This window comes from Eschscholzia californica, unplaced genomic scaffold (assembly GCF_041429995.1).
Source record: "Eschscholzia californica isolate CP2 unplaced genomic scaffold, dmEscCali1.0.p SCAF_2, whole genome shotgun sequence".
NCBI lineage: Eukaryota > Viridiplantae > Streptophyta > Magnoliopsida > Ranunculales > Papaveraceae > Eschscholzia > Eschscholzia californica.
In genome coordinates this window covers 7,514,536-7,633,992 of record NW_028238309.1, presented here as the reverse complement: position 1 = coordinate 7,633,992, position 119,457 = coordinate 7,514,536, and the positions used below count along the sequence as shown (strand labels likewise).

At 35.9% G+C, this 119,457-nt stretch overlaps 12 protein-coding genes, 1 long non-coding RNA gene, 2 other non-coding genes and 1 pseudogene across 20 annotated transcripts; 8 read left to right on the top strand and 8 right to left on the bottom strand.

Annotated features, from left to right (window-relative positions):
* Positions 1-12,241: 12,241 nt before the first annotated feature.
* On the top strand, positions 12,242-14,828 carry LOC147555821 (1-acyl-sn-glycerol-3-phosphate acyltransferase-like). The gene is made up of 5 exons (XM_086658542.1): positions 12,242-12,550; positions 13,240-13,389; positions 13,708-13,806; positions 13,887-13,979; positions 14,583-14,828. The coding sequence occupies exons 1-5, from the start codon at positions 12,242-12,244 to the stop codon at positions 14,826-14,828; spliced, it is 897 nt and encodes a 298-aa protein (XP_086514668.1).
* A 1,900-nt stretch (positions 14,829-16,728) lies between these two features.
* Positions 16,729-20,212, top strand: LOC147555820 (uncharacterized). 2 transcript variants are annotated; one of them, XM_086663503.1, is made up of 2 exons: positions 16,729-17,066; positions 17,892-20,212. In XM_086663503.1, exon 2 carries the CDS (start codon positions 17,915-17,917, stop codon positions 19,862-19,864), a length of 1,950 nt encoding a protein of 649 aa, XP_086519629.1. In that variant the 5' UTR covers positions 16,729-17,066; positions 17,892-17,914; the 3' UTR covers positions 19,865-20,212. The 2 variants fall into 2 exon arrangements, with proteins under 2 accessions (XP_086519629.1, XP_086519630.1); XM_086663504.1 differs by having other exon boundaries at positions 16,729-17,233; positions 17,663-20,212.
* A 1,012-nt stretch (positions 20,213-21,224) lies between these two features.
* LOC147555819 (tobamovirus multiplication protein 1-like) lies at positions 21,225-25,877 on the bottom strand. 3 transcript variants are annotated; one of them, XM_086663506.1, is made up of 12 exons: positions 25,802-25,877; positions 25,480-25,678; positions 25,070-25,160; positions 24,927-24,979; positions 24,124-24,216; positions 23,875-23,946; positions 23,412-23,484; positions 23,259-23,304; positions 23,097-23,160; positions 22,171-22,224; positions 21,865-21,942; positions 21,225-21,689 (listed from the first exon to the last, which is right to left on the bottom strand). In XM_086663506.1, the coding sequence occupies exons 2-12, from the start codon at positions 25,642-25,644 to the stop codon at positions 21,597-21,599; spliced, it is 882 nt and encodes a 293-aa protein (XP_086519632.1). In that variant the 5' UTR covers positions 25,645-25,678; positions 25,802-25,877; the 3' UTR covers positions 21,225-21,596. The 3 variants fall into 3 exon arrangements, with proteins under 3 accessions (XP_086519632.1, XP_086519631.1, XP_086519633.1); XM_086663505.1 differs by having other exon boundaries at positions 25,769-25,818; XM_086663507.1 differs by lacking the exons at positions 21,225-21,689; positions 21,865-21,942; positions 22,171-22,224 and adding an exon at positions 22,832-22,922 and having other exon boundaries at positions 23,020-23,160; positions 25,769-25,809.
* Positions 25,878-26,562: 685 nt separating this feature from the next.
* TRNAW-CCA (transfer RNA tryptophan (anticodon CCA)) lies at positions 26,563-26,634 on the top strand. Its single transcript has one exon. It is a non-coding gene; the product is annotated as a tRNA-Trp (tRNA).
* A 749-nt stretch (positions 26,635-27,383) lies between these two features.
* LOC147555817 (putative serine/threonine-protein kinase PBL23) lies at positions 27,384-29,553 on the top strand. Its single transcript, XM_086663508.1, has 5 exons — positions 27,384-27,598; positions 28,020-28,201; positions 28,289-28,478; positions 28,649-29,040; positions 29,146-29,553. Exons 1-5 carry the CDS (start codon positions 27,463-27,465, stop codon positions 29,512-29,514), a joined length of 1,269 nt encoding a protein of 422 aa, XP_086519634.1. The 5' UTR covers positions 27,384-27,462; the 3' UTR covers positions 29,515-29,553.
* A 1,967-nt stretch (positions 29,554-31,520) lies between these two features.
* LOC147555816 (uncharacterized) lies at positions 31,521-33,147 on the top strand. Its single transcript, XM_086664344.1, has 2 exons — positions 31,521-31,637; positions 32,350-33,147. The coding sequence occupies exon 2, from the start codon at positions 32,422-32,424 to the stop codon at positions 32,932-32,934; it is 513 nt and encodes a 170-aa protein (XP_086520470.1). The 5' UTR covers positions 31,521-31,637; positions 32,350-32,421; the 3' UTR covers positions 32,935-33,147.
* Positions 33,148-34,229: 1,082 nt separating this feature from the next.
* Positions 34,230-36,893, top strand: LOC147555815 (uncharacterized). Its single transcript, XR_015235086.1, has 2 exons — positions 34,230-35,327; positions 35,651-36,893. It is a non-coding gene; the product is annotated as an uncharacterized LOC147555815 (long non-coding RNA).
* Positions 34,232-36,977, bottom strand: LOC147555814 (3-isopropylmalate dehydratase small subunit 1 pseudogene; annotated as a pseudogene). Its single transcript, XR_015235085.1, has 2 exons — positions 36,012-36,977; positions 34,232-34,442 (listed from the first exon to the last, which is right to left on the bottom strand). The product of XR_015235085.1 is annotated as a 3-isopropylmalate dehydratase small subunit 1 pseudogene (transcript).
* Positions 36,978-37,692: 715 nt separating this feature from the next.
* Positions 37,693-46,072, bottom strand: LOC147555813 (phospholipase A I-like). Of its 2 annotated transcripts, none has more exons than XM_086663493.1 (18): positions 45,062-46,072; positions 44,508-44,655; positions 44,318-44,396; positions 44,054-44,207; positions 43,756-43,965; positions 43,426-43,671; positions 43,174-43,336; positions 42,842-43,102; positions 42,637-42,758; positions 42,028-42,189; positions 41,507-41,693; positions 41,237-41,373; positions 40,431-40,569; positions 39,873-40,076; positions 39,283-39,763; positions 38,929-39,145; positions 38,635-38,724; positions 37,693-38,432 (listed from the first exon to the last, which is right to left on the bottom strand). In XM_086663493.1, exons 1-18 carry the CDS (start codon positions 45,566-45,568, stop codon positions 38,001-38,003), a joined length of 3,939 nt encoding a protein of 1,312 aa, XP_086519619.1. In that variant the 5' UTR covers positions 45,569-46,072; the 3' UTR covers positions 37,693-38,000. The 2 variants fall into 2 exon arrangements, with proteins under 2 accessions (XP_086519619.1, XP_086519620.1); XM_086663494.1 differs by having other exon boundaries at positions 44,318-44,393; positions 45,062-45,874.
* A 3,012-nt stretch (positions 46,073-49,084) lies between these two features.
* Positions 49,085-52,164, bottom strand: CHL (chloroplastic lipocalin). The gene is made up of 5 exons (XM_086663807.1): positions 51,993-52,164; positions 51,558-51,687; positions 50,366-50,608; positions 49,975-50,265; positions 49,085-49,481 (listed from the first exon to the last, which is right to left on the bottom strand). Exons 1-5 carry the CDS (start codon positions 52,043-52,045, stop codon positions 49,203-49,205), a joined length of 996 nt encoding a protein of 331 aa, XP_086519933.1. The 5' UTR covers positions 52,046-52,164; the 3' UTR covers positions 49,085-49,202.
* A 60-nt stretch (positions 52,165-52,224) lies between these two features.
* TRNAE-UUC (transfer RNA glutamic acid (anticodon UUC)) lies at positions 52,225-52,298 on the top strand. Its single transcript has one exon. It is a non-coding gene; the product is annotated as a tRNA-Glu (tRNA).
* Positions 52,299-53,446: 1,148 nt separating this feature from the next.
* On the bottom strand, positions 53,447-56,088 carry LOC147555810 (N6-mAMP deaminase-like). The gene is made up of 11 exons (XM_086663492.1): positions 55,917-56,088; positions 55,688-55,758; positions 55,395-55,486; positions 55,245-55,304; positions 54,928-55,152; positions 54,713-54,789; positions 54,556-54,625; positions 54,320-54,436; positions 54,185-54,251; positions 53,832-53,936; positions 53,447-53,735 (listed from the first exon to the last, which is right to left on the bottom strand). The coding sequence occupies exons 1-11, from the start codon at positions 55,997-55,999 to the stop codon at positions 53,611-53,613; spliced, it is 1,092 nt and encodes a 363-aa protein (XP_086519618.1). The 5' UTR covers positions 56,000-56,088; the 3' UTR covers positions 53,447-53,610.
* A 9,825-nt stretch (positions 56,089-65,913) lies between these two features.
* FLA21 (FASCICLIN-like arabinogalactan protein 21 precursor) lies at positions 65,914-67,373 on the top strand. The gene has a single exon (XM_086663462.1). The coding sequence runs from the start codon at positions 65,999-66,001 to the stop codon at positions 67,076-67,078; it is 1,080 nt and encodes a 359-aa protein (XP_086519588.1). The 5' UTR covers positions 65,914-65,998; the 3' UTR covers positions 67,079-67,373.
* Positions 67,374-68,061: 688 nt separating this feature from the next.
* LOC147555808 (glucose-6-phosphate/phosphate translocator 2, chloroplastic-like) lies at positions 68,062-72,069 on the bottom strand. Its single transcript, XM_086663490.1, has 6 exons — positions 71,657-72,069; positions 70,932-71,540; positions 70,626-70,851; positions 70,039-70,258; positions 68,783-68,996; positions 68,062-68,426 (listed from the first exon to the last, which is right to left on the bottom strand). Exons 2-6 carry the CDS (start codon positions 71,457-71,459, stop codon positions 68,415-68,417), a joined length of 1,200 nt encoding a protein of 399 aa, XP_086519616.1. The 5' UTR covers positions 71,460-71,540; positions 71,657-72,069; the 3' UTR covers positions 68,062-68,414.
* Positions 72,070-74,258: 2,189 nt separating this feature from the next.
* LOC147555807 (F-box/LRR-repeat protein At3g58900-like) lies at positions 74,259-76,927 on the bottom strand. Its single transcript, XM_086663489.1, has 4 exons — positions 76,553-76,927; positions 75,509-76,461; positions 74,888-75,046; positions 74,259-74,809 (listed from the first exon to the last, which is right to left on the bottom strand). The coding sequence occupies exons 1-4, from the start codon at positions 76,563-76,565 to the stop codon at positions 74,525-74,527; spliced, it is 1,410 nt and encodes a 469-aa protein (XP_086519615.1). The 5' UTR covers positions 76,566-76,927; the 3' UTR covers positions 74,259-74,524.
* A 9,488-nt stretch (positions 76,928-86,415) lies between these two features.
* On the bottom strand, positions 86,416-95,626 carry LOC147555806 (uncharacterized). The gene is made up of 9 exons (XM_086658541.1): positions 94,712-95,626; positions 94,190-94,348; positions 93,824-94,110; positions 89,805-89,979; positions 89,446-89,746; positions 88,376-88,397; positions 87,486-88,149; positions 86,970-87,128; positions 86,416-86,889 (listed from the first exon to the last, which is right to left on the bottom strand). Exons 1-9 carry the CDS (start codon positions 95,624-95,626, stop codon positions 86,590-86,592), a joined length of 2,982 nt encoding a protein of 993 aa, XP_086514667.1. The 3' UTR covers positions 86,416-86,589.
* Between the last annotated feature and the right edge of the window lie 23,831 nt (positions 95,627-119,457).

Sequence of the window (119,457 nt, the reverse complement as noted above, 5' to 3'; positions counted from 1 at the left end):
TGAAAAATTCAACGAGATGCAATGGAGACTCATTGATCAAGGAAAAAAATTCGTCGACGATTGGACTACATTGAAAAGCATCTTTAGGTATGTTTTTCTTCCTTTAGATGAATATTTTTCATATGTGGAGACAAAGATTGAATCCAGTAGACAGTTCTCGAATGTTACTTCGGTCACCGTGTTCGATGGTATTGAAGAAGTTCTTGACAAAAAAAAATAAAATTTTCTCAATGACGGAGGAACAAGAAGAACAAAGTGAATTATCCTCTTTTAGCTTGAAAAGGTTAGTTCATTCTAGTTTAGATTTGATTAAGCCATATTCGAGTTTGGTTTATAAGCAACACGAAGATGAACGTGGGAAGATCGTTCAAGTGAAGAAATTCAAGGTTGATTTTTCCATAAAATATTATGTGGTGTTTGTGGTCTTCTTCATCAAATTAAAAGATGAAGGGAGATGTTGCAATTTGTTGGAAGTTTCTTTCCTACATTTATTTTTGCAAGATTCTTTGCACTATGAGATTGAAGCTAGTGATTTCGTCCAAGTGGGCGTCCTTCGACTCCAATGCACCGTTCGCTCGAAGTGGGAATTAAGGATTGCATTGTTGAGTCTCACTTGAGGGCAAGTTCGTTCTCGGTCGGGGAGTATGATGGAGACCATCAAGACGGGCCTCATGGCCGAACTAGTTTAAGGGCCTCATGGCCGAGTCCATTAGGGTTTGAGTTTAGGAGTTTCCATGTTTTAGTATTTCCTACTAAGTCTAGGTTTAGAAGTTTCTATATTTGAGTATCTTTGATATTTAGGAATCTTAATTTGAGTCTATCTATAAGTTTTTAAGTTCCTATAAAAGGAAGTCAGGTCTGTCCTTGTTATTCAGATCAGAGAATATTATCAACCAAGTTTATTATTATTCAAGTTATTAATCAAGTTTATCGTTTATCGTTTATTTATCAGTTTTATTTCGTTAGTTTAGTTTATTAACAATGGTGGATTCCATTACTTTTACGCTTCCGCAACAATCTACATCAGAAGTTTTATAGGGCCCTATTGTTAAAGGCCCCCATGAACCCATTGACTTGGTCAATTTTTGTTGACCAAGTTTGGTCCAAGTGTCACGATCATATTCTTCGAGATGCATATGGCGTGACATGTGCTAGGATGGCGCAAGCGAGCATATAGACCGGAGAGTCAAAGACGGGGTCGAAGGGCCAGAAGGTGTCCGGTGCATTCAAGTCTAAGCCAAGAGCGAGTATGCTTGGTTGAAAGATTGATGTTTCCTTGTGGGAATAGGCAAAACAAGAACTTTGCTACTATAGGAGGGGGTGATCTCTCTTCCTCATATGCATCCTGCATATGCTAAAACTTCGTGGATGGGACGTTCGCCCATCTTAGCAAGTGTGCACGAAAGTGAGCATCTCTATGGCGCAACCTATAGGGCTGAACTAGCATATGTCAGAGGGCATGATGCACGGGTTCCTTTGTCATAGGAGACGACATGGGACAGTACCTGGAGATAGGGTACTGCGGGTTCCTATGGAAGCTAGGTTGCATGTTCTCATGCCGCGTCAGGGCGTGCTACGTGCTATCCTATTCTATAAGGAGGATATAGCTATTCAAGGGGCTAGACCTTGACGTGTTATGTTGGGCATACGGGGCTAAGGTAGTTTATGGCACGATGGATGCTCTTATGCCTAATGTCCGGATGGTAGCCGACACGTATAGGTGTCGGATGCTTAAGACTAGATGGCAAGATCCGCATATGTGGCTTGGTGTGCTCTGCACTATTGTTGGTATCCTTTATAATTGGCGAGAGTCTAGGACTCAAGGAAGCATTGTATGGGACGGCACGAGTTATGCTCGTATGTTGGGACACTATGGTGTCCTGCCGCATTATTGGGAGACCAAGATAACTTGATAGTCGATATGCTCCGAGATGTTTGGGAAAGCTGGCTATGTACGAGGAGGGAGTGCATAGCGTTGCATGGTTCGTTAGGATTTGATATTCCGCACTATCGACCCGGGTGTTTTGAGTGTATTATGCCAGGTCGACCTAACGGTCCGTGACAAAAGGCCCCCCTTGTAATGGGTTAAAAACCCAGTATCACCTACATTAATAATCTTTCTATCTTAACTCTAAATCTCTCCAAAATTAACCCAAATTCCTAGACATCCCTCTTCCTCCGAAATTTCTTGGGTGACCATCGCTAGAGAGCATTAGCAAAAAGGGTTAATTTCACCAATTCGTATGCCATGTCACCTTGTTGCTCCCAAATTCTGAAGTCAAGTGGTATCTTCATTGTTGCAAACCACCATGATGAAGCAACTTCCAAAATTTTAGGAGAAACAACAAAAGACTTTTAAAAATCAATTTCTGGACAAGATTCAATCTCTAAAGAGGTATATGAACATTTCTTAACACATTTACCTGTTAGTATGGGTGCACCAAGTTGCCGAGCCCCATTAGTTCGAACATACCGAGACAAACATCAGTAATATAGGTAGTTGATATCGGTATGCTCAGACTGATGGTTATTAAACCATATCGGTATTGGTCGAGCGAATTCAAAAATTCCAGACATCTTATGTTACTGGAGTAAAATTCGGTAAGCCAATATCTTTTTTTAGTAAGCCTAATAGGGCATCTTGTGTCGTTTTCTAATCCAACCGAACATTATATGCCCACTGTTTTGGAACTAAATCCACATTTTTCTGTCTCTGTTTTAGGACTTAGATGTTGTTCCCCTTTCTTTTGTTTTTGTTACAATTAAATGTCAATCAAAATTTGGACAATACATGTTTGCGTTGTTTTTCTTGTGAAGTTTGCATTTGTTTATTTAAGATTTAAGAAGAAATCGGTGGAAACGTACCGTTGAGATGTAAAGTATTTGGTATTCCATCACCGAATTTGGTTTCAGACAGGACAGTCCGAGACCTTAAGCAAAGTTTCAGACTGATCCGTCCGAAATCCAAAGCATGAGCTCGAACTTGACCAGTCTGAAACCTCTCAGACTGATTCGAGTTTGGAGCCTTGTTTTGGATTTCAGACGGATCGATCCGTGCGCGGGTGCCAATAGATATTCGGGGTGGAAAAAGATTGACCTTAGTCGATCCCATCCCCGCCTGCTAGCAACAATTCTTTCAGGTGCATTTAACCGCTCCCTCATTATAAAAGGTGGGTGATTTGGGGGAATAAGAAAAGTATCGGGGGTGCAAAGACTTTCTAAAAATTGGTCAACTTTAATTGACTCATTTTTTTAATTGTTAGAAGGAAAACATTTTGAGTGAAGTATTTTTTATTTCTTTTCTATTCTCCACAACTCTACCACCATTGTTTTTCTCTTTCTTTCACTTCCCATCTCTCTTTCTTACTATGTAGCTGTTTTCCAACGAAAAAATTGTTGGAAAACGGCTCTGGTGGGAATCCCCCTAAAGTAGTATGAACTAGTTGGGAAATCCCCAACCAGCATAGTGGTTTGGAGTTCTCCCAAACCATTCATGTTTAGGAGAAACCCAAACCACTAGCCAGACGGCTTTCCGGTGAAGGGGATCCCCTTTGTCGGATTAAGTAAAGAGAGAGAGGGAGAAGTAGAGAGAAGAAGGAGGAGTAGAGAGAAATGGAGAGGGAGGAGTGAAGAGAAGAAAGATAAATAGAGATTGTAGTTTTATTAAAAGGAGAGAAGAAGAAGGAAAAGAAGAAGAAGAAGAAGAAGAAGAAGAGGAAAAAACGGCGGTAGCCGGAGTTAGAGGTGGTGATCATAGTTGGTGGTGGTAGCCGGAGTTGGTGGTGGTAGCCGGAGTTGGTGGTAAGAGATGAGGAAGAAGATGACTTGTTATTAAAATTTTGCACTCCAATACTTCGTCAAAATTTACATCTTCCTTTAAAATTTTCTGCTCCAGATAATTTTTTTATTTCTTCAAATCACCCACCTTATAAAATCTTTGTTTTTTTCACTCATTTTCAATAGTATTTGGTCAAAACCCCAAAAACTAATTTAAAATTAGAAGAAAAAAAAACAATAAATATTACTCATCCCCACCGCAACAGAATCTTATCTTCTCTACAATATACATCTTCACTAATCTCAAACCATACGCAGGGGTGGCCCTGGGGCAAAGCGAACAAAGCGTCGCTTCGGGCCACCGACTTTTAGGGGCCACCAAAGACATTAATTTCTTTAAGAAATATACAAGAAGCCTAACTCTCTAAGAAAATTATAAGGGCCTCATTTAACAAATGTTAAGTAAAAAGGGCCACCAAATTTGATGATCTTTAAATGAATGGTGGACCCAACAGTTTGTTGGACATGAAAAAAATGTTTTTTGAAATTTAAATATCTAAATCATGAAATCCCAATATCTTTTTCTTTCTTCAAGTCAAAGTGCCAAACCGGACCCGAGAACACCCTCTTCTTCTCCACTACGGGATGAGAGATCCATTGTCATCTACTCATCTCACCTAGTCACCTTCCCTTTTTAGATTCTTCAAAGTCATCGAGTTATTGCCTTATTTAGGATAAAACAAATCCTATTTTCTACTATTTATTTACTTTTCCCCTCTCCTTATTATATATAAATATATGATCTTTAGATGTTGTAGAGTTTATTAAATTCATCTAAATCTAAATTTCTATTTATTTACTCCATATCTTTTCTGTTATATATAATAACAAAATTGACAATATCTAGATGGTGTAGGGTTTATTAAGTTAACGAAAAACTATTGATGAAAGCCTAATCTTTAATCCTAATTACTAGAAGCTTTAGAAGTATTGGTGGAGACAAGTGATGATTCAAAAACAGTTCATGATGCCAAAAATATATCAGAACAAGACTTTGAATTTTGAATTCCTTTTGAGCATGATTATTTGGCATAATATATTGTTTGCGGTAAACTCTGTTAGTAAAACACTTCAAATTGAAGATATAAATATTGATGTTGCATTAGAGAAATTGAACGGACTCATTCGTTATCTTGAAGATTATAGAGAAGTGGGGTTTGAAGAAGGCATGATTGAAGCTAAGGCATGATTGAAGCTAAAGAGATTACCATTAAGACGGGAGTTGAAGCAACATTTCGAAAAAACGTATTATTCGAAGAAAGCAACAGTTTGACGAGAATGTCTATGAAGATCCATTAATGTCGTCTGCAGAAGCATTTAGAGTTAATTATTTCATATACATATTAGATTATGCTTTTTGTTCATTTAAGAGCAGATTCGAGCAATTTCAGAAGTACAAAGAAATATTTGGTTTTCTGTTTGAGTTAGAACAGTTAAACTCCCAAGATGATGGTGATTTGAGAGATTCATGTGTTCGCCTTGAAACCGTTTTCAAGCATAATGAGTCATATGACATAAACGGACTAGACTTATTTTCTAAACTGAAAGTGTTGAAGCGTCTTTTACCAAATGAGATCAAAAGACCAATTAAAGTGCTATATTTTTTGAAAGATAAGAAAGGTTGTTACCCGAACACATGAGTTTCTTATAAAAATATGTTGACTATACCAGTTACCGTTGCCTCTGCAGGAAGAAGTTTTTCTAAGTTGATTAAGTCTTATATTCGATCTACTATGCCGCAAGAAAGGTTAAACGGGTTAGCTATATTATCTATTGAGAATGATATGTCTGACAGTCTTGATTATTCGACGAGTATTAGTGACTTTGCATCGAAAAATTTCAGAAGAACAAAATTTCAGTGATTGTAATCATCAAAAAAACTAATTTGTTTATAAATATGATGAAAATATTTTGCAGTACTTACGGTTGTCATGTAATAAATTTTACAATTTGATAGAAAGGGCCACATTTTCAGACCTCGTTTCGGGCCACCGAAAAGTCAGGGCCGGCCCTGACCATACGTCTTTCATTCTGTTTTCTTTTGCTTGCAATCTTCCTATCTTAGGGTTAGCAGTATGAATAATTCTCAAACTCAATTTAATTGCCTCCCACCTTGTATTGATAATTCATTTGTTATTGCTAGTACTAGTAGTAGCAAGAAACCAAAAGGCAAAAACTTCTTGGGTTTGGGATTGTTTTGAGAAGAAAAAGACGATGATTAATGGAAAATCTGAAGATAGGGGCATGTCGTAAACATTGTTTAAACATAGTTAAAAAAATTATGAAAAAATTAAAATAAAATTACAAATTAAAGATTGAAATCATAGATTTTTTTTTTTGTTGAAAAGAAATCATAGATTAATCAAGCAATATTTATTGTTGGTGGAGCACTTTTGTTGTAGCAAGAAAACCATTAGAAATCAAGAAACTGAAGTGTACCGTTCTTTTTGATAATCTCATTGTATATCATTGTATAGATTACTAAACTAATTTTCATAAATTCAACAGAAAGAAAGAATGAGAAATCCGATCAAAACTCTAAAAAAAATTTAGACTTAAAATTTTTTTATTAACTTTTTATAGGCTTCAGCTCCCTGTGTTATTTTTGTAAGTTTTCTAACAGAGGGAAAGACGAAACTGTACCTTATTGGTCAAAACGCAATAGTTTGCATTGTTTTGCAGCGCTTGGCAATCTGGTTTGCAGAGCTTTGCAACTCAGTTGCAAATATATTTTTGAATTATAATCACAACATATTCACATGTTTCTTTAAATCTTTTTGAATGAATGCCGAAGATGACTGAAGATTAAAATAACAATATGGAACTTTGATGTTTCTTCTGAAATGTTGATATTCCCGCTTAATCATCCGAAGTCAAAGAATGATCTAACTGGTTATCATTAAATACGTAATACAAATACTTTATAATTCATCAAAACTTAACACACATTGTATACATAAATTGGGTTCCTTTTCATTGAAGGTTATGCAAGTTTGTCAAAAAGTAATTTAATTTCCATTTAAGCTGCAAAAGGATTCCAAAACTTTTGATGACTTTGCAATAAGTTTGTAGAGTTTTGCAATGCCTTCCAAAGTATTTTTTATCTGATTTGAAAAAGATTTCCAAAGCTTTGCAAGAGCTTGCAGTACTTAACAATGAGTTTGCACTGCTTTGTAATGAGTTTATACTGCTTTGTAATGAGTTTGAGTGTTTTGCAATGTTTGCAACAAGTTTGCAACAAGTTTGCAACAAGTTTGCAGTGATTTCCACTGCTTAGCAATGAGTTTGCACTGCTTTGTAGTAGTTGTAGCCACCAACATTTTGTTTAGCTACCACAAAATGATTCGAAGTTCAAATTACTTTTGTATGTATAGAATTGTAAAAACAATGAAAATAAGTAAATCAAAAATTAAAATTATACCTTAAGACAATATAAGATTTTGATTCCATTATTATTTATCAAATTAAAATTAAAATTTTCTCTCTATAGAATTTTATTAAAAAAAACTAGTTGATAACTCTAAAAATTCAACTTCAAACAATCGTTAAAGAGATTGAAAAACCTAAACCTAAAAATAGATTGATGATTTGATAGCAAAAAATCGACGCAATCTTCCATCACTTTCTGAACTACGGTTGGAAGGAGAACTCAAAATTTCAATCTTAATTTTTCTGAAATTTTGGATTAAAGAAGAGGTATTTTCGATACTGAAAAAAGTAGTGCTATTATATTGTCATTCAAATGCATTTCTAAACTTTTTGTGGTATCTAGAAGGACAAAAAAAATTAATTTTTCTTTTAAAGAAAAAAAAACATAATATTGGGACTTCCACCCAATTTCATGAAATATGTTTAACGGTATAAAATACCCGAAAGACTAAATTAAGTAATACCATTGACTTGTAGGTGGCTACTGGTCAATTGTTACAGGCCTATTCTTCTTTCTCTCTCGAATATTCCTTTTTCACTCGTGTGGTCCTTCAAAGTTCCTTTCAAATAACAAATAAAACTTTGTTAGATTATGAATTGTCATTTTATAATAACTAGGTTTCCTCCCCGTCCTACAGACGGAGAAGATCCCTCTTGGCTAACGCCTTTGAGGAAGAGAAAAATAAATTTAAATTACAACAAAAATTACATTAACTTCCCTTAATTTGTAAATCATATTCCAAAATCAATAGAGGAGAGATAATCGTGTGTGTGTTTAAGAGGAGAGAGGGAAAATTGGGAGATTTAATTTCAATTCTAAGTGAAATAGTTATGAGAGAAATTAGGAAGATATGGGAGAGTGGGTTAGTTATTTAGATCTTTCCCACGATTTTCTTCTATAAAGTTGGTAGCTTCGTGGGAGAAAAAAATAGGGAGAGAAATATGTGGGTAGTTATTCTAACCAATTTTGATTGATTTACATAGATACCCTTCTTTTTTAGGGTATTTACATAAAAAAAAATTTATATTATCCGTCGGATGTGTTCCAACTAAATCTCTAAAATAAAATGGACGGCCAGACTTATCCCCTGGATAACCGACTGATCTGTTTTAATATAATAGATTTGCACATTAGTAATAACCATTTAGTTATACCCTAACTGTTGGTGATTACATAAAATTTAGGGTCCGTGGGCAAATAATTCAAAATAAAAAATAAATTGTGTTTAAGGTCCAAATCTAATTAAAATAGGTAAAAAATCTATTCTTTTGAATATTTATTTTTGTCTCGTATAGATATACAAATGTATCACTAATGTGTTGATTGGTTTGTGAAAGGTTATTTCCCAAATGGCCCCCAACTTTGTGACCAGCTTCCTGCTTAGCCCCCTACTTTATCGATAATTCCCATATGGCCCCCTTTTTCAGTTACCGTTAACTTTCTGTTAACTATTCATATTCTCTCTCTCCTCCATCTCATATCTTCTCTCTGCCACCTCATCATCTTCTCCGGCGAAGGTCGTCGGTCGCCAACTTTCCGACCGGCGACCTTCAAACATTAAAAAAAACTTTTGTTTTGTCTCTCATCTTTCTCTCTAATTTTTTTTTTCTTTCCTCTCTCTCTCAAGAACAGATCTAGAGAGAGGGTTTCTCAAAACTCCAGTGAAGGGGTTTTCCTTCGCCGGAGTTTTTAGAGAGAGAGAGAGAGGAGAGATTTTAAAAAAAATATTTAGAGAGAGGAGAGAGAATATATATTTTTTTTTTTTATGTTTGAAGGTCGCCGGACGAAAAATTGGTCAGCCGGCGACCTTTGCCGAAGAACATGATGAGGTGGCAGAGAGAAGAGATGAGATGAAGGAGAGAGAGAATATTACTAGTTAACGGTAACTGAAAAAGGGGGCTATATGAGAATTATTAATAAAGTAAAAGGCTAGGCAGGAAGCTGGTCACACAAAGTTGGGGGCCATTTGGAAAATAACCCTTTTGTGAACGTGTAGATATGTGTAACAATAGGTTTGTTTTGTACACAACACAAACCAAATTGCGTGAACTTCAAAAGTAAAATGTATAGGCCAGGTTAAATCGTTAATTACATTTTTTTCTTTTTGAGTAAAAGCAAATAACAATAAAACATAACGTTTATACTGTTTAGTCCAACACAGACGACAAGGACTGAAATGCAACACTGGTTAACGACAATGAAGAACTAAAGCACAAGGGCTAACGAATGGATCTAGGCCAAAGAAGCCAGCAGATGTGCTGCCTGATTGTTGTGACGTGGGCAATAAGAGAGTTACTCGTAGATGACACACACGCGCTCTAAGATCGATGATCTCGTTTGAGAGTCTCCAAGGGATCTCCGGGTCTACGACCGAGATCAAGTCCAATAAAATCCTCTACTATATAAGCTACCAGATTGAGCTCCTCTGCCAACTCCAACGTCGTTCGAAACCCTACCATCTCACTGTGGAGTGGGGAAATCGGAGTGAATGTTTAATGCAATAAGATAACAATGTAACGCAAAAATTATTTATTTTTTGACGAATCCCTAATAATGATATATACAAAAATGATTTTTTTTTTGTACATTTTAAAATTTGTAAGTTTTTTGGATTTTTGGCCAATTTTGTGTTGTTAGTGGACTTGGTACTACGAGGGTTCATATTTTGGACCTTCCACCAATACTGCATATAATGGATTTATTTCTACCCTATGAAGGAAGAGAACTCTTGTTTTTCATTTGTTATTTGCTTGTGATCTTTATTGGCACCCCCTTCTAATAATGGGTTAAAAACGATCTCTCAAAACAAACATTTCTACGCTTTTTTAAACTTAAAATAGGTGAACTCGAGCTGATTAGGTAATAAAATCGGCTCAAGTCCACCGATTCTAACCACATCTTTCACGCTTAAATACTATATTCCTAAGTGCGGGAACATCTAACTAAGGGCTAAATAAACTTGAAAATCGATTTACTAAGTTGTAAATAAAATAATTTGTGGGAGAGTGTTTTTCTTCTCTCCCTGTGAGAGAGAGAATTGGAAAATACATCGACAACAATACTTATTGCCCTAACTGCACTCATACTGAATCCATAGAACATGCTCTTTTACATTGTGCTCTGGCCAAGAATATATGGTTCAAGTATAATGTCATCTCTGAGAATATTTCCTCCATCACGGAATGGATCTTCTCATGGAAAAAGAATGAAGATAACTGTTACACTCAAGATAACATACATTTCACGTCCATTCTATGGATTTTATGGAAAGTTCGATGTGATCACTGTTTTCAGCATGAAATTAATGATCTTCATAATATCATTAAAATGATAGAACATTTTCCAAAAATCAATTCCAAAATTCAGAAGAAGGAAAACAAAACAGTTGAACAATGGAAACCGCCGGACAATAACTTCATTAAAATCAATGTAGATGCATCTTTCACAAACATATCATCCAATATGGGAATTAGTTTTATTGCACATAATGCAGAATCAAAATTTATAGCTGCACAGGTAAAAACCGCAAGAGCAAGGAATAGTGAAGAAAGTGAAGTGATGGCAATTTTATTTGGGCTTCTATGGGCAACTGAAGGGAATCTTAAGTATATCATCATTGAAAGCGACAACATGAACCTCATCAAACACCTGCACAATAGACGTCATGCAGTACAATGGCAATCTCTAATACACATCAAGGAAATCATAGAAAGCAGGAAAAATTTTGAAGCTGTGCAATTCAAATATATCAGAAGAAATTCAAACTCGAATGCAGACAAACTCGCACGCTGGGCTAGAAAGAAGAATATAAGCAAGAAGTGGAATAATATTCCTTGTATTCTAGTTAATAAATACTGTAAGAATGTTTTAATTGTTTAATGCAGTTCTGGTTCAACAAAAAAAAAAATGTTTTTCTTCTCTAATTTTACTTTTTCGGTTGACACTGTCATCTGCAAAACGGTATAGAAGCACTACGATCTTTTGCTACTTCTCATATGTTACTTTTAATTTGTAATATGAAACGGTGGTGATATGTGTATAAGCTTGACTATAGTCTGGACACATACATATCTATTTGGCAGGAATGAGCTCGCTAGATTTCTAGCTCATTTCAAATCTTGAGAAAAACTCGCACACAGATCATAAACTAACGTCAGTGTTTCATAGTCTCGAGAGATTTAGAAATCTATCGGTATGTACCTCTAGAATTTTTGAACATGAGATTGTAGAAAGAGTTTGAGCGCATCTCGTGTTCTTTTTAGCTAACTGAAAGCAGAGAAGGGCACACACCAAATTAGGCTCCCCCCATGACTCTATGAGGTCAAAGGATACTTTTCCTCAATAGGGATATCCATTGATTCCATCAAATTTGTTATATGTTTATTAACAAGTAAGTTTACTTACTTTCAACAAAAAAAAAAAAAAAAAACAAGTAAGTTTACTTCTACTCGTATCAAATTAAATTGAACGGTCAAATACTCAGACCTTCACCAGTTAAACTAGTTAATACTTGTTCCAGATAACAAATGACAAATTTTTCAAGAAATCAAGTGTTCTACTTTGATGGAATTGAAGTAGACTAACCAAGTTTTAGCTTAAGTGACTACACGTGTCACCCTAGTGACTAGTCCTATTCCAATACGACCCAACTCGAAATACCACAAACTCAAAATCAATTGACAATGAATGAAAAGATCAATTGACTTATGTTTGTTCTAGACCTAAACATTATATTGATACCCGTCTAACAATTAAACTTTCAAATGGTCCGTACTTTATGTTATAAATTTTGGAATCGATACAATCAGTAAGCACAGGTGATGATCCGACTTTTTCTTTTAAATATTGTCGAAGTGTATGATGTCATCCTCGTTTATTTATTTCTTCTCACACCATCTTCTTGATTCTTCACTTCCGTTTACTTCTTCTTTCTAGACACTTGTTCTTTCAGATTGAGAGTTTTCCATTTTGAAGATGGAGAGTTATGGTTCATCTTTTAGTAATCAAAGATTAGAGAGTTACTTTATTTCTAATCCTGTTTCGTCTAATGATAACAAAGAAGATTCTTTAATAGCAAAAGAAAAGATTAAAGAAGAGTTAATTGATGATGATGATGATAGTTGGAGTTCAAAATTGATTTGTTGGATTAGAATCATAATTTGCTTTATTACCATGATGTTAACTACTTTTATTTGGGGTTTAATTATGATTTTGCTATTACCTTGGCCTTATGAGAGGATTAAACAAGGAAATGTATATGGTCATGTCACAGGAAGATTAATGGTAAGTGTTTCTTCATCTGATTCAATTACTTATTAAAGGATTGATTCTAACAAGAGATTTTTCAAATATTCGAGTTGGTCTGAACTAACTTTCTGATTTAGTTTTTGTTAATTAGCAGATTTGATTATGTTGGTACTAGTGTCTGTTTCTTCCCTAAGTCAACTCTAAAAATTGATTGAAAGTTTGGATTGATTTGAGTCAGATTTCAGAAAAAATATTTTGTCTCGTAGTCTTGTGATGCCTGACGGGCCCAAATGCCTGATTTAGATCTATTTAAGGTCTGGATTGGCTGGAGTCTCAGAAAGAATATTTTTGTCTCACAGTCTTGTGTTGTTTGACTGACTCAAATGACTGATTTGAACTTTAGGTCTATATGAGTCAGACGAGTCAGATTAAGTCGAGTTAAATATTGACTATTTAAGAAAAATGAAAAATTAGTATGATTTTGACAAGAGAAATTCTATTCATCCCTCCATTTTGGTCCCTCCCCCAACCCTCTGATGATGTGGCGATATATCAGTGGAGTGTGGAGCAATTGGAGAGAGAATGGTGAGAAAATATACATCAGCGATATGTTGCCACATCAGCGGAGGGCTGGAGAGGGACCAAAATGGTTATGAGGTTTTTTTTCTCTATCTAGATTAATTAGGGTTGTGACTTGTGAGGAACTATGATTGTTGTGATTGCAGGTGTGGATATTAGGAAATCCTATAAAGGTAGAAGGAAGTGAATTCTCCAATAAAAGAGCAATATATATCAGTAATCATGCTTCTATTTTAGACATTTTTCTTGTTATGTGGTTGATTCCTACTGGAACTGTTGGAATTGCTAAGAAAGAGGTAATTAAATTTTATTTTATCATGTGGGATGATACATAACCCATAGATGATAACATAATCCGATTTAAGTGGTCTATCATATCTGACAAGAGATCTGAATTGACTCCAATCAGATTTTAAAATGTTTGCCTTTGTCTGACTTGTGATATCTGACTCCTCAAAACGTTTGATTTAGAATCCATTTGATCTGAAGAGACAGTGGAAGCAGATTTAGAAAGAAAAAAACAACACCATGCTGTCACAGACTCACAGTTGATAAAAATCACAATCTACTACAGCGAATAACTAAAAGAAAAGCTTCTTCTTTGTGGTCATCAGATTGTATGGTATCCGCTTTTCGGGCAACTATATATGTTGGCAAACCATCTTCGTATAGACCGATCCAACCCGTCTTCTGCCATCCAATCAATCAAAGAGGTACATTTCTTTTTTCCCTTTCTCTTCATCCATTGTTACTTATGGGTATATTTCTAATTTTTGTTCTGCTAAATACTCAGACAGCAAGAGCCATTGTGAAGAATAATCTGTCATTGATCATTTTCCCCGAAGGAACTCGATCTGGAAGTGGAAGACTACTCCCATTTAAGAAGGCAATCATTCTAACCTTATTGAATTGTTTCTCTTCATCTAGCTAAATGGTTTACCACCTGAGAGATCTCCTTGCTAGTTCCTTCCAATGAAACACCTATAAATATTCGTCTCATCGATCTTTTTCACAAGTTACAGTTAGCATATTACGTATATACCCTTTGTTAACTGTTTGATTAATTGATAATTTGTGTGGTTTTCCAATCGGGTTCATATAGGTTCGTGCCAGAGCTAGAAAACCCACTATAGAGGCCCCGAGCAACCGAACATATCTCACCTTATGCCAATGAACTATAAACCCGAAGCTCGTGAACTGTCCTTATTACACGAATGAATGTCAACTTGCACCACTGATCTAGCATCGACTGTCCTATAAAATCATGTTTGTCGCTTACCCTGGCATACTCTAGTCACGATTTAGATGAATTGGACTTTATGCATCAAATGTTGGGTGGTGAAACCATCGGATGGAAGTAGGATAGCTACGAGCGCTGCAGTTTTGAAACCAACATTAATGATTTTCGTGTGAGATTTCCTAGTTGGGACAATAAAATAAGGTTTTTGTTTATCATGTCACTTATTACCTTTAAGTTGCTTCTTTGTAGGGCTTTGTCCATATAGCATTGCAAACAAGGCTACCCATAGTTCCAATTGTACTAGAGGGTACACATCTTGCATGGAGGAAGAACAGTTTACGTATCAGACCGACACCTCTAAAAGTAAGATTTCTTCCACCAATTCAAACCGATAGTTGGACTGCTAATGGAATCGACGAGTATGTAAAAACTGTACATGACTTGTATGCTGAAAACCTATCAAAATCACAAAAACCTTTGTTCTCAAAATCATAGATAAAGTACATTGACCAGTTTGTATAATGTGTAGTTTTAGGGCAGTTGTTTTTGTTCTTGAAGAAGGTATAATTGTACAAAATTCTCTCCAAATCTTGTGATTTATATGAAGGTTGTTATTGGGTTGAGTTTGTGATATTGGGGCTTCAACTTTTTGGCACCCCATTTTGTACATTAAAGTCTGTTTGAAACTACCCTTTTTGTTTGTCTTATCTCCCTAAAATTCAAAAGAACTCTTTGATATTCACACTCATTGTATATTGATGCCTATATGTGATTGTCTATATGCAAATAAACAAAATGCACCATACAATAGATGTTTGAAACAAACTAGACCGAAAATTAGCTTTCCGTCCAAATATTAACCTCTTGATAAGAAAAAATTCACTCAGAAAAAAAATATATGGAGTTAGTACAAAATTTTAGCTTCGGGGATGAAATGTCAAATTCGAAATAGCGGAAATGTCAAATTCGAGATAGCTAAAGTTAGGTTTGGATGTGCATCTCGGCAGTAAAAATGTACACTACACATACTGGAAGTGGATTTGTGTCAAGTGCACATGGACTGTGTCAGACGCACATGGACTACGTCAGGCAAAAACATTATATTATGTACATGACATTTTAAAATGTATTGTGCGCGGATTTATACACTGTTCAAAATACTAGATAAAGAGAAGCTCGTCTGAAAGATACTACATCTGAGAAATATGGCGTTCGCATTTTTATTGTTATGTAATATACAAAGAAAAATATTTTATTGTACAAGATTTTTTCATTTTATGTACCAGAGAATACAACTTTTTTTTCTAGCGCAAAAGTTCGCCGATTTCACATTTTTTTGTCAGTCTGAACCTGCGTTTTGGACCTTCCCTTATTCTTTTTTTGACAAAGACCTCTCCCTTATTTTATTTTATTTTTATTGTTTTTTTGAGAATTCGACTACAATCTACATTAGTCGTTACAAGGCATTGATAGTGCTGATGTCAAAAAATGGTTTTCCATTATATCAGCATGAAACAGGGAGTTAATGCATGATAGCCTCCGTTATGGTAAATATTCTATAAAGTCAAGTTAGATTCTCTCCAAATCTTGTGATTGTATATGGATGACTATAAGTAATTGTCTATATGCAAATAAACAAAATGCACCATATAATAGATGTTTGAAGCTTAACTTAACCGAAAATTAGCTTTCGGTCCAAAAACTAATCTCTTGATAAGAAAAATTCCACATCAGAAAAAATATATGGAATTAGTACGCAATTTCAGCTCCGGGGTTGAAATGTCAAACTACACATACTGGACGTGGATTTCTGTCAGGTGCACATGGACTGTGTCATACGCACATGGACTACGTCAGGCGAAAACTTTTTTTTTGTTGAAATGGCGAAAACATTATATTATGTACATGACATTTTAAACTGTATTGTGCACGGAATTATGCACTGTTCAAAATACTAGATAAAGAGAAGTCATCTGGAAAGATACTGCATCAGAGAAATATGGCATTTGCATTTTTCATTATGTAATATACAAAGAAAAATATTTTATTGTACAATGTCGTTTTGTTTACCAGAACATACAACTTTTTCTAGCGAGGGAGAAGAAAGAGGGAAAAAAAATTTGAAGGTCGCTGACCAGAAATTTGGTCGGCCGGCGACCCCTGTCGGTGAAGATGATTATGTGGCGTGCTGAAATGATGTGACAGAGAGAGAAAATGAGATGGAGTAGAGAGAGTAACGGAATGTTCAAGATAACGGAAAAAGGAGGCCATACGGGAATTATTGCTAAAGTAGGGGGTCAGGCAGGAAGCTGGTCACAAAGTTGGGGGGCATTTGAAAAATAACCCTAAATATTTTGTGAGTGTATATGAAATTTCCATCCTTCCAAAACAAAGTAGCCCAGCCCGTTCACATAACCCGAACGGGCCCTAAACTTTATAGAAAGATTTCCCATTTCCCAGGAGTATATGAAACGTAAGTACAAAAGAAACCGTCACATTAAATACTAATGAAAATCATTATTTTATAATCCTCTTTTTTTAGCTAGTAATCTTTTTTTTATTAGAGCTAATAAAATCTTAAGAAAATAGTAATAATCTTTCAAAATTACGTAGGAGAGAGAGAAAAAGAAAAAGATAACGTTTCGTTTTCCTTCTTCTCCGTCTTTTTAATCTCCACATTGTGTTGAACAACTACGGATCTAGGGCTTTTCAGAACGGTATTTGACTGAAGAGGTATGTATCTCAATTGAAACCCTAGCTATTTTCTTTGTCTTCTTTCAATTTCAATATTTTTTATACATTCAATTCTTTTATATCTTGAATATTGATTCATGTTTTTCTATTGTTATAATCATTCTTTTAAAATCTTGTTACTTTGATAGATTTCCTTGTTACTTATGGTGTGTTTGGATGGCGGAATCATGAATCTGCGGATTCATGAGTCCTTCGGATTCATGAATCAAAGTAATATATTTTGGCTTGTTTGGCAACTAAGAATCCTATGATTTATTATTCTTTGAGTAATATATTTTGGCTTGTTTGGCAACTAAGAAAAAATATGATTTTTGAAAAAAATAATGATTTTGTAGAAGAAACATTTTTTTGTTGACTTTAAGTGTGAAATTTAAGTTCATTAATCCAAAATCATAGCAAATCTTAAGGGGTAGGGAGGATTTTGGTCCAATACAAATTTTGGAATTAAAAATCCTTAGGATTCAAGAGTCCTAGGATTCTTGGTAGCCAAACAGACCAAGGATTCATGATTCCTACCACATTCCACTTTTGATAGGAATCCTACTTAGGATTCCTGCAACCAAACACACCATTAGTTGATTTCTAGGTCAAATTTTGTTAGAAAACATCTATTGATTCTTCTACATTCAAATCACCTGAAAAACCAGTTATGTGAAATGAGTAATCTTGAAAATAAACAATGTCAAGAAAGATAATCAAGAACTTGAAAATTCAATCAAGTAATGTCATGTAAAATTAGGTTAATCTTACATGTTGTTATAAGATTACGCCCTCTCTTTATGATCTGCATGTGTTGTTTTATAGGTTTTTAAATTTGATTTAGAAAGATGAATGGAGAGAATAAAGGAAGCAACTCTTCTACTCCTGAAAATCTTCCTGTGAAACGGAAGAGAGGACGCCCTCGAAAGGACGAACGTCAGACTCCGGCCGGAGTGAAAGCATCTGACACACCTGGAACAGAGTCAGTGAAGAGAACTCGGCAGAGAACTAGTCCTGTTCCTAATAGTGATGATATAGCTGTTGGTCAGGTTGTCTCGGGTGTTCTTGATGGAAAGTTCGAAGCTGGATACTTACTTTCTGTGAAGGTTGGTGATTCTAATACTGTTCTGAGAGGTGTTCTGTTTGAGCCAGGAAAATCTACCCTAGTTACAGGTGCAAATGATATAGCACCTCATCTTAACATGTTAAGAAGAAATGATTTTGCGTCGCCAGAGGAGAATTCTCATGTCCCAATGCAAGTTTTAACACCGGAACCAGAACAAAAGCACTTTCCAAAAGTTTCCCCCACAAACGAGAGTTTTGTTACGCCAGAGGTATCACAACCCGTCTTTCAGGAACCTAAAGCTGAACCCTTGATTCCAACTGATCTTCAGATAAAAGCTGTGACCCCAGCAGAGACTCGAAATGACACTAGTTGTGTTCAAGCTGCTGAGTCAGGGGGCAGCGACGAACTGGTAGAGAGTCAGGATCCTGAGGCCACCCAACAGGCTGCAGAATCTGACACTAAGAAACAATCTGCTTCTACTACTCAAACTTCATCAAAGGAACATAGTGAAACTGTAGAACCAACTGTGCTGTTGGTGGAAAAAGATGCTTCATCCGAATCAGAGAACCCTCGTGATGTTCAAGATGCACCTAAAGCTTCGGTACTGGAAGCTGGAACTGAACCGTCTGTAGAGATTGTTTTTCCTGGTGGTAAGACCATTGATGACCAAGTTGTTCAGGCTGGAAATGAAGCTGTTGGATCTGTACTTAAGCTTGATCAAATTGATGATGCAGCGAAAAACATGGGAAGCGGATCCAACCTCTCCACTGTGTTTGACTTGTCTGGACCCAACCTTAAGCCTGATATGGAAATTGACAATGTAGGGAAGAGCCTGGAAGCCGAACCAAATCTCTCCTCTGTGCCTGATGGGTCTGAGCTCAAGTTTACTGACGTGCAACTTGATGATGATGCAGCAATGAGCTTGAAACCCGAACCTGACCTTGCTGTTGTTTGTGATGACTCTGAACTAGAGCCTGATATGCAAGCTGATGATGCACGAACGGGCTTGGAGCCCGAACCCAGCTTTCTCACAGTGCCTGATGGGTCTGAACTTGAGCCCTTAATGCAAATTGACAATGAAAGGGGGAGCCTAGAAACCGAATGGAACCTCACCATTGTGCCTGCTGAATCTGAAATGAAACTTGATGATACTACAACAAACATCCTGAAACCCGAAACCAACCTCGCTGTTGTTCCTGATGCACAAAAGAGCTTGGAGTCCGAGCCCCAACTCACCACTGTGCTTGATGGGTCTGAACTTAAGCCTGACATACAAGCTCCTGATGCAGAGAAGAGCCTGGAACCTGAATCCAACATTGATAAAGCAGCAAAGCATCCCACATCTGAATCCTACCTCAGTACAGATGTACCCGGTCAACAACTGACAGGTTTACAGAAGTATAGTCCTCTGGGAAACACCAAGGCAGAGTACTCAGTCGAGATTGAGAGGACAGAAGAGTTGGAGCAAAGAACAAAGACAGAGGTGGATGCTATACCGAGAGAATCTATTCTGGGGGAACAAAATGGTTCAGAACAGGAAGATGTGACGAAATCAAAAGAGCTCCCGAAAGATGAGGCAGATATTGAAGCTAGTGAAGTTAATGTGCAGACCGGTGGGCAAGAAGTTGTGGCTCCTCTTGTGGAAGCTCGGAGTAGTGTTTCTGAAACAAATAAGGATACAGATTCTTTAGGAGGGAATGAGAAGGATAAGGTGAACCAGACACAGGTATAGGATACATCATACATAATCTTTAGGATCTATTTAAAGAATACATCATAAATTTTACTTTTAACTTACACAAACAAACATCACAATCCATAAAGATTGAGGTTTATCTTGGAGGGTTTTGAGATAGATATCAAATTAACAATTTTATTATCATTATTGTCTATAGATAGTATTATTAGTCATTACCTTTTTTCATAATATCTGGAAGCTCAGTAATTTTTATGTTTATTCTTATATTTTGTCTCACATTATTTCTTATTTTTATTTTATTTTTTGTTGAAAGGACATTATTTCTTATTTTAATTTGAGATGATTATATAAATACACATACATGTCAATTTTTTAGAAAAATAGATTGTGGAAAACTTCTTTGGAAAGAAATATATAAACATATAAACATATAATGAATGTAATGTTGGTGAGAGTACTATACTCTTCTTAAAAAGTTAAGTATCTTAGTGAGGCTTTTTTAAAGGGCGAGAGACTAGCAGTGCCAAAACAGACAATATTACTAGCAACCCTGAAGGCTAGTGATCATCATCATATAACACGTTATCAGTATTTTTTCTCTACTATGATGTGATCTCGGATGAGGTTTTGGTAGAAATACAACCTCAGGTCGATGGGAGACGGAATGTGGTGCTTCTCTTAAAAGGTTATGAACTCTTCCCTACTGAGGCTTCTTAAAATTGCAAGGCTCGGAAGTACCAAAGCGGACAGTATCACTAGTAACCCTAAAGACTGAATCATCTTATAACACGTTATCAGCACGATTCGCTCTACTATGTAGTATTAGGGATGGTGTGTTGTAGAAAGACAATCCCACATCGACAGGAGACAGAGTGTGGTGCTCCTCTTAGAAATTGAACACTCTTCCCAAGAGCGACCTTTTGTACTGTCCAAAAGTGCCAAAGCGAGCAACATCACTAGCCCTAGTTGGTTTGCATCATAACATTTAGCTAATAATGTTGATGAAACTAGTAATAGTGATTGTCACGACAATTGACAAAGTTCATTTTTATATTCATATATTCAATCAAGGCTAAAAAGAAAAAAAAAAATACTAAAAGATCACTTTTTTTCCTCTCGACATCTCTAAGATCCTAGAACAGTGCTAATTTCGAAACAAAAAGTACACTCAGCCCGCCTCCAGGGACTCCCACTTGAACCGCATGTGAGAGAAACCCTTATTTCTCCCTCCACGTGACTAAACATGTGAAATGAGAGAGAAACTCTTGTTTCTCTCACATGCCGTTCAAGTGGGAGTCTCTAGAGGTGGGTTGTGTAGTCTTGTTGATTCCGAAATATTTAGATTAACAATAATATGATACTCAACAACAATGTAAGAGTGAGACTAGCAAACTACACAAAGTTCTCGTTTCTTTTATGTTTGAAAAGAACTCAACAACGTATCAAACGTTTAACAGAATCTTCACTCCCACAATAAAATTATTCGAAAAATCCTCTCGCCTTTCAAGAAAAATATAAAAACTCAGAGAACCCCACCCTTGCTCTTATAACCCGATTCACTAAGAACTCGTAGATTCTTACCAGACAACATACCCCTCTCCTGCTGCAAAGAGAACTAACTGCAAATAACTTACACGACAAGAAAATCGTCATAGGGAAAAAAATCATCCAATCTTACTATCAAGTTTCTTCGTTCTTTTCTTATTCTCTTCTTCATCTGTAGTTGGTTACCATTTGGGGCTCTGTAAATTTTGAAGAAACCCATCTAACGGATTGGATGGTATTGAGCAGACACCCTTTTAGGCGGAAGCTTGCGCAAGATGAAGAGGACAAGAGCTGAAGGTAGAATTTCTGCAAGCTGTTTTTAGAAGGGCAATATATAAGTCAAAATTATGATAAGAAAATATTCGAAAGTTGAACCCCATTCATTTTTTGTCTTAATGCTACTGTACTTGCCCTTCTATTGTGCAAGTAAAATAATTGAAAATGCGGGGTAAGTGTGAAATTACATCAGTTAAAGCAAAGAAGCATACCAAGTAATATATCAAGTTCAAAACTGGATGATCCAAAACGTCGAGAGATGCATCTTTGTCGAAAGCAGATAGAGCAACCTGCAATATTTTGATAATCATATATCCGAAAAACCATGGTGTTATAAATAATTTGGTAATATATTTTATAGAAAGAGAAGGAAATAACAAGAAAAGGTGTATCTAGTTATTTGAGATTTGAACAAGGAGTTTATACTCGTGTCTAAGAGCTCAAAATTTCCTTAGAAGGAACACTAATAAGATGTGAAAGGAATTATGCATATAAGAGCCAACATTTTGGGTACTTACCACAAAGCATCTAATGAGAAAGCAGGTGAAGCAAACTGCTGTTACAGATCCAACCTGCACCAGAATCCAAACAGATTAGAACATGAGTATCTTGAAGAGAACTTTTCTATCCTGTAAAGTACTGAAATTTAAATTGTTGGATGTAACTTGTAAATGAAAAAAATATGGATGTAAGCATTCCCAAATTATCCCATGTCAAACTGAGCTTATATTTTTAAATATAAGATAAGACCACTCTAAAGAAAGCCAAAGCACAAGAATGTCCTACTCGCTAACATTCTCATATGGTTGAAAACTCAATAATTCTTTCAGCGCTGTGAGTGACACCGCCATAACGAGACTAGGAGTTTCAAATAAGTTGTACAAAATGCAGATTTTCAACGTTAGATAAAGAGAAGAGAAAATGGTAGTAGGTCCACTCAAGGCATACACCCTTTTCTTGCAACTTGGAGGTCGGCCTCGGTCAACTTTTATTTCAAATGTATCTTGTACACTCCGTTTACTTGCTAAGATATTACAGGACAGTAACATCTTCTAACATAGAAGGATACATGCCCAATTCCATGTACTAACAGGCGTCCATCGTTTTCTTAGTAATACTCAACACAGAAAAGGAGTTAAGGACCATGCATTTTTTCTGTTATGTAAGAAGTAACAGTACCTCTTCTCGAGAGACAGAAAAGGAACAGTAACATTGTCTCTTGTATATTATAGGAATCTCTTATAGTTATGAGATTCTCATCTCAACAAAGCTCGATGTCCTTTATTATTTCTTGCTAACATGCATTTGGAGTTTCGTTTCATAGATTCTAAAAATTGAGAAGTTAAGGATATATTAGAATTTTATACAGCTCCATGTCCTTTACTATTTCTTGCTAACATACAGTTCTGGTTACGTGATCTAACCGGAAAGGAATGACACATACCTCATGAAGCTTCTTTCTCCGCCCTTTAGACTCCAGAGGAAAATTCCTCAGCAATGAAAATAGTCTGCAAGGAGAATAAAGGATATATAAGAATTTTATAGAAAAATAATTTCTTGAGATAGCATAAATGCTGCTACGGCGAAAAATATTGTGAGCAATAACCTTCCTCCATAAACCAAGAAACCTAGGGCTGCGACGAATGATACCACTGAAAAGAGAAGGAAATACGAAGTATTTTAGCAAAAAAATGTGCTAGTGAACTTAAGATGCCTAGCTACCTTAACTCAGATCCTGTGACTTGTACAAGAAATATACCTGCAATGAATACCTTTCCAATGGACTCTACAACACTATTATCATTTATCCACAGGTACACCCAAAGGACTGCCTGAGACAAAAAACATGTCAGAATTAACATAGGGCAGTAGAATTCCCAGGTTGTGAAAATCTGCATTTAGTTCTGGTAAGCAATGAATTATGTGATACTTCGTAGAATACACTATCAAGACGACTTTGGGTAAGATAGGTGAAACGGCCTACTCTTTTATATTTTGTTAAGCAATGCATCGTGTGATCTCTTTCAAATGCAAATCTTCCGAACAGAAAGAGTACAAGATGAAAATTTTGATTTAAAAGACCATGATAAAGAAATCCATAATATTTAGAACAACACATAATATTACACTATTACAGGTATTTGGGGAAAATGATCAGTTTTGGAAAAGTTTCATATGCAAGAGATAGAAATGAAAATAAAGGAGTAGTTGATGAGAAGCACCTGTATGACATATATGACACTATTGACTGAAACGTATACAATCCGGAGCTTGTCTGTTGGAAGGCTTCTTGCCTGTCAATGTTCGGAAATGAAAATTCAATCAAAATGGACTCTTGGTCTTTGCTATTTGTTAGTATGGTACGTATAATCTCCTTCAGGAATTGGAGGAATTCTTTGGATCTTGAGCGAAGGATTGCAGATATACCATCCTGCATTCAAAAACGAATCAGGCAGCAGCTTATTACTTGCCTGATAGTAAATCTCTGCCCAAAACAGAACAAGCAGTGTGTAGGTTGAGAAAAATAGAAGTCCAGGAAGATCCAGCAATATCAATGTAAACACCTGGTACAAGCAAAGAAGTCACTTCATGTCATATCCCTAGGTTACATCAATAACAAATTCTCATCTTGGTTACGAAGCATAATTTCATATCTTAAGTTAGCAGTGAAAGTCCCCTACCGCATCTCACCAGCTAACCCTAAGTTTAAGTCCTTCGGGATATCAGGAAATACAGTAGACCATGAATATAATTCTTTCTATTTTTTTTTTAAAAGGAATATTTCCATCTCTCAAGCTAGTCATTTCACTATGTCATACTAATTATTATACTCTCACCACCAAAACTTCACTATTTCTTTTTTGAAATGGTCCATATGATTTGAATAGAGGATCAAGAACCTCATCACTTCAGATCGTACCTCGCCCAGTGTTGAGGACGGTGTTAGATGTAACCTCCTACCAAATATATCACTTCATATATAATTGACTCAGTATTTTGCAGTTTGATCCTAAAGTCTAAGAAAACTAGAATTTCCTTCAATTTCATTCACCTCTCATCACTGGTATATAGCAATGGAATTAATTCTCTGTCTTTTAGAATAATAAAAGAAGATCGATCACCGGCTCACTACTGCCTCAAAATGCATATATCGCCGTTTCTCACGGGCATGCCTTAACCGTGCAGTATATTGCAGAAGATAAATAACTAGTATAACGAAAATCAAGCAAAATGGGTTGTAGCAAAACACATTCTAAAACAAAATAAAGCTTACCTTTAACTTAAAAAGAAACACTTGATGATGAAATCCAAATACAATTGCCCTCACTGCATGAAACACATAGTTTCCAAGTTAGAAAACAATAATATATATAGACATATAAGGAATGAACTAGCAACGAAAACACGGAAATTCACCTCCATTAACAACGAAATTCATAAGATGAAAAACCTTCTGTGTTGTCCATCCATATTCCGGTACTCTTACTTCGATCCTTATTAATTGAATCTGCACAATTTTGCCCAAATTTGGTAACGAGATCATTTTAGCTACTAAAGCATGAATATAGCAAAACAAAATCCCAACTTTCCAAGAATACAACTGAATCCAAGACTGCATAATTTTCCCAAATCTAAAAGGAAGGTCATCATTGAAATGAACTAATCTAAAAGTAAGATTGATTCATATTTAAAGCAATTTAGATAGTAAATAACTTAATAATAACCTTATCTAGCTGACAATAAGGAAGAACAAACTTAACTAATCAGAAACCCAAAAGTAAGAATCAAAACTGAGAGAGAGAGAGAGAGAGGGATATTGTATTGACCAGAGCAACGAAGGAAACTAGTGCATAAGCAGCACAAAGGAAGAAGAAGATTCCATCTTGCCAGTGAGTTGACTCATTGATGTCGTTCCACCAATCGGAAGACGAAGTCGGGAGCTCCATCATCGCCGTCGAGGAGGAGGAGATGTTGAAGGGCAATCTCGTCATTTCGTTGCTTCTTCTTCTCCTCTCGGCTGCTAATCTGAGAAGAAGAGAGCACAAATTTGAGCTGAGTAAGCGGGAGAATATAGAGAGAGAGAGAGAGAAGAAGAAGAAGAAGTGACCGACTGACCGGTGAAAGTGAAAGCAAGAGAGAGAGATGTACCAGACAGTCCAACTTGTGTCTTCTATGTGGTGGTTGAAAAGCGGTTTTTACCAGGAGGTCTAGGGACTACTTCCCTGTCTCTAAACTAAAGATAAGTTGGTAAAAGTAGTAGTCCGTTTTGACTTTTTGTTCAACATTATTAGCTAATTAAATCCCATTGACCCTCGAAATCTATTTCTCCTACTGTCCTGACCAATAAATTTTCACTAACACCTAACAAAGCTACACAAGCGGTTTTACGAGACTCCCACTTGAATCGTATGTAAGAGAAATCAGAAGTTCTCTCTCCACGTGACTGAACATGTACGGCTCAAATGAGAGTCTCACGAAGTGAGTTGAGTATACTTTTTGAAAATCTATTTGTACGACAATAAAATTAGATACTCACGGCATATATACAAAAGAGTGTCATGAAGATCCTAATATATCTTTCAAAGTCATTTGTAGATGTCGTAAAAAGAGTGAAGATCCTAATATATCTTTCAAAGTCATTTGTAGATGTCGTAAAAAGAATTTGAATCTAATCGATTAATAACCGTTCCCAAAATTCGAGCGGATTGAAAGACGACTCCATCTAACGGCGGTTATGTTAGTAGTGGATGGGACACAATTGCACAAATATCCAGTCATTAGCCAGCACCTGTCAATGTTCTTTCTCCAGATGCCGAGCTCACTCATTTGTGCAAAGTGTTCCAACCATTTGTAATGATGTGGATTCGGTTGATTTTATTATAGAGGGAAATCAAGAACCAAACATCAGCGGATCCGTGGCGCAATGGTAGCGCGTCTGACTCCAGATCAGAAGGTTGCGTGTTCGATTCACATCGGGTTCAATTTCCTAATCCATCCCTCCATTTTTTGTTCCTTTTCCCTGATCCTTTAAAAGTTTTCATAGAAGAAAGATACTGGTTGGCTAGTGATGTGGGCGGCTGGTGGAGGTTAGCATCGGCCCTCCAAGCGCCACACTTTTCTTGCTCAGGCCCGCCAGCACTCTTGGCACTCTCAGTAGCCCGTGGGCCTGCAGACTGAGCAGTCTGAGACCCACAGACTAGGTCGTTCGAGTGCCCTCGTACTTGCCTTGTCCGTGGGTACGCGGTACGCCCGAGGCCCCGTTTCTAATATCATTCCTTTGTTTCATAACCGTTCTGATTCCTGTATCCAACTTTTTTTTTAGAATTCGACTGCAATATGATATACGTTAGTCGTTACAAGCGTGGTGGACGTTCCTGTATCCAACTGAAACCCGAAGATATGATCCATGTTTCATATATACAGGGCAGTTAGCTAATCCCAACGAAATTTATCTCCAACGGTCAAAATTAACAAATTTATGAAATCTTTATCACTTTAGTTGAACTGGAAACAGACAGATCTCATCCTTTCTCTCTCTGTCTCTTTAGTTCATGATTTCCTGTCAATCTAATAAGAAAGATGATAAACTGAAATTAACAAAAAATTACTAAATTTAGAAGAGTTGTTTTGTCAATTCTCTGTCCAAATTCAATGGGGTTTAATAGAAGAAGATCAATCAACAAAAAAACTTCCCCAGATAATTCTCCTTTAGAAAACCAAAAACCTTTGATCTTCTTTCTCCAAATTCTTCAAGTTTTCCACTTTCTGAAAGCACAATCATATCTGGGTTATTGAGGAGAGAGAGAGAAATGGGATGTTTTTCTTGTTGTTCAACAACAGATGGTGATGGTGATAATGTAAACAAGAAATCACTAAAGAAGAACAATGATATTAAAGCTCCAACAACATTTGCCTCTTTCATCGATAAGCTCTCGTTTAGATCTGGTATGATATTATGAATACAAATAAAATTATGACCATGGTTTCTTATTTGTGTTTTTGAATTGTATGTCATTTATATTCTATATTTTCGTTGATTTGAAGTCGATATCACCCATTATATGACCACCAAAGCTCTACCAGTTATCGATATTGTATATGCTTTTGCCGCCGAATCCCAAGTCTACCTAACAAAGAATTTTGTTTCTGGCGAAGGCTCTGCAAGCCCAATGGACTTCGATACCACAAACCTAAACCCCAAGCTTCGGATATCCTCCAAGCGATGAGGGACTATCCCAAATAGCTCCATAAAGATTTGACAACTTGTCCTCTATAAAAATATTAATTGGTTCTTTACTTTGGTGAAGCACCATTTAGTGATGATCTACTTGTGTCCTTAAACAAATTTTTGGGTTTCATTGTGCAGATATCAGCAAGCATAGGATTATTGCAGCCGACTTATTGAAAGCGGGGAAAGGAAACATTGCAGCTCAAAGTTTCACATTCAAGGAATTAGCAACTGCAACGAAGAACTTCAAATCCGAATCTCTTATCGGTGAAGGTGGGTTTGGACGGGTATATAAAGGGTGCATCGAAAAAACTAAACAAGTAAAGTTTCTTATTCCCCAACCCTTTGTTCTTTCTTTTCTTAGTCATCTTCTTTGAGTTATATTTATCTTGATCCATCTAGCTCAGGTTGTGGCAGTAAAACAACTTGACAGGAACGGTTTACAAGGAAACAGAGAATTCTTTATCGAAGTTTTGATGTTGAGTCTTCTTCATCATGAAAATCTTGTTAATCTAATCGGATATTGTGCCGATGGAGATCAAAGGATTTTAGTCTACGAGTACATGCCATTAGGATCTTTGGAGGATCATCTTCTAGGTAAGTTTCAAGGAACTCTTTTTCGCTTTAGTCTTTCAGAAAACGGAGAATATGGTTTTTGTGATAATATTCACATGGGTTTAGATAGTAAAAAAGCCGGCAATTAAGTTTTTTTTCCTTTGGCACTACAGTGTTAGATTTTTTTCATAGAAACGAAGCAATTTTTGCAGATTTAGCTCCCAATAAGACGCCTTTAGATTGGTTTACAAGGATGAAAATAGCTCAAGGGGCAGCGAAAGGGCTCGAATATTTGCACGAAATGGCAAAACCACCGGTGATTTATCGTGATTTTAAAGCATCAAATATATTACTAGACGAGTCTTTCAATCCAAAACTCTCTGACTTTGGTCTTGCTAAGCTTGGTCCTACTGGAGATAAGAGTCATGTCTCCACGAGGGTGATGGGAACGTACGGGTATTGTGCACCAGAGTATGCTCTAACGGGTCAGTTGACAACCAAGTCCGATGTTTACAGTTTCGGAGTTGTGTTTCTAGAGATAATTACAGGAAGAAGAGCGATCGACAATTGTAGACCTACGAGTGAGCAGAATCTCGTCACCTGGGTATGTTCAAAGTAAAACTAGAACTCTTCTTCCTTTGTTAATACTAACAATGTCATTAGTTTATAATTCATATATTTGAATCTCCATTTTGTTTGCGAATTATAGGCACAACCGCTATTCAAGGATCGTAGAAAGTTTACGTTAATGGCCGACCCATTGCTCGAAGGAAATTACCCTATCAAGAGTCTATATCAAGCTCTAGCAATTGCAGCTATGTGTCTACAAGAAGAAGCAAGTACTAGGCCATTGATAAGTGATGTTGTAACTGCTCTTAAGTATTTAGTTGTACCCACACACGACGAAGATAACCCAAACAACACATCAAACTCTAATTCCCCCAGTACAAGCGAAGATGAAAACTCGGGAGGAGATTCAGAAGATGAAGGTAACTCACTGCAAGATGAAGACGAGGAAGTATCATCCTTTAATGGACATGAGGAAAAATCGCATGGTAAAGAAGATGAGGGAAAATGAGAATCGTTTATGGACATATGAAGGTGTTAGCTTGCGAAAAGAAAGGTTTAAAATGCATAGCAACTCAGTTGCGTATATCTCTCAATCTCTATTGAATACAGATAACCAATGTTGGAACGAGCTCTTCGAGCTAATTGAAAGATTTACACACTATGTTAGTTTAAAAGCTGTATCAGATTTAAACGAAGTAAATGCGTTATATCGATATATAATAAATATCTTAATGTGTTGTTGTCTTTAAGCATCAATCATCATATAATGGGTACATGTTCTATTTTCTTCACTTCCTATTTTCTTAACCTTTCTTCTTAAATGTTAGCATCAATTAGGCCGAAAAGACTATTAGATCGAACATATATACTATGTTGAGGCCTAAGTTTGGCTGAATGGCTGAGCATTTGATGGTGGCACTGCGCCTTCCCCGTCCTTAAGTGGTTCGGTTGTACCTTTTGGACAGTTTCCATTACTAGATATATCAACCTGCAAAACTCAAGGTAAAAGAGAGCCACTTAGTAACTAGATGTTCGCCATTATAAACAATTAAACATAACAAGTTTTGAAGATTTATTCTTCTCACCATGTAGATCTTCCTCGCATAAATGATGTTGACTTAAATCTTATCTAACTACTACATCGATGCTCTTAGTTAGGGGTGGGAATTGGGTCGGACGGTCACTATCGAGGATTGGACCAGGCAACTTTGGTGGTTGACGACTAGGGTAGTCGCCCAGACTTGGGTCAGACACTTTCATGATTTTTTTACGCCAACACTTGTCTCAGCCAGCCAATGCAAAACACTTGAGATTATTCTTTTCACCATGTAGATCTCTTAAATCTTATCAAACTACTAAATTGGGGCTCTATGGATAGGAATTGGTTGTGCTGGGCAATCAATAATTTCATCTGAGTCCGCATGGTTCATCCTTAGGGTGGTCGAGTGCACTAAGGCTAACACTTCCTTGACTGTTGATGCCAAAGCCTTTCCGAGTCTGCCAATCACGTCTTGCCTGTCGAGTACCAGACAGACTCGGGTCCGACTCATTTTGCTTTCAGTTATGTTCTTTTTTTACCTAACAAGTATATTCCAAAACCAAATGAGAACCTATTTCTTCTTTACCTATGAGTATCTCCAAAAAGAAGTTCTTATAACTTTCTCTACCTAACAAATTTAAAGACAAGGTAAATCCTAACCATATTTTTAGAAAAAAAAAAAAACATAATTATTTGGCAAGGTCTGATTACAAAGCAATTGTTCATACTTCGAACAAAGATGTGAGAATAAGAAAAGAGTAGGAGAAAATAGTCTGAGAGATTCATACGAGTCCTCCAAAGAAGGAAGAAAAGTAGAAGACTGAAGAGAGTGGCGCTTAGCGTTTGAGGTAGAACAGACATGATTACATGAAGACAAATAGAGCAACATTGGATGGGTTTGATTCAAGCTTAATGGTGGTCAATTGATCGAGTACTAGATTGGCTATCACTGGATGGGTCAGAACTTTTGCCTGACCCACCGTGGATTGGGCAGTATTTGACACTCGCTCACGGGCTCCCGTAGCCTTACTTGGAGTTGGGTGTTCTGGGCTCCCACCCATGGCCTTACTCGGAGTGGGGTGTTCCGGGCTCACATGGCCTTACCTAGAGTTGGGTGTTTCGGGCTCTCTTGGCTTTATTCGAAGTAATAAAAGGAAAGAATGGAAAAAACACACAAAATTGTGCGAAATATATTTCAAAGAGAATTCGAGGAGCAAAAGGAACTATTTACTTACCTCTTCTACGTGTTCAATCAAATTAACGTCTTTTAGCAGGCCATTCGCCGATACCAGACGTCAGTTGGAGGTTGGGGACAAGAGTATTCAAATGAACAGGCGGCGGTCAAAATATGGGAATGTGTCAGATCCCGGCGGACAATTTCATGTTGACTTTAAGAAGCTGAAAAAGTGAAAATGACAGTTGAGACTAGTAGTTAATGAAGAAGAGAATAGTAAACCCTAATAACAAACATATAATGCCCATGTATTGTAACACGCGGGTGAAATTGAAGACGACTCATCCCTATAATCTATCTATCTATCTATCTATAAAGAAGAAGAAGAAACAGAGTGTTTTCAATTGAAGAATTCTTGGTAAACTTCTTTTCTTATCCTTTTTCATTTTACTGTTTTCATGGGTTTACAATCATAAAGTATGTTCTTGAAGTTTCAAAGGGGGTAACTGTTGATTTTCCATTAAATGAGAAGCTAGAGAAGATCTTGGTTTGTTAGTTTGTTTATTCTCACAATTTTACATGTTTAATTGATCTACCCACTTTGCTAAATGCTGATTTAGGTTTTATAGCTTATAAAATTATCTTGTGATTCTGAATTAAGAAAAAAACCCCAATTTGCTAAAGTTCATAACTTCATTGATGTTAGATCTATTGAAGATTAAATGAATTTTGGGGGAAAAGTTATTAGTTGCTTAACTTGAAGGTCATTATCTTTTAGGATCTAGTATTACAGTATGAATTGCTCTAGATCTTCAATTTCCTTCTAGCTTGCTTAAAGCCCATTCGGATTCATGATTAACATGTTTTCAAACCTAATTACACAAAACCCAATATGCTTCTTAGCTAAAATTTCTTATTCAATTTGATTGAAAATGCAGGAATCAACAATTTTTTTATATAATAGATGTTAGAGTTGTCAGCCGAAACCCTTCTTAGTAAATTTTTTTCCGTTGTCTAGATCAATATCGTAATAACTTCATTGACATCTTCTTGAAATCAAAGTTTTGTAGATGCACACAAGTTCAAGTTAAATTTATCGTATACTGATCTGTTTTTTATGTATATATCAGGCCACGCTATAACGGCAAAAGAAGTCTCTAAATCTAGAGCTTCTTTATTGTTTGGATCGTGAGTCGAGAATCATGGTTTCGAAACCTGAGCTTATTAAGGGAGGGGGAGGTTCCATAAAAGTTGGAACGACTGGTACGATTAGTTCCTTGATTACCAAAGAGTTAGGGTACATGAATATTGCACAAGCAACAACACTTCTAGCATCTAAAAGAAAGTCCCCTCCTACTGCAGTTTCAATTCGTTCTGGTTCTACTTCTAAAACAAGTTTACAACGAAGAAGAACAATTAATGAAGCTAGCACCAGTAGTAGTAATAGTAGCAATATAAGCAACATAAATCAGAGAAGCACGGGTACTTCCGCGAAATACAGAGAGAAGATTGGGAAGAAGGGTTCCCACAAAATTCCAATGCTTCGATCTGAAGATATTGCCTTAGAGAGAACTCCTGATAGAGTTAAGACTATTGTTGAAGTAGTGGACATAAAATGTGGGAAGGTAGAAAAAGGATGGTCTAGTCCTATATCTAGCCGATTGAAGAAGCTCGGAAGCCTTGGTTTCTCGAAGCTTTCAGTATCCATTGGGTAATCTTCAACTCTTGGTTTCATTTCGAAACTAAAGATAATCCCATTTACATAGTTATCTGAAAGAATAGAATCGACTGACAGGATCTTATTGTTGCTTAAGTACTGTCATGACGTACTTCGTTTGATGTCGAGGGAAGACTAAGTTATGGATTAATATGTACAAATAATAACAAGATTGTGGTTACTCGCTTGTTTTATGAATACATCTATATAACAAATGACATAGGTTTTGGTGCCATGTCATAACTTGCAATCATAAATCTCATCCGTCAATATCTATCGTTCAATTTTCACCATTGGATTTTTCCCCACTAATTTAACTACCTCTCCACATATAACTCCCCACTTATTCTTAAAATAACTACCTACAATTTTCATCTTAAATTTGTGTTGGTCATGTTAATATTGAGGCAAAAATAATTTTATTTTGATTTTCAAGAGACGAATTTAGTAAGAATTTGATCGACACTTCTTTTTTTTTTGTATGATTGTAACTTGTCTTCATCTACTAACATGATCGACAAATTATCCCGTGACGGAGACACGGGCTATACCCTAGTTTATTATAATACTCAGATTTAGTCTTACTGGTAGATTAACTGAGGAACTAAATTATGGGGTTTTGCTATTGCCAAATCCAAGTAGTCAAGCAAAGAAACAACCAATGTAAATCAACTAATCAAGCAAACCGAACATTGCTTAGCTAAATGAGCAACTAATATGAAAAAAGGATAGTCAAACGTAAAAAACCAAAACACTAAACCAATAGGAATCAGAACACTTAAATCTTCTAAGAAGACCAAATCCAACCCTCCAACTACACATACTCTGAGGTCATGTTTAGGTGTCACTTATCTTTAAGAAGATACTCTAAATTAAATGATGTCATGTCATTTTAGAGATTCAAACTTATGTTTTCCATTGGATACCGATTTTAAAAGAAAAAAACTAAGTGTCTAACTCTAAGATTTAGAGTTTGAGTGTTCCATTAGAGATGCTTTTAGTGTACATTTGGAAAAAGAAATTTGTCTAAAATGAGAAACATTTCTAAAAATTTATGTGTATTGTACTTCGGATTCTAAAACAAATTACCTTAGAAAACAATATATGTTAGAATCAAATATGATCCATCATAAATTTGATTATTTTTCACCAATACTTAGAAGGCAGCAACCTGGAGAGAATTTTTTTGTCACTTGAGTTCAGAGTTTTAGTAGTGCATTCTTACGGTTTACCGTATATTCTTTAGGTTCGGATAAATTTCTGTCTTTATTTCTTTTAAGATTAGTTATATTATATGTTACAACGAAATCCAAACACATTATATATAATGAATCTGAGTATTCTAACAACAAATGTATTCATAAAACAAGTAAAATTCTTCCCAACAAGTCACTCAAATTTGCAGAATGCCAACTAGAAATTAGAGGAAAGCGCTAGTGTGCTGAGCTTTTTATTGACCTGCTAAACTTGTTAGGCCACACTGGAATCGCCGGGGAAGCTTGTTACCTGAAATGTTTAAACCACAGAGTCAAAAATTGCCATCCATAGATTGTTACTCAGAAAGTCTCATTAAACACGTCGAAAAATGAACTCTCTCCTAGATAATGCACCCTCAGAGCCTCATGACTGAGTCCACTATCAAGTTCTATTTATACCCGAGTAAGCACACAAGTAACGAATGACACAATAAGAAGGCTAGAGGGAGTCCCAGAAACTAGGGCAAGTAGAAAGTTTAAAGTTAGACAGATAACCAATACCACCAAAGAAAAGGCATTGAAACCATAACAAGTCTAATCCTTCAATTTCTTTTCTACAATTAAGATAATTCATCTTTCAAAAAAAAAAGATAATTTAGTTTACAATGATACTGGAGAGAATTTTCAGACATGTTTCTGTCCATCTAACATGAATGACTCGTTCAACACCAAAAGACTGCGTCAGTTTTCACATTTAACAAGTTAGATTTCTTGGAATACTCAATAGAAACATATGAGAGGTATCAAGGAGCTAAATCTTTACCAGCATACTACAGAAGAAACTAATCACTAATAACTCGAACTTTCACTTTTTGCGACATGGACTAATTGAGGAACTAAGCTATGGGATTTGGCATTGACAAAATGCAAACAGTCAAACAAAGACACAACCAATGTAAATCAACTAATCAAGCAAACCCAACATTGCTTCGCTACATGAACAATAAGAAAAGGATAAATGAAGGGAAAAAAACCCCAAGACACTTCAAAAATAGGAATCGGAAGTCTTGAAATGTATAATAAAACCAAATCCAACAATTCCAAGGATGCATACTCTAGCCCCAGGAGTTAAATATGTTTACCAAGAATCACACTCAGAAGATACGCAGATATTGAAACAGGAGTCGCAATCTGAGTCGGAGGGGGAATGTTGTTCCTCCTACAGAAGACACCAATACACTAACCACTCGAACTTCCACTTTTAGCGACATTGACAAATTGAAGACCTAAGTTATGGGATTTTGGTATTGACAAATGCAAACAGTCAAACAAAGAAACAACCAATGCAAATCAATGAATCAAGCAAACCCAACATTGCGTCGCTACATGAACAATAAGAAAAGGAAAACAAAGGGGGAAAAAAACCCAAAACAATTCAAAAATAGGAATGGGAACACTTGAAATGTCTAACAAAACCAAATCCAACAATTCCAAGGACCCAAAACAATTCAAAAATAGTATGAGAGGGAAGTCGTTCCTCCTAAAGGAGGATCCTAAACCCTATGGGGAAGGTGGGTTCATGACTACCTTTCCCTTGGAATTGTAAATTAAATAATCCATGGAGAAAACTAATTTCTACTGATCCTATTCTTGCCCAAACCAAACAATATACTATGGTAGGGTTTTGATATTACAAGGAACCACATTACGCGATTGCTCCTCCTGATAATCACATTCCTTTCTAACACCAAATGCAAAATAGTACCAAATTTCAACAAACTATTCAATATCAAAGGGAAAAAAGAGCAAGTTTGTATAAATAAGTGCCTTTGGAGATTAAAAAAAAACAAAAAGTTGCTTCCTTTATGAAGAATTTAACCTTATTTAGGCTGAAGAAGAAGAAGCAAGAGTAGGAATCATCCCAGCTTTTCTAGCATAAGCGAAAATCCCACCAGCTTCAATAACAGGACCAGCATCACCAATAGGTTTCAATTTATACTCTTTACCAGTTGTATGATTAATCAATAGATTATCACTTAACTCAATTGTAATAACATCACCAGTTGAACATTCTTCACATAAACGACCTTCTGATTCCAATGGATAAACTTCACCAGTAGCAACTGAATTCCTAAAAAATATTCTTGCATATGTTTCAGCAACAACAGCTTTAACACCAGCAGCACCTAGGGCAACTGGTGCGTGTTCTCGTGATGATCCACATCCGAAATTGTCTCCGGCAATTATAATCGAGAATTTGGATTGAAATTCACCAGATTCGACGAATTTGGTATTGTAGATTTGAGAAGGAAGACCGATTAAAGCGTAAGAACCTAGTTTTTTGTATTCATCTGGGTTTGAAGGAACTAGGGTTAGGTATTCTGCTGGGATGATTTGATCTGTATCAATGTTGTCTCCTAGGACGTAACAGACACCATGGAAAGTGGTGGCTGGAGTTGATGCGTCGGTGGTGGCGCAAAGGGGAATTAGAGGTGACGATGATGAAGATGATGATGATAAGGCGGCGGAGGAGGATGAGGTGAGTGAGTGAGATTTGATGAATCGGGTGGAAGAGGTGGGGAATCTGAGATTTCGAGTGATTAAAGATTGTGAAGAGAGAAGTGGGGAATGTTTATTCGAAGAGGAATGGATTGTTGAGTGATTAGATGAAATTGAAAATGGAGTAGTCGCCGCCATGGTTATTGCTAGTAATAGTTTTCTCTCTCTAGAACTCAAGACAAAAAATGAGCAGATATGGAAATGGAGATGGAGAGTTTACCCCTGGCCTTTTATGGGTTCGGATTTAACAATCTAAAAGCTTTGGGCTTCCATAGTACTACTACTACTAGTTTGAGCCCTGTGGGCTTCCATAGATGATGATTATGCAACCCAACATGTCATTTGACTTGGTCAATCAAATTTTGCTTTGATCATCTTATATTTTGTTCAATTCATGTAACTAGATTATTACATTTCATGTAACTAGAGTATTACATCCACACTTCCTCGAATTATACTATCCCAACATGGGGCCCATGAAAAATTGTTTATAAGCCTTAAGGCCCGTGCGAAGAGGTACGCCGTCTGGTCAAGACGGTGTCTAGGATAGTAGAGACGTGTGCAGCATCAGCTAAAATGCACATGGACACAGGTGACCCACATGCAGTTGTTGACGGAAAGTAGTCTACTATGAAGTCGGATACCTTTTCGGATGAGTTGAAAGATCACCAAGCAAACCAAGTAGTAAAATGAAAGTAAGTCGAGAGACAAAAAGAGTGATGTGAATCCTATCTTTGTTCCAACTGTAGATTGGGCCTCTTGATTGCACAAAAGATGATGAAGCTTGTCTGATAAAGATATGATGAAGCTGTGACTAGCAGATCTAGTATATCCGTTATTTAGATCTTGTTGCAGTTTCGGTATCTTCGAAAACAAGTGGATGCTAGTTGCTGTGGTGAGATATGTGTTTGTACAAAGATGGCACGGTAACCCTCGAAATCACACGAGAGTAGAGTAGACCCGCAATCTCTTTTTTTTTCAAATTTATCAGTAAAACAAAATTAAAACCAGAGTTGGAAGTATTGATTATGAATATGAAAAGGGGTTAGCAGGCATAAACCTGTTTCATCCCCATCTATAGTTTCTCAATTTACATGTATTCATTCATAAGTTATAACACGAAAATGGGTCTTCATACAAGTATGTTTTAACAGACACAACCCACTTATAGAAATGTAAGTTTCCTCCGCCCTCAAAATTTCGCTCTTATTTTTCTCAGTTTCTTTTTCTCTTTTGAGATGATTTTTCTCAGTTTTAGTCTTGTCTGATACAAACACCTATATTCTTTATTCATGTATACAATTTTGTACTATGGTATGCCGGGGAGATGACATGAATACCTCAACTTCGGATGTGAATCGAGCGCATGTTGCAGAGCCACATCCACTCTCGCCCCTTCTCGGAACAATGAATCATATAATAAACATATAAATTGAGATAATTCTTCTTCCTCATTTGCCCACTCGTGGGCCTTCTCGGGCTCACTGTCTTCCCAGTCACTCACTGGAGTGGGTGGTTCTTCTAACTCTTCATCTTCTGCTTCTTCATCTCCAATCTCAAACTTCCCATTGTCTAAGCTGTTGAAATCTCCTGAACCAATTGATGCCGGCTGCAGCTCTGAAGGTTTTGTCGAGGAACAAATAACAGCTTTGGCACCACAATCGATTAGGGCCTTTACTAAACTTGGAGTAGGCCCACAAGCCCCAGTGCATATTATTATCCTGTCTCTCCATGCTCCAGCCTAGATATATCAGAAAGTAAAAGCAGCTAGATGAGCAAAACAATTGAACTCGCAAAAAATAGAGCTCTCGATAGGTATATATGTCTCCGATCCGTCTAATCGTACTCCAGATATCTATATTTATTTTCTTTTGCTTCTCGGTAACGAAACTAATGGCATCAAACTAATCGAAAAAATCATAGATAAAATGAATAAAGCGTACCATCCAACGAACATCGTCCGCAGTTAAGTGAATTGATGGCACAGTTCGGCGAAACATGTATGCTCCAATCTCTTGGTCATCTTCCATGACCTTCACATACCATTAACGAGTAAGTATTTTATTTGTTGGCTCAGTAACAGGATAATTGTTAGAAAGATCAGACACCAAAACAACTAAGTTGGGACCTCAAAATTTTGACTACAACTAGTTTGTAACCTAGAGCTATTTTGTTTTATATTTATTCGCTTATGATCATACAATTCCTATTTATGAATTACTACAGAACAAACTTACTTGTGTTTGTCTTCCTATATACCGATGGACAATACATCCGACCTGGAAATACGACTTGTAAGCAATCAGATCAGCCACAGTTGAAACCTTCGATAAGGCTGATGCTTCTTTCCTACTCCGACCCCTAGGCGTTGACAATAAACTTGACTTAACACTTTGTATAAATCTATCTGCAAGCTCCCCAGGTTCAGCAACTACAAACACATCATTTTGCCAACTGAAAAAGACCAGATGAAATTACACCCACATTAACAAGACAATTTATGTCTATACATATATATACATATATATACATATATATAATATTTATATAATATATATGGGTAAACAGGTAATAATAAAAAAGAGGCTGACCTCAATACTAAACCAACTCCATCATTTTGAAGAGCCAAATGTATAATTCCTACTTGAGGAGAAGTCTGAAGTTTCTCTAGCAATGATTGGACAGGAGCTGAGAGCTGTCTGGTTCCTAAAGGAGATTTTGGTGGTGAACCAGGTGTCTTCACAGTTTGAGCCGCATCCAAGTTTAGAGGAGGAACTAAATCTATTCGGTTAACCCTTTGTGAAGAAATTTCAGGACTATATAGAAGTGGGCTTGACGGGAAGCTTCCAGTGAACAAAGGTGACGCAAATGGTGTAGCAAATGTTGTTGAAGGTATCGACTTTGAAAATCCTAAATTCCTATTTAATGTAGATAATTTTATGCTGTTCTGGGCAAAAAATGTTTCCAGGGACCGAGTATGGTGAGAAGCTTTTCCAGAATCAGGACTATGAGAAGCTTCTACAAGGAGTACCATACGCCTCCAACCCAAAGAAGGGCTTTTCTCATTGATCACTACACATATTAAACGAAAACTTATATTGAGCAAAGTCAGGAAATAATAATAAAAAAATAAAATAAAAACAACCATGTTAACTGTAAAGGACTGATGATTAACACCTACCCATGTTTGAGAGGTTCGTTTTAGCACCGTATGCGGAGTTCGACTTATCAGACGATTTTTCATCATTTTGATGAGGTAGTAGTCTCTCACAAAGATTCTTGAAGGCCTCACTATTATGTTCAATGAACTCCTGAGTGGCAGCTTCCAACTTGAGCCAGATTGCAGGATCAGTCTCGTCTAGCTCCATATCACATCGTTCATCAACTGTTCACATTATACAACAATGAGTTAAAACTTCGGAACTAATCATTTCCTTCAGACAGTATTTTTTACACGACTGAATCAGATGGGTTTGTAAGTAACACTTAATGAGGATCTTCAAGCATCAAACATTTCGAATACACTAACATGGAAAATTCTTTCACAGCAGACCCCTTATCTCAAAACTCATAATCTTTTTAGCAAAATACCCACTTCAAAAATCTGAAACTAGTAGTAGTCAAATGAATTCGAAGCAAACACCAAAGAAGACGAAACATGGAGATTAAATAGCTCAAAACTCATAGCTGTTCCCATGTTCAAGTGGACTTAAACTTAATTCCTTTGCTGACGTTTTACCTGGGTTAAACCGAAAATATTGGACTTCAGGAAGCATAGGTAACAGCGCGCTTAACGCTTCCTCAACCCGATCCGTAGAGCATGCACTCTCAATCAAAACTTGTCCAGTGTCCAGGTACCGCCATCCACCCTTTCGAACCTAAGGCAATGAATATAATTTCTTAGATTAGTGAACTGACTCCTGAGATCAACAGATATTTTTATGTTAACATGTAGATAAATTATCCATAATGTGTATCAGTTTCAATGATGAATGCTCTAAAATCTCATATCAATATTAAACTAAGCAAAAATAAATAAAAGAGTTGAGGCTTAGTATGCCTCAAGAGCTCCCAGAAGAATGTACAAGTGAGCAGTCCAACAACAGGAGCTAATTGGGTAAGAGCAGTTACCAAAATTAGTAATTATATGAAGGTACCATTGTCGAGTAACTCGATTCTAAGCCCCCAAGCAAGCATTGTTCCAAAACATGATTTTAGTTGGTGACTGAAGCAAACACTCAGTCAAGAGTTCTGTAATTTTTGAGTTTTTACAGGAGGACGAGACCCTTGCTTTTTACTGCTTTTATGACATTGTTATAGAAATTTCAAGAGGGTAATATTTAAAAGCTACATTCGTAGAACTAGAAAAAAACAGCTTTAGTTATATCTAGTTTTGATCACTGCAGTAACTCTAGTTGATAACAACCTCACTTCCACTTCGAAAATCTATTTGAGATGGCCTTTTATGAAATATAAAACTGATCTACAAAAAGCATGTTCCTCAGACAACCTAATATTAATAAATAAAAGTAAGACCATGGTTACCTTAGTCCTCACAGAACCACATCCAATAGAGACTAAACAGTCGATTTTTGAATCAGGCCATAGAAGTTGTGCTTCTCTAATGGCGAAAATAGTTGGATTATTTGCCACAATTGCTCCATCTTGCCAGCGGTTTACATCTATCACGAAGTAGATAAATTTAGGCTATCACAATTTACAACCATAACGAACTGCAGTGAGGCACATCTGAACCACAACTTAGCTACTACGTGGTGTGTGTGTGTGAGGGAGAGACTAGTAGGGAAAAAATACCATCAGAAAAATCGTCAAGATAATATGGAGCAGCAGATGATGCTCTAATAGCCTGCCATATGTGATGCTTACAACTTCCAATAAAAGCACTCTGCCTAGATACAGCTTGAGGAACAACTGTTCCGACACCGAATGTAGTTGGAAATTCTGTCGTTCCTAAAGGTATCTCTTGAACACCTGCAGGATACTATACCAAAATGATCAAACAGTAAGTTAACAAACCTCTTCAAAGAACAAAATATTACCTCTGATTTTAACAAATATACTAGAGATGTTAATTCTTTCTTTCTTTTAAAAAATTATTATTGCACTCTCAAGTGGTGCTGTCAGGCATCAAATGACCTCAAGATTGTGTGGTACAATAGCATAACATTGAAGTCAAAGACATGATAAAAGCATCGGACTCATCTGATACTATGCACCTGGGTGCAAAGAGTGGCCCATCAGATCAAAGTCGTACTTCCAAATGTGTTACAGGCAAAAGAGTGTTAGTTCCAATGTAAGATATATTCCCAACTAACCTGATAATTACGGAAAAGAAAGGGCTGTGCTGGCATCACACTGATGAGTGTAGACACGACAAAAACTTTAGGAATGTTTTTCACAGCAGACTCTATTAATAGGTCACCTTCTTCATCAGCACACAACTCTTTCAACAATGTTTCGAACTGATCGGCACTGTGCTGCAGAAAGTAGTGGTAGGCTCTCGTCAGAAAACATCTAGCGACATTATTTTGATTGCTTTAGTGATAAAAAAAGGTACATAAATAATATATATTTATATATATATATATATATATATATATATATATATATGTATATATATAAATCTTACCATTTTCGATTTACAGATACAATACGATTTAGGAAAATGAATAACGATTTACGATTTGACAACATTGTCTGCAGCCACTACCCATTTTTCGGTTGCTAATTCTAACTACAAAATCTTATGAACAGCTCAAGCAGAACCATCAGAAACTTAGAATGAACTTAGTAGTTCGTAATAAGTCTTAAGTGTCCACTTTCCACGATTATAAAACCCATGAAATTCAGAAGGACAGGCAGAACTACCGAACAAATCATAGTGAAGCATACAAGAAACCAGAGAAAGAATGTTAGTTTCATACTTTAGATCCATGCACAACAACTCTAAAGCTCTGTGATGAACTTTTGTAAAGTTGATCAAACTTTTCTCTCCAAGTTGCAGCTTCATTGTCCTTTGGAACAGGTTCCGCAAAAACAAGCTTCCCTGAGAAACCACAATGGTGAAATGAGATAAATAAATGAACCTACGAGACTTGGTGTTTCTACATGATTCAATGCTAGTTATACCAAGTTTCTTATATATTTCTTCACACTGATCCAAGCTCATCTGTTTGATTCCAAGAGCAACAGCAAGCATACCACCAGTGGATGTCCCACATATAAGATCAAACATCTCATGTATACGCTTCCCCGTTCCCTTTTCAATTTCTTTAAGCATCTGAACAGTTGCAAGACCTTTCATTCCACCCCCATCCATTGCCAGTATACGAAGTCCTTGCTTTGAAACTGGCCTTCCTCTTAATGCGCGCCTCAAATTCTCATTCTCCCCTAATTAGAGTAACATTAGAATTAGATTTCTTGGTATCAAAATTCCCCATGTAAAAGTTTAAGAAACAAACCAAGAATTGCCAAGGCACGTGCGGCAGCTTTAGTCACACTTGGCTCGGATGCTACCATCAAGCGTAGTAGAAGTTCACGCAAACTTTCGGAAGTAACTAAAATATGGCGGTTCTCCAAACAGAAGGCCAAATTACCCACAGCAAGAAGGGCAAATCTTTGCACCTGAAATTTTATAAAAATTGCATACCCAGTTTAGATCAGAGAAAGGAAACAGAAACCCGGTAGAACACTAGATGTTGCAGTTGACATGCCTTTGTGTCTTTATGGGCACATAGAACTTTCAGCGATCTCAATACATCTTTCGTTAACATCTTCTGAGATACAGTATCAGAGGCAAAGGCCATATTAACCACTACTTGCAACACAGAAACTAATTCTTCTGGGTCCATGGATTTCAGTAATGATTCCATTGGTTGCATGATATCGCACTTCATCAACTGCATCGCCACAGAAACATCTGCTGCAAGTGACGAAAGAGCAGAGCAGGCCTGTTCAACCTGTAATGGAGTAAAGCTATTGAGAAGCCCAAGACAAGAACATGTAACAGAAGTATCTAACAAGCGCTAAGTTTACCTACATACCACATGACGGTTGTCACTGCTCATCATACTTATGAGCTGTCTCACAGCATTCTCATCTTTACCAACAACAATACGATTTCCGTGATCTTGCATGATTTTGGCTAGTGCAGAAGCTAATAATGGGTGATGACAAGAAGAAAATCGGAAAATTAGAGAGAAGAAGGCACTCAATCTGTGTCTAGATGCAACAAAGTAGGAACTGTTCTCCGTCTGCACTCAAGGAAAATTGATTTTAACCTTATGATGATTTAAGTGGTGTAATACAAGTAATTACCAATATGGCTGCATGACACATTACCTCAATTTGAACATTCACAGACTTTAAAGTCTCATTCGCTTCGATCCTGATATTTGCAAGAGACAAGTGACAAAGATTGTGCAGAGGCAATATTTCTGGCAAAAATTCAAGGGGGTTGCCGAATAGCCTAAGAATACGTAACTCAGCCATGGCCCTGTACAGTTATACTAATAATCGATTAAAACTGTCAAGTGTAAAAGCATCATAAAATATAACACTTATAAATAACAGGCAGATGTTAGATCATAAACTGTTATAGATGACCTGAAATCGAGAAGGGGGCGGACCAATTTGTTATGTTCCAGGGACAACTCCACCAATCCAACACACTGCCTGAGTTCTACTGCTTACAAGTTCATGCAAGAAATGAATAAGACTGATATTACTTTTCTTTGCAATCTAGAATAAAAAGCTACCACTAAATTCTCAGCATAGAATGAGTTGTCGAACGTACCAGGTACTGAAGCCAGCATGTTGTAATCAACTGTTAGTACTTTCAAAGCTTTCAGTTCACCAAGCTCTGGAGGCAAAACTGTCAGCTTATTGTTATCAAGATATAGCTTCTCAAGAACAGGGAGACGGGTAAACTCCACAGGCAGTACCTAAGAATGAGTCGAAATCGATAAGTATATGATGCTAAACCGGTTTAATAGTTGATAGCTTTATTAATATAAAGTTATAAACTATCGACCCATAGTCTGGAAATGACACAAATCATATCTAGAACTGACGCATTAACTCTTCGATGCTTGGAGTTCAAAGTTCTGAAACTTTGAACTCCAAATGCATATAGATCATGAATATCATTTCTGAAACTTTAAAGCCTATTGTAAGAATTCTCAAATCCAATTTCAGATTGAAACATATGATCAGTCAGATTAATAGATCACTACTTCATATAGCTAGACAGACATTTACAAACTAGGGTTTTGAAAAACAACTCAATTTCACCAGAAAGAGAGAAAGTTCGTCAATTCAAATTGGAATGACCACCAAATATGAACTTACCGATAAACCACATCCACAGAGACTTAAACAAGTCATGGTTTTCCAGTGATCTGCTAAACCAGAAACATCATCACCAGTTCCTGGTGGTGATTCCAGATTAGATCGAAGCAAACGAGTTAAAACACCAACCCCATCACTTTGCTGTCCAGACCCAATCGTCTTCGACAAAATAACAGCTCGTAATGGTTCTCTTCGCCTCACAACTTTCATATCAACACCTACATTTTCATCTTGATCTTGATTAAGTTCAAGAACAACTGAATCTTGTGGTGGTGGAAGAGCAACCATAAGCTGAGATTGTAACCTAAGTGCCACCTGATCTTCATCATCACCGCTAGACCAATCTAATTCAATACGTAAACCTGATTCTTCTTGAGAAGAAGAAGATGAAACAGCAGATGACGTTGAAGAACGAGGACTAAATTCTTCAAAATTATCATTCTCACCATAAATTAATGAAAGATGAAATATTTCAGATGATCGTTTCCATCCTAATCCCCATGACATTTTCTCCCTTAAATATTTCTAGGGTTTATAAGAATTAAACAAATTGAAACTGAAGAAGATCAAAGGGAAGAGTCATCATCATCTCTTCCATCCCCCCTTCCCAATCACCAATACATAAATTATTTAAGATTTCTAGGGTTTAGTAAACCAAATTGTAAACAATCAAAATGAAGATTGGGAGAAATTAGGGTTAGGGTTTGATGATTTAACAGATTTGAATGGGGAGGAAGACTAACATTAGAAACTGAAAGAACTGTTTCTGGTTTTCCTTCTCTTTTAAGTCTTGTTTTTAGCTGTAATTTTTACAGGCGACTTCATTCCGAACCATTTGAGAAGTAGCTGTAGAATAGCCCTCTGACTTTGTTGGTATTACGAAATTACCACCCTTTGAATTTGGTAAACCTAGAAATCGCGTGTTTCCATGACTGGGTACAAGAATTCGAGAAGCACGATCTAGTAAAATCGTATAGAATTGGTTGCTGGGTAGGTAAGGAACTGATCCCTAATTGAACCCAAAAACACCTAGGGCGCCTCTAAAGGCGCTCTCTATGGTTGCGGATTGAGCAGTCCGAAAACCACGAATTGAGGCAATCCGAGGGCTTCAAACTGGCCTCAGACCGTGTTGTTCAAGCCTATCAAGAACTAGGCCCAATCTGAGTGCCATCGGACTGCCAAGTCCGGGGGCACGAAAAGGGAAGCGTGTTAAGAATAACTTTTGGGGGCACCAATTGGCTTACTACTCGTCTCGGTGGATTTGTATCAACCAAAGTTATTTAGCAAAAACATTATAGTGTTTATGGTTGTTTTATAGTAGGGTCCGTGGGTATATAGACCAAAATAATATTCAAAAAAGGTTTATGATCCAATCTTCTCAAAACATGGATATTTAGTCCTTTTACATTATGGACATAATAACCCATTCTTTATGAGAAAACTACCGTCCATGTCCCTCCTACAAAAATCACGGGATTTTTAATTTTCCAGGGTGAATTTGGAATGTTTCTAATGTGGGCGTGATTTAGGGGATTTAAAGCAACTAACTATAAATCCGAAATTGATTTTTATCTATCTTCTAACCGTTTTGGAAAGCAAATCTATTTCCAAAATCAATTCAAAACAAAAATCGTAACCAAATCAATTTTCTCTCTCTTTACAGATTTGGAAACCAAATCAATGTTCTCTCTCTTACTATGTAAATTTTTTTCGATTCAAATCAATTTTCTCTCACTTAACTTTCAGATTTGGAAATAGTATATTTTCTAGGATCAATTTAGCGTGATTTGGGGGTTAATATACAAAACATATAAATATCATTTTCTCTCACTTAACTTTCAGTTTTGGAAATAGTATATTTTTCTGAGAACATTAAAGCAACATATGTTTTCGTTTTTACTCATACATAAATACACATAGAATACAAATTATGAAACAAATACGTAAATTATGTATTATTTATAACGAGGAAACCATCATTTGTCAAATATACAACATAATTTATCAAATGTATGTGGGTCTTGTTCAATAAATTACACATAATTTTTTTTACATTAAATATAATTCCTTTACATTCTGTTACAAAAAAAAAAGTACAAAATCTTCTTTGGTTCAAAAATGGTGCCCGTCCATGTACTCTCCATTAGTTTCGTTGACTCACTTTGATTTGATAATTCTCTTTGAAATTTCATCTGGTATATCAAATCTACACACATAAATACACATACATTAAAGAAAAAAAAATCATATATTGTATTATAAACTACATGTACAATTTCGTAAATTATATATAATTTTTGTCAAATTTTGGCAACATTTGAAGGTTTTGAGTAGTTTGGTAAACTTATCAAGGCTACTGTTTTTGGTGAAAAGTACACGTAATGGTAAATAAATAATACATAATTTATGAGCACTTATACGTAAATTATATACATAATGGTAAGAACATGAAGATATACGCAAATTATATATACTTTATTGCAAAGTACACGAGATTTGATAGTAAAGCGAAGTATTTTTACTAATGAAATGAGTACTGTTTTGGTGTTAAAGCACGGGTAATGTTCTGTAAATTACCCATAATTTACTATAGATTGTGGTAATTTACGATACAGTACATGTACTGTAAATTCTGTTATGAGTAACCGTACGAAAGAACAAATGTTTCATAAATCCGTATGGATTGAAAACCAGATTTGAACAAAAAAAATGAGAATATCATTAAGCTTAAACTACAAATCTAAAGATATCTGCTATGATGATTGATTGCAATAATGTCAAACTCTAGTTGAAGGATTAAACATCAAGATCAAAAACATAAATGAAATTTTAAGAGAGAAAAAGAAAATAAACATCAAACATTCGATTGATAATTGATAATCTGATCTCACGAAATATCAGAAACAACAGAAGATTAAACATAGATCTAAAGAAATATGATATTATCACTGGATGCAAACATAACATACTAACTTTGAAGAAATCATTGAATAAGGAATAAACATAAAGATCTTAAACAGTTATGAAAATTTTAGGGTTTTAGTTATAAATCATTGAATAAGGAATAAACATAAAGATCTTAAACAGTTATGAAAATTTTAGAGAGAGAAAATAAACATCATACATTCGAAATTAATGAATTAGTAAACAGATCTATAGATATGTAGCATAAATCTGATATGTTTTATAATAGAGCGAAATAATTAGGGTTTTAGTTATAAGAAGAAATATTAGATATTAACAATGGTGTTTATAAAGATTTCGAAAGTATTAAACCTGATAATGATGAATTTGGACAGCAATATAATGTAGAAGAAGAAGATTTTCTGAGTTTAATGGAGGTTTGTCAACTAAATCGATTTTAGAGAGATCAAATAAAGAGTTTCCGTTACTGAAAATAATGAAGATATCCTTACTTTGAATGGAAACATGATTGGAGAGAAATATGGGAGATAATAATGAAGATATCCTTACTTTGAATAGAAACATGATTGGAGAGAAATATGGGACATAAATATGGAAAAAGATATGCATAGATTTCGAATATAAATTAGTTATAAAATATGGAAAGGTTAGATTAGGGATTATGAAATAATATTTATTCTAGAGATTTGTGTTTTCTCTCTAGATGAGACCAAATGGACTAGATATCGATTTATATTATTTTTTTGGTTTTAAAACCCTTTATAGGATTAGAGAGGATTATATCTACTATTAGGACCCGTTTTTTGGACTATAAACCTAAAAATTCTTTATAGTATGATGGTGTTGTGATTTTGGAATATCCTTACGTATAAAAATAAAAATAAACTAAATATTAGTCCGATAAAAGTATCTAGACATGTAAGATGCAAGTGTTAGTAATCGTAAAATAACAACCTAAACGTCCTCAGATATTAAAGTTGATTAAAATTTTAAGTCAACTTCAAGATCCGACAAAGAAAAATAGAGACTATTGACTCGCTTAGACTATTGACGTGTGAATTTATTCAATTGGGAAGAATAGCTATAACTCTGACTAAATTTTTGTGGGTAAATGCTTACATTTTCATTAAACGAACTCATTCAAAGTTGACAACTTCTATCATGAACAATTCAACTCACAATATTATAATACATATAAGGAAATGAAGCTCAAGAACTACTTGAAATAGAGCTGAACAAGCTTCTTCAGAGTACCGAAGACACTCGTAAAAGGGTCAAACTGAACAGAAGATTTGAGTCCTAAATCGGGGAATTCATTCGTCAAAGCTTGTTGCATACCAGGCATAGACATCATTGCAGCTAACTGAGTGTTTGACATCGCCTCACAATCTTGTGGAGTATCTTTGATCTTGCTTGGATCGTACCCGTAGTTTCCCAAGTAGGTCTTGTATTTCTCTATGAATTCAGGACCTGGATTTGGTGTTCTTGAGTAAATCTGAAATATGAGAGCCATTACATTATTAGAGATCAGAGAAAGAAATTTGAACTTTGATCACACATCTTATGCCAAATCTTGAATGTAACTCTGGCCACACTTAGGTGGTAGTTGTTCTTTTAGTGTCCGAATCTGACTCGCCAGAGTCTGACTAGTCTGAACCTGAGATGTGGTATGAATTTGACTTGTTCTGGTTAGGAGCACAATAACCATTAGGGTTATTTTAGACAATGGGCTCTTAATTCAGATTTATTTTACGCCTAACTCAAATGGAACCAAAATAATCTCAAGCAAGCAATTCAGATGAGTCGGGCTCAAGAATCGAAAAAAAAAACTCCGAGATCTAATTTAAGACAACTGAAGTCTTGAGTCAGATCTAATTAGATGAATTTAGCAAAAAGAACAATCAACACCTTAGCTAAAAGAAATCATGGACATCTACCCGTGGTTGCAAATGAATGTAGTTTCTTCTTGGAAGTATATTTCATATTACCTGAACAAAACTTGTGTCTTTGGCTCCAGAAACAAGAGCGAAGTTATCATAATCGGTTGCAATCACGTCATATGGCTCCTTAGGAATAAACGGCAAAGTAGGAAACCGAAGATAACATTTCTCTCTAATCATCTCGCTCTTCTCTAAATCAGACTCGTTTTTCTTGGTGTCTTCCTCCGAAAGGCATTGAACCCTTCCTCTTATACCAGTAATATATCCATCTGGACCACCGTGAACACAAAACGTATCGACCTGGATTGATGGACCCGAAGCATCAAATGTATATACTCCCTGCAGTTATAGGTCCATCAGTCACAGTACCTAGATAACAAAAATATAACTTCTGAACTTCTTTACAAACAGAAATTAATGAATTATCCAGAGTTCTCACCTGTGTACAATGGCAGTCTTCTTGTCCAGCACCGGCAAATCCCCTCTTAAGGGAAGCTACTTCAAACCATCTTCCTGAATATCTAATAGGATCGAAATTATTGGCTGTCATACCTCTCATCATCATTAATTGTCCATTTCTCTCATCAGAACTTTCATCTAGTGGAAGAGTTATACTCTTATCTGTGACAGCCGCAAGTTGACACAAGTTAGAGAAATATTTCGACTGTTCTTCTGCAATGACCTGGTCACAGGAAGGACGTACTTAAGCAGTGGATAAAGTGAAAGTTCAACTCAGATACTCCATTGAATTATATATTCCATCCAATTTTGGAAAAAAAAAAACTGATCCTATGCATAATTTTTGCAGTTTCATGTCTTTTTTGTGACTACCTAGCTATAATTTTACCACTAGAAGGACACAAACTAATGATAGAAGTTTTAGAGAGACAAGTGATTGTAGGAGATATGTTATGAGAGAAAGCGGGATAAGTAACGATGAGTCGATGACTAAATTGAGTATAGATCTTCCCTGTATTGAGCTAGGAGAGATTCAATTGAGTTCATTAATGAGGGTATTGGCCCCCCTTACTCCGGCTCATAGTTTTATCACACGAAAATACTCTACTTACAAGATGATAACATGGGTAAACAGTCCTACATCAGCGGAGGAAAGTCTCATTAGCATCTAAATAATATGTAGGGAATCTTCGCTCATTTTGTAGTGGTTTTGAGTTAGATGCTGCCACAACATATAGTAAAAGAGCCAGGCCGAAACATGGTAGTTCAATTGTCATACGTGTTCAACGTCACCCAACACAAAGCGGTGATAGGCTCAAAGAGTGGTATTTGACGTATGAGAATAGGCAGCCTCACAGGCCACATGAATAGATGGATGTCTCGTGAGTCGTGACCAAGTAAATAGTATCTAGAGTCTCTCGGGATAGTCATGCCCAATTAATTGGTTTCGAACGGGACACCCACAAACTTAACAGTAAATACTACTTTGTTTCTAATAGTTGTTCATATAAAAACTCTTCTCGGAAGGAAGATGCATCTAAACCCGGTAAGTAGCTCAAGTGACGCTAAAGTAAACTAAAGATTACTCCGTCTCGTTCTCAATCAGTAACGGGAAACAAGGTTTATAGCATCTTGATGTAAAATGAAGGAGAAAGAAATTGAAACCAACTGACCTGGTTTGATTGAGAAAGAAATACAAGCGAAACAGCAATGCCAGATAAAACACGTTTGACGGTAATTAGCTTGTTGCTTGATGCAGAGTGATGAAACGAACAAACTAACGTTCTCTTTGCTCGTATCGTCCTATATAATAATAATACTTACAAGTATAAGATCATCAAGTATGTAACAACAAACATACTATTCTACCCAAAATACAAACAACATTTGCCTAAGACACAATTTTGAATGGGCGAATTACTGATTGGACATGATTGATAATTAAAGACCTAAAATGACTTGATACAATGGTCAAAATAATGCCCTAGATAGGTAGACCATTCATCTCAAGTTCCTACTCGAATCATACAAAGTAGAATTGAAAAGTCATTAAATGACTGACAGATGCACATTGTTAGTACTTGTAGAGATAGAGAGAGTGAGTATACCTGGGGAGAGGAGGAGGAGGAGAAGAAGGGGGAGAAGCCTGGAGCATCAGCATGGCTTTCTAGAATGTTCTAGAAACTTCTAGAAGAAGATTCTTTTACAGATTTTCTGAAAGTGTGGAATCTAGAGAGCCACATAATGCTTTTGTTATCCTTTTCTTTGCTCCACACAAGTGGAAAGCCAAGGTGGCGTGCCACGTTATAAATGGTGTACTTGAGGAATAAAGTCATCTATTCCATTGTACTCCAGCCCGGTTAGGATACCTGGCTTTCACCCAGGCGACCCGGGTTCAAATCCCGGCAATGGAAATTCATTTTCTAATTTTGTTCTTTTCTTTTTTCCCTCTTCTTTTGGTTTCTTAAATTGAGGCTTGTTCCAAAAGTTCCTGGAGTTTTTCTTTGTTAAATTAGGATGTAAGATATTTCCAAGCAAATAGAGTGTGAAGATTGACTTGTCACTTGGTATGATTGTGTTCGTTAAACTGGGTGGAGTTCGATTTTTGCTCATTACCTGAATCTGACTTATCGAAGAACTCAAACAGAGTCATTCCAATGCATCAAACATCATGAGTTCAGACAAAATAAAAACATTTCTAAATCTAACTCGAGTCAACTCAGATCTCGAGTCAGATTTCAAACCTGACTTAGAAAAAAACATTGTTTTACATAATTCCATTCAGAAAATTCGAAAGCCTTTAATTTGATTCACTCACAAATATTGAACCGAATCATCAACAAAATCTTTTGTATAATACTCAAAAGAAAAAAAAATTGAATTCGTAATTTATTTTATCATTTTGGATTTCTTAAGTGAGTAATACATAAGGGTAAGGTTCGTTTGATTAACTTCAACTTCTACTGAGAAGAAAGAGAAATGTTAAAATCACAAAGGATTATGACAAAAGAAGTTGTCCAACTGATGTGACGGTTGTGATGACTAAATCTAAGCCGTGGAGAGATGAATATCACAACCGCTACATCAGCTAGGTAACTTCTTTTGTCAAATCCTCTGTAATTGTAGCACTTCCGAGAAAGGAAAACCTGCACCTTTTTCTGCAGGGAATTACATCTCTCTCATATGATACAAAAGATTTCCTTTTCCTGAGATGCATTGTAGTTCTTCCCTGCAGAAGATTGTACTTGGCTGCTTACAGAAAAGAAAAGCCTGACCTAGAAATTTCACAAGAAAATCAAAATCTTAATCTAGGATTAAGATTCCGAAATTCTTAATGAGTTGATAATAACCCAAAACCAGAATAATCACAGTCACAAACCTCCACAAGTGGAATCAACAATGTTCCTAGTTTCTGTTCATCAATTTGATCACATGGGACTAAAACAGATACTATCTAGAGCACATACTAGTCCGTTCGATTCTGGGTAGTTTCAGAAGCTTAATGTAAGTTTATCGTAATCACAGGAAACAGGAGAATTCTATAAAAAAAAACAGTTCATCAGACCAAAAATTAGCTCTTTCATTCAATTGGATAAAATTTGCCTAGTACACTATTGATTAATCAAAATGAATACTAATTATTTACTACAATATAGTTTTTTTTTTTTTTTTCATACTGAGCATTATTATTTGCTATGAATGATATTATGAACAAGTAAAATGTTCTTATAACATAAGCTGGTTCTCGGCCGAATCAAAAACCTCTCTTAGTTTCTTCTTCACCCCAGCATCCGCAAATATACATTCAATTGCACTTCTTGCTAGCTTAAACATGTCCTCTTTTCCAAGACCTAAGAAAATAACAAACACAATTTACGTAAAAAAAAAAAAAGATTAGGCGATACAAATCTTAATCTGAGACAAGATGAATAAAATGAGGAATGTACCGAATGAAGTTGCAGCGAGGTTGTATTCGCGAGAAAGAGTAGTAGAAAAAATCCATGGGTCGTCGGTACATAACACTATAGGATGCTTTGATTTGTAAAGGTCATCTACAACAGTAAAACAAAAATGTGAGTAATTTCTTCCATCTTGTAAAAGATGATGAAACTAACTTACAATTGAAAGCTAGGAGAGTATTAAACACGACATAACGATATGAACTCTAACATACATCTTTAGAGGCGATTGCAAGTATTTGAGTATCCGTATTTCACATGGCACATCAATAATCAAAAAGAAATATGCATGAAGATAGGTTAAGAAATAGTAATATTAAGATAGAGATGATAAATCTAACCAAAGTGATGGTACTCTATGGAAGGGAAGCATTTAGTACGAATGTTGGATGTCAAACAAATCTCAACCTGCACGTTCGTCAATTCTGAATTAGCTCAAATAATAGTCGATCGTTAAGCTTTATTTACTCATTTACCGGTATCTCAGACGACTTCAGTTTTTTCAATTCCTCTCCACGAATACAGCAACCGTGGCCGATCCTCTCAGGAAGAAAGTCCAACATTGCACTGATTTCTTCATCCCGGTCCGGTGCCTTCATTTACCAATATCAATCATTAATCTAATCAATAGATATCAAACTCTTAACGATAACCAATTACAACAAAAAATGTACTCATAGGCAATGAAATGGCACTGCCCAACTAAAAATACCTCTCCACAATGAAGAGTAATAGCGAGACCTTGCTCCTTCGCGTACCTCAACGCTGGTAAAAATGTAGCCCTAAAAATACAATATGAAGAATTATTGGCATGAAACTTTGTATTTATTGATGTTATACTAACTACGATTCTTGGGTATAGAAATTACCATTCTCCGATAATTGGATTACCGGAAAGATCAATACCAACAACCCCTAAATCCCTCATTTCCAAAGCCAATTCCACCTGAAAGAAAAATCTAGGTCGAACCACTTTACATTACGAGGCACTAAATTCATCCCCACTTAAGGAAATGAAACTTATATACCAATTTTAAGAACTCGAAAAGCAAACAGTATTATGACTACATTTCTGTAAACCTACCGTTTCCATTGCTGATGCAGTTGTTTCCCGACGATCAATACTTAGAAGAAGACGAACATAAATCTTTTCCCTCGTAACTCCATTATCGTCGGAGATAATCCTAGTTGAACTACTTTGGTTCATATCAGAAGGAATAAAATCAACATCAATTGTATCAACTGATCTCAAACCATCTATTACTGCTTCGATATACGACCTCTTTGTCATTCCTATAGCTGCATTTTTCTGTACATTCATAAAACAATTTTTCTTCTTACAATTGATTGAAACTAAAACAGGGTAAACAAAATTTAGCCCTAATTGTTCATGAAAATCACCTTCGGAGTAGTTCGAAGTTCTACATAAACAATATTTTCCGAAGCAAAATCTTCAATAACCTGTTTCAATACTAAAACTATGAACCACATTGTAAACTACAAAACTCAAAATTGGGGATACAAATAAATGTAGTAAGAGAAAATAATTACTTCTTTGGTGATTCTCTTAACAGTTGTATGATCAGTAGTAAGTAGATGAATCAAATCGAAAAATTTGAAACACTCAACAAGAGAACGGTCACCTATAATAATACATAAACAAGATTGATTGATTAAAAAAAAAACTTATAATTAAGTTAAAAACAAGCAAATTCATAAATGGGTTTTACTCATTAGTATTAAAAGAATCAATTCAAGTTTTAATTTCTAGGGTTTAGGGTTTTTACAGAAACAATTAGATCCAAGAAACTAAAAAACAATGTACCCAGATTTTCAAAACTTACCTTTCAAAATTAAGTTCTCCACATCTTCAAAAACCAATACACCTTTTTCCCCAGAAACTTTAGCAAGTTCTCTGAGATTATAACAAGTTTGAAGTATTAGATTAATAAGAGATGAATCTGGGTTGTTTCTTTTTTGGGTAGATTTTAATGGAGATTGATATTCTTATTAGTAGAGTAAAAAGGGTATATGCCAGAGGAGGAAATCAAGAACAAGTATAAATGAACTTACAACAATGTAGAACCTCTAATGGATCCATTCAGGTGAGCGTGTAATTCAATTTTCGGTTGCAACAAGCACCAATCCATTTCCATCTCTAGTTTCTCTCTCTTTCTTTCTCTCTCTTTCTTTCTCTCTCTAATGTCTGGTAATATGATATTGAGGATCTACTTCGAAGTACCAAAGACTGAAAAGAGTTGTTTATTTATAATAACTAATGTAGAATCTCGAGGATTATCTAACGTATATGTTTTCTCCTTCATTAATCGAAAACCCGTTTCTTACTTTTTAGTCCGTCGTGTCAACTTCTCTTTTTTTTTGCTTGACTTGGCCCATTTGGGCATGGGCCTTAGTTTTTTCATTTGTCACGTGGTCGCACCTTAAAATACCTATGTTTCCCCTTTTTCAAATTTTCCTTTTCTACTTTTCAATATATGGATTACAAATTACGTTATTCATTGCGATGCAGACAGTTGGTCGCGCAGACGGGAAAAAAATAGTTGTGGTTACGGTGGTGGAAGGAGAAGAAATAAATGAGAAGAAAAAGAAAAATGTAATTGGCAGATTGCAAGCCGCTTATGTTAGCCATCTGCAAACGCCTCATCCTCTGACTTGAAAAAAGTTGAGAATTAATTCTGGAAAGAAATAGAAAAAGAAAAGGTCAAATATTAAAGTTGACTAAGAAAAAATTATACAAAATATGACTATTTTAGAATATGATCAACTTTTAGGACATCGTTTCGGTGAGTTAGTCGTCCTTAGGGGTCAACTTGGAGTTAACCTTTTCTTTCTTTTTTCTTTTTTTTTTCTCATCTGTTATACTTTTTTTACTCATTGTTTTTTAATTATAAATGTCCTAGACCTGTAATCCAATTAGTTATGACTTATGCATTCCTCTATAATATCCAAAGGTTGCAAGTTCAAGCCTTGTAGAGCAGTTTGTGGTATATTAGGAGTACATTTTAACGAATTTTATCAAATCTCTAAATCACACCATTTCCTACTAAGAGTTCATCATCATCATCCTTTTAGACGTGCGTTATCATATATGATTATTGTATTTGAAGCCATAATTAAAATTTGAGAACGAATTTCTTCTGAAATTTCAGTCATGCCACTGTTTACCATCAAAATATGCCGACAAATTTGACTATTGTGTGATAAAGTTGGTGATTGTAATGTGTCGGACCCTTGGAGTCTTGTCGTGTGGGCATGGGCCTTAGTTTTATCATTTGCCACGTGGTCGCACCTTAAAATACCTATGTTTCCCCTCTTTTCAAATTTTCTTTTTCTACTTTTCAATGTATGGATTACAAATTACGTTATTCATTGCGATGCAGACAGTTGGTCGCGCAGATGGGAAAAAAATAGTTGTGGTTACGGTGGTGGAAGGAGAAGAAATAAATGAGAAGAAAAAGAAAAATGTAATTGGCAGGTTGCAAGCCGCTTATGTTGGCCATCTGCAAACGCCTCATCCTCTCACTTGAAAAAAGTTGAGAATTAATTCTGGAAAGAAATAGAAAAAGAAAAGGTCAAATATTAAAGTTGACTAAGAAAAAATTATACAAAATATGACTATTTTAGAATATGATCAACTTTTAGGACATCGTTTCGGTGAGTTAGTCGTCCTTAGGGGTCAACTTGGAGTTAACCTTTTCTTTCTTTTTTTTTTTTTTTTTTTTTTTTTTTTCTCATCTGTTATACTTTTTTTACTCATTGTTTTTTAATTATAAATGTCCTAGACCTATAATCCAATTAGTTATGACTTATGCATTCCTCTATAATATCCAAAGGTTGCAAGTTCAAGCCTTGTAGAGCAGTTTGTGGTATATTAGGAGTACATTTTAACGAATTTTATCAAATATCTAAATCACACCATTTCCTACTAAGAGTTCATCATCATCATCCTTTTAGACGTGCGTTATCATATATGATTATTGTATTTGAAGCCATAATTAAAATTTGAGAACGAATTTCTTCTGAAATTTCAGTCATGCCACTGTTTACCATCAAAATATGCCGACAAATTTGACTATTGTGTGATAAAGTTGGTGATTGTAATGTGTCGGACCCTTGGAGTCTTGTCGTGTGGGCATGGGCCTTAGTTTTATCATTTGCCACGTGGTCGCACCTTAAAATACCTATGTTTCCCCTCTTTTCAAATTTTCTTTTTCTACTTTTCAATGTATGGATTACAAATTACGTTATTCATTGCGATGCAGACAGTTGGTCGCGCAGACGGGAAAAAAATAGTTGTGGTTACGGTGGTGGAAGGAGAAGAAATAAATGAGAAGAAAAAGAAAAATGTAATTGGCAGGTTGCAAGCCGCTTATGTTGGCCATCTGCAAACGCCTCATCCTCTCACTTGAAAAAAGTTGAGAATTAATTCTGGAAAGAAATAGAAAAAGAAAAGGTCAAATATTAAAGTTGACTAAGAAAAAATTATACAAAATATGACTATTTTAGAATATGATCAACTTTTAGGACATCGTTTCGGTGAGTTAGTCGTCCTTAGGGGTCAACTTGGAGTTAACCTTTTCTTTCTTTTTTTTTTTTTTTTTTTCTCATCTGTTATACTTTTTTTACTCATTGTTTTTTAATTATAAATGTCCTAGACCTATAATCCAATTAGTTATGACTTATGCATTCCTCTATAATATCCAAAGGTTGCAAGTTCAAGCCTTGTAGAGCAGTTTGTGGTATATTAGGAGTACATTTTAACGAATTTTATCAAATCTCTAAATCACACCATTTCCTACTAAGAGTTCATCATCATCATCCTTTTAGACGTGCGTTATCATATATGATTATTGTATTTGAAGCCATAATTAAAATTTGAGAACGAATTTCTTCTGAAATTTCAGTCATGCCACTGTTTACCATCAAAATATGCCGACAAATTTGACTATTGTGTGATAAAGTTGGTGATTGTAATGTGTCGGACCCTTGGAGTCTTGTCGTGTGGGACGAAATGAAATCCATGATTAGTCCCAATCACTATACACTGGATACAGTGAAATTCATATGTACCAAATCAACATAGGGTACAATTTGTTGGATTTTGTGTGAACAAAAATGTAAAACGACCAAAATCCAATTTCATCTCTGCCCTATGATGTTAACATTTACAACTCATTGAATGCTGTAAGAAACCTATAACTTTGGATTCGATGGGTTGTCCGTAGTCAAAATTATCCGCGAATAAATCTTCTACTAGTAGATATACTAATAATTGTATCAAGAGCAGGCTACACGTGATAATCCTGGCAATTATATGTGTTCTATGTCACCTACCAAAAGACATTTTACGTTCAAAGAAACCCACATGAGAGGACGTCGAAAAATGGTCTCACATGCCTAAAATAAAATGTATTGGTCGACTATAAATCATCTCCGACTTTTCAAGTCATTGTTAGCTTTTCTTTTATATTGCAAGAAGTCATTGTTAGTTAGTTCCAAACTAGAGTCTTACAAGTTAGTGAATTGAAAAGAATGATCATCATACTCTAATTAGGCTCCACTTTGCATTGTAAGCCAGTCGTGACAGATAAATTCAACATTAACTTTTTTCCAATCATGAATAAAGTTAAGACTAATGCCTATTTTCATCAAATAAAAAATGATGCGTTTTCAGTCTGTTAAAAATGAAGAAAATTAACAAGCGTAGATCATAGACGGTGAGAATTGACATATAAGTGTACATTCACGGGCCGGAAATCTCTAACTGTAAATCCTAAGAAGTGATTGATTGTTAGCATACCAAAATTCAATTTAAATCTAATTTTTTTTTTTTAGACTTTACCTTGTAATTATACTTTAGAGTTTTCCTAGTTTTTTATCAGACCAAAGACCAAAACACATGGGTCTTAATTTCAGTCTTCCAAATACAGTAGTTGAGATAAAAAGAACCAGTAGTTTTTTGTCTCTACTAGACAAACTTTAAGTACAAAATCATCTTCTTAAATAAAAATGGAATCTTATTTCACTTTCAATGGGATATTCTAGATTTCATGAAAGAGATTGAAGAATACACAAACCAAGAAAATTAAAAAGCATAGTTAAATTCCCTTGGAGAAAATTTGTTCCTACAATCTTGTGAAATTCATCTAGTAACATAAGGAGGAAACTAATGGTCTTCTCTAAACCAATCTCATACAATATCAGTCAAAGTGATGTCTGTTTTCCAGCATTATGTAGTCTTATCTTTTTCGACCGTATCGGTCTGTTACATGTGAAAGTTTGAGATATCTGTTTTATTTTTGTATGTTGGTGGAATTATCTATTTATTAGCAAGGTCGGTACCGGCCAAATTTAGTACTCAAACAAGAGTATAGTTTATTAATTGCTAGAGATATATTTTATATGTTTGTCTAAATAAGTTATTTATATAAGAAGATTATGTTCACTTAACCACTATAAGTTCCAAGATATGGTCAGAAGTTGGCCAACCTATGGGAATGAGGCAAGTTGAATTCTTGTACAAAGAGACCATTATATAATTCATATATTTCATCCTTCTGTTAGGTCTCCTTGAGAGAATTTAGAGAAAGAAAATGAATATATGTACAAAGACAATTAAAAAAATTCATATATTTATTGAACCTACATAATTGTTATTTGGTCCTAACATTATACAACTTGTGCTTTGAGCTTCCACATTTTTTACCAATAGGTTATTTGGTCCTCAAATTAACATGTCTATTACGAAACTATTAAGTTTAATAATTCTTTTCTAATTGTACTCTTCACCTTTTTTCTTTTCTTTATATTCTCTCGTGACATCCGACTTTTAGCTAATAATTATTTTCTAATTGTACTCTTCACCTTTTTTCTTTTCTTTATATTCTCTCTCGTGACATCCGACTTTTAGCTAGTAATGCGTATGTCTCTGTAGTGTAAGAAGCAGAGTTTAACTCTTAATAAAGGATTGAAGTTTATAGTGCTCCATAAAACCATTGTACCATTAGAAAATAATCTCACAAATTTAGCAAAAGAATAATTTCACCCACTAACCCAAATCAAACCAGACAAAGTTATTAAGTTTGACATGGTTGTTGTTTTATCAGTATAATTTTATGGAAATTCTATAATAATGGTGGTGGAAGAGTGGAGCACTTGATAGAAAAGGGTTTCCCTTCTAAGACAGGCAGAGAAAAGAACCCATTTACTTTCATTGTCATTCTTTATTTGCAGTTCAATGAATTGTTGTTTAATAGGAATTGGTAGTAGTGAGTAATGAATAATGCTTTTCAATTACCACTTCTTCCACCTTAATACGCCGAAAGGCTAAAGGCATATTGGACTAACTTGGACCCCATTTAGGGCCGTTTATGACCAAGTAAATGGAAGCTTTTCTAATTTAAGCAAAACCCACATCCCATAAAAATATGGAATTATGGAAAAGTTAGTTTGATGAATGTAATAGTTGGTAATGGTGGTGAAGATAGTGATGGTGGTGGTGGTGGATGCGGCAAGATAGTGATGGTGGTGGCCTAGTGGTGGCGACAACAATAGTGATGTTGTAGTTTAAGAATTGACCAACGTAGAAAAAGGCGGTCTCTTTCCTTTCCCGCCTCTCTTAGAGACTATATTTTCCTTTTTGGCTTATCGTCTTTCTGATTTAGCCTTTTTTAATGTCAATAACTAATATACTATTTGGCTATTCACATAATATATCATGTATATACTATGCATCTAATTGGTTGATGTTTGATATGTTATGTACTATGTTGTATATCAAATTAAGAGTCATGTACTAATATTCGGAGATAAAATGTAATCATATTATTTTACATAATGTGATCGTCCCACTCTTTCTTTCTACCGTCCTACCACGTATGCCATGCTCTACTACTTTCAGCCTCCTCTATCATCCTACTCTTTGTAGTCAGACAATCCTTGAATTGGCTCATTGGCCTTCCCAGAGACAATGGCTTATTGACACCCCTAGAGGCAGTGGAGTTTCTTCAACTTGGATGGTGATGTTATGTTGCTCTTGCTGGGTTAATTTGGTTATTGGTACATGCTATGACAAGGACTCGGTTCAACCGAAAAAAGGAAAAAAAGAGGGAATACCCAGACATCAGTCTCTAAATTGGGAAATTATAAAAGAGATATTAGACATCAAACCCCACAGAATATGACTAGTCACCTAAACATTACAAGATTATTGTGTTTCCTAACTACTTTTAGAGTTATTATAAAGAACCAAAATAAGAATCACAGGGAAGACACATAGCGTTAGGAAATGCAGATTAATTAACCGAAGGTTTAGTAACGGTTATGAGAAGAGCTTAATTATATGTCGCAATTCTACAAATGAGCGCATAGAGTAGATTAATGGGTGTCTTCCCCTATAAGATTACCAAGAGGTTGTGGGTTAGAGTTTGGGGAAACATAGTTTACTCTTGAAATTTATTACATGTACTTATACGTACTAAATATTAATATTGTTCCTGTTTCATAGCCTATTTAGAGTTCTTTTTTTTGACAAAGAAGATAAAACTTCATTAATGGGAGATAAGTTATAAAGTGATTAGGGATGATAGAATTGTCAATTATCCCAGAATCCTGAAATATTACGAACGAAAAAGTTGCGTTTATGGGAGATATCTTGATAATCCATTGAATATACCACGGTGTGTCCGATGGAGAACCATTTATTGCTTGAACTACATTACTAACATATTCACCCTCAAGTATAGCTTTATGGAATCGATAACTAGTTGCAAGATCTCCCAATAGAAAGGTCTGACTCTCAGTCGCCTCGCTTGAATGCTTGTTGAGAACTTTTGAAGCAATCGCAATTATTGTTCCTCCTTGATTTAAAGCTCTTTCTTATGACCTTTAGAGCAGTTACCGATTTTTTATTTTATACGTGTATCTATTATCTGATAAACAAACTACAACCCGACGACTCAAACACAAGATGTTTGGGGAAAAAAACACACAAGATGTTTGAATATTCAAATTTGACTACACAACTATTGGGTTAGAAGCCTATGATGTATGATGGGCCTACACTTGAGTATGGGTTTTTCCCTCTAGGAAAAAAACTCATAGCTAATCCTAGGCCCATTATAAATTTAGTAGAACTAAACAACCCCCTTTCTCCCTTTGCTTATTCTTTTTTTTTGAAGGGTGCTTCTAAAGGCACCGGGCCAAAACGCTCTTAGCATCCAAAAATTTTATTGATTCAGGTCAATGGTCATTGACCCGAGATCTCTATAAGCACCAGTTTTTATTGTGGGTGAACCTTCATTTGCTTCTTCCATCTTCTTCCAAAACAAAAGAAATCCCTCTTATTCATTCAAGATTCATCCTCTATAACCCACCACATACCCAATAACTATACAAGAGGTTATGTTATGGGAAATTAAACAGAAAGAGGAAGAAAGAGATATTGATTCTTCCCTCTCATAATTTATGGGTAAAATTGTAGAGAGAGAAAGTGAGAGAGGATAATAAGTGTGCGTGAGAAAGGAAGTTTTTCCTTTTCTTCTTCTGGTGGAGGTGTTTAGTTTTATGAGATATATAGACAGGGCCTGACCAAGAAGAGTATGAGATCTTTGTTGTTTTGATGACTGATGTTTCTTCTTCTTCTTCAGACATTAATTTCATTCTAAATACTATGAACAACTACCCATCTCCTCCTATTCGTTGAAGATTCATTCTCATTCCCTCTCTCTCTCTCTAAGATGCTTCTGTTTTTGTGTAGGACTTTTTAATCAAAGTGGGTTTTTTAACAATTTGATTTCTCTTTCATGTTCTTAAAGTTTGATTTTTTTTCCTCTATTAGTTTTGTTATACTGGTTTATTGCTTTAGATCTGAGCTTTTGATTTACTTAGGATATACATGTTATGGATGTTCATGGGGTTCTAATTCATCTGAATGGATTTCTGTATTGTGATTCATGGGAAAATATGAATAAATTAGGTAGATGAAAAAACCCAAATAGGAAAAGTGAAACTTTTAGGCTTAGGATGTTCGTTAAGCTTTTCCTTTTGATTTTGTGATTGCAGTTCATCTCTAAAGATTTTTGTTGACGATGTTTCTCCAACTGGGACAGATTGGACTTCTCAAGACTGGAGAAAGAAACCCATACTGGAAATTCCTCTTTTTATTCTTCATCTTCTACATCCTTCTCTGTTTTGGATCTTAAGATTATCTCATCTTTGAAATTGGGGATCCAAAAATAGTGATGGGGGTTTTCTGAAAAGAACCCATACATGATGGAAGATAGCAGATTTCCATTTGATACGCGATACCATGTCCACCGATAGTACCAACGTCGATTTCGATCTCATGGATGAACTCTTATCAGGAGGTTGCTAGTTAGAAACTAATCAGAAAGGATCAGATTTCTTGCAACCTACTACTAGTTCTTCGAATTTGGTGAGTAGAGTTAGGTTTGGTTGAAGAGAGAAAGTTTGAAATTGAGATTTCTCGTTAGTTTTGTGAGAGGTGGATGAAGGGGTTAGGGGTTAACTGAGAAGGGACTGGTGCCTACATAGTTTATTGGTGCTAATAGAGAAATGAGCGGTTGGACCTGGTGCTAACAGAGATGGATGCTAACAGCCTTTCGACGCGGTGCCTTTAGAAGCACCCTTTTTTGAATTGGTAAGCGTGTGCCTCGAACCCTTGACCTTTAAGTTGGAAGACTTACCTCTTACCACTTGAGCCAAGGGTTGTTGGCCCCTTTGCTTATTCTTTCCCTCCAACAAAATGGTTGAGTGTTTTTCTCTTATAAGTTTAAACTTGCAGGCTAAAAAGAACTATTATCATTTTTTGGTGTTGAAATTCTTGATCATTTGCGACAAGTCACGCTCACATTGATAAGAAACACTACAAAATGGTAAACGGTATTAATAACCTTGATTTCAATCTTCTAAATAAACTAATCCTTTGGTCCAATAGTTTGCCCCCTCCCTTTTAAGTCTGAGAGCTCCCCAACTCGAATCTTGGTGGAATTGGTGCATCCTCAAGATGCATCCTATGTAACTATAAGGCACTAATAAAATAAAGGTAGTGTAGATGGGCTTTTATGCTCCTTATTGGAGGGATTCGAAACTCCCAACACCCAGGTCCGTAGCCACGTGCTCTAATCCTCTAAGTTACAGGCTTTACTCCATCTCCCCTTGATCTGTTCCCGCGAGTCCACTTAGAAAGGAATCTTTCATCTCCTTAGTCATTTTGGGTTAAGAAGATGTGAAAGCGCAATTCTCTCTATAACTTGTAAGAAGGGGAAGAAGGTTGCCTTCCAAAGAGTAAAAACCACATGTTTATAGCCTTTAATTAAAGGTCCAAATGTCGTTCTTATCGCGATTAAGGCGTTCATTCAATTCATGTTCTATCTTCATGGTCATTCAATACAATGTAAAAATAGTAAATCAAATAACTTATAAAACTTAAACACCACACTTTTTCGGAAAATGCTACTTAGCCCGATAAGAAACAACCTGACATGACCCGATAAACAAAATTTAAAATTGAGGTTTGCTTTTTTGAGAATTCGACTACGATCTACGTTAGTCGTTACAAGGCATTGATACATCATGAAGATGTGATGCGCACGATAACCGCCTAGTTTAAACTATGAATGAAAGAAGCCTAAAGTCCGACAACATGAAAGAGGCCTAAAGCCCGACCAATTTACTACAATATTTATTTTATATATAGCCTAAATTACATGGGATAAATATTGATGCAAACTGCTTTCACCGAGCCTCGATCCCACAACTTCATGAGTTTAAGCAGCGTCTCCAACCACCTCAACAAAGGCTGGTGGACAAAATTGAGGGTTGACATCATACTGGTGTCATATTCAATTTATGCTTGGTCATGCTTCTTTCTTTATCTTCGAACTTTTTGGGATGTTATGGAGCACTTTATAAGATCTGAGTAGTTGAGGAGTCCTTTACTTTTATATGAAAAAGGGTATTTCTGTCACCACAACTACTTTTCCAACTATAAACGGTTTGCTTTTTTTTTACTTCTTCCTCTGAATTAAGTTCACAAACTCATTTCCCCTCAAACGCCTTCTTGATTCTTCATCTTCCCCACCTCCCTCTCACTTTCTCTCTCTCTCTAGAAAATGTCATCTTCTTGCTCTCACTGGTGGCACGCTCCAATCTACATTACCATCTCAGTAGTTCTTGCCATTGTAGCAATCTCTGCTCCATTTCAAGATTCAAATTCCAAAACCCAAATCCCTCTCTCTTCTTTAAAACCAGACTACCCAATTCAACATGAACTCTCTTCCAATGCTTCACTTGCTTTAAGAAAATCAGGATTCAATTTCATGGCTACCCTTCTTCAAATCTCTCCTGAATTATTCCTTTCTTCTTCCCAATCAACCATTTTCGCTATTCAAGATCATACCATCTCTAACATCTCTCTTCCACCATGGGTATTAAAAGATCTCCTCAAATATCATACTTCACCTTCAAGAATCACAATGGATGATCTCTTGAATCAAACCCAAAATAGTTGTATCCCCACACTTCTCCATGGAAAGAATCTCACTGTCACAAATGTTAATAGAACAGACAACTCTGTTGAAATCAATGGAGTCTTGATTTCTCATCCTGATATCTTTATTCAAGGTCCTTACTCAATTCATGGAGTTCTTAAGCCTTTCTCTTTGCTCAATCGTCACGAATTCCACCCGGGTTTTGATTTACTTGGAACAACGAATATATGTGATTCGAATTCGACCATGATTTCAAATTTTACATCACCAAGAAAAATGGTTCCATGGACAAGAATCATCAGATTGTTGAGTTCAAGTGGGTTTGTTTCATTTGCAATTGGATTAAATTCTGTTCTTAATAACATTTTTATGGACCCGATGATTATGAACTCTGTGACGATCTTCGCACCATTGGATTTTGCTTATGTAGCTTCAACTTCACCACTGTTGTTGGAGAAGATTGTAAGGGTTCATATTTTGCCTGAGAGATTTACTTACAGAGAACTTGAATCTCTCTCTACCAATGCTTCAATTAGGACACTAGTTCCTGATGTAAATCTTGGAATAACAGTGGGTTCAAAAGTAAAGGAGAATATGATTGCCATTAATGGAGTTGAGATTACTCAACCAGATTTTTATTCGTCTAGTGAGTTTGTTGTTCATGGGATTTCTCAACCCTTTGAGATGTCTGAGTTTTCATGACTACAAGGTTGATCGTTTCAGGGTAATGTGTGTTTGGAAGTTATGTTTTCTCGAAATTTTCTTTGTTATAATTCGTTATATTATTCCGAAAGATGCTCATCTCGAGCTCTTTCCACTTCGGATTTTTGATAGCATATCGGGTTGGCCTCAGTTTCATATAGTAGATATAGGAGATTCAAATCCAAGGAGATAAGTTGATATACTCTTATTAGCTTAGTTGTTATAATGTAATGAGAAAATTGTACCAAATTCAGTGTAAAATGATCAAAGAGAAGATATTCCAAGTTGTTCTAAGTAATCAATTATTCCAAGTAGCTCAAGTACTAGTATGGAGTCTAAAGGTTTGTGAATATAGACCTACCTAGGGGAGATGGAATTGAATGGTGGCTTTTCTACTAAGCAAACCCTTAGAGGTGCTCAAAGGCCATTGTTTCATACAAGTTATTTAGCTTCTAAGTTGATTAGGTCGGGAGGACATACCCTTTCAATGTACAAAGAGTTAGTTTCCATAATCAAAATGACACATCTACGTATGTGTACTCGCTAGCGGACTTCAAAAGTACCAAAAGTTTTTTACTGTTTGGATTTCGGAGATTACCTTAAACAACTATTTTGCCCTACTAGAAAGGAATCATGCTGAGAAAACGCGAAGTTAAGAAAGACGAATGTTTGTGAGATTTTGTTAAAAAAACAAAAGATGAAAGACCACTCTTGTCTGGTTTACTGAACCCTAACATTTGTATTTGTTTAATTCTCAATGGATCAGAATTATCGGAAACATAAATCACATCAAGCCACATAAAATTTCTATTCATAGTCAGCCTAGTGTTTCTTGTTCCATTTAAATCTCAGCTGTATAAGCATAACAATAATTGACATGGAGAGAGTATTTATCTGTTATCATGTGTCCCTTGAGGCTAGAAGGCATGATAGGAAAACCCATACAATAGAAGTTCAATTTCTACCCATAACTTTAAAAAGAATGAAAATGAATCATAGAAATTATTTATTGTTTAACCATGCTTTTGCTTATAGAAGAAACAGATATTCTTAATAGTTTTTTATTTGCTTCAACAGAGGAAGACACTTTATGCCCTAACAGGTGAAAGGAAATCTATGATCTTTACCTAATTAGACCTAAGTAAAGCTACAAAAAGATACTATTATTCACTTAAAGACATTATTTTATATCTACAAAAAGAACACTACTGCTTCAACTGAACAAACTTCAGATGCCTTGGTCTCGAAACATACTTGAACTCTCTGATATGATGCTATGGCTAGTCAATTACTACCCCAAACCTTTCCCCAGCCATTTTTCTTCTACTTTGTTTCTTTACTGCTTTGCCTGCTCAAACACAAAAGCAAAGTGAAATTGATATTACGTTTCTTTTAAAACTTCCAATTTTTTTTTATAGGATTCTAACGCGAACATAAGGTGCCACCTAATGCGAAACTCAATCAAGTTCCACAAGCCCTAACTATTTTAATTGACGGTACTTGAACTAGTTGAAGGTGGGATGGAGGAAGATAAACGATCAACACTTTGAACCAAGAAAATTAACTTAATAACGAGAAACGACTTAAGATGATAATCCTCGTAATTTAGTCATTTCCCTACTTCGAAACACACATATTATATGTATATATCATGTCAGTCAAAATATTTAGGGCAGTAAATTCACATTGAGAACGAAGCTTTACCTGGGAGTAGAGGAAGGTTCCAAGAATTGCAATACCGGCTCCTAGAGCGTTTACGGGTTGAATAGGATTGCGGAAAATTATGATGGAAGCGACAATGACAGATATTCTCTTCATCGTGTTTCCAATGCTAAATGTCAAAGGAGATATCTCATCCAAGGACATGTACGAAAACTGATTGTACAGGTGGTAAAATATACTCTGGGCTGCCACCCACCTTTATTCGGAACCACACAAATCACAAACATCAAATTCTGAATGAAGAAACTAATAAGAAAATTAGTTATTTTTCTCCGGAAAAAAATTAATGATATTCAAAATTTAACATCAATTAGTAGCACAGCTAAAATGTGAAAACCCTGCCATTTGGTTTCATTCATTCACACTATTAGCCAAAATAGGCAAAGACCAACATTTCAAGAGTCAAAATTTCGCCTAGTATAGAAGGTCCAAAAAGTACAACTAATTGGGAGATGTGTGTATATGGAACAACTAGAAGTTTGGTCCAACACACAACTAGCCAAAAGAAGTGTCTGAACAGTTTCCCCACGATTTCGTGCAACGAAAAGCTAAACCTTGTATAAAAAGACATGGTAGACGCTTTCAAAAGATTGGCCATACCCTGAACTTCATGCCCTAGCATGGACAGGTTTGTGCATATGGGGACCCCTTCACTTTCTTGAGGAATATCAAGGGTTTATCTTTTGTGAGAAACTTTTATTCTTTATATTCTCCGGTTCCTTATTTTGTATTCTTTTTTTAGTTTTCTTAATATATTCATTCACCATTGAGAAAAAAAGGGTTTACAACTCTGCAATAACGAGACCGCCTAAATAATGTTGGGAAAGGTTTTTGCAATAGGAGAAAGAATATCATATTTGTGTGTAATGCTGGAGGGGTTAGCACAACCTAGGAGTGTTGCCATTAACAACTTGAACTGTATCAACCTTCTCCATGAGAAGGTGAAATAGGATAATTTTTGTCTGAATTCAGAAAAAGTGGCCAAAAAATACACATGCCCTAGAATTGGAACAGATGATATATTAGGGCATGGCAAAATGGGATTAGTCGTTGAAGAACAAATATTTACCTCGTTTAAATTTCAAGCAACATGTTAACTCCTTAGTTTTTACTTTTCAAGTACAATTGTATGGAGTGTTTAGAGAACTAACTAAACATCAGTACCATATAGAGGAAGTTAAATGCAAGAAAATAAGACAAGAAAAAAGATTTGAAAGAAATTGTGGTTAGCAACTTACCATATGAAATTGGGTCCAATCTGAGCGACAGCTTGCTCCCAGCCAGCTGCCCACATTTGGGGACCCTCCACAGCAATAGCGAAAGGTGTGAGAATAAGGAGCGACATCATAGACAAACAAGCATAATAGTTCATTCCACCGACTGATCCTTTCATCCCTTTCTTCGAAAATATGTTTCGGAATACAAACGCCAAGTTTGATATCATAGCACCCATAAACCCTAATGTCACGACAAACACCAAACTCTTTCAAAATTCTGAAACAGCCCCCACAAGAATAATAACGAAAAAAAAAGAACCTAAAAGACGACACAAGTACGATACAAATCTCCATAATTGAAAAGTATCGACAGCTAGAGAACATCCTTGGCACTACTAAAAAATCAGAAGCCCATTTGCATAAAACACCCGTGACTACTGCTTCGGGAGAATCTTCAATGAAAGATTTACAGATAGTGACAGAAAAAAAAACTGAAATTCGGAATCTAAATTATTCGAGAACCGTTTCAAGATTGCAGAAGGTAATTTCAACTTTAAGAGAACTAGAAACAGAGCAACCAAGCTAAATGAAAATCCATAAATTCTTACCAATCATGTTGAAATTGAGTTCAGTAATAGCAGCAAGACCACAACCTCCAATAATTGGAAGAAGTGAAAGATAAACTGGAATGGGAAACGATTCCCCCATCAAAAACCTAGAAACCAGTACACTGAAAGCAGGCTCCCCACTTTTGATGATGTGGGTAAATGAAACTGCAACTTTTGACATACTCACAGTTGCAGCTACATGCCCTATTGTATGAGCAAGAGCAACCTAAAACACAAAAAAAAAAAATTAAACCAAAAACCCACAAAATTAAGAAAACCTCAAAACAAAAACCCTAATTTTCTTACCGGTAAGAGGGTTTTCCAGAACTCAAGATCAGTTTTAGGAGCTTCAGCAATTCGAGTAGCCCAAGAAATCAACATTATCAGAGACCCAGCAGCAAGAGAAAGAGTAGAAGTGAGCCATGGATAAGGAAAAGCATTTAAAACCTTCTTATTATAGATGTTGAAGACAACATTCAAAGCCCACCAAGTAGCAAAATAGACACTAATTTTAACCTTTTGAGCTGCTGCTGTTCTTGTTTCTTGATCTGGAAGTTCAATAGGTTGAGATCGGTCAGCTTCATAAGCTTTGCATTCAAAAGTTACTTCCTTTTTAGGGTTTGATGTTGTTTTAGAAGATCCAAAACTTTCAACAGATGAAATATAAAGAGGCTTCCTAGATGATAGAACAGAGTTATTATTCATGGTTTTTGCAGTCGGCATGGCTCGAAGCAACAATGACAGCCGTGGTTTTGAAACCCTAGATGGGTTTTGCTGGCGAAAAAATTCAGTAGCTGAAACTGCCGCTCCTGATTGCTTCACCGAACAGATCATCTTCTCTAATAGCCAAAAACACAAAACTTTACTGAAGATTTATCGACAGGTGGAGAAACTTAGAAACTGATTGCAGAAACCCTATAATCAAACAAAAAAGACCAATAAGTATCTCAACTGCATTAACCCATTAACCCAATAACCAGTAATCAAACGTGAATCAGTAGAAAACCTAAAAACAATAAATTAAGAACTACCTGAAACTTTCTTAAAGATCTGATCTTTTGAATAGAAATTGGTACCAATGGAGAAACCAACCCTTATATAACAGTGAAACTGAACGTAATCTCTTTAAAAAAAACCCTAGAAATCTGAGAATCTAGACAGACAAAACCAGGGAGGAAAATGAGGTATTTATGTTTGAGAATCAATGCTCTGTTTGGGTTTTGAAGAAGTTAGACGTGGAATGAATAAATAAAACAATGAATGGAATTGGAAATCTTTTTTTTTTTTTTTTCTTTTCTTCTGGTAATCTGGTCCGTGAAGAAGAAGGAAACTGATGGAGATATTATTTTCTGTCAAGAGCTAAGAAATACAGAGGAGTATTTATAATTCCAAAGCTCAAGAGGCAGAAACTACTCTGTACTTGTCACAAATGGGCATAAATTGTTTAGTATATACCATTTTTGAACTTCAATTTTTACCTAACCACAGAATTTGGCCCCCATATTTGTCCACCATAACAATATGACTCCCAAGACTATGATTCTGTTAGTCAAACTTGAGGGTCAATTCCTTTTTCCCTTTTACTTTTACTTTTACTCATTCCCTCTCTCCCTTCCTCATTTTTTTTTGTCTCTATCACTCAATATCCCACGGAAGCTTCAATGGAAGCTTTAGATCTAAAGTTCCATTACACTTTCATTTGAAGCTTCAATAAAAACTTTAGGACTGAAGCTTCGGTCTTCCATTGAAGCTTGCATTTGAATAAAGTAGTGGTGGCGAGAGGAAGAAGAAGAAGGAGGCTGAAAAAAAAGTTAAATGTTGCAGGCAACAACAGTTTGTCTGTAGTGGCGATTTTTTTTGTCCATTTCCCACGATAAAGGGTAATTACAAAGAGAAAAACATCTTGAAATAAAGGGTAAAAAGAGAAAGAAATATTGGAATGTTAAGCTTGATTTACAGAATCACGATCTTAGAGACCAAATACGGGTGTTAGACCAAGATAGGAGACAAATTTTTCGGTAGGTCACAAATTAGGGGCTAAATTGACATTGATTGTATGATTTATTAGCTTCATTTATCCCATAGTACGTTTTACTTTTGATGGTTTTGCTACAATGTTTTTGGGTGGCCTTGCCAAAGAGATGTATATCTCTTCTAAAATTTAGAATCAGATGTTTGGGAGTAGCTTAACTCATGAATTATCTTATAACTCTCAACAAAAAATCGATTACCATATGTAATTTGTAAGTTTTACGGTAAGTCAAACATAAGATTTCTGAATTTTTTTCGCGGATGCGCAACCAACTAAATAAACAATTATTTACAATCGGATGTTAAGTATACAATCTAAACATTTGTACAATGGAATTTTCTCAACTATTGAGTTAAGGGTTGATATTTCAACAAAAAAAAAGTTAAGGGTTGACATCTCAATGAGGTATCTTCTATGGGGGGCAAACAATAAACATTTTTGTTTAAATTCAATGCATATTCCATCACAACATCACTAGTGATGAAAGCATATCCGTTTATCTTTCTCTTTTAAAAAACAAATGACAAACTTAACATTAATTTAGTTGAATTTGACATTTTAAAATTATAAATATGTAGAAGAAAACCAAAACAAAGTTGAAACTTAAAAATAATAATATTAAAATTAGTACATAATATTGGGAATAATAATTTGACACATAAATAAATATATTTTAGGTAGTGATCACGTGATAAAGGTATGGTCAAATTGTCCAACATTCACCCCTTGGAGTGGGGGGCAGCCTCTTGAGTCCTTGGCCCAACATGGATCTCATGGGTCACTCATTCCGCTCAGCGTCTTTGAACGTACAAACTTTCCTACTACAACGTGCCCTAATTCAAGAGTCGCCAAATTTTCTCAACTACCCCCGTCGAGGGGTATATACTTTGGGATAGTTTTAGATTGACCTCAAATAGGTGACCATTTTTTTGTTTTTGGGTGGGTCTATAGGCGCTAGGGCCGAGCAAAGAGCAAAAGGAGAGAGCGTCTTTGGAGACGCGCTTTTTGTTGAACTCTTAATATTTGACCTATTTTCATTTTAGGTTCTTTATAGGTCATCAAATTTTGTTAAATTCTGTCTGTCTCTGATTTTAGTTTTTCTACCTGTTCTGGTTGGCAGAATGAATCGTGTCTTCATCAATACCGAAGCCTTTTGATTTGCTTGTGGACCCCCTGTCAAGAACAAAGATTGGTAGAATGAATCGTGTCTTCATCAATACCAAAGCCTTTTGATTTGCTCGTGGACCCCTGCCAAGAACAAAGTCTTATGTGTATCAAGTTTGGTTTGGGTGTCAAAATCAAAGACAATATTGGAAACTTGGGTTGTCACAACTTCACTGAATATCCATTGATTTCATTATTAACAATAGTTGCTACTTTGCCTTTTTGGGTTAATTATGTTCCAGATAATGACTCTAAGGTATGATTCTATGGGCCTTTCTCGGTTATTCGAAGAAAGTCGAAAATCAAAAGAATTATATTTGGGATGTTCCCTTGATCACTTAAATGTAGTGAAAATCAGTTGGTTTGAAGGTTGTGAAGATGAACTAAATTTGTGAAACTACTTCTGGGAATTGGAAAGAACATATAGAGAGAAACTGTTGAAGTCAAAGGCAAGACATGATTGTGATAACTTATAAGCTACTGATGTTTCCAAGGGCTTCTGTTGGTCACTTGGTTGCATAAAAAATCTAGAGCTACAAAAAGTATTTGTTTAAGACTTCAAGTTCATACCAAAAGATTGATTTGTACAAAATCCACCCTAGATAGAGCAAGCGTTGCCATCTTCAACTAAAAGCTTTTCATTGTCTTCAACGATAATTGATTCAAAAGAGGTGAAGCTTCAGAGACTGATCTTCGACAGTTTTTACGACCATGAAAGAATCTTTTTCCCAATAGTCCGCTTTAAGCTTACAAGCTTCTTCATTACTTCACGCCCATTGTCGAAATCACTTGCTTTGGCTAGAATAACTTTCTCGAGTCTCTCCATATTTTTGGCATTTCCAGATAGAAGATTCATGAATTCGAGCTCATCCTCAGTACCCCCAAAGCCGTTCATTTTCACTACTTTGATGTGATCATGACAATATTCTAAGCACAACTTCTTAGATTCTTGATTTTCTTCCTTGCACGAGTCGTATTTGGGAGATTGCTAAACATTAATGAGAACCAAAGTTAGCTTTCATGTGTTGTCGGCAACGAATATAAATGAAAAATGTAACAGAATTACCTCAATATTTATCACAAGAGATTCTAAAACAGGAGAGCTCTTGAGTAAGCAGGCTATCACTAAGAAATGCTTTTTGTTTCTAGCCGAGGTAACTACGAGCTTGTTGAGATTATGAAACGTCGGTAGTAACTTCAGCAAATCCGGTGCATTTGAGAGACGCTTTGTCAACAAGTAAACACACCATGAAACAATCAAACACAACCACAAGAAAACAAGTAAAAGTAAAGACGACTAAAAATTACATCATATAGTGCACAGACCAACCCTGTACGTAGTTGACACGATTTAAACTTCTTGGCAGAAGCTCAGAGTAGTTTACTTATTAAAAACAAGGTCCTGGCAGCATTCTTATTGTGCCCGGTTAAGGTGGCCTTGGAACCCGGCTTTAGGTCATCACAGTTCTTGTCACTTGAAATAAGGGTTCCCAGTCCCCACAGCAACTTCACTGTGGTCGGCCTAGGTGGTCATGCAACCTGTCACTAGGTCTTCACGTTTCTCACCATCACGAAAATGGGACTTTCTAATTGTTATATTTTCGTTTTCTCTAAAGTTTTCCACAAGATAATTCCTAATTTATAGGAGTATGGATTGAATGTGAAAGGTAAGAGAAATAGAACATACCTCAATAGTCAAGTCGGACAATGTAAGAGACCTTGCAACTGAAACCCCTCGAAGAAGTTTACACACACTCCGGTAAGATTTTTTGAACCTCATACTACTACATTTACCTCTCATTTTGGTATCAATAGATGCATCATTCAAAGACGAGAGCTTCTCTGTAAAATAGTTTTGAATGTAGTAGTCTACGTACTCAAACGAGGTGAGAACCGGTATAGATATCTTGATTTTATAGTCATTTGAAACACAATCACATAGAGACAAAGTCCTAATAGTCGGAGAAGATATGTCAACTACGGTATCCGACCACCGACATCCATCCAAAATCAAACTTTCAAGTACTGGGCAATTTGAGAGAAGTTTCCGAAACAAACCATTCATACTAAAGCAAATGGATTCAAGATGAAGGGTTTTCAACTTAGTAAAACAAATTGAAGCAGGGAGTACACTGATGATTGAAGCGATCGACTTCAATTTCAAGGAAACTAAGGATTTACAAGTGAAAAGGCAATGGGGTAACCTAATACTACATTGATCCTTTATATCAAGACATAATTCTTCAACATTCTTCTTAATTGCAACATTAACCCAAGTATTGATATGAGAAATATCACAACCTCTACAAGAAAGACTAAACTTTTGTAACTTTGATAGTTCATGTAATAGAAGTACTTTATTCACAGAATCCACAAACTTCATCTTTTGAATTAAAGCTCTTTTGGTATTAGTTATTGAAAAATAACATTTACCATCATCAAAATCTAGGGTAGGCAAAAAAGTCCATAGATATCTCCATTTTGTTGATAAAATGCTTGTTCTAACTGCAAATTTTGTGGGTAGGAAAGATAGAATGTGTAAGAGAATACACTCTGGTAAATCACTAATTTGCATGTCATGATTAAGCTTTTGTTCTTTAATTCCTCCATCTAATCCCATCTTTTTTGATGATGAAAACCCTAATAACAAAATACCCAATACGAAATTTTAATGAAAAACAATGGGAAAATGACCAGCATCATCATACCCATGATAATGAAAGATTTTTACCTGTCGACTTCATTGGTATTGCGGCTTCCTATTTCTATTAACCCTTCTCCCAGAAAACCCCAATTACTTAAACACTTCTCTCTCAAGATTCTTTCTTTTAGAGGTTTTTAGACTGAATTCTCCACCATTTTCTTTCTCTCTCGCCGCTTCGTATTTCTCTTTCTTCAAATGAGATACTGAGAATTCAGCCAAGGTTTAAACAAGAACCAACCTTATTCCTTGTTTTTAAGGGATTTTGCATATTAGAGAGCTACTATGGGACACCTACACTCCCCGTTTCAAATTAAGAGACTCAGATCTAAATTCTTATAGTATTTTCACATATTTTTTTCTTTTACTTATACACTCGTTTGATGCTCAAATTAGTGAGATTCCTCTTTTTGGTCTAAATTCAATGAGATTTATTTACCGAAAATAAGTAGAAGAAAATTAGATTCTATCTATAATTTTTGAGTTTATAGCCCAAAAAACGGATCCTAATAGGAGATATAGTGCTCTATATTCTATAAAGGGTTTCAAAACCAAAATAATAATATAAATGGATATCTAGTCCATTTGGTCTAGAGAGAAAACACAAATCCCTAGAATACCAAATAAATCATAATTCCTAATCTAACCTTCCTCATATATTATAACTGATTTATCTTCAAAATCCATAAAGATCTTCTTCCATTTTTATCTCCCACACTCTCTTTCCAATCACGTTTCTAAACAGAAAAATATATAGTATTATAACTGATTTATCTTCAAAATCCATAAAGATCTTCTTCCATTTTTATCTCCCACATTCCCTCTCCAATCACGTTTCTAAACAAAGAAACGTGATTCATTATTTATCAGTAACCGAAACCTCTTTATTCTCTCTCTCTAAATCCGATTCACATAACAAAACCTCCATTAAACTCAGAAATCTTGTTTCATCTTCATTAGATTGTTTTTCAAACATTCATCTTCTAATCCAGTACACAAGTTCAGAACTCCATTTCCATTTATATCTCTTCATATCAAGTTTATTTCAAGATGACAAGATCTACAGTTTCATCTTATTATAAGGTAAGAAACCATCTTTCAAATTTATGTTTTCGCTTAACATCTTCTAACATTTATATGATTTTGTTTATAAATGGTTGTAATCACTTTATCATTGAATCATCATATAATATTTCATTAGATTTAGTTTTCCTATTGATAATAAATCGTTTTAATTATTTTGTTTACAAACCAGATTTTGATCTCTTTCTAAAATCGGAACATCTTTCATTCTCTTTTTCATACAGAAGATTTCAGATTTGTAATTTAGATTTTCTGATATTAGGTTTTTGATTTTCTGACATTTCTTCACATCAGAACTTTGCATCCGTACAATTTTTTATCAAGATATTATTCCGTACGGTTTCTCTTAACAGAATGTACATTATAAGTAATTCGTATTAAATTTTTCACACTTTAAAGTACATTACGCCAATTTCGGACTCGTCATTGACTCTTCTCTCTCACTTGTGTATACACAACCCTAGACTTAGTCAAACTTGACTAAGTCTTAGACCATTTTGACTTGGACCAAAGAGAGGGTGCTCATAAATTTCTCTTTAGCTTGTTCTTCTTCTTTTCTTTTGTGGGCTTGATTTGGACTTGGGCTTTGCTTCAGAAACAAGGAGGGTGCCTTCATACTTGATCTCTACAAATCTAATTTCAAGAGACGACTTTTGCTTCCATCTTCCATAATTTCTCCGCCCGAACTCTGATTCGAATTCCGTTTTCACCGTCGGACTCGTCATCGACTCCTCTTGTCATTTGATTTGCTTGAAATCTTTTTCTCTCGTTTTGCGCACATGAAATGATAATGACAATTCGCTCTCTTTATTCCGATTTACATGTTTATCTCCAAATATGATACCTAAAAATAAAAACACATAAATAATTAGAAATAAAACCCGAAAAGAACTAACTCATCAAAGTTAAGTGACCTAAATGTTGCATTTTCACGCCACATCACCGTGTCGTGTCTTGCCTAGACCACAAAGTGTGGGCACAGAAACGCCCCGTGGCGGTTCTGGCCGTTGTTGTGTCGGGTCGTGGCTAATGAGCCAACTGTTGCTGGCTCATTCACGAATTATTTATTTATTTGTTTGTAAACAAAAAAAGTAACAAACGAAAACACTAAATATTTTTCAAATCAAATGTTGTGATCTTTGTTTAAAATCTAGAATCTATGTTTATTTTATTAATTAATAATTTTATTAATTAATAACTACTTTCAACCAAATGACAATATTCTTTTATAAATTGAGTACCCGTTTCTAACGGGTTAGCGTGGTGTGGCGGGTTAGGAACACTACGGGCCGTGTTTCCGTTCCTAACATGTCGTGGTTGACGGGTCTAGGAGGTAAAAATCTCAGACCCGCCACGACCCGTGATGGATCGGCACGACACGGCACGCGGCGTTCCTTGCCGTGTCATGTTTCCTTATAACCGTGTCGTGCCGCTCCGTTTCTGGACCGACACAACCCGTTGAGTACTCTCCAGCAGTAGTGACCGAAAAACCAATTGTAAGTATAACCCATAAATGAGGTAGACTTTTATGAGTACCCAATTGAACAAAAAAGCTTATACTGAACTTTAATTTCAATAAAAAGACTTGTTTTAGCCTACCTAAATTTGAGGCAATACCATAGCTTGAGGTTGACAACACAAATTAGTTTGGCAGGAACTTGGCCGATCTTTAGGAAAGGATGCGGCTACTGGGAAGGGTGTGCTCTTTGCAATAGAGGTATTGCTTAAAGACTACTGGAAAAACATTTCGGCCAAGGATTTGTTATACAAGTAATCATTTCTATCTTGCAATTTATGTTCGTCAAACCGTAAACTATAAACACTTGCTTATTTGGATTTGTTATACTTGGAAGACCTCATGTTGTTCCTAATCTTCTCAAGTTTATCTATCCGCTTCAGCCAAGTCGATCGAAAAAGGTGATTTTTTAGGGTTATTTCCCAAATAGCTCCCAACTTTGTGACCAACTTCCTGCCTAGCCCCCTATTTTATCAAAACTACCCAGATGATCCCCTTTTTCAGATGTTTTTTTGTGTCAAAAAGACAAATTATCTTTATGTCCTTTTAGGCCCCATATATAGTTTGGAAATAGTCTTAAAGGACAATTCTAAAAGCACTCTCATTTCTAATGCCGAAATTACCTTAAAATCTTAGCTTGCGAAGCTTTGCAAACCGATTTGCACTGCTTTTGCAATCTGGTTTACAGAGCTTTGCAAACTGGTTTTCACTGCTTTGCAATCTGGTTTATAGAGCTTTGCAATCTGGTTTGCAGAGCTTTGCAATCCCGTTTGCATTGCTTTGTAATCTGATTTGCTTTGCGATGACTTTGCACACACTTTGCAATCTGGTTTGCAGAGCTTTGCAAACTAAATTGCACTACTTTGCAATTTGATTTGTCTCGCAAAGCTTTGCAATCTGGTTTGCAGAGCTTTGCAAACGGGTTTGCAATATGGTTTGCAATAAGGTCAGTTTCGTCTTTTCCCTATATTAGATTATTTACAAAAATGCCACAGGGAGCTGAAGCCTATAAAAAGTTGATAACTCCTTTTTAACCAAAACTCAATTTTTTTGGGGAGTTTTGGCCAAATTTCCCTTTCAGTTACCGTTACAACACCGTTTACTAGTCATCGCCTCTCTCTCCTCCACCTCATCACATCTCTCTGCCACCTCATCAGGGGCGAGCCCACATAGGGGCATGTGGGGGCACGTGCCCCCACAACCCTAATGTAGCTCATTTATGTCATATTGAAGTAGCGATCCTATTATATACACACTATTCCCTCTTTCAAACAAAATCTTTGCCTAGCTCAATTGGTGAAATACTTGAGTTCCATAATAAAGGTTTTGGGTTCGAGTCCCATAAAAAACATTCTTTGCCTTGTTTGGTTTAAAATTTTATACTTACTAAAATAGCCTCGTAGGGATGATAAGTTTTCTAAATAACCCCATTTTTATTTTGTTGGCTTTTTTCGTGACTTGTATTTTGGAATTTAAAATTTTCTTTTTATGCGTTTGTCAGATTTGTCATAGTAAACATGTTATTACAAAGAAAATTTTATTTTTCATCTTTCCTTCCATTACGATCACTTCCTCTTCATTGTCTCCACCATCGTCTCATCTTAATCTTGACCACTATCCCTAGATCTCCTCTTTTGTTATCTATTTTAATATTTTTTGGTAGTGTAGTTGAGGAAAGATCCCCAAAACATATTGGTGAGTAAATCAAATAGATAGTTTGTTACAACTCAAAATTACCATGGAATATCTTAATTATAACTAAAACTTTGTCAAGAGTTTGCTTTTTTTTTTTTTTTTTTTTTTTTATTATTACCTGATCGTATACTATGACATTCTTTCATTAATTATAACTAAAAAGTGCCCCCGCACATAACAATTTCTGGCCTCGCCACTGCACCTCATCACATCTCTCTGCCACTTCATCTTCTCGCCACCTCATCGTCTTCACCGGCGAAGATCGCCGACCGTCGACCTTCAAAGAATTTTTTTTTTCCTCTCTCATCTATCTCTCTAATTTTTTTTTCTTCTCTCCTCTCTCTCTAAAACACTACGGTTTTCCTTCGCCGAAGTTCGTTGAACATACCTTGAAGGTTGGTGCACTTTAGTACTGCAAATAGAAGTGTGAATATTAGTGTTTTAACCTGAATTTCTTGAACTGGTGTGTTGTATTAGTTTGATTATTTTTTTATTTTCTTAATTTTGGTTCCCAATTTTTTTTATAAAAATAAAAATATTTCCGACGGTACCATTGTTATATGTCGTCGAAAATACTTAGATTTCCATTGTCAGTAGGGGTGGAAATGTTGCCCGCGAGCCCGAAGCCTCCAATGGGTACCCGAGCCCATGACTGACCACGGGCACCGCTACTCGTTGCGGGTAGATCCCGCCCGACCCGATGAAATTAGGTGGGCGGGCGCGGGTTAAAACCCTTGTCCGACCTCCCGTCCATACATGAGTCCAATAGGGCAAGTCCGATGGGTGCCCCTATATATTCGTCCGTTTGTGGTCCATTAGGAAGCTTAAAAGAAGAAACCCACTTCAAATCTTCAATAGGGCGGAGAGAACGTATGTCGTTAGATGAGGGATCTCTAAAATCTATTACTAAGACCAAATACACGCATATATAGATATAAATATATCAGTATTTGATCGATATAAAATATAACATTAACAATCTACTGAAATGTGAAAGAAGAAATGAATTGATTCCCTAAACAAACAAATAAATAAATGATTCAGACTTGGATGCAGAACTATGCCCGATACCCGAGCCGCCCGTTGCCCGACAACTCGACTTCTTTAGCGGGTGTGGGCGGGCTTTGGGCAGAGGAAAATTAAAACTACCCGCCCGATCTACCCGACTACCCTCATAGCCAAAGAGAAGATCTATCCGACTCGCCCGAGCCCGAAGTGTTTTTACCCGTGGGCGCTCATACCCACCTGATTTCCACCCCCACTTGTCAGTATCCCACAACTATTTCCGACGGAATATATCAAACGGAGCCATCAAAACTAGTTTTTCCTACCGGTGGCCTTCGTCGAAATAACTATTTACTACGCCTCTATTTATGACGACTTTCCGACGGTGAAAAATCGTCGGAAATGACTGTTCCCGACGGAATTTTTTGTTTTCGACGGTTTTATGACGTTGAAAATAATCCTCATTTTTGTAGCGAATATATGTAAAAGGTGATAAATATCCATAGTTATTGATCGTATCTCCTCGGGGATCTCATATATTAGCCTATTAATTGTTCTGGTAATGATTCGAGCATCATCTTTAATAATACAGTTTTGTATACCAATATGAAGAGTCAATGTTAGATCGTGGTAAAATATACCCCTGCTTCTGTTGTCAAGATAGAGGTGTTGTTTAGTAGTGTTGAGTAAACACCAAGACCGAACTGTGCACATGCAGAGCCCCAACATTGATCTTCAAATGATTGTGGGGAGGTGAGAGTCATGTTTGATGTATAACTGTCGATTGAGACAGTGGGTTGGAGCCCCTTAACAGTAGAATTTGAAGATGAGGTGAGTATTTTACCCGAATAGCGTTAAGGTTGAAACCCGATGTGAAAAATATAATAGCATTACACTATTTCCAAATGTTTCACATCGAGATACTAGCTCTGGTAAACATACTATAAGAATCAGACGTGGTGATCCACTTTCGAGCTAGCTTTAAGAGGAGGTTCAACTAATGTGTCAGTCTCTAACACCAAATTGGGAAAATACGTTGGAGATTCGCGGGTATGTTAATAATTGATGGTAGTCAGTTTCTATAGCACTTGCACATAATTAACGAACAACTGCAATCTATATTAGATATAAAGCTTGCAATATTATTTCTCACTAGTAATCCTTGACGTATAATTTTTCTACACAAATTTCGTATCTTAGGGGTATCCAAAATGTATTCTAGTTGAACTCGGATAGTGTGTGTGGTGGATGGTTGATGTTCATCAATTTTTTATAAAAGGATCTCCCACTGAATTTTCCTGATTTAGTAGGAATCCAAAGTAAAATATCCTGAGTTTCCATCTGAGGTATGTGTAGTTGTAGGATTTTAGAAGTACTATCTTCATCGAAGAAGCCCCTAATAACAATTGCTTGATCATTGTACTGTCACGAAGTAACTTTAGTAGCAAATATAGTTCAAGCTTTGATAAAAAAAATAAAATATGTCCAGACTATGTTAGGAGAAACTGACTGCCCTATTATTAGTGTTTGGATTGATTTGGTTTAGGTTGTCGCATGGATTGTGTGTGTCCCTTCCATTTAGGGTCTTTGTGCAGAAACCAGTTCTGTTTTTGGCCAATTTGGGCAGTCAAACGTTGTCCAAATAAGGATCAAGATGGACGATTGAATTCGTCTTGTCGAGCTCTTGAATTTAGACATAAAGTTTGTCAAAATCTGACGTTATATGAATGAGTTATCATTGATTTACTTGTGAAATAAATAATGACAACTACAACGTGTAGTTTTATTATTAGTACCGTATTGGCTAATTAAGGAAAGTTCCTACTTCTTTTTATAGATTTTTTCACATACTAATAGTAGATTCCTTGAAACAATGGGGTGGTTTGCGTGGTTTGCACGTCGCTAGGAGCGATTGGAGACATTCGTTTTTAAGATCAGAGGTTTGATCCGACGGTGGAGATGTAATCAACGGATCTGGGCGATCCGACGACCGATATGTTGGGCGCCTTCTATGATAGATCCGTTGAGGATCTAACGTTCGAGGAGTGTGACTGGAAACATCCATTCGTCTATAGGCACCCATACCAAGTGTTGTCAATACCCCTGTAAATACCATGAGAATTCAGCGAAGTGATCACATCAATTTAGTATTTTCTGAGCATTCATTCAAGCATTAGAGTTTAAAGTTCATTATTCAGAAGTTCGTATTGCTTACAAAGTTCGACACACTATCAAAACTAAGAGGTACCGTCTTTAACTTGATACGTAGTCTTTTTTATCCCGAAAGACATACACCATTTCTGTTGGTACTAATATACAAAGTGTAAATTGTCTTAAAGACAGAGGTATCCTCGACTCGGATATTTGTTACATTTAATTTTTATTTTTTAAAAAATCATTGTTTTCATCTTTCTCAATTAGAAGATAACTCTTTCTCTGATTTATCAGATAGAAAGAAAAACTAAAGTGATTGTACTCTGTTTTCTTTAAACTTTAAACAGAAAGATTAAGAATTGTTATCTTAAAAAAGAACCAAGGAAACAACACTCGCATATCTAGTTTTCTTGTATTCTTTCAAAAAAGTATTTCTATTTTCTCTAAGTTCCAGTTTATGCCAAACTTCATGATAACCGAAGCCATTCTATAGGTCGAAATCGAGAGTGAAAGCTTGAATCAACCACAATCAAGAATGTGACACAAACTCTGAGGGAGTACATGTACTCAACAAGATCGGTGGGGATATCTACACCATACTTTGATTGTGTCAGCAAACGGTGGTCAGTAGAAGTGGCTTCAATACCCAACAAATATTGAAGATGAGCCATATTTTTCCTACTAAATTTTGAGTCCAACTTCTAAATTATATCAACAAGAGTCTTCGAGATAACACCCACCATCAGAATAATATCAGTGAAATATAGTAAGTAAGAAAATATTAGCCAATGAGGTAGGTATGATGAACAGTGATCTAGCTAGTCACGCGAGCTAATACGAGATCCTAAATGTATCAGAAAGGTACTGAACCACAAACAAATAAAGCCTGATGAGAACCACAAACAAATAAATATACCGAGTAGAGCGCTCATACCCTTAACGTTAAGCCATGCAAACTTTTTCATGACTCATGCAGAAAAACATTTTTAACGTCAAGCTGTAAAATAGACCACCTACCTGAAACAACCGAAGATAATATCACACGAAAGTGGTAGGTTTTACTACCAGACAAAACGTCTCACCAAAATAAAGACGCCGGTTTTGATTGAATCCCCAAGCAACAAAGTCTCACCTTACTGTCAATACTACCATCTGGATTCAATTTAATGGAATAAATCAACTTTGAGCAAACAATATTCATATTGGCAATTAAAGGGTCATGAGACCACAGACGTTTATGGTTAAGTGCTTACATATCCTCATTCATAACATGTTTCCTGTGGGGAGAGAGAAGCAGTTTTCAACCATTTAATTAAATTCCATGATAGTTGATAAAGCTGCATAGAAATATGAAGACGTCGTACCAAATGTCTTAGGATCCTGAGGTGCGTGGTACAAGATAACTTACCTGTGCAAACTAAGAGGAGAGATGCTCGACAAGTTTCGTGGAAGCATAGATGTATGCTAAAAAAGACAAAGAAAGGTTTTAGATGATTAGTTTGGAGCGCGTTGTCATAAAATTTTGAGTTGGACTCATAGATTAACGCCACTCTATGCCCCTAACTAAAAAAATTACCGAAACATGCTTTATAAATTATCATTTAGAACACTTTCTTGTCCTTTTACAATATATTTCAAAGAAAAAAAAAATCTAACTACGATTTCGACAGATGGGAATAGTTGAAAACGAAATTAGATCAAAACCGTATTGTTAGAGTTAAGTTTTGGATGAGAAAAGAAGATAAATCCTATTCATCCCTCCATGTGGTCCCTCCCTCACAACCCTCCACTTGGTGTGGCGACATATCACTTGAGAGTAGAGCAAATGGAGAGAGAATGGTTAGAGTTCATATACTCCAATGAGACATTGCCACATCAGGCGGAAGGCTAGGGGAGGGACCAAATGGAGGGATTAATGAATATTTTGGAGAAAAAAAATCAATTACCTCTAACTTTATCTATAATAGAAGTATTTTACAATACAGAAACATATAAAGGGCGATAAACATAAATATAGAAACCCTAATTAAAATGTATCCAATCGATTATGATCTTGGAGCAGTGGTTAGATACCCAATCTACAACCCGCAGGTCCCAATTCAATCTCATGAAAGTGAAACTCCAAAATTTGTAAAACGTGAATATAAATACAGTGAAGATAGATTAGATGGGCTTTGGGTCCCTTGAGATGATCCTTTAAATATGATTTATGACTTTTAAGGACTCGCGATGTCTTAAAATTAGGCTGTTAGTTGAATTTATAAAATTTAGATGGTCGCTATAACAAAGATTGAATTTACTACTTGAATCCATTGCTTAATCTTCTGCAACAACGTTTCCCTAAAACAAAAATGATCATGTTAATAAAGAAATAGTAGAAGACTCTCCCTCTTGATGATGTACATTTAAGTTTTAACCATTTGTAGTTTAAACATTCATCTTGATAAGGAGATTTAAAGAGCTATATTTATGAGTAACAAGATAGCATCAAAACTGATTCACATGTCAAACATGATCAAACTCATAAACATTGATAAAATTATCGAAATGACTGAAGTTTTTTTTTTTCCCAATTATACTTATCAATCTAGATTTGCATTTTCTAGACCACTCCTTAATCTATTGATTTTATATCGAGAATGCACTTAGCGGAAGCCCTTGGAGACCTCAGTAGCTTCTTGCTTATCTCAGTTACCCATTCTGGAAGCACAAATTCGAGTGTGAGAATCACTTTCTCTAAGTTGCTCCCATTACTTAAAAGTAGTTTCACAAATTTGAGCTCTTCATCTATGTATCCAAAGCACCTAATCTTCACTACTTTGAGACAAGCAAGAAGACTCTCCAATTTCAATTTCATTGATTCTTGATTATCTTCTCCCTTGTACATTTCATAGCCAGAATAGTTTTGCCAAGGCTGCAAAGAGATCAATATGAAAGTTAACCCTTTACTGTCAAAAAACCATATTTATAGTTAATATAAGCCATCTTAATTACCTCAAGATCTATTGTTAGATATTCCAGAGCCGGAGAGCACTGCAGTAAGCAACCTATAACAAGGAAATGCTTCTCGCTTGTACCACATTTAAGAGTTAACTTCTTAAGATTTCGGAAAGTTGGTAGCAAACTCAACAAGCTTGGTGTGTAGAAAAGGCACTATATAGGTAAAACAACAACACAGTCCACCATTTATAAATAAAGATAACAAGAACTGCAATTTACATAACTTCAACATCTTGATTCGAAAAACGCAAGGTATTAGTTGTTAACGAGGATAATAAGGCATAAGTTGAGTAATTAAATACGATTATCCGAAACACAAGCTTAGCAAAATACCACAATAACCTAGTTCATTATAGTTGGATCTCCCACTTAGGCAACTATTGTTTATCAAGGCTGTGATCTTTGAGAATATATTTCGTATAAGATAACAATAAGATTTGAAACATTCTTCTTGCTAGATAATATAGACATTTTTAGGAAACGTAAGAATAAAAGAAATGGTACACGTACCTCAAATGTTGTCAGCGATAGTGTAAGAGATCTTACATGTGAAAACCTTTCTAGAAAATCAGTCATAGTCTTGCTAAATGACTTCTCGTAAGAATTACTACTCTCATCTAGTTTAATATCGACACATAGATCAACTAAAAAAAGCATGTCATCTGTAAAGAAGTAATCCATGCTAGAATCTCTGAAACTGAGCGAGACGAGATTTGGCAGCGAGATCCTTATTATAGAGTTCCAGTTACAACAACGATCTAGAAAAAACTTTCTAATTGTTGAAGAGGAAATGAAAACTTCGCGAAAAGAAATCCATTTGCATTCTTTCAAAATAAGAGTTTCAAGAATTAGACAACATGAAAGAAGATTATGAAACGAACTCTTATCAATGAATGCTACTGAATCAAGATATAGAGTTGTTAGCATAGTAAAACCAACAACTGTAGGAACATTGAACCAAGAATAAGATGATAAACTCAACTTCAAGGTGACTAGTGAAGTGAAGCTATTGAGCGGAAGATCGAGTTGATCGATTCCGGAGAGATTCAGACAAAGTTTTTTAACATTCTTAGAAATGACAGAATGGATCCAGTTATTAATATGAGGTATACTAATATCGAAACAATTGAGAGTAAACCTATTAAGATGAGGTTGGGTATGCGAACGAAGAGCTCTATAGACAAAAGGTATAAATTTTTTTTTTATCATCTAATGCTCTCGGCGTACACCCAGAATACTCAAAGTAGAGAGAACTCAGTTTCATCCATAAATCTTTCCATGTTTTCGATAAAACAGAAGTTTGAATAGCACATTTGGTGGGAAGAAAGGATAGTATAAGCAGAAGAATGATTTCTGGTAAATCGTTTATATGTGTTTTGTGATTAAACAAGACTAAAGACCTAGTCGGATCCATTGCTTTCCCTGCAAAAAAGTTTTCAAAAAAGAAAAATGACCATGTTTATGAATTCAAGCAAAAATAGTAGTAACAATCAATAATGTTTGTATTAGTAGAAGAATCTCTTTGATGAGGGTGTGGTTTTGAAGATTACCTTTGTAGCTATGAAGATTGCAGCACAAGAGGTCTCTCTTTCACTCTCTTCTGTTTCTTCTCTCCCTCTCTCTAAAGTTACATACATATATATAGATATATTTCAACATATTACCTCGTTTGTATCAACCTTAGTCATCACTAATGTGTAGGTTTTTTTTTTGGAATCCACTAAAAGCTATTGGTACACAAAAGTATAACAATCTTACAAGTCATTTCATGTGTACACGGTTTTGCCACCTCATTTCTATGTATTTTTTTTTGTTGTAATTAGAAATTTATTACATATAATCTAAATCCAGACAACATGATTTTATCTCGGTTAATGTTTTTGTTATCATGACTTTCTATTTTATTTATGTAATTTATTGACGTGTTTTCCTAATATGTGATTTAAGACACATATTAGGTAATAAATTATTTCTGATTTTAACACAAAATCATAAATTATTTTCTTTTTCTACTCTAATTGTTAAAACTAGAAGGTATTTTTAGCCTAACATTTGCTCTAAGCAGAACACATGTTAGGAGGACTAGCTCGTAAATAATTAGTTAGCCCATTTATAATTACTTAATTGTAAGGACAAATTTTTCTTGGGCCAAGTGGGTTGATTTTAGAAAACAGGGATTTGAGTTGCGTTTTCATTATCATTCAACCAAGCTGGGCTTCACAATATATGATTGTCTTTATAAGGTCATCAGAATAAGGTGGAACATAGATGAGCATTAGCCTGTAATTCCCCTTCACCTATTTCCGATTCCGAACTTCTATAACGAAACATAGCAAAAGTAGTTCACAAAACAACTAAGTAAGAGTGTGACTTTAAATTGTTACAATAAGAGCCTTACCCGACCTTGGTTTTCGGTTGGAGCTTCTCACTCCCAGACCCTTTTCTGAACTTTCTCCATTTACAAACTTACTCTCAAGAACTTGAAACGGTATGGGTTCACCACCCGATGATTCTCTTTCCCCCTCTTCACCTTTCAGCAATGAAAAAGACTTGTACCGAGCATCATCATCAGTCAACCCATGAGAATCTTCTTCGTGAGTCGCTCTAAGTTCCCCCAAATCACTACTAGAAGTTTTGACCCCTTCTTCCTCCTTTTGAGCTGAAAAATTCGACGAACTGCTTCCATTACTAGTACTCGCGAGCGATGCATCTTTTCCACCAGTAAACCCTTTTGAGTGATTATTAGTGTTCTTAGGGTAACTTCTAAACCTCTATTTCTTCTTAAACATAAATTTCTCATCTTTCACTTCACCATATATATTCTCAGACCCTTTCTTCTCTTCGATCTTCCCCAAATTCTGCAAATACAGGCAATGCTGTGGATTTCTCGCGAATAGAGCTAAGTCTCTTCTCCAACTTCGCTAATCGTACATGTACCTCTTTTTGAATGTTGGTTTTACCTCTTGAAGATGCAGACATCAAAACTTTCTGATCCCCATCGACCCTAATTACATCAGTAGATGAACCCAATTCTAATTTATTTCATACAATCTTCATATCTCCCTCCTCCTCCTTCATTACAGGGGCGCCTTTATTATGAAGTACTCTAGTTGCATATGCAGCAATAATTAATCCTGATCTCCTCAAAAAAAAAAAAAAAAAGGAGCTAATCCTGACGAGTCTGTCGATACGATTGAGTTGTGTGCCATCAAGCAAGGTTTACAAATTGCCATTAGATCTTTAGGAGTGAAGTCTATTACAGTTCAGTTAGATTCAATTTACGCAATTGAATATATTTTAAGAAATACCAGTAGACTCTTCCTTCGATTGTTATGGCATATATGATGGAGATTAGAGAGTATGAAAGTATATTGGCCTCTTTAGGTACTAAAGTAGATTACCTACATGTCTACAAAGACTAACTGTGCAGCAGATTTCTTATGAAGATATGAAAATTAAGGTTGATGTTGTGATGGTCCCTGAAAAATGAGACTTCCCTGAAAAAGGAGACTTACCTGAAGAGCTATGGACAATCTTGATTCAAGATATGTGGAGTGAGCCTTACCTTCGTCCGCAAAAAATCAGTAGAAGTTGGATTTGCATGTGGGGTTTTTCTGTTCACCGTAATGTACATGGGCTGAATTTGAAAAGACGCGGGAGTCTAAATCCCTTTCACACTACAACTGTACAACCGAGTCTTCTTCTTCTTCAAGACGTACACGGTGGGGCTTCTAAAACTACAATGATGCTTTGTCCTCTTTCATACAATCTTCATATCTCCCTCCTCCTCCTTCATTACAGGGGCCCTTTATTGTGAAGTACTCTAGTTGCATATGCAGCAATAGTTAATCCTGATCTCCTAAAAAAAAAAAAGGAGCTAATCCTGACGAGTCTGTCGATACGATTGAGTTGTGCGCCATCAAGCAAGGTTTACAAATTGCCATTAGATCTTTAGGTGTGAAGTCTATTACAGTTCAGTCAGATTCAATTTACGCAATTGAATATATTTTAAGAAATACCAGTAGACTCTTCCTTCGATTGTTATGGCATATATGATGGAGTTTAGAGAGTATGAAAGTATATTGGTCTCTTTAGGTACTAAAGTAGATTACCTACATGTCTACAGAGACTAAGGCCATGTTTGGCGCGCGGGAATGGAATGTCATTCCCGGGAATCACATTCCCGTAATGCGATTCCCGGGAATCAGATTATTTTGGTTTAATGTTTGGTTCGACCAGGAATAGGAATTCCATTTCCGATGGATTCCTAACTTGTTGTTTGGTTTGTGTAGGAATAAGAATGTATTGTTTTACGAAAGTCCGGTTATATCCTTTTACTTAAACTACATAAATTATAAGTCAACTTTGTTATATATTTTAATCAGTATTGTCTATTCAAAGTTATAGATATGAAATAGTAACGTAAAGATTTATTTAAAATAAGTAAGGTCTCGACTAATTTTTTTAAACGTTATGAAATCGATTTTTAATGAACAAGGAGCAAGAGAGAAGAAATAAAACTAGAGATACGAAGAGAGAGAGAGGGAGAGTTACGTTCGAGCGAGAGAGTGGGTGGGAGAGAGAGATAGAGTGTGTTGCTATGGTGGTGGTTGAAACCCTAGGTTTTAAATTTTTTTATAAAAATATTATGTGAATGACGATTTTAATATTAGTCATTCTAATATTTTATCAAGGATTGTTTTGTCCGGAAATATTAAATCAAATCATTCCTGGGAATGGGAATCACAAACCCACCCCCCTCCCTAGGTTTGCTATTACCCCATTTAGGGGGAATCCCATTCCTCCGGGAATAGGATTCCCCCTGCATTTCCGCGAGCCAAACATAGTCGGGAATGTGATTCCCAGGGATCACATTCCATTCCCACGCGATTCCCGCGTGCCAAACATGGCCTAACGGTACAGCAGATTTCTTATCAAGATATGAAAAATAAGGTTGATGTTGTGATGGTCCCTGAAAAATGAGACTTCCCTGAAAAATGAGACTTACCTGAAGAGCTATGGACAATCTTAATTCAAAATATGTGGAGTGAGCCTTACCTTCGTCCGCAAAAAATCAGTAGAAGTTAGATTTGCATGGGGGAGCATTTTCTTTTGGGTCGTGTCAGTTGACATAAGAACATGTTTGTAACATATTGTTGAAGTTATAAATATTATAAAAGCTATTTTTCTTCTCAAATTTTTATACGTTCTATACATTTTACTTTGATGAGATTCTATTGTATAGTACATGCTAAGAATAACAAAAATGTCTTTTATTCAATTCTTATCTCTAATAAACATGGCAACTGAGGACAATATATATCTTTGTGGATCGGGGTTCTTCTTTGAAAATTATTCATTTATTTTGTAGTCGGTGGTGTGGTTAGTCGTATGTATTATGTCTAAGTTTCTGAACTATCAAGGTGTACTGAGTCACAAAGACTACTAAATATACAACCGTGAGGCCCAACTGTGCCAAAGCGGACAGTATCACTAGCAGCTCGGAAGGCTGGTCCTTACGGTTTTAAAAAGCCTCACTAGGGAAGGGTGCTTAACCTCTTAAGAGGAGCACCACACTACTGTCTCCCACCAATGTGGGATTGCTTGACAACACACCCTCCCAAGACCACATCATAGTAGAGCGAATCGTGCTGATAACGTGTTATAGGATGGTGCGGACCAGCCTTCCGAGCTGCTAGTGATAATTGTCTCTATATCTTTTGTCTATATTTCTATTGTTTTTCTTCTTCCCTCATTTATTTTTCATAACACGTTATCACCACGATTGAAAAATGAAGATACGTCAGCAAAGCATAACATCGAAGAGGTATGAGAGATCGAAGAAAAAAGATAGATAAAACAATAAGGATAAGAGTATTTTTGTACTTTTAAGAGGAAAAAAATGGGTTTCACTAATATCTAATAAAAAAAAAGTATCTCTAAATAGACATTAGTGGTGAGGGGTTTTCCTAATTTTTCCTTCTAATTTTCTAGTGGGTGGGCCAAGATTCTTTTTTGAGATTCCATAGTCTTGGGAATGCCACTTGATAGATCTCGAATTGCGTTCACCCCACCAACCCAAAGGCATGGTGGCCCAACCCAACCCAGCTAGTGGTGGGAAAAAGGTTCGCGAGCTTGGATCCACCCATAAACCGCCTGAGCCCGATGTGTCCGAGGGCGCCCGGTGTTTGAGACGAACGCTACCAATTCGAGCTTCCAAGTTTAGACGGACGGGCACTGACAAAAAGATCTAACTGGCCTTCTGTCCAATTCCGACAGATCTATATGCCTGACCGATTAATATTTTAGACTTAGATATTTTAATCGTATATAGATGGTTATAATCAATTAAATCGTACCGGTCCAATTTACCGAGGAAAAACTGTCGAAATTTTAGATGATCGCTATAACAGAGATTGATGAACTACTTGAATCTGTTGCTTAATCTTCTGCAACAAAGTTTCTCAAAAACAAAAAATGATCATGTTAATGAAGAAGTAGTAGGAGACTCTCCCTCTTGATGATGGTATGGTTCTGAAGATACCTTTAACCATTTAGTACTTTTTAAACCTTCATCTTGATAAAGAGATTGCAATCTCCCCCTTCTATCTTTGCAAGGAGATTTAAAGAGCTATATTTATGAGTAACAAGCTAGCATTAAAACTGATTCACATTCAAACATCAAAAGTAAGACACACGAAAAACTGAGTCTAACAATGTAATTCTGTATCATAAAACCTGATCAAACTCATAAACATTGATGAAATTATCGAAATGACTGAAGTTTTTTCAAGTTATACTTATCAATCTAGATTTGCATTTTCTAGACCACTCCTTAATCTATTGACTTTATATCGAGAATGCACTTAGCCGAAGCCCTTGGAGACCTCAGTAGCTTCCTGCTTATCTCAGTTACCGATTCTGGAAGAACAAATTTGAGTGTGAGAATCACTTTCTCTAAGTTACTCCCATTACTTAAAATTAGTTTCACAAATTTGAGCTCTTCATCTATGTATCCGAAGCACCTAATCTTCACTACTTTGAGACAAGCAAGAAGACTCTCCAAGTTCAATTTCTTTGATTCTTGATTATCTTCTCCCTTGTACATTTCATAGTCGGAATAGTTTCGCCAAGGCTGCAAAGAGATCAATATGAATATAAATCTTTATTGTCGAAAAACCATATTTATAGTTAATATAAGCCATCTTAATTACCTCAAGATCTATTGCTAGATATTCCAGAGCCGGAGAGCACTGCAGTAAGCAACCTATAACAAGGAAATGCTTCTCGCTTGTACCACATTTAAGAGTTAACTTCTTGAGATTTCGGAAAGTTGGTAGCAAACTCAACAAGCTTGGTGTGTAGAAAAGGCACTATATAGGTAAAACAACAACACAGTCCACCATTTATAAATAAAGATAACAAGAACTGCAATTTACATAACTTCAACATCTTGATTCGAAAAACGCAAGGTGTTAGTTGTTAACAAGGATAATAAGGCATAAGTTGAGTAATTAAATACGATTATGCGAAACACAAGCTTAGCAAAATACCACAATAACCTAGTTCATTATAGTTGGATCTCCCACTTAGGCAACTATTGTTTATCAAGGCTGTGATTTTTGAGAATATATTTCGTATAAGATAACAGTAAGATTTGAAACATTCTTCTTGCTACTTTGCTAGCTAATAGACATTTTTAGGAAATGTAAGAATAAAAGAAATGGTACACATACCTCAAATGCCGTTGGCGACAATGTAAGAGATCTTACATATGAAAACCTTTCTAGAAAATCAGTCAGAGTCTCGCAAAATGACTTTTCGTAAGAATTACTCCTACTCTCGTCTAGTTGAATATCGATACATAGATTAGCTAAAAATGGCATGTCAGCAGCTGCAAAGAAGTTATCCATGCTGGAATCTCTGAAATTGAGCGACACGAGATTTGGCAGGGAGATCCTTATTGTAGAGTTCCAAATACAACAACGCTCTAATACAAACTTTCGAACAGTTGAAGAGGAAATGAAAACTTCAGGAAAAGAAATCCATTTGCATTCATTCAAAATAAGAGTTTCAAGAATTAGACAACATGAAAGAAGATTTTGAAACGAACTCTGATCAATGAATGTTACTGAATCAAGATGAAGAGTCGTTAGCATAGTAAAACCAACAACTATACGAACAGTGAACCAAGAATAAGATGATAAACTCAACTTCAATGTGACTAGTGAAGTGAAGTTATTGAGCGGAAGATCGATTTGATTGATTCCAGTGAGATTCAGATAAAGTTTTTTAACATTCTTGGAAATGGCAGAATTGATCCAGTTATTAATATGAGAATGACTAATACCGAAACAATTAAGAGTAAATCTATGAAGCTGAGGATGGGTATGTGAATTAAGAGCTCTATAAACAAAAGGTATAAACTTTTGTTTATCATCTAATGCTCTTGGCATACCAAAAAACCCAGAATTCTCAAAGTAGAGAGCACTCAATTTCATCCATAAATCTTTCCACCGTTTCGACAAAACAGAAGTTTGAATAGCACATTTGGTGGGAAGGAAGGATAGTATAAGTAGAAGGATGATTTCGGGTAAATCGTTTATATGTCTTTTGTGATTAACCAAGACTAAAGACCTAGTAGGATCCATTGCTTTCCCTGCAAAAATGAATTCAAGCAAAAAATGTAGTAACAATAAATAATTTTTGTATAAGTAGAAATAGTACCTAGAAAACTCTCTTTGATGAGGGTATGGTTTGGAAGATTACCTTTCTAGCTATGAAGATTGCAGTACAAGAGGTCTCTCTTTCACCTCGTTTGTATCAACCTTTGTAGGTTTTTTTTTTGAATCCTACAAGAGTCATTTGAAGTGGAGTCGGTTTTGCCACCTCATTTATATGCATTAATTTTTTTTGTCTTGTAAGTCACTTTCCATGATTTTATCTTGTGTCACTTTACGTTTTTATTGTCTTGACTTTCCATTTTATTTATGTAATTTATGAATGGTTTTCCCTAATATGTGACTTAAGACGCATGTTAAGAAATAAATTATTTCTGATTTTAACACAAAATCATATATTCTTCAGTTTTCTACTCTAATGTTAAAACTAGAAAGTATTTTTGACATAAAAGTTGCTCTAAGAACAAATGGCAGGAGGACTCCTAAATAATTAATCAACCCATTTGTAATTACTATATTATACTGACAATTTTTTTAACTGCGTTGATTTTGTAAAACATGGATTGCGGTTGAATTTTCATTATAATCCAATGAAGTTGAGCTTCGTAATATATGATTGTGATTATAAAGAATGCGAGTTATAATCACTAGACCTGGTTGAGCTTTACAATATATGATCGGATTGTAAACTTTTTGTAGATTGCTTTGACCCATCTTTGGTTGTCATGATTTTTTTGGTTGTCATGATTTTCTCCTTTTATTTAGTATTTTTTGGTAGATCTTTTTTGGTTGTCATGATTGCTTTGACCCATCTTTTTGTAGATCTTCTCCTTTCATTTAGTATTTTTTTGGTTGTCATGATTTTCTTTTATATTTATGTAACTTATTGATGGTTTTTCCTGATATGTGACTTATAAGAAATATGTTAAACTTAATATTGTTTTTCATTTTAATACAAAATCATGAATTAGTTTTCTTTTCCTTACTAGGTTAAAATTAAAATTATTTACAACCTAACATGTGCTCTACGGACACATGTTAGGGGGACAACTAATTATTACTCACAAATTTACAATTAATTAGTTGCACCAATAGGTTTTCTGGCTAAACGACCGCTTGCGATTTTAAAAAATAATGATTTGAGTTTGAGTTTTTGTATCATATTTGAAAAAAAAGTTTTTGTTAACATTCAACTACGTTGAGCTTCACAGTTTATTATAGCATTTATGTAGTAGTCGAGTGTTTATTATCATATAACCAGGTTGAGTTACAATATATGATCGTGTTTGTGTGGGAGTTTAAAATGATGTATATGCTAAATAAGAAATGTAAGCTTTAATCATCTAAATCACAATAATTTGAAGAATTATTTTGGGTGACCAATAGATGGACAACTCAAATTTCTATGTGGACAACTGACGTTGGGTGTGCGACCAAAATTCTTACGCGGACAACCATCATTCTTTCGTTCTTATGTGGACAACCATACTTTCTTTCTCTAGAAATTCTTTCAAGTTGGAGAGACTAATTGAAGATGATGTTGGTTCCGGTGGTGTTGTCGGCCATTTTTCCGGTGGGTTTTTTAAATCATCGTGATGAGAAATCATTCATGATAGTTAGAGAGAATTTAAAGTCACAGGTGTAAGAGTTAGGGTTTCGAAAGAGATAGAAGATGGAAACAGATTCTCTAGGGTTTTTACTCTAAAGTCATACAAAGGGTAAAACAGTCTTTGTGAAGTCCACGCAAGTCCAAGCCTTTCAGTCCAAGTATAGAAGCACCTCCAAGCTCTCCAGTCAAACTATAGAAGCACCACTTGTACCTGAATAAACAAGAATAACAAAGTTAGTTATGAACTAAGTTTGTTAATTCTGTTAGTAGTTAAGAGTTAGTTAGAGTTAGTTGTTCTCTTCTTCTTTACTCTAAACTCTATATAAACAAAATGTAATTGAGATTAAAAGTTGATTGAAATAAAATCAAAGTTCTTAGGAAAACTTACATGGTATCAGAGCTCAAGGCTAGATCCAAATATTAGGGTTTTTCTTCAAGAACTTAACAGCAATCAGCAACATTCAACATCTCATACAAAATTCAACATCAAACAAGATCAAATATTAGAATCAAATCAATATTATTACAAGAAGAAAGCTTTAAGCTTTCAATTTCATCACTAAGATAGAAAGAAAATTTAGTTTTCAGCAGCAACTTACTGTTTTTTCGAGCTTATCATCAAATTCCAAGGATCTTTCATGGCTTCTTTGAATTTAGGTAATCTTCCACCTATTTCTTCTGTTACTAGCTTCATTACAGAGAAGTTAGATGATTCCAATTATCTCATGTGGAGAGATCAAGTGGAAACACTTCTCAATACTTATGATATGCTAGGTTTTGTAAATGGTTCTATAGAAGAACCACCTCAACTAAAAATAATTCATGGGGTAGAGCAAGTAAACCCTGATTTCCAGCAATGGAGATCAAAGGAGAGTTTTGTTCGATCTTACCTCAAAAGTACCTTGTCAAAATCCATCTATTGTGATACTTATGGATTAAAATCAGCTAGAGAAATTTGGGAGTATCTAGATCTTACAAACAATGAAGGTCTTGAGTCTAAGAAAGACCAATTAAGAAAGCAATTACAAAACATCAAAAAGGGTAATTCAACTGTGACAGAATACCTAAGAGAATTGAAAATCATTGCTGATTCTCTGTTATCTGTTCATGATAGGATTTCAGATTCAGAATTAGTAAGATTAGCTTTACAAGGATTAAACTCAGATTATGATCAATTTGTTATAGCTCTTAGAGCCAACAATGAGTTCCTTTCATTGGCTCAACTAAAGTCCAGATTAGTCCAACATGAACAATGGCTATTTACTAAGGAATTAGAACAAGAGGCTTACTATGTCAAGAGAGGGTATCCTAGGTCTTCTAACAGAAATAGTGGCAGACCCTCTCCTTCTTACTACAAGAATCAGGCTACCCATTTTAAGAAAGATAATCTTTCATCATCTACTTCTCAAAATTCTCAAGTAAAGAATCATAATCAAAGGGCAGATGACTTTGATTTTTCTTCTGTTCCCTGTGGGACATGTAAAAGATGGGGACATGCTGCAGGTGTATGTTATTTCAGATATATGCAAAATAAACCTCATAATAGTTATCATACAGAAACTCAACAAAAAGTATCTATGAAGATTGAGGAACAAGTGGATCCTCAATCTTATTCATATGCAGATGAACCTCTTCTTGAATGTAATACTGCAGAAGTGTATATGTATAATAGTGATGACAATGATGATTTTCAAGAATGCTATACTGCCATTGTACTTGAGACAGAGGAGGAATGCTTTATGGACTGTCTGTCTGATAGTTTTGACATTGATATGATAAATGAATGTCATACTGCAACTAAGTCAGCTGTAAATTGTTCTAAGGACACTTCTTGGCTAGCTGACACAGGTGCCAGCAGCCACATGACACACACAACAAGCAATTTAACATGTTCTCAACCTTACAAAGGGTCTGAAGCAGTCATGGTAGGTAGTGGTAAGTTCCTCTCTATCACAAATATAGGGAATTTTACATTGTCTACTTCCTCTTGCTCTTTTGATCTCAACAAAGTATTATGTGTTCCAAGTCTACAGAGAAATCTATTGTCTATTTCCAAATTTACAAAAGACAATTCTTGTTCAGTGGAATTCATGCCATGGGATACTGTATTAAGGATATTTGGTCTAAAAAGGTTCTTTCAGAAGGACCAGTTAAGAACAATTTGTATCCTATTGAAGTTAATAATGGGGTTCTAGGAACTAGGGCAGTTGCTAATAATGCTCAAGTGGCTACATCTTATGATACTTGGCATGCCAGACTTGGCCATTCACATTGTGGTATTCTTAAACAACTTCAACAGGAAAACAAGATTACTTTATCTACTGTTATTGAACAGAAACTATGTAAATCTTGTGCTATGGGTAAAAGTAAATGTTTACCTTTTGATTCTTCTTCCACAGTATCACAATTTCCATTCTATTTAGTGCATTGTGATGTTTGGGGACCAGCCCCTATCACCACACCTAATGGGGCCAGATATTACATTCTGTTCTTAGATGATTTCAGTAGATACAGCTGGATATATCCAATGAAGAATAGGTCTGATAGCATCAAATGTTTCACACATTTCAAATCAACAACAGAAAATTTACTTAAGACAAAAGTGGTATACTTTCAGTCAGATGGTGCTCCTGAATTGAAACAAGGTGATTTCAGAAAATTCCTAGACTCAAGTGGCATATTATTCAGGTCTTCTTGTCCATATACTCCTCAGCAAAATGGGAAGGCTGAGAGAAAGCATAGGCATATCACAGAGTTAGGTAACACCTTATCCCTTCACTGTTCTTTACCTAAGTTTTTGTGGTTTGATGCTTTTAATACAGCTGTTTACATCATAAATAGAGTACCCACAACTATTTTACAAGGAAAAAGTCCTTTTGAGGTCTTGTTTCATACTCCACCAGAGTACAAATACTTAAGGGTATTTGGGTGTGCATGCTATCCTCACTTAGGAGAACTTAGACAAGACAAGCTAAGTCCCAAAAGTCTACCATGTGTTTTTTTGGGTTACAGTCAAGAACACAAAGGATATAGGTGTTATGAACCAATTACAAAGAGAATTTATATGTCTAGACATGTTGTGTTTGATGAAAGCAACTTTCCATATGCTAACATCTCCTCACAACAGTCTAGTAGTGATCAGAATAAACAGCCTATTATTTCTTTACCACTGCCTGGTTTATCAAATAGTCAGTCTCATGTCAATGGAGTAGGGACATCAAGTTCAACTTGCTCACCAGCTATTCCAAGACATAGGAGCTTGCCCTCTCATGAATTAGGTACACCTAATGCTGTCACTAGTACACCATCTAATTCAGAGTTGCAATCTCAGACTTTACAGTCTGACCAAGTGATTACTAGGGGCAGGAATGGCATAATCAAAAGCAAGCAGCTTCCTGCTGACTTTGTGGCCCATTATTCATCACCTCACATGTTAGATATGGCCTTTCTATCTATCTTACATTTACCTACTGAACCCACAACATACAAAGAGGCAGCAAAACATGAAGAGTGGGTCAAGGCAATGAATGAAGAATTCTTAGCACTTCAACAAAATCAGACACGGTCACTTGTGCCTTATCATACATCAATGAACATTCTAGGCTGCAAGTGGGTTTTTAAATTGAAGCAAAAGAGTGATGGGTCTATTGAAAGATATAAGGCAAGGCTTGTAGCCAAGGGGTTCCATCAACAGGAAGGAGTGGACTATGCAGAAACTTTTAGTCCTGTTGTAAAGGCAAATACTATTAGACTTGTTCTCACAATTGCAGTAACAAGGTCTTGGCTCATGAAACAATTAGATGTTTCAAATGCTTTTTTGCATGGGACATTGGATGAAGATGTTTATTTGATTCAGCCACCAGGATTTGAGCAAAAAGGGAAGGAAAAGTATGTCTGTCACCTTCATAAAGCACTCTATGGTCTCAAGCAGGCTCCTAGGGCCTGGTATAACAAGTTTGCAACTTTTCTACATACTTATGGCTTCACTAAGAGTAAAACTGATCACTCTATGTTCTTTTATCATTCTCAAGATCAGATGATGATTCTTTTACTCTATGTTGATGATATCATTCTAACTGGCAGCTCAAATTCTCAAATTTCAAAACTAATATCTGATTTGAGCTCAGCATTCAAGATGAAGGATTTAGGAGTTCTCTCTTATTTTTTGGGCATAAAGGTTAATTCAAGTACATCTTCTAAAGGTATATTTCTAACACAAACTAAATATACTCTACAACTATTACAAAAAACAAGTATATTAGAATGCAAACTTTCTAAGCTCCCTGTTGCCAGTGGTCAAAGAGTGTCCATTACTGATGGAGAAGTGCTTGAAAATCCCACAGAATATAGAAGTTTGGTGGGTGCTCTCCAATACCTCACCTTAACTCGACCAGACATCTCTTTTGCTGTGAATTACACAGCTCAATTCATGCAAACACCCACAACAGTTCACTTGGTTATTGTCAAGAAGATTTTAAGATATCTAAAAGGGTCAATGGGTTCTGGAATTAGTGTAATTCCTGGTAACATTACTACTTTAATAGCCTATTCAGACTCAGATTGGGCTGGGTGCCCTGACTCACGAAAATCAACAGGTGAGTACTGTATTTTTCTTGGTTCAAGTCTGATCTCATGGAGTTCCAAGAAACAAACAACTGTAGCCAAGTCGTCGACAGAAGCCGAGTATAAAGCTTTATCAAACACAACAACAGAATTGGTATGGTTATCTTACCTCATGGATGAACTAAAATGTCCATTAAATCGGCCTTTCACTCTCTTTTGTGACAACATCAGTGCTCAACATCTCGCTTCGAATCCCATCTTTCATGCTCGAACGAAACACATCGAGGTAGATTTTCACTATGTTCGTGATTTAGTATCGAATGGGTCTTTGGTGATTACTCATGTCTCGACGAAGGATCAACTGGCTGATATATTTACGAAGGGTTTACCATTTGATCTGTTCTCTCGAATAAGGAACAATCTGATGACTCTGTCCTTGCCGCCATCATCAGTTTGAGGGGGGATGTAAGAGTTAGGGTTTCGAAAGAGATAGAAGATGGAAACAGATTCTCTAGGGTTTTTACTCTAAAGTCATACAAAGGGTAAAACAGTCTTTGTGAAGTCCACGCAAGTCCAAGCCTTTCAGTCCAAGTATAGAAGCACCTCCAAGCTCTCCAGTCAAACTATAGAAGCACCACTTGTACCTGAATAAACAAGAATAACAAAGTTAGTTATGAACTAAGTTTGTTAATTCTGTTAGTAGTTAAGAGTTAGTTAGAGTTAGTTGTTCTCTTCTTCTTTACTCTAAACTCTATATAAACAAAATGTAATTGAGATTAAAAGTTGATTGAAATAAAATCAAAGTTCTTAGGAAAACTTACAACAGGTAACATGGAACCAGGTGCAAGGATTAACAAGGTTAAGATCCCAACTTTGAAGAACATTATTAGGATCAGAGAGTTTGATTCTCATAGTATGAAGAGTATTTCCTGAAATTTCACCATCATCACTACAACCCAGATTATGAAAAATCCAACAAGAGAGATAGAGCGAGAGAGATCGAAGGAGTTATTACCTTCAGAATTGGTTGAATGGGTGGAAAAAACTGAAGCAGGGAAGGACAGTAGGAAGATAAGAGAACCGAAAATCCATGGCTCAAAACTTCAAAGTTGAAACAGAACCAGAGATGGCTTTTTGCAGTGCTAGAGACAGAGAAACAAAAAAAATAGGAAAGAGAGAGAGAGATGTTGAAGTCCGTCAAATTGTCTCTTAATTTATTTACCTGGTTTGAATTTGATCTAACTATCATGAATTATTTCTCTCTCTAACTATCATGAATGATATCTCATCAAGATGATTTGAAAATCCACAGGAAAAAATTGTCGTCAACACCACCGGAACCAACATCATCTTCAGTTAGTCTCTCCAATTTGAAAAAATTTCTAGACGGAGAAAGTACCATGGTTGTCCACATAAGAACGAAAGGATAATAGTTGTCCGCGTAAGAATTTTGATTGTACACCCAATGTGAGTTGTCCACATAGAAATTATTTTGTTTTTGATCTCATTTAAATGGTTTATGAATTTTCTACCTTGGGCTTTGTTAAGTTGAGGTTCCATTAAGATCTTAATGATAGCAAAACCCTTAGTAGCTAGAAGAAAAATCTTTGAGTACTGAAATTTTCGAGTGAAATGAGGCTAAAGTTCGGATCCAACGACCTGATTTCATGCTATTTTCTCTCACTTGTTGAGTTGCGTGAAATCAGACAGTTCGACCCGAATTTAGGTTTGATTTCACGCCTAATTTTTTTGTGGATTTATCACCACTCTTAATAAAATTCTCCTACCATTCTCGTCGACGGATTTCTAGTTGGTTGATAGCAAGGGCGGAGCCAAGTGGTGGCGACCCTTGGCTGCAGCCAGGTTCGATTCTGTGTCCCCAACTTATGAGTTTTTATTTTCTATTTGGTAAATCATTTTGTATTGGTCCTTACATGATATATATTTTCACTTTTAGTCTCCAACTTATGCCCCCTACTTCTGGATCTAATTCTTATTTGACCCTTTTTTTTGGTGCTAAGTCAAATTTTACTTACTCAATTTGTTAGATTCTTTCCAAGTTATGTTCTAGTTATTTCTTCATCCCCTAATTAGCAATGATCAAATACATTATAAACTGGTAAGGTTAATTTTCGTAAGTTTTTTATGTTTGAACTATTAACACAATTTTACATATTGAGCAAAAAATTACTTCTCAAACTAGTACAGTACTTGTTAGTATATTTACGTAGAAATTTAATTTTTGACTTTCTTGGCACTTTTAAGCTAGTTAGAGGTAGCTTTAAATCCTGGCTCTGCCCTTAGGTGATAGTCTAACCTGACTGGCTAACCTACCTTAGGAAACATCTAATAAAACTACCATAGCGTATGTTTTCTTTTCTCTTACTATTTGAAGAAGTATTTTTGTTGGGGAAGTTTTATAAGGGCCCAATTTTTGTTAAAAGGACCCCTTCACCTTTTTTGTGCAGTTATTTCATGACCATTCATCTTTGTAATTCGCAACTAATAAAATTTGCTTTTACGACTCTCTTCGACGTATTTCTAGTAGGCTGATGGAAAAAATCAATAAACTAATAAAGTACATGGGTGTAGATCTTCCTGATATATTTAAAGCAGTAGACGTGGATATTGGAGATACCGATATGGTTTAGACGGTGATGCATTTTGTTAAAAGAGCATCAACAAGAAATACTAAGGCGTCAAAAGAGTTGGTATCATAATGACAAGCCACCTCAAAACTCGATAGGTATCATTCTCTAGCAAGGGCCCTTGTTTATTTCTATAACCATGCATCTCTGTAATATTTCAGAACGAATATAATTTGTTTTTTTGGTCATTTTCGACGTTTATAGTATGTTGATGGAAAAAAAAAAATCAATAAACTAATAAATTACATAGGTGTAGATCTCATTGACGCATATTTAAGTCTGGTATGCGGATATGGAGAGAAGGTGATGCATTTTGATAAGAGTGCATCAACAAGAAATCTAAGGCGTCAAAAGAGTTGGCATTCTAGTGACAAACCACCTCAAAACTGGACAAGTATCATTCTCTAGCAAGGACCCTTGTTCATTTCTATAACTACGCATCTTGTAATTCACAACGATTATAATTTGGTTATATTCGACGTATTTATAGTAGACTGATGAAAAAAAAATTAATGAACTAATGTCTAATAAAGTACATGAGTGTAGTTCTCCTTGGCCTATATTTAAGCTTGTGATCTGTGGATATGGACATATGGTTTGAAAGGTGACACATTTTGGAGTTGGTATCCTCATTACAAGCCACCTCAGAACTCAACAGGTATCATTCTCTTACAAGGCTCCTTGTTTAGTCTATGGCTTTTCCGAAATTGAAAGATGGTAAGAAAGCAATGCTTTCGAGACGATAATTGATTAAATGAGAGTACTCCTAACAACATTTAAATGAGAGAACTCCCAAAAACATTGCCCTAAATAAATGGTAATCTCTAGCGGAAAACTGCTGCAATGTACAAAACTCATTCTATCAGCAGATGCTTTTTATACTTTAGTAGAAATCCTAAAGAAGCAAAGAATTCTAGAGCTTGCAAGACTTTTCATCGATTACTTTTTATTGTTACTACACAAATAGAGGCTTTTTCCTACGACATAAAGTCGTCTAGAAAAGTAAAAAAGCGTTAGAAATAATTATTGTCGAAGAAAAAACGATCGCTATAAAAGTAAGCTATCAGAAATAGAGGCGTAGGAAATATTATTTCCTACTGCTTAAAACTGTTGGCAATTGGTTACTTCCGACGCCATGTCAAAAACAACGATCAGAAATATATTTCACTATTAATGGGAAATTTTATGTTTCCCGCCAATAGTTACGATATGATATCGGAAATAACTAAAAACATATGATATTCTTAGAACCCAAATTAATTAATTAGAAAAACAAGGTGACAATGCTGAACATGCTATCTGTAGGTTACCCTAACAAGTAATTGAAATTATGATGTAGCTTTGTATTATCCTGTATAGTAGACGTCAAAATGAAAAGAATGATTTCTGCTATTGTGAATGATTTTTAGATGGTCGATAACAAAGATCACTGAACTACTTGAACTTATAAATAAAGTAAAGATAGATTAGATGTGCTTTAGGTCCTTTGGGATGATCTTTAAAGGTTGACATATATGACCTTGTAATGACTCCTCTAGTCCATGTCAAAAAAGACAGGCTGTTAATTCAATTAATGAATTTTGATTTATATTTGTATTATCTCTTCCTGATCTATCAATGCCTTGTAACAACTCCTCTAGTCCATGCCAAAAAGAAAATAATGATTTCTGGTAAATCATTAATATTTGTAAATGATCGATAACAAAGATTGAAGAACTAATTGAATCCATTTCTTTATCCCCTGCAACAAATAGTACTTTTTAAACTTTCATCTTGATAAAGAGATTGCTATCTCCCCCTTCTATCTTTGCAAGAACATTCTAAAGAGCTATATGAGTAATAAAAGCTAGCATTAAAACTGATTATTATATCAAACATCAATAGTATATAGGATACGCAAAACTGGGGCGCCTCTAACAATGTAATAATGTATCATAATATTAATATGATCAAACTCATTAAACATTGATAAATATTATCGAAATGACTAAAGATTTTACCAATTATACCAGTAGATCAAGATTTGCATTTTCTGGACCACTCTTTAATTAATTGATTTTATATCAAGAATGCACCCAGCCGAAGCCCTGGGAGACGTCAGTAGATCTCTGCTTATCTGTGGAAGCACAAATTCTAGTTTGAGAATCACTTTCTCTAAGTTGCTTCCGTTACTTAAAAGTAGTTTCACAAAATTTAGCTCTTCATCTAGGCATCCATAGCACCTAATCTTCACTACTTTGAGGGAATCAAGAAGACTCTCCAAGTTCAATTTCTTTGATTCTCTATTATCTTCTCCCGTGTAGATTACGCAGTCACAGTAGTTGCGCCAACGCTACAAGGAGATCAATATGAAAGTTAACCCTTTACTGTCGATAAAAACTATATTTATAGTTAATTAAAGTCATCTTACCCCAAGATCTATTGCTAGATATTCCAGAGCCGGAGAGCACTGCAGTAAGCAACCCATAACATGGAAATCCTTCTCGCTTGTACCACATTTAAGCACTAACTTCTTAAGATTTCGGAAAGTTGGTAGCAAACTCAACAAGTTTGGTGTATGGCGAAGCCACTATTTAGGTAAAACAACAAGAGAATCCACCATTTATAAATCAAGAATATGGTAACTAAGATAACAAGAAAAGAAATTTATATAACAAGAAGGATAAAGCATAATTTGAGTATTTAAATACTAATATACGAAACACATGCTTCGAAGAGTTTACCTAGTTCATTAATCATTATAGTTTACCTATTGTTTATCAAGGCTGTGATCTTTGAGAATATATTTTGTAAGAAACAGTAAGATTTGAAACATTCTCCTTGCTACATAATATAGACATTTTTAAGAAATGTAAGAATAAAAGAAATGGTGCACGTACCTCAAATGTCTTTGCCGATAATGTAAGAGATGTTACATGTGAAAATCTTTTTAGGGAATTCGTCATAAGCTCCTTTACGTAAGAATTACTACTCTTGCCTAGTTTAATATCGATAGATAAATCAACTAAAAAAGGCATGTCATCTGTAAAGAAGTTACCCATGCTGGAATCGCTGAACTCAAACGACACCAGATTTGGCAAAGAGACCCTTATTATAGAGTTACAAATATCAGAACGATCTATACGAAACTTTCGAACAGTTGAAGAGGAAATGAGAACTTCTGGAAAAGAAATCCATTCGCATTTTTTCAAAATCAGAGTTTCAAGAACTAGAAAACTAGAAAGAAAATTTTGAAATGAACTTTGATCTGCGAATGTTACTGAACAAAGACGAAGTGTTGTTAGCATATTAAAACCAACAATTGCAGGAACACTTAACCAAGAATAAGGTGATAATCTCAACTTCAAGGTAACTAGTGAAGTAAAATTGATGAGTGGTAGACCGATTTCACTTCTTCCCGTGATATTAAGATATAGTTCTTTTAGATTCTTGGTAATGGCAGAATTGATCCAGTTATTAATATGAGAATTATTAATATGAAAACAATTGAGAGTAAATCTTTGAAGATAAGGATTGGTATGTGACTGAAGAGCTCTATAAACAAAAGTTATAAAATTTTGTTTATCAGTTAAGCCATAATACTCAAAATTGAGAGTAGTGAGTTTCATCCATAAATCTTTCCATGTTTTGGATAAAACAGAAGTTTGAATAGCACATTTGGTGGGAAGGAAGGATAATATAAGCAGAAGAATGATTTCTGGTAAATCGTTTATATGTGTTTTGTGATTAACCAAGACTAAAGACCTAGTCGGATCCATTGCTTTCCCTGCAAAAAAGTTTTCATAAAAGAAAAATGACCATGTTTATGAATTCAAGCAAAAAATGAAGTAACAATCAATAATGTTTGTATAGGTAGAAATAATACCTAGAAGACTCTCTTTGATTAGGGTATGGGTTTTGAAGATTACCTTTGTAGCTATGTAGATTGCAGCACAAGAGGTCTCTCTTTCACTCTCTGCTGTTTCTTCTCTCCCTCTCTCCAAAGTTATATATATATCAGCATATTACCTCGTTTGTATCAACCTTAGTCATCACTAAGGAGTAGGGTTTTTTTTGGAATCCACTAAAAGCTATTAGTACACAAAAGTATAACAATCTTACAAATCATTTCACGTGTACTCAATTTTGCCACCTCATTTCTATGTATTTTTTTTTTGTAATTAGAAATTTATTAGATATAATCCAAAACCACACAACATGATTTTATCTCGGTTAATGTTTTTGTTACCATCACTTTCTCTTTTATTTATGTAAATTATTGACTGGTTTTCCTAATATGTGATTTAAGACACATATTAAGTAATAAATTATTTCTGATTTTAACACAATCATAAATTATTTTCTTTTTCTACTTTAATTGTTAAAATGGTGCTTCTAAAGGCACTGGGCCAAAAGGCTGTTAACATCCATCTCTGTTATCACCAGATCCAACCGCTCATTTCTCTATTAGCACCAACCAACTATGTAGGCACCGGTCCCTTCTCAGTTAACCATAACCCCTCCATCCATCTCTCACAAAACCAACCAGAAATCCCAACGGTTGAAGAAGAAGTTGTTGATGATTGTTTTCTATTCGAACGCGATAAGCCTGAAATTGATTTCTTAGCATAAGAAATTATAGCTCTTTCAATGATCTTAGCATAAGAAATCCCCTCCATACATCTATCAATAATCTGAATTTTTTCTCACAAGATTTTAGCATAAGAAATCCCCTCCACAATAAATTCAGGAATATATAAAGAATGTACAAGTTTAAGTATGCATTTAAATAATAATATGTTTCAAGTCAAATGAGAGGAAGAAGCTTCTCTTTTTTTTCTACAGTTTTTCTGTATACATTATAAAATTTGTTCCTAGCCACAATTATCCCTTCTTCTCTGTGAGCATCTCTGACTTGGTTTTAGAAGGAAGAAAGAAAAGATAAATAAATAGCAACAATTGATACTTCATTACACACACCTAACCTGCAGACCAAAATATATGATTCTTAGCCCACAGTTCATGAATCACAAAAACTTCTTCCTCCTCTTTTTGTTTATCTTCTTCTTGGAATTCATCAGATTGAGAGTTGTAGTGGTAAGATAGTTTGTTTCTAGTTCAGTTATAAGAAGGTGAAGTTTTTTACTTTTTGACATGAGAGGAAACTGAAACAAACTAAAAACAGTACAAATTGAATGTCATGAGTTTGATGATCATGGATGGTGATAGAGAGAAACCTTTTGAAAAATTAATTGGGATTCCTTTTGTTTTGGAAGAAGAAGATAGAAGAAGCAAACGAAGGTGAACGTCACCAACATTAAAAACTGGTGCTTATAGAGAAACCATTGACCCGAGTCAATAAAATTTCCGGATGCTAACAGCCTTTTGGCCCGGTGCCTTTAGAAGCACCCTTGTTAAAACTAGAAGATAATTTTAGCCTAACATTTGCTCTAAGCAGAACACATGTTAAGAGGACTAGCTCCTAAATAATTAGTTAGCCCGTTATCAATCAACCAATTTTTTTTTTTGTTGAAAGAAACTAAAATATACAAGGGTTAAGAAGCAAAACAGTCGGAGAGGTCGTGGATGGAGATCATTCAACCAAGTTGAGCTTCACAATATATGATTGTCTTTATATAGTACTAGTACATAAGGAAGTTTCGTCGACATCTACCAAAGGTCGTTCTTGCTTCTTGGTATGCTATCAACGTCTTCCAAGACTGTATGAAAAATATTTTCCATCAGTTCTCTTGATCTTCTTCGCTCAAGTGAACGTTCACGGGTATCTTGAATACTACCTACAATACAAGACACACAAGTTCACTATAACTAAGCAGGGGATGCACGGGTATACTTTTATCAGGGCCGTGCAGTGGGGGGTGCGGGCCGTGCGCCCGCACAGGGCCCCCCACCACAAAGGGCCACTTTCAAGTTATTGGGCATTTATTAACCCTATTAAATCGGGAAGCTTATAGGATTAACATGAGTTGAGAAGTAGCTCAGCTGGTGCACCATTCATCTCTTGGGCTAGAGGTCTTGGGTTCGAGTGCTATCGGTAGCACTTTCTCTTAATTTTTTTGGAAGAGGTCACATTGAAACGTTAATGGTCAATGATTCAAGTGGTATAATATACATGTCAACAAAAAAAAAATGGTATAATATATAGTATTTTCATCCCAAAGCCAATAAGGACAACAAAACTATTCTCTAACTATCACAAATCTCCTTTCTCTCAGTCTCTCTTGCGACATGATATTTCTATAATTTTTATCGCAACGCAATTTGTTCTTTGACACATAACTTTCTTTTTAATCCTTATTTTTTTCTCCTCTCTAAAATTTCTCATTCTTTCTATCATATGAATCTCTATCCGAACTCTCATTATCATTCATAACTATACTATAATTTAATGTGTGAGATGAAAAAGTTAGCCACAACCTTGACATACACAAAAGCAACCGAATGCGTAAAAAAATTTAGATTTTACGTTTGCTTATACAAGGGGGGCCAACTAAAAAATTTGGCACTGGGCCCCCGGATTCTCAGGCACGGCCCTGACTTTTATCTATACATTTTCGAAAACAAATATCTGTCAGGTCATCAGAATAAGGTGGAAGATTGTTACGATAAGATTTGCTACAGATAAATAAGAGCCTTACCCGACCTTGGTTTTCGATTGGAGCTTCTCGCTCCCACACCCTTTTCTGAACTTTCTCCATTTATCAACCCGTCATTCACATCAACTATGATGCTTTACTATCCGACAATATTTTTCATCCGAGTCACATATTGTGCTTTAAACATGTGGAAATTGCTTTATGTTTGTGATATATGAAATATCATATACCCAAAAGTGGCCAAAGAGGTGTCTCATTAATAATTTTGATGTATGTTAAACTGTTAAATTTCCATACCCATTTTTATCAATTTAATTTTGAACTTTCTTATCGTTTCGTTTTATAGGACTTCACAAGAACAATCGATATCTCGGGGGTTTGTGTAATGGCGGGCTTAATCAGCTGTTGTCAACAAGTAGATACTCTTATCACCAATTTATAGATTATTGTTATTTACTCATTTCTTACTGAACTTTTCGATCAAGTCTCACTTCTTACAGATTTGTGTCATGGCTATGATTACAAGATTTTGATAAACTTAGGATAATCCTAGGTAAGTTCGATATTGACACGAATTTATGCACAGTACCATAAGATTCTCGGGCTCAAGAGAGAATTTTCGCTGATCATCTGTTTATTTGGCTTTTCAGTGAATCCCAAGTATATTTATTATTCCATTGCATCCTTAAGGGACGAATTTCGAATATGGAAAGTATTACCACTTGGGCCCAAAACAAGAGTTGGGTAAGAAATGTCATGCTATATGCAACCGATTAGTTGTTCAAACATGTCATATCGCCTTCATGAGGTTAGTTTGATCTTCCTTTCAATTCTTGGTTGATTTCTGTGTTGATTGGATCTGATATCGACCATTTCATTTCTCAGTTAATGGTTGACGAAATTTCATTACACTCGATGGATAAAAATTAGATCCTAATATCTAAATCTATAATGTGGAGTAGAAAAGAAGATGAAAAGTTTAGCAGCTTCATATCCAAAATCTGGAAAGTAATTTGGAACAAAAACATAACGTTTGAGTATGAATTATGAATCATAAATCTGATTATCTTTGATGATTTGGTCCTCGAAACAGGTTGGATAAGGGACACTATTGCAACTGTTAGAAATAATAATTCGCGGAAACTATCGAACCTATCCTAGAAATTGATCCGATTATGCAAATTAATCGAAAAGCTAAACCAAAACTAAACATGTAAACAGAATTAACGAGGTTCGGCTTAAAATCTACGTCCTCGGGCGAACAAGAAAACTTTATTGAAGGATAGATGAAGACGACTCACACAACCTGCAAGTTCGTCCTAAGACGGTACCATATAGAAAATAACCTTTTATACTAAATCTTTGACGACCGAGAAATTAAACACCGCTAAAAAACAATGAATAAAATTTCTCTCTCACTTGCTCTCTCTCCAGCTTTGTTGATGATTGTGTTGTGTGTTGTTGTGTTGATTTGATTTGGCACTTAACCTCCTATATATATACATGCAACCACTGACCATATAGGAAATTTAGAAACAATTCAAACCGCATAATAGGGACTTTTAAAAACCAAAACCGCCTACAACCAAACCGCCTCCAATTGAATGAATCCAATTCAAAATTCAATTTGAAACCACCAATTTGAAAGCCATCCTAAGCCGCCCCTCTCACAATTCTCCACCTCGTGAACAATTTGATACACTTCAAATTTTGGACGAACACCAGGATACTCCTTATAAGATATATCTACTTCTTGTAACTTCATCCGACTGCACCATATGACCACGGCTGCCTACGTACCCTTTTAGAGGATCAAGCCTCCGTAGTTCTACCAACCCTTCACATAAAGTTTACCTTGTCGCCATTACGCCCTTTCGGGCAACTTTGTAGCAATTCCAAGCAATGCTGATACTTGCTACACGTCACCACTTTAGTCAACATGTTCGCGGGATTCTCGTCTGTGTGAACCTTCATGAGAGAAACATCACCTTCCTCTATGACATCTCGTACAAAGTGATAGCTGACATCGATATGCTTAGTGCGAGCATGATGAACCTGATTCTTCTCCAAGTGGATCACACTTTGACTATCACACCATACATCTACGCACTTCTGCTTAATCCTTAGATCATCCAAAAGACCCCACAACCACAATGTTTCCTTCACACCCTCGGCCATAGCCATATACTCGGCCTCCGTAGTAGATAACGCAACTGTCGATTGTAACATCAATCGCCAACTAACTGGAGCACCATGTACCCTAAATACATAACCAGTAGTATATCGACTTCTATCTAGATCGTCAGCATAATTTGAGTCAACATAACCGCTTACCTGACATGTGTCTCCACCAAAGCACAAACCCGTATCAACAGTACCCTTCAAGTACCTCAAGACCCACTTCACAGCTTCCCAATGTGTCTTCCCCGGGTTTGCCATAAACCTACTAACCACACTGACCGCCTGTGAAATATCTGGACGAGTACACACCAACATTTGAAACATCTTATTACTTTCTAGTTTTAGAATAAGCTTAACTAGTCTCTGAGGAACGAACCGGTCTTTCCGGAAATATTACAACTTGACACCCGTGTACTTGCGGGTGTAGACCTATTTAGGGTAACCTTCTAGGCCCATCAAGCTTTTGGCACCGCTGCCGGGGACTAGTTTTAATTTTTTTCTAAACTTGGAAAGTTTTTATTTTTGGCAAGTTTTGACTTTTTGAATACTTTGACTTGCTTTTCTATTTTTGGTCTGTAGAGCATTAAGGAGCTAAAGAGGAGGCGCAACAAGGAGGAGGACCTCAAAAGAAGAAATTTACATTTTTTGTATTTATTTTGGTGAGAAAGAAAGACTTTAGACTTTCTTAATTTTATTTTTTTGGATTAAAGTTTTGACCCTAAATTAGAGGGCTTTTAAATTGTAACCGAAAATCAAACGAAGCCTCGGGTTCGGACACTTAAGGGAAGAGTGGCCCGGGTCGTCTACAAATGTCATCGCCCGTCTTGAACGGAAGGTAACTTTTCTGATCTCCCACGAATCCCCTGTCAGTGGGTCCTTGTATGTGTTTTGTGTGCCTAATTGATTTGACGAACTGCTTAGTTTAATCGTCTTTAGTAAGGGCACAAACCCCATTACAAGATAGGAGTCGGATTTCATCACCGTTCTCTTGCCCATTTAGGAAACAACGTTGCGAATCCCAAACCTCACTTAAAATTAAAATCTGGTTTAGACATTGGCCTTAGGGTATCGAGCTCATAGGATATTTAAAACAATCCAGGAACTCGATTTTTATTTGGGCATTCCAAAAGGGAAAGTGTCATACAATTCTTTAAAAAAGGCCGCCTCGAGAAGAGAAAACGTTGCCTCAGGTTGGACGGTTGCAATTTTTCATAGTTGGCTGTCACCTGGAGAATTGTTTGACCATAGTACTTTGACGGAGTAACCCTCGTAACAATCATAGTTCAAGCTTTGTAACGAAGTAGGAGCTGTCTAGATTTTTAAGTGAAATTGACCAACCTGTCTGTCGTCTAGATTTTGTTTAGGTTGCTTGGTTGAGTCAGCTTGATTGTGGTTGTTTTCCTTCTAGGATCTTCGTAGTGCTTCCTCGGTTTCGATTAAAAAAAAAATAAAAAAAAAATTTTGGACCAAAAGAAAGGAATCAAGTGTAGTTTTTGTAAGTGTCAATTCTCATCTTATGATCGTGCCTGACCATCATGGCACATTTTTCTAATGGTTGGACATACCCTATTGATGATGATGACCTTGATCTAAAGGGACCCATCATCAACCGACCTGATATAACCTTAAGAGAATACCAAAAGTTGCATAAAGACTGGCTTAACCGACCTGGTATGACTCTAAGAGATTATCAACGACTTAACGAGGGGAATAGGCAAGTTGAGCCTAACCGACCTGGTATGACCTTCGGGGAATGCCAACAAATGTGTAGAAACGAGTCTAACCGACCTGGTATGACATTTAGGGATTATCAAGGAATGTCTAGAAACAGTCCGATTAGTGAGTGGAATAGACCATATGAGCCTGATCGATCTCATATGACATTAGGAGATTATCAACAAATGTGCAGAGATGGTCCGATCAGTGATGGATATGGTCCGACATCAAATATATATGAGAGACCTTATAGTACACACTATTCTGAGACCAATGACTTTAGAGGCAGGTATGATCCTAATATGTACGGTGGGAGTTATGATAAAAAGTCTTCATTTAATTACAATAGTTATGAGGAAATTCTTGAAGAGTCCACGAGTCATCTCGGGGAGATGATGTCACAACTTGCGACTCAAACACAGCAGGAGATCGAGTCCTTGACTCAACAGGTCAAAATGCTTAAGTCACAGTTATTCGCCGACGAGGAAGGGGGTTCACCACCCCAAACTCAGGAAGGTACTAGGTACGATGACGAGGTTAATACGTCTAACCTTAGTACTAAGTTAAATGTCGATGAATTTACTGATAATACCCTAGAGCCTGAAAGGTCTGATGACCTTGTTGTCTTGTTTACTCCACCCATGTCGCCTCACGATGATAGAACTACACTAGACGTTGATGTTCCGGATGATGGCTCTATGAGCAAGTTTGGGAATGACACTATTCTGAACTTTCCGACATTTGACACTTGTAAGGAGTCAGTCTTAGATGAAATGTTAGGAAGGCATGATATTATAACTAACTGCGAGGCTCCAGATGTCTTTGAGGACATTGATGACGTTAGAGACATGTTAGATAGTTTGTCAAACCATTTACCTAAGGCAACCATGGACCTTGACTTGGTCCCCGAGCATATTGCCTTATCCTTAGAGTCTAGTTTGACTTTTCACATGGCCTCAGACCCGGTTGTTGATCCCTTTTGGGACACTTTAGACGTCTCCTCAAGAACGTCTTTGGAGATATTGGATATTCTGTCCAATAAGCTTGCAGATGATTTTGCCTTCAACGGATATATTGGCCCTTCATTATTATGTCGATCCTTTCAATAACTTTCTAAACATTGGTCCTAGCATTTATAGTTAATTAGTGGACTGTGCATCCACTAAGTTTGGGGATTGCCCTTCTTATCTGATAGTCTCACATGCACTCTCTGGCCATTCACAAAAATGTGAGACTATCGTTCACTGAAAACTTTGTGTTTTGGGTGGACCCACAGATGTATCGATTATTGGTTTACAGTTAGTCACGTATCCGTAATCCAGTAGGTATAAATTCTTTCTATTTTTTCGAGTCATCTGTTTCGTCTGGCTGAAGACGTTAAACTTAGCGCTTTGTGGGAGGCAACCCACGCTTAGGACTTCCGAATCAGGTAATATCTTTCCCTCATCCTATTATTTTTACACAGTCTTCAGAACATTGAGGACAATGTTCGGTTTAAGTTTGGGGATATGGGATTGAATTTTTTGCTAAGTCCTTATTTCAAAAATTCAAAAGGGTTTAAAATTTTTAAAAATTTCTAAATTTTGGACTAAAAAAGTGAGTCTAGTTGTTTTTGTTTGTTAATGGTCATAGAGTCTAGTTGGTTGTACTGTGCTTTTACCAAAGATTGTTTCATGAATTTCGAGTCTTGAGGTTGTCTGTGCACTAGCCATGTGAGTGTTAGATAGGTGAAGAATTGACTTTTCTGAGAGAACTTAATCGATCATTAGTGGAGACTTAACCTATGTGAGATTCTGAGCCTTTCTTGTTGTTTTGAGTAATCTCTTCTGAGCTAATTCCGAGTAGAGTGAAGAGCTACTCAACCTCGCAATATTCATTAGAGCTCATGTGATCTCTTAAGTTCAAATTTTACAACCACTGGGGATGTCATCAGGAAGTAAACCTTTCTCTTGTAGTCTGAGAAACTTGAAAACAGTGTCAACTAAAGGAAGATAGGAACCTCATCCATCATTTAGAACCCTGAGAATTAGGCATGAAGCAAAATGAAGAGAATATTAGCAAGGAAAGAATAATGTCAAGAAAGTAGTATTTGTATTTTGAGTATAGTACCAGTGTACTGAAAAAAAAAAATCAAAGAAGAAGAAAGAAATAGAAAAAAAAAATTAAAAATGTTTGTTTATGTTTAAGTGTTTATCCGAAAGTAGTTCTTGAAGATTTGAAGACGTCGAGTTCCCAGGAGTTGTAGTTCATCCTTGGTGGCTATTGACCTCTAGGAAACATTGTTGGATAGTTGATCAGGTGAGAAAAGTTTGGTTAGCTTCCCCATTCCGTCTTAGTGGTTGTTTCCTTCCTATGAGATCAGTCGTTCACCAAACTTTTAGTCCATCTTTTGTAATGTGTTGAGTTTCCGTCATACTCATACTCGCACATTGAGTGAACCATTTCTGAGTTATTTAAATTTTTGAGTGTATGACCGTGAGGCAGTAGTCGAGGCAAAATGTATTGAGAGGGTAATCAAGGTCTTGTCTGTTTTAAACCGAAATGATACCCATATTGGCTGGTCACGTGCACTTCGGGTCTTGATTACTAGTGAAAGGATTTTTAGCATTTGTATGGTTTGGTGGACTTAGATTTCATTCTATTAACTTTCGAAAATCTACCAGATAAAAAATTTTAGTCCATATCATATTTAGACCCTTCTTCATTTTTGAGATTTTTGAATTTTGCGGGTATATTCACTGCAAATCCTCACGAGACAAAACTTGTACTCTTGGGCAACTTAGAGGTTTAACGGCTTATTGTACGTGCTAAGTGCAATCGTGATTCCATACGAAAGTGGAGAAATGGGTATAGTTTTATTTTTCTGTTTTGCTCGAGGACTAGCAAAATCTAAAGTTTGGGGATGGTTGATGAGTCATGAAAATAACTCATCTGAGTCTCTTAATTTGGGTTAGTTAGTCCAGTTCAAACAATTACTCTCATGAATTGTGTGTTTCTTTTGTACAAGTGTCTTCTAAGAATTAAGCTTGAAAAACAGATAAAAAAGGGCATTTTGATCATTTTTGTAGTAAGGGTATTTTGCGAGTTATGGCCGATTTTGATGCTCGGATGAAAGTAGAGTCCGAGACGAATTTAGTGGCGAAAACGGATTTCAAATCGGAGTCCGCACGAGAAAACTAGAACGGGTTAAATGCAAAGCAATTAACCAAAACGTCCAGGGACACGTAGCAGAAATCCACACGTTAATTCTAAATTTTTGGTATACATGAAGGCACAGGTGGGACATTTTCGGGGTCCAATCTAGGTGTCGATCCCATGTAAAGCGGCGCACCACACAACAGCACTCCATGCAGACGGTGTAGAATCGGACGGTCAGAGTTAAATACGTACACAAGGCATCATCTCCCAGGTACGTCGCAATCTATTGGTTTGGCTCGCGATGCACGGTAACAACTCTCACTCAGCAGCTCAGAATATCTCGCCCAATAACCTTTCCTATTTTTCTTCTTCTCCCTCTCATCCCTTTCAAACAGTAGAGAGAGACAAGGAAAAATATTTGAAAACTAGAGAGAGAGAAGGCGTTAGAAAATTAGAGACATATACAATAGAAAGAGAGACAGAGATCGGGCTGAAGGAGTTGAAGGAGATGTCCTTCGACCAAGGTGACAATGCGAACAAATTGTCGGATAGGACAATTGATGTGGAAGATCATCAAGTCCGATTGATTTAGGGATCGTAGAGTTGTAGCTAGAGACCAACTACGATCGTCGAATTACGAAGTAATTCGCGGCTAACTTCGATCGGATCCTACAACGGGTTACACATAAGAGTGACAAATTGATCTAGGATATGACTAGTGGGAGTGAGAATATAATCATGGGAGTGTCCCATAAACATATCTCATAGGCCTAAAAAGGAATTAGGCAAAGATAGTACAAAAAGGCCAAAAACAGGGTTTTTGGGCCTAGACCGGTTCGGGTACTTCTAGGACTCGGATTGGGCTGAATTTTGGAGGGTTAGTTGCTGATATAATAAAAATTATATCTGCCAATTTTCGTGGTGTTTGGGCACCTTCTCCTTAGGGAATTGAGAAAATACCAATAGTTGCTATTTTCGACCATTTCCCTAAATCTTATTCTAAAGGGTGTTTTAGGAAACCTAAAAGGAGGTGGATTCTTATTAGGGTTCTATATAAACACTCTTAGGGCAGAGAATAAGGTGTGGAATTTCTCTCTAAGCTTTCTTACTCTACCACATCAAGTAGAGAGGAGAAAGTGAGCTAATTCCCATTAACTATCTATCTAGTCAAGAAGAAAGGAGTTCTTCTTTTCCAACCACCATTGGTGTGCTAGCTATACAACAAGGTGGGAGATCAAATTGATTGCTCGTGTCCCAAGTAGAGGAGCTACACTTGAAGCTCTTGGTCTTCTTCAATCAATTCAACTAGTTCGAGGGAAAAGCGATTAAGGTAATCTACTATCTCCATTA

What these genes read in the sequence shown, in the direction of transcription:
- LOC147555820 (XM_086663503.1), top strand. Translation starts at nt 17,915, where the DNA reads ATGAATGGAGAGAATAAAGGAAGCAACTCTTCTACTCCTGAAAATCTT.
- LOC147555821 (XM_086658542.1), top strand. Translation starts at nt 12,242, where the DNA reads ATGGAGAGTTATGGTTCATCTTTTAGTAATCAAAGATTAGAGAGTTAC. An exon ending in ATGTCACAGGAAGATTAATG is followed by an intron (nt 12,551 to 13,239) that starts GTAAGTGTTTCT and finishes TTGTGATTGCAG; the next exon opens with GTGTGGATATTAGGAAATCC. An exon ending in CCATCCAATCAATCAAAGAG is followed by an intron (nt 13,807 to 13,886) that starts GTACATTTCTTT and finishes CTAAATACTCAG; the next exon opens with ACAGCAAGAGCCATTGTGAA.
- LOC147555816 (XM_086664344.1), top strand. Translation starts at nt 32,422, where the DNA reads ATGGTTTCGAAACCTGAGCTTATTAAGGGAGGGGGAGGTTCCATAAAA.
- FLA21 (XM_086663462.1), top strand. Translation starts at nt 65,999, where the DNA reads ATGTCATCTTCTTGCTCTCACTGGTGGCACGCTCCAATCTACATTACC.
- LOC147555808 (XM_086663490.1), bottom strand. Translation starts at nt 71,459, where the DNA reads ATGATCTGTTCGGTGAAGCAATCAGGAGCGGCAGTTTCAGCTACTGAA. An exon ending in TCTGGAAAACCCTCTTACCG is followed by an intron (nt 70,852 to 70,931) that starts GTAAGAAAATTA and finishes TTTGTGTTTTAG; the next exon opens with GTTGCTCTTGCTCATACAAT. An exon ending in ACTCAATTTCAACATGATTG is followed by an intron (nt 70,259 to 70,625) that starts GTAAGAATTTAT and finishes TCGTGACATTAG; the next exon opens with GGTTTATGGGTGCTATGATA.
- LOC147555819 (XM_086663506.1), bottom strand. Translation starts at nt 25,644, where the DNA reads ATGACGAGATTGCCCTTCAACATCTCCTCCTCCTCGACGGCGATGATG. An exon ending in GGAGAAAGAAGCTTCATGAG is followed by an intron (nt 22,225 to 23,096) that starts GTATGTGTCATT and finishes ATTCTGGTGCAG; the next exon opens with GTTGGATCTGTAACAGCAGT. An exon ending in TGAACTTGATATATTACTTG is followed by an intron (nt 21,690 to 21,864) that starts GTATGCTTCTTT and finishes TTCTAAAAACAG; the next exon opens with CTTGCAGAAATTCTACCTTC.
- LOC147555806 (XM_086658541.1), bottom strand. Translation starts at nt 95,626, where the DNA reads ATGGATCCTACTAGGTCTTTAGTCTTGGTTAATCACAAAAGACATATA. An exon ending in TGTCGCCAACGGCATTTGAG is followed by an intron (nt 94,349 to 94,711) that starts GTATGTGTACCA and finishes TTACCTATATAG; the next exon opens with TGCCTTTTCTACACACCAAG. An exon ending in AAGATCGAAGAGAAGAAAGG is followed by an intron (nt 89,747 to 89,804) that starts GTCTGAGAATAT and finishes AAGAAGAAATAG; the next exon opens with AGGTTTAGAAGTTACCCTAA.
- LOC147555817 (XM_086663508.1), top strand. Translation starts at nt 27,463, where the DNA reads ATGGGATGTTTTTCTTGTTGTTCAACAACAGATGGTGATGGTGATAAT. An exon ending in TTTGGAGGATCATCTTCTAG is followed by an intron (nt 28,479 to 28,648) that starts GTAAGTTTCAAG and finishes CAATTTTTGCAG; the next exon opens with ATTTAGCTCCCAATAAGACG. An exon ending in AGCAGAATCTCGTCACCTGG is followed by an intron (nt 29,041 to 29,145) that starts GTATGTTCAAAG and finishes TGCGAATTATAG; the next exon opens with GCACAACCGCTATTCAAGGA.
- LOC147555810 (XM_086663492.1), bottom strand. Translation starts at nt 55,999, where the DNA reads ATGGAAATGGATTGGTGCTTGTTGCAACCGAAAATTGAATTACACGCT. An exon ending in AATCCAATTATCGGAGAATG is followed by an intron (nt 54,626 to 54,712) that starts GTAATTTCTATA and finishes TTGTATTTTTAG; the next exon opens with GGCTACATTTTTACCAGCGT. An exon ending in CCTCGCTGCAACTTCATTCG is followed by an intron (nt 53,736 to 53,831) that starts GTACATTCCTCA and finishes TTATTTTCTTAG; the next exon opens with GTCTTGGAAAAGAGGACATG.
- LOC147555807 (XM_086663489.1), bottom strand. An exon ending in TGTCCGACTTGACTATTGAG is followed by an intron (nt 75,047 to 75,508) that starts GTATGTTCTATT and finishes TTGTTGACAAAG; the next exon opens with CGTCTCTCAAATGCACCGGA. An exon ending in CTCTTGTGATAAATATTGAG is followed by an intron (nt 74,810 to 74,887) that starts GTAATTCTGTTA and finishes ATTAATGTTTAG; the next exon opens with CAATCTCCCAAATACGACTC.
- LOC147555813 (XM_086663493.1), bottom strand. Translation starts at nt 45,568, where the DNA reads ATGTCATGGGGATTAGGATGGAAACGATCATCTGAAATATTTCATCTT. An exon ending in TCTGTGGATGTGGTTTATCG is followed by an intron (nt 44,656 to 45,061) that starts GTAAGTTCATAT and finishes ACTCATTCTTAG; the next exon opens with GTACTGCCTGTGGAGTTTAC. An exon ending in GCAGTGACAACCGTCATGTG is followed by an intron (nt 43,672 to 43,755) that starts GTATGTAGGTAA and finishes ACTCCATTACAG; the next exon opens with GTTGAACAGGCCTGCTCTGC.
- CHL (XM_086663807.1), bottom strand. Translation starts at nt 52,045, where the DNA reads ATGCTGATGCTCCAGGCTTCTCCCCCTTCTTCTCCTCCTCCTCCTCTC. An exon ending in AAGACTGCCATTGTACACAG is followed by an intron (nt 50,266 to 50,365) that starts GTGAGAACTCTG and finishes CTATAACTGCAG; the next exon opens with GGAGTATATACATTTGATGC. An exon ending in AAGACACAAGTTTTGTTCAG is followed by an intron (nt 49,482 to 49,974) that starts GTAATATGAAAT and finishes CTCATATTTCAG; the next exon opens with ATTTACTCAAGAACACCAAA.